Raw genomic sequence first — 144,179 nt, forward strand, 5'->3', positions numbered from 1 at the left:
ATTGTAAAAGGTTTGCAGCTGCTGCTGGTCGGGGGTACGACACTCCTCTGCTGTAGTGGATGAGCCGCCCCTGACTGCATCACAGGGAAACACCTTCCGGAGAATATCTATTAGGCTAATAGTTCTATAATTACCTGGGTCAGATCTTACACCCTTTTTATAAATTAGGTTTATTATGGCCCCTCTCCATGAATCAGAAAAAGAAGCACCCAACATTATGGTCTTAGAAAAAATATTGATTGAGGGGGTCCAGATCTCAAGCTCTTATCAAAACTAGTCACCCTGAATAAATTTCAGACCAGTGCTTTGCCCAGCTTCAAGGATCCTGTTGTCTGTCTGGTGTCATTTAAGGAAAAGGATTCCTTGCCAGGTACTTCAGAACTGATACTAAGAGAAGCACACTCATCTATGCTACGTAGCATCTGGTCAGTGAGGGGTGCAGAATAGAGGTCGATGAAATGCTGAACCCATACCTGCTGTTGGGTGTGATGTATAGTCAATGAATAGGTTTTCAGACTGCCATGTGCCAAAATGAGGATGCATCTTGCCTCTTGGGAGCCACAAACAAATCCTGCAAGTTTTTATCATCCCAGATCTTTAGTTCTATGCTAATATCCCTTTATAATAATGTCTTACATCACAAATCAATCAACCAAGGGGGTCTTGTAGAGCGTGAACTTGTCAAACAGGGGTCTCCAGGTTGGAGGAATGCTTCGGGACTTGTCTGGCTGGCAATGGTGGTCAAAGAGCCAAGTCTTGAGCTGCTTTCTGAAGTCCTTCAGAGAAAGGGGAGGTGGGCAGGTGGAGGTCATTCCAGGACTTAGAGGTGAGGTGGGAGAAGGAACTACCTCCAAAACATTTGTGACAGATGCGAGGGATGTCAGCCTGGGTGAGGGTGGCTAAGTGGAGTTCTCTGGTTCGTCAGTGGCATGTGAAGCAGTTGTTGATGTAGGAGGGTCCAGCTTTGTGGAGGGCCTTGTTTGCATGCGGGAGGAGCTTGAAGAGGCATCTCTGTAGGACAGGGAGTCAGTGGAGGGCCCTGAGATGGGGAGTGGTGCTGGCTCTTCTTTGGAGGTCGAGGTTGAGTTTTGCTGCCACGTTCTGGATAGTCTGGAGGTGGTTCATGAGCTGCTTCATGATTCCAGCGTAGAGCACGTTGCCGTAGTTGAGTCGGCTTGAGATGAGTGCCTGGGTGAATGTCTTCCTGGTAGAGGTGGGGATCCATCAGAAGATCTTGCGGAGGATGTGAGAGGATGTGGAAGCAGGCTAAGGAGATGGCATTGATCTTGTGCTTTATAGTCAGTTGGGTGTCCAGGATAATCCTGAGGTTGTGTGCATGATTGGTGGGGGTGGGTCGGAGACCAAGGGTGGTGGGCTACCATGTGTTGTCCAAAGGGGAGGGCTTGTTCCCGGAGATGAGGATCTCTGTTTTGTCTGAATTTAGCTTGAGACAGTTGGTCCTCATCCAGTTGGCGATGTCGGTCATGGTGTTTTGGAAGCTGGTTTGTGTGGTGGCGGCATCATCTGTGAAGGACAGGACAAGCTTGGTGTTGTTGGCATAGGAGATGATGTTGAGTCCGTAGGTGCATGTGGTTCTGCCAGTGGAGCCATGTAGGTGTTGAAGAGATTGAAGCTGAGGGCAAAGCCCTCTGGACACCACAGATGATATCTTTGGGTGTGGAGACAAAGGATGGGCAGAGGATCCTCTGTGTTCAGCTGGAGAGGAAGGAGGAGATCCATTTGAGGGCATTGTCTTAGATGCCAGTGCTGAGGAGTCTGGTGATGAGAGTGTGGTGGGAGACGGAGTGAAAAGCTGCTGATAAGTCAAGGACTATGAGGGTCGCTGCTCCCCCCTAGGTCGAGAAGACATCTGATGTTGTCAGTTACTGCGATCAAGGTGTTCTCGGTGCTGTGATTGGGCCAGAAGCCAGATTGGGATGGGTGGAGCATGCTGTTTCTCCAAGGTAGCTGGTGGTGAGCTGACGGTTGATGGCCTTTTCCAAGACTTTAGCAGTTAATGGAAGGGGCGAGATGGGGGGGAAGTTTTTTATCTTGTTGGGGTCAGCTGAGGGTTTCATCAGGAGGGCGTGACCTCGGTGTGTTTCCAGGCGTCGGGGACGGTGGCTGTGGGGATGGAGGTGTTGAAGATTTCTGTGAGGGAGGCTCCAATCACTTCTCTTCCTAGGTTGTAGAAGCGGTTTGGGCAGGAGTCCGCAGGGGATCAGGAGTGGATGGAGGTCATGACGGAGATGGTGTCTTTGGTACAGAGCTTCTTCCATTTGGTAATCTGGTGGTGGCGGAGGGGTGGGTTAGGGTGCAGGGGTGGTCGATAGTCTATGGAGGTCTCAAGGATCGTATAGTAGCTAACAGGTAAGATTTGACCTGTCTGGAATTCCTTGGTAAACCAAGGAGATGGTTTAGGGGCATCTTTTTTGGTCTTGTATGCTCCTGCCTTAAAAATATGTTTTAATGAGCCAAAAAGATGGCAGGGAATATCTGCAATAGGAATTGCTTGCACATTGGTGTGTTCAAATGGTCAGAGGGATAAGGCAAGACATTAATGCTAGCCATCTGGGGCAAGACTGTATTTTTGACCACTTAAGGATGCTTCTAGTATTCTCAGCAATAAAATTTTCATTTAAACTGAGTGATGGAATACAATTAATTAACCCCTCTTTCAGCATTAAGTGCAAGGCATTGTGATCACTTTCTTTCTTAATAGTGACTTGAAAGTCCACAAGGCAGTTCCAAACATTTTGGGTCAGCATTATGTAATCAATTGTACTTTTCGTTGGTCCCCTAGAGAACGTATATGCCCATCCCATATTGGAATCTGACTTGCCATTGCATGCAGGCAGCCTATGAGCATTGGTAAATAAGGCTAATTGTGTGGCTATGGATGAACAAGATGTTAGTGGGAGAACATTTATTTCTGGAATGTCCAGTACCTCATTTTCCAATTCGGTGCCTAAAGTAATATAATCTAACGGCTCATAAGTAGTATTAAACATAATAATCTTAGGGTTATTTGGCAGGGACTGTAGGTGGTTGTGTAAGATGTTTAGTGTTTCTGAGACTTTGTTCAAGGTCACACTGCGATTATATAGATATTGATTACAGACCCATTTCTGGCCCTCATTGATGTCCCAATAATATCAGGTGACTCAATAAATAGATGCTCGATAACCCAATCAAATTAGATTTGTACCTAGATTAGAAGGCCTACGGATGTTCGGTTGGACAAAGAGGGAAGCGCTTCAACTGAGTCAGTAGCAAAACCCGACTTATGTAGGCCTCAAGTGCCCAGGGCTCTTGGAATAGGCAGAGAACAAAGGAGTTGATTATAGTCACCACATAATGGATCAACCAATTTTCTACATATCCCTGCAAGGTTCCACATGAGAATCTGCAGCTTGCCACGAGGTTCAGTTTGCTTGTTAGTGTAGCCTAACTGGAAATCATTACTCTCCAGTCAGATATCTACTTGGCTAACTTGCATATCAGTTCTATCTTCACATGACTCAGGTGGGGATGAGGATGGAATGTTTGTAGGCACAGGGTAGCACAGTCAGTCTACACTGCTCAGAATCTGCTCTCTCCCAAGTTCATCTGTCTCTAGTCTTGGACAACTAACACACCCTATGCTATTATTAAAACAATGCTGTGGCACTCGTTGATCTAATATCAGTCATCAGTAATACTTACAACAGTCTCATGAATATCACGCTCTGTACAATGATTCAGCATTAATAACACCATTGCTCCAGATTTTCCCCTTCTTACGCAGGTCTATTCATGGGTCTGTTTGTGGAGAGGTGGGTCTGGGGCCCAGGTGCAGCTCCATGGCAAATATTTATATTGTATTGGGGACGTTACATAGACGATTGTTTAATAATTTGGACAGGCAGTGTCAGTGTCAATCAGTTGATGGAATTTGTTGAATTTTTGAACTCCAACAATATGAATGTTAAATTTACATATCACTACAGTGAGGAACGGATAGAATTTTTGGATGTGGAACTATCCATTGAGAATAGTCGGATACAGAGCAAATTATTTCGCAAGTCTACCGCAGGTAATTCTGTGCTGCATGCAGGAAGTGCACATCCTAAATATCAAGTTGAATCAAATCCCTATGGTGAGATGAGAAGGGCACGAAGGAACTGCAGTAGAGATGTGGAATTTGAACAGTGTATTGAGGAAATGGGTAAACGTTTTGAAATAAGAGGTTATCAGCAACATATCATCAGGAAGGCACAGGAAAGGGCCAGACGTATGCCGAGACACATTACATTGAAGACAAAATATAATTCCACTAACAAACAGGAGGAGAATGGGGGAAAGGTGAGATTAATTACGGATTTCACAGATAAGGCTTGGATATTGAAGAAATATGTTTCCAAACATTGGCACGTCTTATATCAGGATGAATTATTGAGGGAATTTGTGACAAATAAACCAAAATTTAGGGGAGATCATTGAAGGATATTCTTAGCCCTAGTTTCCCAAAATTTACTCAGAATACAGATTGGTTGTCAGCTCATAGGTTAGGCTTTTTCAAATGTGGTGAATGTGGACTCCTAAAATGGGCCTGCCACAGGAAAAAATAATTTTCCAATAAGTTGGGGGAGACATTTACCATCAGATCTAGTATTAACTGTAACACATCTTATGTGGTATATTTAGTTCTTTGTAAATGTAAACGATTTTATGTGGGAAGCACAATTCAGCCTCTTAAAGTGAGAATTGGTGAACATGCAGGAGCGTTTGCAGAACAGGATGTCAGATATCCTTTGGTGGCACACATGATGAGTTGTGAGTCTCAGAAAAAACGAAATAGCTTTGAGTTTTTTTGGTTGTGAACATGTACCGAGAGACCCGAGAGGGGGGAATAGAGAATTGACATTACGGAGAAAGGAAGCAATGTGGATAATGCGTCTCAGAGCGGTGGAAGAGGGGTTAAACACAGATCGGGAATTGGAGTATTTCCTGGGGCCATAAACCCAGGAATATTAATTAACTTGATTACAAGTCAGACATTATTAGAAACATGATTTGTAAATTTTGAAGGAATTCATGTGACAGGTATATTTAGCCATTTGAATATTGGTCTACTATAAATATCAATTATGATCGAATTTACTGTTGTACGCATGTATTTTAATGCCCACTACTGTGCTCGTGATACAATAGATGGAGGATCTGGTGTTATTAAAAGTAATATATGTAAATAGGTGTAAGAAATCTAAATTGAAGGAAAAATATGATCATTATGTTATGAAATCCTTAATAATAATGAAACTATTCTGGATTGGTATTTTGGATCAGCTAACAAGGGGGACTGCAAGTAGAAAAGACAAATGGCTTTTCAACAATGAATATGTAAATGTGTTGTTCGTCATCTATATTACACATTGGTTTTTGTATATTGGTTATTTTAACTAACAACTTTGGCACCTTTGACTGGTTTCCTGTCTTCTTTCTCACTCTCATATTTTGCCCCACTTGTGTTCATTTTTGGGGTCGATATGCTTTTGTCTATTGTTACTCTTGGAACAATACTCTTACTGTCACACGTAATCAGAAGTGGCTATTACAGTGGGTATCAATTCAAAAATGAATGAAATAGTGAGGGGTTTTAATGGTTCGTATTTCACTTGGGTGAATGTACATGGTACAGTTATTCCGAGTGGATTGAGTGAGTCCCTTTTTTATTTCTATAGAGGACGAGTTCTAACAGTCCTCTTTCTATGGCTTTGCCCTAAGGGTTTCATTGAGAGCCACACGGGCGCGTACACGCATCCAGCCTACGATAGGGAGATCGGTAACTGAAATGCCGGCGGCTCTGTGGAGCCAGGATATGCTTGGAAGGAGGTAATTACTTAAACCGTTTAACTACGAATGAGCCCGCATAACAGAGTTCTCAGATTTATTTATAATATACTGTGACTCCGCTTTTAAGATGTTGAATATGACTAAAATCTATGACACTATTTCTGAGTTAACCTTTAGTGGACAACAATGGTTGGAAGGTTTCTGCGGAATTATCTCCGACATTAGATAACAGGTGTTGTTTTCAATAGACAAAGGGATTACATTTCAGACAACCGGTATTTCTGTTCTAGGTAACCATTATTTGGAATTATGGTGGCAGGTTGTCATAATGATTGTGTACAGCAGTGTGACAGTAAAATCGGTTATTCTTTTCACTTACTAACAAATTTAAGAGTGTGCATGCTATCCTTATATTGGCCAATACACCTTTTGCGGTTAGTTTTGTAATTGGTGGCACATGAATATGTCAGTACTAAGTTCACAATGGGTTAATTGTAATATTAACAGTGTATTACTTGTAGTAGTGGACAGTTATTGGTTATTGGATAATGGAGTGGGGTTTGCTCTGTCAATTGTTTTGTTTCAGATACAATGGACTCGGAAAAATTCTTATTGGCTCTAGTTTATTGTTATTTTTTGTGGCTCTGATATTTAGGAGGCCTATATATTACGAAGCGATTAAACCTCAGCCCTGAAGAAGTCATATGACGAAACACGTGTTGGCTGTGAGGTCGTCATGCAAATGATGGACAATTAATGTTTGACTAGGATTCTATTACAACTGGCTGTGAGGTCATCATGCAAATGATGGACACTTAGGGGGTCATTACAACATTGGCGGTTAAAACCGCTTACCGCCGTGCAGAAGACCGCCAACACACAGCCGCGGAATTCCGCCACAGCTATAATGACCCACATCTTGAAATCCGACAAATTTCAGACAGCCACACAAGTCATCCACACCAAAGGTCAGTGATAAATTGGCGAAAACAAATCCTCCACCGTCACACCAACAGAAATACGCCCACACTATCACGACACACGAATTCTCGCGGCGGTCTTTCAACCGCGGTATTCCATTGGCGGTACACACCGCTGCGCTCAAAATACACACATTTCTACAAAACACCGCCACATTGGACAATTCCAAATACACACACCTGATACACATACACACACCACTCCTACACACCCAATACAATATAAAACACACACCCACATCACCCACAAATCCCTACTACCAAAAATTCAGAAAGAAGGCCAGAGAGAGACACCACCATCCACAAACTAGCAGCCACAGGCATTCATCACCATCACCCACACAACTTCCACGCACAAAACACCACACACCACTACATATCACCACACTTATCACCACACACACCACCCCACACATCACCCACACCGCCCCATGGCACGGCAAAGACACCCCAGGTTCTCGGAGGAGGAGCTCAGGGTCATGGTGGAGGAAATCGTCTGGGTAGAGCTACAGCTATTTGGAGCACAGGTACAGCACACCTCAATTGCAAGGAAGATGGAGCTATGGCGAAGAATAGTCGACAGGGTCAACGCAGTGGGACAGCACCCAAGAAATCGGGACGACATCAGGAAGAGGTGGAACGACCTACGGGGGAAGGTGCGTTCCGTGGTCTCCAGACACCACCTGGCGGTAAAGCTGACTGGCGGCGGACCCCTACCTCCTCCCCCACAACTAACAACATGGGAGGAGCAGGTCTTGGCGATTCTGCATCCTGAGGGCCTCGCAGGAGTCGGTGGAGGAATGGACTCTGGTAAGTCAAACCTTTAACTACCATAACCCCCACCCTATCTGCATGCTATCACAGACCCCCACCCTCGCCCCCTCCCCTATCACTCCAACTACTCACAAATGTACTAATAACACAAACCACACATCCAAACACCAAGCCCTGCATGACACAACAAAGCATGGACACCCATCACTAAAGCATGTACACTGCACATACTCATACACCCCCCTAAACCATCATCACACAAGGTCCCACACAGGAATGCAAGCACTGGGGTACACAGTCACCCACCCATTGCACACCATGGCACACACAGATGCAATAATCATGGTTTTACACCCCTGCAGGACCACTACCCAACGTCACCAGACAGGAGGGTCCAGACATCTCCACCCCACCCACAGAAGAGGCTCACAGTGATGACAGCAACTCTGTCCAACTGGATCCAGGTGACCAGCCCGGACCATCGTGGGCCTCGGGACAGTCGGTTCCCCTCACAAAGCCAAGTTGTGAAGCATGCAGCAGGCCACGATGATCTGGAACACCTTCTTTGGTGAGTAGAATAGGGATCCACCTGTCATATGGAGGCACCTGAACCTGGCCTTCAGGAGGCCGAAGGTGCATTCGATCACCCTCCTAGTCTTCCCATGGGCCTCATTGTAGCGTTCCTCTGCCCTGGTCCTGGGATTCCTCACTGGGGTCAGTAGCCATGACAGGTTGGGGTAACCAGAGTCCCCTAATAGCCACACACGATGCCTCTGGAGTTGACCCATCACTTAAGGGATGCTGCTATTCTGCAGGATGTAGGCGTCACGCACAGAGGCAGGGAACATAGCATTTACCTGGAAGATATACTGGTCTGCCAAACATGCCATCTGTACATTCATGGAATGATAACTCTTCTGGTTCCTGTACACCTGTTCACTCCTGTGGGGGGGGACCAAAGCTACATGGGTCCCATCAATGGCACCTATGATGTTGGGGATATGTCCCATGGCATAGAAGTCACCTTTCACTGTAGGCAAGTCCTCCACCTGAGGGAAAACGATATAGCTCTGCATGTGTTTCAGCAGGGCAGACAACACTCTGGACAACCCGTTGGAAAACATAGGCTGGGACATCCCTGATGCCATGGGCACTGTTGTTTGAAATGACCCACTTGCAAGGAAATGGAGCACTGATAGCACCTGCACTTGAGGGGGGATTCCTGTGGGATGGCGGATTGCTGACATCAGATCAGGCTCCAACTGTGTACACAGTTCCTGGATTGTGGCACGGTCAAACCTGTAGGTGATGATCAAACTTCTTTCCTCCATTGTCGACAGGTCCACTAGCGGTCGGTACACCGGAGGATGCCGCCATCTCCTCACATGTCCCAGCGGACGGTGACTATGAAGGACAACAGCGACCACAGAGTCAAATAACTCAGAGGTATGTACCCACAGTCTACACAGAACACCATTCATACACAAAATGTGGCCTGTATTTGTGTTGTGAGACAAGGCCTAGGTATGTGTGACGCAGTTGGTAATTAGGCAATGTGGGCCCCTGAAATGGCGGCTGCCTGACCTCTAAACTGGGACAATGGGATGTGAGGTAACTGCGCTGGCGTTGTACACCGTTGCGGTAGGCGGTCGAAGACCGCAGCGCAATGCTGCATTGGTTAACATTGGACCCTATGGGTCCCAGGAGCCAATGACGATGTACACCGGCGGTGATGGTACGCACCGCCGCGAACGTGACCGCCATTTTCTATCTGTTGAATCACTCGATACCTGATCTTCGACAGGAGAGGACCTACACTGCAAGTGCTGCTGTGACCTCGGTCTGGAAGAGCCAATGGCTCGTGCGTCTGGGGAAAGGGCCCCTGCATTCACTGCAGAGGAGTTGGAGAAGCTTGTCGACGGGGTCCTCCCCCAGTACATGCTACTCTACGGTCCTCCAGACCAACAGGTAAGTACACAGGGAGCATGTTGTATGGGCTATGCCTGTGTGGAGAGGGCTGGTTGTAAGAAGGAAGGGGGCACAGTTCTGCGTGCATGAAGGACTGTGAATGCATGTGCCACATGGCAAGGGTAGGGATGTGGGCCACTCATTTTGACGGTGCAGTTGGTAATGACTTCTCTTCTTCCCCTGTACATGTCATGTAGGTCAGCGCCCACCAGAAGAAGAATATTTGGCGTGCCATCGCGAAGGACCTCCGGACCCTCTGGTCCACCACAGACGGAGCACCCACTGCCGTAAAAGATGGGAGGACATTCGCCGCTAGAGCAAGAAGACGGCGAAGGCTCAGCTGGGGATGGCCTCCCAACGTGGAAGGGGTGCCCGTCAAACCATGACCCCCTGATGTTCGGGATCCTGGCGGTGGCCTACCCTGAGTTGGATGGGCACTTGAGGGCATCATAGCAGACACAAGGGGATGAGTACACTATCATTCAGCGGACTTTGCGCGCAGTGAAGGTGTCTGGGTGGGGGAGGAGGGCTGTGGGTTTTCCTAGACCAGGGCGAGTTCCATAGGCAAGGCCCCTCCGTAAGGCAGGCCATGTGGCACCCCACCCTACCTCTGTAGAGTGCCAAGTACAGGTATACATGCCCCTGTGTCATCTATGTGTGCAGATGTCGTCCATAGCCTTGTAGGCCATTTCCCAGGAATTACATCTGTAGAGCCCAACAGGGCGACGTAGTGCAGGGGGCTGCTGTGTCTGTATTGTCCGCCAACGGTAGCGGTAAGCCATGCACTCAACCTGTCTTTCTTCTGTCGTCCCCCCCCCCTTTTTGTGGTCTCCCTGTTCTTGTGTGCATTAGCATCATCAGGCTGAGGTACTGTGGCACCGGAGCACGAGGGAGCTGCATCCCACATGGGCATGGAGGCCCACACTAAGGACTCAGAATACACCAGTGGGACGGAGGGCGAGGGAAGCACCACGGTGGTCACAGGATCTGCAACCAGCGACACGGACTCATCCTCCAATGGGAGCTCCCTTGTGGTGGCGGCAACATCTGTGCCCCCCACTTCTACAGGTACAGCCGCCACCCCCCCTACCAGCACCACCCTCCCAGCAGCCCCTCAGCCTTTGCCCCGTGCCCGCTCACCCAGGAGGGTGGGCATCACCTTCGCCCCAGGCACCTCAGCCCCTGCCCCTGTCACCTCTGCTGCCCTCAGTGAGGAGGCCATTGACCTCCTCAGGTCCCTCACTGTTGGGCAGTCTACCATTTTGAATGCCATCCAGGGTGTAGAAAGGGAGTTGCAACACACAAATGCATTCCTGGAGGGCATTCATTCTGGTCAGGCTGCCCTCCATCGAACCGTTCAGACTCTGGCCTCAGCACTGATGGCAGCCATTGTCCCTGTGTCTAGCCTCCCTCCTCCAACTTCCTCCACCCAGACCCAATCCCCTGTACCTCTGCCTATCCCAAGCACACCATCAGACATGCATGCACACACCTCAACACACAAGGGAAGCTCAGGCAAACATAAGCACCACACATCCCACAGGCACTCACGCAAGCATCACACACATACAGACACACCAACATCCACTGCCTCCACTGTGTCCCCCTCCTCGTCGTCTCCCTCCTCCCTCCCAGTCTCGTCTACACTCACACCTGCATGCACTACCACTACAGCCACTACGTCCTGCACCAGCACACCCACCACCACACCCCGCTCACATGCACTCACCACCCCCACTACCATTTACACGTCCCCTGTGTCCTCTCCCAGTGTGTCTGTGACGCCCCCTCTGAAGATACCCAAACGCAGGCACACACCCACCCAACAGCCATCCACCTCACGACAGCCTCCAGCCCATGCACCTGCACCCAAATCCACAAAAGTTACACCTTCTACAACCACCACCTCATCCTCCACTCCCAAACCCCCTCCAGCTACCCGTCCCGATGTCTCCAAAAAACTTTTCCTGTCCACCCTTAACCTATTCCCCCCCGTCCAACTCATAGGTCCCGTACTAGCACCTCAGCCAAAAAATCTCCGGGACCAGTGGTGCCTGTTACAGGTATGTGGAGTGCACCGACCACCAGGCCAGCCAGTGTGGCACGGAGCCACAGCACAGCCAGTCCCCCACTGTGAAGCACCAGAAGTTGGACAGTGCCCGGCGGGAGAGGGGGAAGACTCCAGCAATCCAAGCCGCTCACAGGGGTCCCGGGGGAAGTGTCGACTCAGCTGTGACTCCTCCCAAGGTGGGGAAGGGGCAGAAGAAATCTCCAAAGTCTGGGAGGAGCAGCACGGCGGAGAAGACCACCATCATCCCCGCTGCCCAGGAGGCCTCCGCCAGCCCCATTGTCACTGCCCAGGCGTTACTGCCCAGGAGGCCACCGCCAGCCCCATCGTCACTGCCCAGGAGGCCACCACCAGCCCCATCGTCACTGCCCAGGAGGCCACCACCAGCCCCATCGTCACTGCCCAGGAAGGCACCTCCAGAGTCACTGCCCAGGAGGCCACCGCCAGAGTCACTGCCCAGGAGGCCACCGCCAGCCCCATCGTCACTGCCCAGGAAGCCACTGCCGGAGTCACTGCCCAGGAGGCCACCACCAGAGTCACTGCCCAGGAGGCCACCGCCAGCCCCATCGCCACTGCCCAGGAGGCCACCGCCAGAGTCACTGCCCAGGAGGCCACCGCCAGCCACAGCCCAGCTGGCCAGGAGGGCCCCGCAAGCCACAGCCCAGCTGACCCATGAAGGACTGCCAGCCACAGCCCTGCAGGGCAATGAAGGACCGCCTTGGCAAGGACCGCTGAACAGGTCAGACACTGGCAACTCAAGCACTGCTGAACAGGCCAAGGACCGCTGACCAGGGCAAAGACCGCCATGGAAAGCACTGCTGAACAGGTTAAACACTGGCAACTCAAGCACCGCTGAACAGGCCAAGGACCGCTGAACAGGGCAAAGACCGCCATGGCAAGGACCGCTGAACAGGGCAAAGACCGCCATGGAAAGCACCGCTGAACAGGTCAGACACTGGCAACTCTAGCATCGCTGAACAGGACAAGGACCGCTGAACAGGGCAAAGGCCGCCATGGAAAGCACCGCTGAACAGGTCAGACACTGGCAACTCAAGCACCGCTGAACAGGCCAAGGACCACTGGACAGGGCAAAGACTGCCATGGAAAGCACCGCTGAACAGGTCAAAACCGCCATGGAAAGCACCGCTGAACAGGTCAGACACTGGCAACTCAAGCACCGCTGAACAGGCCAAGGACCGCTGAACAGGGCAAAGACCGCCATGGAAAGCACCGCTGAACAGGTCAGACACTGGCAACTCAAGCACCGCTGAACAGGCCAAGGACAGCTGAACAGGGCAAAGACCGCCATGGAAAGCACCGCTAGCCCATTTGCGGCAGGGGCAGTGACGCAACTGGGACCTTCACGGGGTGCGTGCTGCACTCTGGGCACCAATCCCCCTCCAGAACCAGTGGAGACCTGCATCCACTCCGTCTGTCCTGCACAGGATGAAGCACTCTGGGCACCAGTCCCCCTCCAGAACCAGTGGAGACCTGCATCCACTCCGTCTGTCCTCCACAGGATGAAGCACTCTGGGCACCAGTCCGCCTCCAGAACCAGTGGAGACCTGCATCCACTCCGTCTGTCCTGCACAGGATGAAGCACTCTGGGCACCAGTCCCCCTCCAGAACCAGTGGAGACCTGCATCCACTCCGTCTGTCCTGCACCGGATGAGGCACTCTGGGCACACGTCCCCCTCCAGAACCAGTGGAGACCTGCATCCACTCCGTCTGTCCTGCACCGGATGAAGCACTCTGGGCACCAGTCCGCCTCCAGAACCAGTGGAGACCTGCATCCACTCCGTCTGTCCTGCACAGGATGAAGCACTCTGGGCACCAGTCCCCCTCCAGAACCAGTGGAGACCTGCATCCACTCCGTCTGTCCTGCACAGGATGAAGCACTCTGGGCACCAGTCCCCCTCCAGAACCAGTGGAGACCTGCATCCACTCCGTCTGTCCTGCACCGGATGAAGCACTCTGGGCACACGTCCCCCTCCAGAACCAGTGGAGACCTGCATCCACTTGAGAGACTGTGGCTTTGCACTCCCCAGGATGGTACAGTGGGCAACCCACCCACTGTAGAGACTTGAGAGACTGTGGCTTTTCACTCCCCAGGATTGAACAGTGGGCAACCCACCCACTGTAGAGACTTGTGAGACTGTGGCTTTTCACTCCCCAGGATGGAACAGTGGGCAACCCACCCACTGTAGAGACTTGTGAGACTGTGGCTTTGCACTCCCCAGGATGGTACAGTGGGCAAACCACCCACTGTAGAGACTTGAGAGACTGCAGCTTTGCACTCCCCAGGGTACATCAATGGGCATGGAGCCCCCTCGTGGATCTGGCGTGGTGCACTCATCCGGCTGAGGTGCCCCCCCTTCCCTTCCCCCTGAGGTGCCTGTTGTATTTCTATCTGATGCCCCTGCAGTGTTCTCTCCGTTTGGATTGGGTATCTTGTGTGGACCTCGCCCATGCATTTTGGGCCCAGTGGTCCACGGACTATGAATGGTGCAATACCTGCACTACTAATCGTGGAGTATATTTTGTTTATTGTATATATATATATATATATATATATATATATATATATATATATATATATATATTTGCTTACTGTATTTTGATATAGTACAGTGGTTCCACTAATTTCCTTTTGTCTTTGCATTCTTCCGGGGGGGGCTGGGGGGTGTTACTGTAATGTATAGAGAAGCATTGGTGTGTGTGTTGTAGTGGGTGAGGGTCGGGGTGGGGGTTGGGGTGTTGAGTGTGTTCCTGTTTTTTGCATCTCCCCTCCCCTATGTCGTAGGTGCAGTACTCACTGTGGTCTTTGCCGCCGGCGTTGATGCTCCTCGTAGAAGAGCAGGAGACTAGCGCTGGGAGAATATGAAGTTCCGGCTCCATGGTGCCCTCCTTCCTTGTGGAGTGTGTAGAGGTGAGCGTTTTCCCTTTGAAATGGCTGTTTCCGCCGTGTTTTTATCCGCGGTGAATCCGCCCCGGAAAAGGTGGCGGATTGGTAGGTTGTGATACTGTGGGCGGTACATTGTCTTCCGCCTGTCTGTTGCCGGTGACCGCCGCGCTGTTTGTTTGTACCGCCGTGGCTGTCGGAGTGGTAAAGTGGCTGTCTTTGTTGGCGGTTTCCGCCACGGTCATAATTGCACATTTTTTACTGCTGGCCTGTTGGCGGTCTTACCGCCGCTTTAACACAGTCCGCCAGGGTTGTAATGATCACCTTAATGTTTGACCAGGATTCCATTACAACTGTGAACCTGAATTGAGAAATGACGGATCAATAAGAATGGACTAGGAAGCCAATACGGAACAATCTTTTGGTTTATTATATGGACTTACTATTGAATCTGACGAGTAGAGTTGAAAGACACAGGATACATGAGAGGGGATAAGAAATGACTTATATTTGTAATAATAAAAAAACTTTTGGTTTAAATTGATTTGGTTTAGCTATTAAGATGTTGGTGTGGGGGGAATATATACTAAGGAATCAAGACTAGGAATTAGATCTTAAGCTAGGATTATCTTCTAAAGTTAGAAAACTCAGTCATTGCCCTTCTTTGGTGTTATTAATGCTGAATCATTGTACAGGGCGTGATATTCATGAGACTGTTGGAAGTATTACTGATGACTGATATTAGATCAACGAGTGCCACAGTATTGTTTTACTATTTAATTGATTGACTAGTCCAATCAATGCAGAGGCTTGTGAGGGTGTAATCCCCACTGTAGTGCACCGTTGTAGATTTATGTGTGGAACCAATATACCTTATAGTACTTAGTGCGCCATTTCTCTCTTATGAGACACACTTTTCTGGCAACAGTCACCCTATGCTGTTACAAAAGTTGAATCCCCATACTTCTGCTTCCAGTAAACCATCTACAATTTCTCTAAAGCCCACCTCAACCTCAATAGTATCACCCCTCCCTTGCTCAAAGGAACTTCTGTCTGTATAGCATGATAATAGATGTACATATTTGTTAATTAGAGACTCCCTACTCTCATAGCCCTCATTCATCAATTTTAGAACATTGGTCAGTTTACAGCTGAAATATCCCTTACTAGGCGGGCCTGTATGTATCTCCTTTTCTCTTCCTTTATGAATGTAGCCGTGGGCTGTCCCTGTCAGGAAGCCACACCTTCCCTCCCTGCCCCAGAGGTAGCATTACCACAATGAGGCTCAGCATGTTTGGGATCTCTTCTGTGGTCTTAACCTTACATTCCCTCCCTGTGGCCCGCCAGGTAGGGATAGGTGCACGGGCTGTGGCCCACAGATAGCCAGAATTTCTCCTGTCACAGCTCAGTTGGGAGGTGTTGGATCTAGTTGGGGGAAGAGACGGGGAGAAGATGGTGCTTGTCTTAATACCACAGGAGTCATTAACATGAGTTATCACTTGTGTTACAGCAGTGAGTTTGTGTTCTTAGGATTCTAGCACATGTTTGACCCTTGCCACTTCATTGCACAAATCAGAAATAATGTCATATAAGTTAGTTGTTGCATTATGAGACTGTGTAGTGACACTAACCTCCTATCCCCTCGAGCAAGCATTTGTTGAACCCCCCCAGTGGTTTCAGTCAGCGGAGTAAACCTATCAGAACAAACCATTTCAAGTTGAAGGGGAGATGATGCTGTGATATACAGTCTGTAGGTGGTTCCATTTTCATAACTGCAAGTTGCTGACTTGCTGAACTTGCTGGAAATTTGGACTTACCCGCTTGTGCCCTCTCTGACTTCTTCCTACAAATATAAGGTATTTTCATTTTTGTCCTGTTACCTGAGGCCTGGGTGATGACAGGAGGATTTACTTTAGTCTCAAACTCCTCAATCGAATCCTCAATTTGGCTCAGAGTACGAGTTTCTTGGTTTTTTTTTTTACACATTTATTAAATGTGTTAGGGCAACATCAATCACTTTTCATTTAACCATAATGGATGAATTAATAAGGTTCTAAGGTGTAATACCAATCCCACCAGTCTCCAAAAGAATCCCTCATAGCACATTAAGGCCCCCTAACCGCCCCCTTGCAATCTACATCTGAGGTGCTTCGAGAGGCAACACTTCCTGCCAATCAATATCCACCCAGCGCAGCAAAGAATCAATAGGGGACAGAAGGATTAGCTGAGTAGTATACAGCATAAATTCACTGCTCCCCTGAATCCTTAAAAAGCAGTACAAACAAAACAATGAGAATAATAAGCCTTGGCTCAATTGGGTCTTACACTTAAATCCATTATGCATTGAAAGAAGGCCAACCTCACACCTGACACTGCCTTGTTGTATGTGCAATAAAACACTAGCAAGATAGGAGGTTTCCGGTGATTTGATGACCCTTATAAATTCTTCCCGAAACCAACAATAAAACAATTACAAGGAAATATACACCCTAGATTCAATAAAAGGGTGAGTCCAATAGATGGTGGCACCCAATCTGAAGGTGTATGTCTTCGCCAATGTCAGATAAATCATAGAACTGCAATGAAGAATTCCCAGTAACACGGTACACAACGCCCGGAAGCACAGTCCCACTTTAAGGAGAAAGATCTCAGTACCAAGACACGCCTTACAGGTTTGGGCTATGGAGACAGCCCAGGCTCTCACTGCACACACTATGGATATTGAAGATTCGAATAACAAGTAGCAGGTGCCCGAGGGACAAATTAAATTTGCATCAGCAGTACATCAAATTGGATTTTATTGTGTCAGAGAGTAAGCCCAGCCCAGCCTCTTCTGGTCTCTGACAAGTGCTGAAGGGCCCGCTCTTTTACCAGGGCTTCACTTGGACACACACACAGGCATGTCCTGCACATGTTGCACAATGCGGGAAGCCTAAATTCATATGACTGCAATGAAATTTACCTCCTACAAACCTCAGGGCTGCTGGGGGACAACGTCCCACCCCAGCAAGGACAGGAGAACCCAATGCAGACTGGAAAAGAAACACAGGTTTATTTAGTGACTTGTGTGCTTTACCCTGACAAGGATTGTAATTGTTTGAGATAGGTACTCACCCCCTCAACTAATACTCCAATATTTTACAACTACAAAAGTCATTCAAAAACTGCTTTTAATTAAAAATCCAATTTATTGATAAAGTGAGATTTCTTATAGATATTTATGAAAACAGTTTTTTGGAACATTACCTTTTACCTTCAGTAGTTTAATTAACATTAGCCTACTGACATGCTGTCTGCCAGTAATTGATGTTAATGAGGTGTGAAAACTGCTCCCAAAGGGAAAACAAAGGACTGGGTTTGGGGAGATGTTTTTCTTTCCATCTCAGAAAGATCATTTAGTGTGGATCCAGGAACTTCATTAACTTGTAAAGGGCTGCTCTTTTACAAGTAATGTAAGGTGACTCCTGGAGAAACCAAACCATTGTTCCCTCTGCCAGGCTGGCTCCAAGCCCAGTGGGAGTACGGTACCCCAGAACCAGTTTTAAGTGGCCAAAAGGAGGCTACTAATTTCTCTCGGTACACGTCTTGGCCGACATGCAGGCTCTGCATAAGAGAGAATGGATTTCCTTATCTTGAACTTTAGAAGTAAAGTGCATTGTGTTTGTAGTAAGACAAACATGAACTGCTGAAAATGTGGTAGTGTTTTCCCTAAGTACTTTAACTTCATTGGTTAGGGAGGAGTGCATTGTGTTTGTAGTAAGACAAACATGAACTGCTGAAAATGTGGTAATGTTTTCCCTAAGTACTTTAACTTCATTGGTTAGGGAGGAGTGAGGAGTCACTCCCACCTAGTAGCTAGTGCCACCGGTAAATATGGCACTAAAAGGAAACTTCTTCCTTTCTGGACATGTGGAATATCACAAGAGGGCTTGATCTACTGACTTAGACCTGAGAGGAACCCTGAAGGAATAGACCTTCTCCTTCCCAGAATTAAACAAAAGTGGACTCCAAAGGTCCGTTGGATGAGCCCCTTTGTGATTACAGGACCAATACTCACTGCACCAGGAAATTTTTGGTGGTGTGTTCTGGAGTAAATTCTAGTCCTTAAAATGCTGTTCCTGGGATCCTGGGAGCCCTAGAATTGACCCAGAGGAGCTTCACCAGAATTTTTTTAGAAAATCTTTGAACTTCCAAGACTTCCTCAGTGGGACCTCACAAAAAGGTGTCTGATTTTGATGCAACTTCTTGGGATACAGTTTCAGGTTTGCCCAGCTGGAATATCTGTGCTCCCTACAAAAGCCTAAATCAGAAGGTAAATTCTTTGACTGAGACGAATCCGCTGTGGATATCCCAGATGCACTCCATCACAGTCAGCCTGAAATTGCACCTGGATCCCGGCCTAATGTTTCCACAGAGTATCATTGGCACATAGTGGTTTTTTATGCTATTTTTACCTATAATGTTTAAATTTCATATGTCTGGTTCTTCTTATTGGAATTTTGTCATCTTAGTACCATTTGGTTTAATAAACTTTTCTCTTTTTTTCAGATAATTCAGTTTGGGATTTTTATAGTTTGGTGTTTTGACTTTTTTCCTGTTTTAGTAGTGTTTTGTGCTATAGCTACCAGGGTACTGAGATTGGTTTAATGCAGGTTAATGTAGTGACTTAATAATACAGTTAGTATTATTAAGTCTTGAGATAGGTGACTGCCCACCCGAAAGTTTAATCCACTTTCTCTCATAAATCAACACAAATTTCCTGGGTGAAGAAAGATAAACACCCACTTTAGGAAGTTCATGGCAAAAAAAAAGACCACGTATTTTCAGTGTGGAGTTCCAACCAGCCAGTCATAAAGAGTGATGAAACATTAGGTTATGCTGATGTCAAAAATGAAAGATTATGGTTTGTTTCCCTACAATTCTGTGAGGATACCAGTGAGTTTGCATGCAGTTGCTTCCAAATTTCCAAGATGCACTGCACCCAGTTTATCGTCTGAGGGCATATTGCACCCATGGAAAACCCATATATGCCAGATACCATCATGTGTGAGAGACACAGAGGAACACAGTTTTGGATTGAGCCTTGCATAAATATGTTCCTACACAATGAAAACTGGAGGGAATTACTTCTGTGTTGGATGAAAATGCTAACAATATGACAAACATTGTGGTCCGCATGATCTCCCAGTTAGTCAATCAAAGTAAGGAAAGACTGGCACTCGTACTAGAAACCTTAGGATGTTAGAAATTGCAAATATATGGTCGAGGTGTGTTTATTTACAGCAAAGTGGTGACACTAGCAAACCAAAATGCAGACAGACTAAACGGGCATTTCACTTACAGTTGCTTTACGATTTTCCAAAATGCACTGCACTACATTTTTCCAAAATGCACTGCAACCAATCATAGCTTGTGGCCTCCTTAAACCCATACAGTTTTAGTACCCACACACTCATACCCAGAGCACCAAAGTTGAGGGTCAAGCCTTAGCAGGTTTATGAACCTGAATGAGGGAGATTGGAGGGGATTACCATGTTTTGGTAAAGAAATGGTAACTATCTGACAAACATCATGAACAAAGTTTTCATACAGTCAGTTAGACAAGGCAAAGGCAGACTGCCTTGCACCCATAGGTGCCGTAGGTCATAGAGAATTAGACAATTTATATTTTTTTATATTTTCTTTATAGTGCTGAGCTCAATATCTGTTCTGAAAATAACAAAGAATCACAACCCAGAAAGTAATATGTTCTAACATTAATTAATTGGCTATGCAGACTATATTCACCACACATATTTGCCATATCTGAACTCCAGAGATTCAAGACAACAATTCCTTTGGTAACTTTGAACAACTTATGTTTGTCTTTCTGAAGAACAAATATTTCAATGAATATTGATGTAGGGATTGCAGCAATTCATAGCCCTGAATGTGCAAAAAATTTATTGGGTCTTATTTACAGGTTGGCGGACAGGATATTCTGTAAAAACATGATGGATGTCCTGTCTGGCTTATTACAAATGCAATAGGCAATATGACACTTGTAATACTGTGGACAGCATGCTTTCCACATTTGTGACGGAGTGTCCCGTCCACCAAACCAGTGGTGGCTGGTAATTTTAGGAAGGAGGGGGCGGGCGGGAAGCACACTCACACTCATTTATTCGCACACATCCATTCACAACACTCATCAACATTCAAACATACCCACGCATCAAACATTCATTAAAAAAAAACACACACTTACCTTCAGCTTGGAGGTTCCAGGAGGGTTGGGGCTGCTGCCTTCCCTCTCTGGCTGACCTTAGGTCAGCCAATGAGTGAAGGCAGCAGTCCCAACTTCGTCACAGAGTGTGATGGGGTCAGTGAGACTTCTGACCCCATCTCACTCTGTGACGAGATGTCACTGATTGACACTCGCCCTGGCCACTTCAGGGCTTAAGCCTGAAGCGCCCAGGTTGGAGTTAATGGGTGACACTTCCCTTTGTCACTGAGACGGAGGGCCTCAAGGCACCTTTGCTGAGCCAAGGAGGTCACGCCCATAGAAGCTGTGACCTCTTCAGCCCAGCAATGTTCAGCTCAGGCAGCCTGGAGTCTGCGCAAATCGCGCATGTCTCACTCCTGACTGCCTGAGCTGAACATGAAGAGTGTCTGTCAGGCTGACCTTTGCTAAGCCTGACAGCCACTCTTCAGGAGGGGCAAATGGTGGGGGGGAGGCCCCTCTGTCCTAAAGGACTGGCTGCGTCTGCACCAAACTCTAAATCAGGCCCATTGTCTGTATGAATGCACAAACAGATCAAAAAGGTATATGTGATTAGTCGACCCAATGTTGATTAGGAAAAAAACTGGACAGAATAGGATGGCACATCGAAATTAGGACCTATGGTCACTAGTAGGAATTTGAGGCTTGAAAGATTGGACATTAATAATGTCATCAAAAAACATTGGTCCAGATGTATCATTGTTCCATTTTGCATTTCCTAAATAGCGAATTTTAGGTAATCACTACTTAGGAAATGCGAAATGGAATGTAACAAAATAGTGATTCCTACAGAGTTGCAATCGCTATTAGGGAATCGCTATTAAGAAATGCAACTGCATTCATTCCTATGGGCGTTCAGACCCATAGGTGCGAATGGTTTAGCATTTCCTAATTTGGGATTTCTTATTAGGGAATCACAAATTAGGAAATGCACAACCAAGGGTGCTGAGGTTCTAACCCCCCCTTTGATGCACACAAAAAAATAATTGTTCACATGTGAAGTGCACACAATCCCTAGGGGCATGTATGCGCTACAGGGCACTTTTACAAATGCATTTTTAATGTATTTTTTAAAATTGCACAAGGTTACCATCAACTTGGAGTTGATGGTAACAGCATTTCCTAAATGCTCATTTGTCATTTAGGAAATGCTTGATACATGTGCGTATGAAGTCGCAAAAAGGTAAATCCCTATTTGCGATTTCAAATTTAGGGAATCACAAATTGATATTCCGTATTTGGAGTAGCAATTTTAGGGAATCGCAAAAAAATGTTATTCCCTAAAATGGGACTGCAATGCCTTTCATGCATTTGGAAAGGCTATTTTGCATTCACAAACTGTGGAATTTTGCGATTCGCACCGTTTGTGAATGTAAAATACTTTGATACATCTGGCCTATGGTTCCTTATCTCAAACAGTGTGAACAATAACACTGCGAATGACACATCTGAAGTGTTTACAAGTATACAAAGATTGAAGGCCCATATGTGATAGATGGCTGGAAATTAAGGACTCTAAGTTGTAAAGTGTTGAACTCTGAGCATACCTAATGCTATCAATGGCATAACAGTTCAGATATTTTAGAGTGTGGCAGTGTCTTCTGTAGCTTTCTATGGTTAGTAGGACTTGTCCCTGTACTTTGCCAGTGTGTCCATCACTTGGTTCAGACCTTCTTCGACCGTCAACATGCAGATCTGTCATTGTCCTTGAGAGAACGCTGACCTCTGGAGTCTTCTTATACACATGATCCTGTATCTCCACTTAGTGAGGGAGTGTACACTCTCTCTGTAGCCTTCAATGAGTCTGAAAATGTCTAAAAAGTCGAATTCAGCATATTCTGTGAAAGTTCCATCTATTCTCAAAAGCATCTTGGCAGCATATTCTTTGAAAGTTCCATCCATTGTTAAAAGCATCATGGCCTGGTCTAGCAGACCATATCTATTGTCCCACTGCTTTAGTCCAAGTCTGAAAGCCATGATCTGTTTTCCATCCTTTTTAATATACTACAAAACTATTCTCCCGAAATATGTGCTTTGTGACCCTCATGTGTATAAGGGACATTTTTTTACTCGTCTTGCTTGTTGATGCCTGGGAAAGTATGCATTTTTGTTCTGGGCGTAGAAGAGAATATGGGATTGTGTGACTGAATCCTGTGTGCTTGTTGGAATTACAATGACAGGAGAGCTCTGTTGGGCAATAGGTCAGCCAAGGAAATCATCATACTTATAGCCTCCAATTTTTCAGGAATGCCACAGAATACTGTATTATCTTTCTGGAACCTATCTTCTAATCAACAGATCTTGCATGAAGATGTCACAGCTCACATTCCCAGTCTGGCCTCTCAGTACGTCTTTCTTCCAGTTCTTCCTGGGTCACCCCAATATATGCTTGCGTTCATAGTAGGGGGCAAGAATGGATTTCAGTGATTTAACTTTGTTAGGACTCGCCCAGCCTGTGCGTGCATCGTGCTTGGGCCATGGGCATAGTCCTGAAGGACGGACTACCTGAGTAGTCCTTCCAGGTTTGAATGACGAGTTTATACACAAGTATTGCAATATCGCGTATTCGTGTGTGAGATGGCAGCCACCTCGGATGTAGCATATTCAAAAGCTGTGTCCGAGTCTCATCCAGTTATTGAAGGTTTCTCCATGCCCGGCTGTACTAAATTCCAGGCTCCCATTGCCCCTTCTCCCATCATTCAGTTTCCCACTTACCTGATTTTATCCAGAGTCTGTTCCCTCCTCAATTGGCCCCTCCACCTGCATTCAGGTTTCTCACTTACCTGTTCTTATCTAGAGTCCACACCTTGCATTCAGTGCCTCCTGAAAAAACAGAATTTATATGGAGTCTCCAATCTTTTTGTATCTCCTGGTGGTCTCTGCTCCTTTGCCCTGCATTGATTGTGGGGTCCTCTTGTTGCTAGCGTCCTTCCTCTTGACTTGGCAGCATCTACGATAATCATCAGCCAGGTCAGTGCACTGAGCCTGTGGCTCCAACAAACTGTACAAAACGAAATCCACAACTACATTGAGACTATTGATGATGGACACAACAAGCTGATAATTCAGTCCTTTAATTGTATACAACTTTGTATGGATTTGCCATATCAGGATTTCTTGGATTACAGGGGTGTGGAATTTATTAAAATATCTACTTGTCCACGGGACAGGTTGCTTCTCAAATCTACTTGTCCTGTAAAAAGATCTACTTGTCCCTTTGGTGCCATGTAGTGTGGCGCCAAATTATGGCAGCAATCTTATTATGTAAGAGCTCTGATAATAGCCTCTCTGATTATGCCAGGGCTACTACCATAGTAGGGCTTGAATACTTGCAGTTTCAATCCCTACTGTAGCAATTTCCTTATTTTTCCACCTTTCTGCAGATCTGCATACTTGGGCTGGAGGAAGCAGTAAGCAATAGTTCCAGGGCTGGAATGCCTTTGAGTCTGCAAACCTACTAACCTGCATGTTTTAAAGATCTTCACCAGCTTCTCTCTAATATTTTCCCATAATAAGAAAGGTTGGACATTTACTCCTGACAATGGCAGAATTAGAACTTCTTCCAGGGTTGGGAAGAAAGTGGCTGGAGGGAAAATGAACTTGCAAATGCTCAATAGATTTTCACATGAGCAAATCTACACATACGTATTTACCCATGCTAAAATACAGTTCACAAATATTTTATAGGGGTACGACATATACCATGGGTGCACTTTTGTGACTTTCTTTAAGAATTTGGGGCCACATGTAGGTAGGTTCAGATTTGCGACCCGCAAATTGCGAGTCGCAAATCCGAATGTAGGATGGTGTCCCTGACACAATCTGTGATTCGCAAGGGCTTCGCAAATGCACACCTCATGAATAATCATGAGGTGGGTCGCAATTTGCGACCCCCTTGCGAATGGTGGCCTCACAGGGATGGTGGCCTGCTGGAGACAGCAGACCACCATGTCTGTGACTGCTTTTCAATAAAGCATTTTTTTTTTTTTTTAATGCAGCCCGTTTTCCTTAAAGGAAAACGAGATGCATTACAAAAACGAAAAATAAAACGTTTTCGTTTCATTTTTTCAGAGCAGGCAGTGGTCCTGCGGACCACTGCCTGCTCTGAAAAAATGTTGCGGTTACCGAATCGCAAAACTGGGTTTGTGCACCGCAATGTGCTTTTTGCACGTCGCAAACAGCGAAAGTCGCTGTTTGCGACATGCAAAAAGCTACCTACATGTGGGTCTTGGTCCCTAATTAGGTCTGGTGTTAAAGACATTTTGTTTTTAATAAACTTCTATTTCTCTCTCTTTCGGCTGGCTTTACTGTGAGTGATCGCATTCTTCTCTTCCACAAGGAGCATATTGGCACACAAAGTAGTTTTGTTCAGTGTCAGGAACTACAGTGGCAATCAGTGACGTAACGAAACTGGAGGGTGCCCCTTTGCAAAGAACATGGAGGAGCCCCCTCTCCAGACTCACTCAGGGCAGGTGCTGTGCTGAAGGGGCCCCCTGGAGGGCGGCTGCGGGGCCTTTGTTATGCCACTGGTGGCAACGTGTGCTTTTAGAGTTCAAAAACGTTTTGGTTTTTTTTTGCCAGTGTTTGTTACAATGTTGAGGGCCTGGTAGCTCCCACAACAATAAAGTGTTACAAAAGCCATGTCAAAACAAGACACGCATTGGTGAAACCAAAAGACTTATAAAAATATGTCAGATCAGTTGGCTTTGTCAGTGTTTGTTTATTTTCATGCTTCCCATAATCGTGTTGAAAATGGTTACACTGATTTTCCATTAGAAATATTTTTGGGAAATATTAGCATGCATCAAAACATTTTACTAAATGACACCTCATTTGCATCTAATCAGAGAGCATTCTGGGAGCATTATACTTAGCCTCATAGCCTAAACTTTTCAAACATGTGTATACACGTTTTTTTTATTTGTACTGGAACCAACGTCAGTAGTGAAGTGTGACCTTAAAACATTTATTTACAGCACTCACCCTAATAATGAAGGTTTTCAAATAATGAACCATAAATACAAGTTCGAACAGCATTATCTTTTGGAAACACATTACCTCAACTGTAGAGAGTTCCACTCTCTGTAAACAGGCAGCCAAAGGATTTGTGCTGCAGAGGGTTGGGCCTACTTGTCCCAAGGACAAAGTAAACATAAAAACTTGTTGCCCTTGACCCCAAACAAGATGTCCCAGGCATCGGGCAATAGGAATTCCACATCCCTGGATTACCATAACTGCTTGTGATGTTCCCCTTGAAAGGATAAAGAATTGCTTTTAATGCCCCTTTCATTTAAATGGGTGAGTGACTGCTGAAGGGGGAGGAACTCAAGTTCATGAGATTTTGATGCATACATTTCTATTGAAATTCTGATTGTGTTTTATGTAATTTCAGAGGAATCACAGAGGCAGAAACACGGGTCTTCCGACTGGGATGTTTGCCCTGTGAGGTACCAAATCAAAAACAGTTGTTGTCTTCTCTTTCTCCCTACCCTTTCCTTCCTTTCCCCTGTTACCCTGGGGCATAATCCACAGGGCACCTATTTCTATTTGGGTGTTGGGGTTGTTCCTAGGCAGTACTGGGAGGACTGGCTTTGCTCCTGCAGATTCTGGGTTCAAGGTGATTGGAGACTTGACAAACTTCATTCAACATTTCTACAATTTTATCATCACTGAAGAAATGGACGGTCATACCACTGAGATCTCCATCATAATAGCCTCAATTATCACATCCAGCATCTTGACCGCTATGCCCCAAATAGTGTCCTAGAGAAGAGTAGTCTAAATGCCTTCTACCTTGTCATCTGCATGTGAATATTCAAACATATTACATTTCAGAATATGTGGTACAGAAATGGAAAAACTAGTGCATTGTAAAAGCAGAACATGAGCATTCACACAAAAATATTCAGAACTGCATACCATATTAGTGAGAAATTGGGCTTTTTGTTGAGGGAGATGTGAGCCTTTCTCAAGCAACAGCCACAATTCTTGTCATGGTGAACAACATAAAGTAACTAAATTAACCTGTGCTTAAACCTCTGATGCCTTGACACAAAAGCAGTCATGCTTTACTTGGAGGCAATGTTTAAAGTATTTATGCAGTACTTAACAGTAATAAAGTGAAAAACAACACAAACAAATACCACACAAATTTTGAAAAATAGAGTAACATTTCAAAAATTATTGGACACTGAAATAACTAAAATCCAATCAGTAGAACCAGATTTATTAATTTTTAACGCTTTTAGTGCAATCTAGCACCAAAAAGATTAAACCTCCAACTGTGAATGTCTAGTCATGCGAGAATGGGGCAAAGTCGAATGTCATGGCCAACTGTGATGAAGTGAGGTTCAGATAGACGAGGTAAATTGGGCCCAGTCTCCATTTACCTTTCAAATTTTGAAGAAACATGTCTGAGAAGGTACAGTTTATGGGGCAAGCCAGTGGGTGGTATCCGAGGAAGGGGAGTCGTTATCAGGGATCAGGTGGACAAAATCACGGTGAATATTTCTACATTCGGACCAAGGGCCTGATTTAGATCTTGGCAGTGTTACCGCCAAGCCGAGTCAGGCCGGAGAATACCATCTAGGTCTAGGTGGTGGTGTTCTGCCTGCCATATTTAGGTGCTACAGTCCTGCAGGCAGTGCACTGGCAGTGGTTTGGTGAAGGCTGGACTAAATGGACTTCATATGATGGCAGCAGCTATGGAAGGGAAGTAAGTGACACACACACACTGTCCCTTAGCCACAGGTGCACCCCGCACTACAAACTACACAACACAACACAACACAACACATAGGGCCTGATTACAACTTTGGAGGAGGTGTTAATCCGTCCCAAAAGTGACGGTAAAGTGACGGATATGCCACCAGCCGTATTACGAGTCCATTATATCCTATGGAACTCGTAATACGGCTGGTGGTATATCTGTCACTTTACCGTCACTTTTGGGACAGATTAACACCTCCTCCAAAGTTGTAATCAGGCCCATAGACACATTTACCCATTGCCAGTCTGACACAACACAACCCGTACATGCTGAAAACACACATTGACACACATCCATGACACAACATACATAGACCATTGACACTGTACTCACACACCACACAACCACAATAAACAACACAACTACACACTCAGCGACACAAACACACACAGCAGCACTTCACCATGCCAATTGCATCACATTTCACACGTATGCGTACTGACTCACACACACAACTTGCAGCACAACATGACAGGTTCAGGACCCCTGGAAATGTGAAAAAATGGACACAGATGACAGCTCAGGGAGCCTGTGAATGTACGTCATTGTGGTGCCAGCAGTTGTTTGCTATTAAATACCTGCACTATTTTCACGGTTGTATATGTGTGCAATATCTGTTGTGTACCAGTGTGTCCCCCCTGTGTCTGACCCACTTGTGTCCCTGACAAAAGCACATCACAGTGATTAAAAAAAAAACTACTGTGACATGTATATGTCTGCAGTGGTCCCCATCTCCTGGGCAGTGCCCACCCAACGTACCCTGGCAATGCGGTATCCCTACGGTGTAGTCCGTTGGCAGGGGGTTGTTGTGTTTTCTCCCTGGGTCAGTGGCAACAGTGAGGGCAGGTGTTGTCCACTCGTGGCCAGTCGAAGTCAGGGGGAGTGGTAAAAAGGTGAGTGTTCACTACCTTTCCTCCACAAACCGCCAATTAAGGAGTGGCGGTCAGACTGCCACTTTTTCCTTGGTGTTAATGCACATCTAAATCTGTACCACAGGAGAGTTGTGGTCCCGGCAGCATCCCCTTTTCCCTTTCCCACCTTCAACGCAGCCAATGTTTCTTGGCGGAAATGGCAGCTCAAATGTGGTCTTTTGTCTGTGGGACTGTCAGCATCTAAATACAAAGGGCGGACCACTGCAGCAGTGGGCGGGTTTACAGTTGAAAAGTCGAAGTTGGGACCATTACCACCAACAACTAAATAAGGCCCTTAATCTCATTTATGGAAGTAGAAAATCTCCAACAGGGTGAAGCTGCAGGCTGTAGCCAATGAGCAATCCACAAGTCTGGTTACCCCTTCTGCTAGGAGCCACTCAAAAAGATTTGTTGCTTTGTAGAACGTAGCTGGTGCTACTCTGAAGACAGGCCAACCAGTGATGGATCTTAGGTGGATCAGCGATCACGTGCTGTTATCAGTACCAGCAAACAGCAAATGTGGAAAATAATCTAGAAATGTTAGGCATTCAATTACAAACTAAATTTAGAGTGATGTCATGATTACCAGTTTTGGTAATGCAATTACCAGAACCACAATATTAACACAAATGAGCCATCATGCTTTAAATAAAGGTCAAAGTGTCTTCCTAATGGCAACAAAATTCTTTCCCTTCTCCTCAGGCTTTGCATCATGGTACAACTGGATATTGAAGCACGTAGTCATTCAACTCACAAGTCAAGTCTTTGCAGTGCTTAATTTGTAAATAAAATGCCCAAAGCTCTTGTCTGAAACGTGCGTCTGCTGCAAATAAATGTGCGACTACAGAAAACCAGGCAATGTAATCCTAAAGCCATCTCGGGTCTCTTCTATCCATTTACAGCCACTCCCTGCCCCTTCAGCTCACTCTTACAGCTTTCTGCTTTCTCCCTTTGTGATGCGTTTTATGTTTTTCTCTTCCTCCGTCTTTCTCATGTGCCTTTTGCTTGCAGTAAATGCTTGAGGCAGACAAATAAGTGCAGGCCCTCAAAAATAAGTGTCTGGCACCGGAAACCACTGCCTCAAATTAAGCACTGAGGCCCATATTTATACTTTTTTAGCACCGTATTTGCGCCGCTTTTTAACGCAAAAACGGCGCAAACTTACAAAATACAATTGGGGCATATTTATACTCCGTTTGCGCCGAATTAGCGTAGTTTTTTCTACGCAAATTCAGCGCAAAACTAACGCCATATTTATACTTTGGCGTTAGACGCGTCTAGCGCCAAAGTATGAGGAAAGAGCGTCATTTTTTTGCGTGAACGCCTTCCTTGCGTTAATGAGATGCAAGGTAGGCGTTCCCGTCCCAAAAAATGACTGCGACACAAATGCGTCGTATTTATACTCCCGGGCAAAAATCACGCCCGGGAGTAGGCGGGGCAAAAAACCCCGCATTTGCGCCTCTTTTTAACGCCTGGGTCAGGGCAGGCGTTAAGGGACCTGTGGGCTCAAAATGAGCCCACAGCTGCCCTCCCATGCCCCCAGGGACCCCCCCTGCCACCCTTCCCCACCCCAGGAGGACACCCAAGGATGGAGGGACCCATCCCAGGGACATTCAGGTAAGTTCAGGTAAGTATACATTTTTATTTTTTTTATATATTTTTTTGGCATAGGGGGGCCTGATTTGTGCCCCCCTACATGCCTCAATGCCCAATGACCATGCCCAGGGGACATAAGTCCCCTGGGCATGGCCATTGGGCAAGGGGGCATGACTCCTGTCTTTACTAAGACAGGAGTCATGTAAATGGCATCTGGGCGTCGTTAAAAATGGCGCAAATCGGGTGGAGGCGATTTTTTAGCGTCAACCTGACTTGCACCATTTTTAAGACGCCCTAACGCCATTTTCCCCAACGCCGGCGCTGCCTGGTGTACGTGTTTTTTTTCCACGCACACCAGGCAGCGCCGGTCTGCTAGCGCCGGCTAACGCCATTCAATAAATACGGCGCCCGCATGGCGCTTCAGAATGGCGTTAGCCGGCGCTAAACTTTTTGACGCTAAACTGCGTTAGCGCAGTTTAGCGTCAAAAAGTATAAATACGGGCCAATTGTATTTTGTAAGTTTGCGCCGTTTTTGCGTCAAAAAGTGACGCAAATGCGGCGCTAAAAAAGTATAAATATGGGCCTGAATCTATACCTAGTGCTCTGTTTTAAACTAGGAAATTGCATAATTTCCTCACAAAGGCCCAGATTTTCTGCAAATCAGGTATTCTGATGTCTGTACCAAAACATGTTCCAATATAGTGAGTCTTCCTTCTGTTTTCTGTGGCTGTCTCTCTGGTGCAACTGGTTTTGTACCAGTACCCTTATAAATACAACTCGACCCACACCTATCTCCTAAAAGATTAACATAAGCCCCTTTAAAAACATAGGGTTTCAGGATGATTTCCATAAAAATGGTTTGCTACTACCTTACAGACAATGTTTCGGCTTAATGTGTGGGGGATCCTTCAGCCCTCCCAGCTTGTAAGAGCAGCTGCATGTCATTCAGCCAACAAAGGATTTTCAGTGTCCCAACCACTTGGTCAAACGTGTTGTGCGAATATCTCTTTCTCATAAACAAGAAACCCACCAATGTGAAAAACGGTCAAAAAAACAACAAACACTAATTTGGGAGATGAGCTGGGTGTAATCAAAAACCAAACAAAATAAGGGTCCCATGGTTGCAAAAGAGGTGAAAAAATACCGGACATAGATTTGATATTAAAGTTGTTAGTATAACTTTTAACGTGTATGGTTAGTTTTGCGCAGTTTGCACAAAATCCCATTTTCATCAGTTCACCGTTTACATATTAAATAGCTCACGTGGAAACTGTATACGTGCAGACATGTTAGTTTTTTACGCGCACCTTTATTATTGCTCCAGCACACATGTAGGCAACCAATATATGTACTCCAAAGCCACCGTTTTTATTCACGACTAATATACACAGCGACTACCAGTCACATTGACTCTCATCACAACAAAATAGCATTTTCCTTGTGGTTTTTTTCGAAGTAAATATAGAATAATTCGATTGAGAAATGCACACAATTCAAAAAACAAAAACAAAAAAAACGGAAGTGCATGCACACGAAAATGCTAACCATGTATGAATGTGTGATTTAAATTGCTTAAATTATTAATTTACAGATTTTACATAAGGAGAACAAGGTTGCACACGATTCAGCTGAAAAGTGGAGTAGCCTGCAGTTAGTTGTGCAGCGCAAATACCTAGGAGAAATCAAGGAGAATGAGTCATAGTAATTAACTCCCTTCAGGTCGCTAATGCAATGTCACAACCTTCCTCCCAACAGATTTTGCAGGGTATCCAACCAATGTACGCTTAACTTGCAGGAATAGCACATGCTCTGCCGGCAAAGCGGAGCATTGTGCAATTATAATGCAGAAATCCCCACAGGCACACGGTGAGGAAAATAGACAGTGAAGGAGATGAGTTATGTCCTCACCCGAGGTGCCAAAGATTTGATGTTTCCTGCCTAAAGCATATTTATTTTGCCGCTGTTTAATAGTGTAGAAACAGGTATCATCTAAAGAGTGACAGCCGAGAGACAAGGCGTTTCCCTCCTTGCTGCGTCATAGACAAATCTTCCCTATCTCTCTCGTAGAGTTAGAAAACGCTGAGGGTGTAAATTTGATATAACCTCTATTGCATAACAAAGTTATTCTTGTGGATAACAGCTCTGGCATTTGGTAGGCTTAATCTTTTAGTGATCCTGTTTCTGAGGCCGGACTTGTAAACTGCGGCGAGGCTTAAAGTAACGTGTGAGATCATCAGCAGCGAAAAATGTGAGTGTGCACAAATTTAGAACACGATGCCTCTGAATCCTCCTGAGAAATATAGCAGTTCCTCGTTCTAGTTATATGCAAAATGCATTCAACTGAAATGTACAAACTAACAGAATTTGCAACGCTATCCATTTCACAGTCAATTAAAGAATGAGGAGCACATGACGTGTCCTTGAGCATTTAATTAAGTCATCCTGGCCAATGGGGAGGACAGTTTCTTGCATCTGTTGCCTTCAGCAGAAAAATGGATCCTCTGAGCCTTCTGTGGCACCGCCATACATAAAATATGTAACCCAGAGGTCATTTATTTTAATCGACATTCTCATGTGATTCTAAACATTTGCCTGTTTAAAACTGTCAACAGAGTACATCTTTGTCATTGTTGTTTGCTATTGTTTTAGGGCTGTAGACGTTCTTAAAGAGATGGGGGTAGTTTCCTCAAAAGATATATTAATAAGTAATTTGCAATTTAAATTAAAGGAATGTGATTTTGTTCAGCATGAGCCTTACATGACGTACAATAATGAAAGTGTTTTACCACCTCTTAACGCTTCCTTCTATAAATCAACGCCTATTGATAAGAGTTGGAAATTAACTTTTATTTATGCAGAAGAAACCAACATATATTGGATGACTTCGTGTTGCACTGGCTTTTGCCCTAACAGTACCCTTGGATTTCCTGCTTTCTTTTATCACCTGCTCGACTGATCTGTGCCAAGGAATTGCTTTTTCTTTAGCAGCAGGACCAAAGACCGCCCCCACACAAAAGGAGTAATTAGCATTCCTCTTAGCTCAGGAGAGGAAAGGGGTGGGGCAACGTGACCTGTATCAATCACCCAGTTGTCACACTGCACCAGGGATGGGCCTGCCCAAGCCCACTGAACAAAGGAGAACGCCTAGACAACTGGAGCCAACCCACGGCGGGCCACCTTTGAAATTCTAGTGTGCAAGAGAAGGCGTTCCATGGATGTTGGCTCATTTCTAGATTTACCAACATTCCCAGAGGAGGTGCAACAAGGAGAAATATCTTTATTTCTTCTCATTGTTTCCTCTTTCTAAGTGTGCTGCATTATGCAGCACACTTAGAAAGAGGAAAATGCCTTCTGCAGATTGTTTTTGCGCAGGAAGCTGCCACTTTCTGCAAAAAAACAATCCTGTCTGCAATGCAGGCACCCTTTCAACCATGATGCAAGGGTACCTACATTGGGGAAAAGCAGCACATGTGCACCAGCACAAGGAAAGGAAAGGAATGCGTGGTATCATGTTGAATGCACCACATTCCTACCCTTTCCCTTATATGCTGCGCAGCACAGCAAGGTGGCTTGCTATGCTGCATGAAATAATGATACATCTTACCTCAGACTTCTAGAGAATCCGCTTCAAACAGATGGCACCATATGGGAAGTGCTAAACTGTGCAAAATATACTGATTCTACCTCCCTGGAAGGACCCCACTTAAAACAGAAACACAATCTCAATTAAGTTAATCCCCAAAAAGCATAGCTCCTCCAATACTGATCAATGTAATAGATATCAATTTAAAGCTACAGCACCTCATGCTCCGTGTCAGATTCATTATTTAACCATCTGATCACTATGTCAAGTGCCGGTGATCAACATCCAAAGAAAGATCCACAAGCCAAGACCCACCAGAATAACTCTGCCAAGCTTCTGGGCATACCAATAAAACCTATTAATTTAAGTAGTAAATTTCTCAAGATTGGCTTTATAAATGCAATCTATGTAGCAAAATATTTCATAGGTCGCCACAGGTCCTGATTGCTGATAATTTTAAAATTGCAGACTATCGGTAGTGAGGATGTATTTATACTTATCTACCATGAGTCAATAATTGCTTGAAGGTTACTGGGTTGTACATTGTGTACCAGGCTCTGGGAATGCAAGGAACATTACACAAGCCTGTCAAAATGGCACTGTGACTTTGACTCGGTGACTCCAGGTGTTGTCTGTAAAGTCTGCACGGCAGTTGTAATGGTAGTTGTTGTCACAGGAGTCAGGATAGGGGGCGCTCCAGTTGATGGGTGCACATATGTACAAAATAGGGACATGACTCTGCTTCAAGTATTAGCTATAGTGTTTTTGAGGCAGACTTGTAGGGCTCTGGCCACACAAACCTGATGGGCCAAGCTACTCGTCCAGATGTTTCTCATTGGAAGAAGTGCTGCATCCACTGCAGAATCAGGATCTTATTTCTTCAAGTAGGGTAGCTAACACAGCTGAATATGAGGATTGAGATCTTAACGGTTGGCCTTGAAAACCAGGATAAAATCATTTACCAAATGTTATAGAGTATTTTCTTTTCAATAATATCATGTCCATATCCATGTGATACATCTGATGAGCCATATAGATGTGTTCACTTTCATTAATGTTAAGACATTTTTTAAAACATTGATAGTGAGAGAAGTGAATTAAATGTGGCTTCACAGTTTCAGGCTGCCCTGAAATAGCTGTATGCCAATAATCTAAAATCTAATCCGTCCTAGCTGGGTTATTGAGTTTATTGAGGGTATACAGTACCATAAGCTAGTAACATTATTGTAAATTTTCAAAAAATGTTTTTTGAATAGGTGATTAGTATTACAAGCACATTTAACAGTCCACACTTCTTAAAATCTAAAACATGATTTTGATTAACCATATGAGAGGCAGTATAAGAAAGTGAGACGTGTCAGATTCTGGTCAGCAGATACGGCCTACTTATGTTCATTTGCTATACTTAGAAATCTTGAAATGAAAAGTGAAGGATCATCAATTATTCTAGTAATGCGGGCAAAGGGAGACTTTTATTTACTAGCTAAAATGTGAAATATTACTTCAGAGTCCACTTTGCTATTCCTCAGTTTATAGTTATATTTTACAAGACATTCTTTTGAACAATGTAGCACAAAATGAATAGAAATAATTTCCAACAATTCAGTGATATGCAAACACACCTGGAACATTGTAATCCTAGTCATATAGATTAATCTATTGTAATGGCCACTAAAACAAATTATTTGTTTTACCTAGTTTGCAGTGTTGTTAGTACATTGTTAGATGTAGGCATTACATATATAAAAAGTGTGATTAAATCTTGAAATATGAGTCTACATCTGTTTGTATGGGCCACTGTTATATGCTCTGCTAAGGGAAATTGTGTGACAGAGTGATAAAATTGTGAATAGCGGTTAGGTAGGCTGTATATTTAGTTGTGACAGAGATCATGTATGCAAGTTTTCTTAATAGTTTGTCATTAGTGGAGAAATCTGTGTTAGTGAATAGCAGTGCCAAAGTGCAGAGAGGTCACCTTTTTAGTGTTAGAGAGGTAGTATGTGTACTTACCAGTCTACACTCTGCCTGGTATTCCAGCAGTGCCTTCAATGTGGAGAATGGAATACACCTTCTTACCCCAGATCATGAGGTTGAGGGGCCTGGGAAAGCCACCACCAGTTGCCAGGGAATTTCAGTGTGGCCCGGACGCAAGGGAATTTACCCTCTCCCCACAGCTCAGTCCATCAATTGCAGATATCTGCCTGTGAGCATATGGTGTTGGAGACAGCATTCACCTTATCCTCCACCATCCTGTGCCAGAACTTTCTTCCCTGGTTCATCGTTGTTTTCTGTCCCATGGCTCAACCCTAACTATCTAATCAGCCATAACAATTCCTCATTTTCTGACAACCTGGGTTGTCTTCTTGGAAACATTTTGAAAACAAACGCTGGAAGGTCAGTTGTGAGTAGTGAATGGTTTGTGTGGTTTGAGGAGTGTGTTTTGTAGTGTGTATTTGTCTGCAGTGGACAGTTAGACTAACTACAGAGGACTAAGGATTGATCCTCCTTCCTGATGGACATCAATGCTTCAGACCAAATCTTAATTACAGCGGATGGAACTCTAATAGCCCTAGATGGATTGGGTCCTTTAGTGACATAGGAACAATGACCATTCATCAAACTTTTATTTATGCAGAAGAAACCAACATATATTGGATGACTTTGTGTTGCACTGGCTTTTGCCCTAACAGTACCCTTGGATTTCCTGCTTTCTTTTATCACCTGCTCGACTGATCTGTGCCAAGGAATTGCTTTTTCTTTAGCAGCAGGACCAAAGACCGCCCCCACACAAAAGGAGTAATTAGCATTCCTCTTAGCTCAGGAGAGGAAAGGGGTGGGGCAACGTGACCTGTATCAATCACCCAGTTGTCACACTGCACCAGGGATGGGCCTGCCCAAGCCCACTGAACAAAGGAGAACGCCTAGACAACTGGAGCCAACCCACGGCGGGCCACCTTTGAAATTCTAGTGTGCAAGAGAAGGCGTTCCATGGATGTTGGCTCATTTCTAGATTTACCAACATTCCCAGAGGAGGTGCAACAAGGAGAAATATCTTTATTTCTTCTCATTGTTTCCTCTTTCTAAGTGTGCTGCATTATGCAGCACACTTAGAAAGAGGAAAATGCCTTCTGCAGATTGTTTTTGCGCAGGAAGCTGCCACTTTCTGCAAAAAAACAATCCTGTCTGCAATGCAGGCACCCTTGCAACCATGATGCAAGGGTACCTACATTGGGGAAAAGCAGCACATGTGCACCAGCACAAGGAAAGGAAAGGAATGCGTGGTATCATGTTGAATGCACCACATTCCTACCCTTTCCCTTTTATGCTGCGCAGCACAGCAAGGTGGCTTGCTATGCTGCATGAAATAATGATACATCTTACCTCAGACCTCTAGAGAATCCGCTTCAAACAGATGGCACCATATGGGAAGTGCTAAACTGTGCAAAATATACTGATTCTACCTCCCTGGAAGGACCCCACTTAAAACAGAAACACAATCTCAATTAAGTTAATCCCCAAAAAGCATAGCTCCTCCAATACTGATCAATGTAATAGATATCAATTTAAAGCTACAGCACCTCATGCTCCGTGTCAGATTCATTATTTAACCATCTGATCACTATGTCAAGTGCCGGTGATCAACATCCAAAGAAAGATCCACAAGCCAAGACCCACCAGAATAACTCTGCCAAGCTTCTGGACATACCAATAAAACCTATTAATTTAAGTAGTAAATTTCTCAAGATTGGCTTTATAAATGCAATCTATGTAGCAAAATATTTCATAGGTCGCCACAGGTCCTGATTGCTGATAATTTTAAAATTGCAGACTATCGGTAGTGAGGATGTATTTATACTTATCTACCATGAGTCAATAATTGCTTGAAGGTTACTGGGTTGTACATTGTGTACCAGGCTCTGGGAATGCAAGGAACATTACACAAGCCTGTCAAAATGGCACTGTGACTTTGACTGGGTGACTCCAGGTGTTGTCTGTAAAGTCTGCACGGCAGTTGTAATGGTAGTTGTTGTCACAGGAGTCAGGATAGGGGGCGCTCCAGTTGATGGGGGCACATATGTACAAAATAGGGACATGACTCTGATTCAAGTATTAGCTATAGTGTTTTTGAGGCAGACTTGTAGGGCTCTGGCCACACAAACCTGATGGGCCAAGCTACTCGTCCAGATGTTTCTCATTGGAAGAAGTGCTGCATCCACTGCAGAATCAGGATCTTATTTCTTCAAGTAGGGTAGCTAACACAGCTGAATATGAGGATTGAGATCTTAACGGTTGGCCTTGAAACCCAGGATAAAATCATTTACCAAATGTTATAGAGTATTTTCTTTTCAATAATATCATGTCCATATCCATGTGATACATCTGATGAGCCATATAGATGTGTTCACTTTCATTAATGTTAAGACATTTTTTAAAACATTGATAGTGAGAGAAGTGAATTAAATGTGGCTTCACAGTTTCAGGCTGCCCTGAAATAGCTGTATGCCAATAATCTAAAATCTAATCCGTCCTAGCTGGGTTATTGAGTTTATTGAGGGTATACAGTACCATAAGCTAGTAACATTATTGTAAATTTTCAAAAAATGTTTTTTGAATAGGTGATTAGTATTACAAGCACATTTAACAGTCCACACTTCTTAAAATCTAAAACATGATTTTGATTAACCATATGAGAGGCAGTATAAGAAAGTGAGACGCGTCAGATTCTGGTCAGCAGATACGGCCTACTTATGTTCATTTGCTATACTTAGAAATCTTGAAATGAAAAGTGAAGGATCATCAATTATTCTAGTAATGCGTGCAAAGGGAGACTTTTATTTACTAGCTAAAATGTGAAATATTACTTCAGAGTCCACTTTGCTATTCCTCAGTTTATAGTTATATTTTACAAGACATTCTTTTGAACAATGTAGCACAAAATGAATAGAAATAATTTCCAACAATTCAGTGATATGCAAACACACCTGGAACATTGTAATCCTAGTCATATAGATTAATCTATTGTAATGGCCACTAAAACAAATTATTTGTTTTACCTAGTTTGCAGTGTTGTTAGTACATTGTTAGATGTAGGCATTACATATATAAAAAGTGTGATTAAATCTTGAAATATGAGTCTACATCTGTTTGTATGGGCCACTGTTATATGCTCTGCTAAGGGAAAATGTGTGACAGAGTGATAAAATTGTGAATAGCGGTTAGGTAGGCTGTATATTTAGTTGTGACAGAGATCATGTATGCAAGTTTTCTTAATAGTTTGTCATTAGTGGAGAAATCTGTGTTAGTGAATAGCAGTGCCAAAGTGCAGAGAGGTCACCTTTTTAGTGTTAGAGAGGTAGTATGTGTACTTACCAGTCTACACTCTGCCTGGTATTCCAGCAGTGCCTTCAATGTGGAGAATGGAATACACCTTCTTACCCCAGATCATGAGGTTGAGGGGCCTGGGAGAGCCACCACCAGTTGCCAGGGAATTTCAGTGTGGCCCGGAAGCAAGGGAATTTACCCTCTCCCCACAGCTCAATCCATCAATTGCAGATATCTGCCTGTGAGCATATGGTGTTGGAGACAGCATTCACCTTATCCTCCACCATCCTGTGCCAGAACTTTCTTCCCTGGTTCATCGTTGTTTTCTGTCCCATGGCTCAACCCTAACTATCTAATCAGCCATAACAATTCCTCATTTTCTGACAACCTGGGTTGTCTTCTTGGAAACATTTTGAAAACAAACGCTGGAAGGTCAGTTGTGAGTATTGAATGGTTTGTGTGGTTTGAGGAGTGTGTTTTGTAGTGTGTATTTGTCTGCAGTGGACAGTTAGACTAACTACAGAGGACTAAGGATTGATCCTCCTTCCTGATGGACATCAATGCTTCAGACCAAATCTTAATTACAGCGGATGGAACTCTAATAGCCCTAGATGGATTGGGTCCTTTAGTGACATAGGAACAATGACCATTCATCAAACTCTAAATTAGGTCCAAGAGTTGGCAATACTGGATCTGCAATTTCTTGTATACTCAAATTTCCAGCATATTTGAATACATAACAATGTCATGCTTCAATAACTTGATACATGTACCTATTTCCTGCATTGCCACTAGTACCTCTGTTCTTTTTAATTAAGCAAGTTGATCTCAAATGACAGCATAGTGTTATGCAGCTTGCCATCAGAGAGCTGGTACATTAGAGGCAGCAAATCCACAGCACAAGCAGGCTAATCTAGATTTGCCTACCGTGTATTGCCAGCATTTTCACCTGAAGGAGCTACAGATGTCCATACTGTGCGCTTTCTCAGATGGAAAGAGCCTCATTATTTAGGTAGGCCAGAACATAGGAACTGGGCACATAGGAACTTCTCTGGTCAATTTCTATACTTGACTACCATAATTAAAATATTAATGGAGGGGCCATCTTTGTTTGCTAAGCCCCATGAATGCCATCTCTACTGGCTTTACAATATATGCCTTAATGTGTACTGCTCCAGTTTATTTTCAATTGCTATTTTAATTATGTGCCTGTTTATGGATCAAATCTGTTTATTGGCATTTAAACATGAAGAACAACACAGAGCACTGCAATGATCCCCCATCATTTCAATAATGACACGGCCCATAGCCCTGCGCATATGCGTCTTGTCCACAGCCCACCCAGTATTCAAATTAGGGGGACATCTTCCCAGTCTCATATGACTCATATCAGCCTCAGGGCCGGAGGTCATTCAAAGCCGGATCTCACAGTGCTCATACTCAAACGAACACGAGAAAAAGAAAAAAGGAACAAGAACAATCGTGCTTCTGCGCTTGTATGCTCTGCCTCCCTCTCACCTGAACGCCTCACCACTCCAATTGTATGGTCATCTCCGCCACTCTCACAGTCCAATCCCCATCATCCCACTAAACCTCTCGGGTCAACCCCAGTACTCTTAGATATGCTGGGCACGTCAGCTCGGTAAATTCTGTAGACAGGATCTGAAGGAAAGGTCTCCATAACACACTGATGTTGCTTAGCCTCTGCTTGGATGCCAAAGTCAGCTTTTCCATTGCCAAAATAAACCATAATTTCTGGAGCCAGGAACCATATGTTGGCAACCTATCCGTGCCCCATAGAGCAAGGATTGTCTGAAGGGCAGCATTAAGAGCCAGTGCCATCTGCCGTCCCCTTAACGAGCGAAGAGGAAACATAGTAAGGTGGAGAAGTGTGGCACAATGGTTAGAGCAGCAGACCCTGAAGCAGAGATCTGGCTCAAGACCAGGGTTCAAGTCCTGCTTCGGCAGGTCTTGGGCTCAATTCCCTTGGACCAGATAATTCTCGCCTCGGTGCCTAATCTAACTAATGAGTCCCACTCTGGGCAATAGCTTGCTTAATCTCCACAACGGCCCCAACAGCACTTGGATGCCTGGCTTCACCCTGGGGGTGCCAAGGAGTGGGCACCTCACAGGGAAAAGCCAGGAGGGCTTCCATAGCGGTATGAGTACAGCACCTTGAGACCCTAACGGTGAGTAGTGCCCTATACAAGTGCAAAGTTTTAAGCCCAGCAAGGCATATGAGGGGAATCTAGGGATCTCTGTTTGAAACACCTTATCAATGTCATCTAATATACTTGTCCAATATCGCTGTAGTTTGGGGCAGTGCCATAGAAGATGTACTAGCGTGCCCGTGTTACCACACCCCCTCCAGCAGAGGCCAGACTTAGCCGGGTCCCATGTGTTTATTCTTGCTGGAGTGAAGTACCAGTAGGACGTTATCTTGTAGGCCGTCTCTGTCCCGGCAGCACTATGGCCGTGTGATGAGTTCTGTAATAGATATTATCCCATTCCTCCTCCGTGAACTCTCTCTCCAACTCTTTCTCTTACCTCTGTTGACCCCTCATCCTAGGCGGTCGCCCCCCACCCTGCAGGAACCGGTAAAACTCCGATATCACTCGTTTGTCATCCTTCTTTGTGAAAATCCACCTCTCAAACGGGGTGAGTGGTCTATCTATCAAAGCCCTATTCGCAGGCATAAGGGCCCAATGTCGTACTTGATAATACAATAGTCTGTCCGCCTCAGTCAGCTGATACGTCTCCTGCATCTGCTCAAAAGGGATCACTCTACTCTCATCAAAAAGACTCCCCACCCTCTTACAGCCCCCATCATACCATCGGCGGAAGCTCTCTACCTGTAGGCCTGGTGGGAAGTCAGGGTTCTCTCGGATTGGTGACATAGGGGATGGAAATGTTGTGAGCCCCTGATGACTCACCACAGTGTCCCACACCTGCATCATCACTCCCGTGACCGGGGAGGAATACAATCCGTCCGCCCTGTGCCATCGTTGGAGCCAGGGTACCTTCCAAATATGAGACCCCGCCACCGCCTGGTCCATAAAGCACCAGTGTTTCTCCAAAAGCGGCCTGCTCCACTCTAAAAGAAAGCGCTATGTGCCTGTTTAATGCCCACTTAAGTCTTGCACACTGATAAGCATTTAAAATAATTTTCCATTTTGTCATTACGTGTTGTACACTGCACAGTTTAGCTAAACCTTTCTAGTAAGCATAGCCTCGTCCTGAAGTAGACATAAAAAAGCAGGATTTTAGCAGATTCAGCTCTTGCTGGTGATACGTACATTGCTTTACCAAGGCCTTCTTGCATTCTTCTTGTGAGACGAGCCTGACAACTGCTCCTTAGCACCTGTCTGTAGGTTTCTGGTTTATCATGTGTTCTTGCTTCCATTCACTCGAATTGAGAAAAAATGTGTAAATGTAGCACTAAAAGGAATAGATTTTAGCGTTACAGGGTCTAACTGATCGGAGGTGAAGCTCTGATCCATTGATTAGGCAATTGTCCTGGCTGTTTTGAATGCTTATTGTCTATTTTTGCAATACATTTGCTTTAGACTTATGTACACTATCCTTAGTGTCTCTATTTTATTTTACAGGACCTAGTGCACAGGCCAAGAGACATCTCCACTTGAAGAATCCGGACTCCAGACATTGACCCCAGGCACCAGATGCCTTTCTCTGGGGGATGTATGAGTGGGGCATGGTCTAGTGCTGGACTTGGGGATTCAGCCTTACAGTGTAAGCATGTTGTACCAAATGTAGGCAAAGTCTGGCACTATTTTTCATATGCACTCAGCATTTGAGGTCTTGCATTGCTCGTAAAGATTTTAAAATATGCTGAAGTGTTGTCTAGAGAGGAGACAACATGAACATAGACTGATTGGATGGGTGGGAAAGGGTGGAATCTAGAGACAAGATTGTATGTGTAAAAATATATGATTTAGAGTGAATGGGCTCTAGAAACAGTACACATATGTGGAAGAAAGGCAGATTGCACCATGGAACCAAAGCAAAGGCCCTTGAAAGATGAATGTGACCAAGAAAGAGAGCCTCTCATGTTGCCACTGGCTCCTTTGCTAGTTCCTGCTTGCCATATCTGAAGATCTGATGAAATAAAAATTGAGATCTTTAATTGTGAGTGTATAATACCTTTCACCCCTCCTTACAAAGATTAGTTTGAGTGTTTTAGCTGAGGCAACCTTACCTTACTTTGTGTTCCCTTTCCACCCGCTCCCCCCATGGGATGAGCTGCAGGCACAAGGCCGGCAGAGCCTTTTACTGTTTTCTGAATGTGAATAATGAAACAGCAATGAAGGGTGAGAAATTTTAATATAGCAAAGCCACACAATTCAGTAAAGTCACATGCAAATATTTGAAACAGTGGGTGGGACTTATTAACGAGGATGGGAGGAAGGCCTTTCCTAAACATTGTACCCTCAATATAAAGACATTAGAGAACTTGCAAAAGAAGTTAAAAAAACCTAGAAATAAATCAGAAGCCGAGTAACGCTAACTCTTCTTTACGATGGCACGAGGAGGACAATAAACATAAACATAAATTTTAAGTCTGAATTTGAAATAAATGATATAAGGCACAGAGTTAGGGTATTTGCGCCTATTGATCTACACCCTTCCTATTCATTCCCCTAGATCAATGAACCACAAGATAAGGAGAAAAAGAACAGAGCGATTATTCAGGGGAGAAGACGCTGTGGGTGTTTTTCCCATGCCAGCCAAGGAGGCTGGGATTGCAGCCGCATATCCATCTGAAAATGGAGCAGTGGCTGCAGGACCACCAGTGGATAGAGCACAAGGATGTAATGCACAAGTGAGTGCTGTGGTGTGAGAGACTGACTGTAGGCAATGAGGTAGAAGCACATAAATTGTCAAGACTTGGGCTCCACTGTGGAGTGGTATAGACAAAAAATGTGTTCAATCCCAAGGTGGCATAGAGATCCCTTGAGCGCAGCCCCAATATTACTTGAGAAAGTCTATGAAGGTTGGCACACTGACTGTCTAGAAGACCCTTCCCCTCGCTTTACTCTAGCAATGGAGTCATTGACGATCCTGCTCTGCCACTTGCTGGAAAATGGTGCTTTCTGAAGAGTGACCCTAATCATTTTGCCTTCCTCGTCCTCTTTTTCTGACCTTGGTCTTAGAACCCTGAGCACCTTACTACTGCTAACCAGTGCTAAAGTGCATGTGCTGTCTACTTTAAACAACATGGTGACATTGGTTTATACACAACTGGCATATTTGATTTACCTGCAAGTCCCCTGTAAAGTGGTATACCATATACCCAGGGCACTAAATTCAATTCTACAAGCAAGCCTGCAGCACTACTTGTGCCGCACATACAAGTGGCCATTTAAACATCTCAGGCCTGCCACTGCAAACCCTCTGTGTGCTGTTTTCCTGCTACTTCGACTTGGCATTTTAATCCCCTTGCCAAACCCCTTTTATTACATATAAAACTCCCCTAAGGTAGCCCCTTGGTATTCCACAGGGCAGGGTGCTATGTAACTAAAAGGAAGGACATGTACTTTTATGTTTTACATGTCCTGGCAGTGAGAAGCTCCCAAAGTCATTTTGTACTACTGTGAGGCCTTCTCCTCTCATGGGTTAGCATTGGGGATTCCTTAATACACTTTCAAGCTGTAATTCCACATTATAAAGGAATCACTGTGTCATGTTTCATATCTTTGGAATGTTAAAGATAAATCTTCTTCACTGGTAAAGTCATATTTAACCTTATTATTTTAGAAATATCATTATTATAAGGTGGGCATTTCTCTGCTCTTACAGCTTTGGGCACCTGTACTCTGTCTCCAATGCACGTCTGGATTGGGTGACAGCTACATTTTGGGCATTCCCTCTAGACTGCCACAACTACAAGAAGATTAGGTGTGGCTGAGCACTCACCTGCATTCTGATGGCTCATCCTCTGCAGGAAGGGCAGGAAGGCCTGACATTTACACCTGAATGGGCAGTGCCTGTCCCCACACAAAAGGTTGATCACCCCCTACTGATAGTCTTGAGTATATGTACTAGGTCTCTGACCAAATCAAAAAGTTCTGGACCTACAATTGGATCCTGTCAGAAGAACTGCTGTGCTGCAACAAGGACTGTCACTCTGCTGGACTGCTGACCTGGAAGGACTGCTTTTCTTGTGTGCTGCCCTGCCTGCTGCTCTCTGACCTTACTGAGGGAGAGCTGGACTATGCCTTGCACACCCAAGTGATCTCCAAGTGCTTGTTGACTTGTCTCCGGTTGCTAGAGACTCATGGATATCAAAGACTCCATCCCTCCTCCTGTTCCTGGTTCACGAGAAGTGAACTCAGATATTTGTATTAGGTGAAATTTGAAGCATCTCCTGCCTGCTGGAAGCAGCAACCGCCGTATCAACCCTGTTGCACTAGTAAAACCAGTACATTTCACTTGGGGCCCAAGCATCACCTCTGGATCTGTCACATCGACCGATGCATCCGTACTCTACTTTTCCAACCTGGTGTTGAGTCTTTTTGTGGTGTCTTCATTGTGTTCATCTGTGTGTGTGCTGCACAAATATTTTACATATTGCCTCTTTAGATAAGCCTGATTGCTCTGTGCCAAGCTACCGGAGGGTGAGCATAGGTTATCTTTTAGTGTGCATCTGACTTACACTGACTAGAGTGGTGGTCCCTACTTGGACTGGGTGCATACCCTTGGCAAGTAGAGACCCCATTTCTAACACCTTTCTTCCCTTGAGAGATTATCCCGCTCCCAGGGGTAGAGTCATCATTCATGTGAACTGGACCCTTCTGATTTAATAAGCACTAAGAAACCATTCCAAAATGTTAGAAAAAACACAAGTCAGATCCTTGAGAAATTTCAGAGAGTATTGAGAGTGTACAGGCCAAACACTGCTGATGCTAATCAAATGCTACATTTAGTGGTGTGTAGTGTACTAAGAAATAGGTTGGTTGAAAAGTCAGCACGGCAGAGGCAGGACTTTAGAAAAAGTGGGGCACTGCAAAAAATGTATTGTTGATGCGATTGTGGATCTGTGCCCAGCGCAAATGGATTGGACCAAGATTTCAAATTGCAAACAAAAAAATCTAATTGCCGGGAGATTATTTAGACATGCTTAAATATATGTGAGAGATACTCCAGCGTTGCATTGTGACAGCAATGGCTCGGGAAGTTGTAGGTTGTGCCTTAGTGCAGTCACTGCACTAAGGCACAACCTACAACTTCCGAATGTGAGAAGTAAACTAATGACAATATAGATTGGGTGGCAAACTAAGATGCTAGGAAATTAATGTTTTTTGCTAACCACTGTGTGACTTCGTAGGAGAGAAAGAAAGAGAATGTTAACTATAAACCTGTGTCTTTGTGGAAATGGCAAGTCATGCAGCTAAGTGATATGGGAAGAGTGCAAATAGCCCTCACAAGACAGAGAAAAAGGGGGTAACAGGGATGGGAGAGGAGAAGGATGAGCAGGAAGAGGTAATAGGAAGAGGAGAGGTGAACCTCTGGATCTTGAAAGGTCATATTTCATCTGTAATCAACTTGAACATTGGAAAAGAAACTACACAGTGCTTATTCAAATGTACTCAACCAAAATGTAACCAAATTACACAGAACTCTTACTAAGACAGCCGAAGAGGTTCAAACTTAGCCCTATTTATGCTGATTCCTGTAGATCAGAAAAAGTCCTTATGTTGCTTGTATAATAAATTATAAATGCATCACTTGCCTTATTGATACAGGTGCCAATCACTTTGCTTTGTAAACCTCTGAGTCCCTCCTTTTCCACTCTTTGCCTTCTCCACAGATGCAGTCGGTATTTCAAACCAGCATGTTTCCCATCACAGTGCTGACCCTGTATCCATCAATCTTGGCTCAAAGAAAGAAGAATGAGCTACAGCTAATGTTCACTGTTGTTTAGACGAGAATCTAAAAGATCTGCGACATTAGTCACCTAACATTAAAAAGGAGCTGCCCTGATGAAGGCGGCTTTACAAATCAGAGGTTTACAGCCGAAACGCGCGTAGGCTTAGTTCCTACAGTTGTTAGAATGGAATATGAACTCCAGGGTCCAAGTAATTTTTCTTTATGAATTAGGTGGAGACGTGATCTTGTTCTAAGTTATAATATGTTACAATTGTGAATACTGTTAAGGCTTCAAAGTAGTGCCGTAGAGAAAGTATATATTCAATTTGTATTTTATTGTATTTTGGACAGTCTTGGACTTCTCGTTCTTTTTTCAATGTTATGTTTCTATTATCTTTTGTGTCTTGTCTTGTATAACTCTTTGTCTTTGTCTATTCACTATATATAAGTGTGTGTGTCTTTCCCTTTGAACATGTAAATATTTATATTAATTCAATTTTGATTATCGTGTTGTTTTTGTTGTTGTACATACATATGTAATAAACATTGGTTATTGTATTTCATTTATCTTGATTTTTTGGTTGTTTTACATTGTATACAACAGTGAACATTAGCTGTAGCTCATTCTTCTTTCTTGGATTCAAGTATTTCCCCAGGGACCCTCGATAGTCTTTTCTCCATCAATCTTGGCTCCATTACGGATAAACATACTTTCTTATTAAATCTTACCTCACAATCCCCTCTGTTGAATTGGGATATATTGTGCACACTCGACTTCACTGTAATTTATACCTGGATGGATTCTATCTCAACATACTCCAGCCCCACAAGAATGAGGTGCTGGCAATGCTTTGTCGAAATACTAATTGTCAATCTTTTGCAAATAGTGTTGAGTGCAAACTTGACTTTCCCATTTACTGTCATAGGTGCCTTCCATGTTGTGGGCTACAGAGACTAATGACGTGGGGTTTATTGATTCAATGTAACCTTTGATCATCAAGGTCAACCCACAAAAGATAATGCCCCAAATCCCTCAGTACCCCCTGAAGAATCCGAGGCTGAGGCTGAGGCAGGAATTCATCCTACACTGCAGACATTAAAGAACATAGTTTTTGTATTCATTTTTAGTATGTGTAATACCTAGACCCTCCCTTTCAAGAAAGTGGAAAAGACCAACATCTACATATTTATCCAAGATCGCTACGCCATCAATAATATTGTTATTCATTGTGATCCCAAACCCACATAGCATACTTTCTTGTATCTTCACTTGTGCCCAATTGGTTTCTGAGGTGGACCTCTGTTCTGTCTTCTGTAGTCCATAAACAAGGAGAGTCAGTTACTATTTGTATTCTCCTTCAGCAAATCCACACTTTCATGTTGAAGGCTCCCTCAATGATTTACAAAATTCCTGTCAATCTTCTGCTAATCATTAAGGAAAGATTTGTTCTCCTTGGCCATTTCTCAGGGATCTACTCTGGGGCTATATGTTGATTACTTATAATCAGTGTCTGTTACAATAGATCACTGCAAGGTTGATTCTCTCCATCTCTTCACTAAATTGGCTAAGCAGGTCAAAAAGGATTCAAGTGAGAAACTGCAGTTTGCCGTGCATACTTTGGTCATGAAATCTCATCTAGTGAGTTTAATTGAAGCCATCCATAAGTTGCCCCATCCAGTGAACATCTCCCAGACTCAAATTTTCTTCTACATGGCTCTGTACTGTAGACAATATATCCTAAGTCTATGGACCTATGGCAAATCCCTTGAAAGAACATGCATTTGTACAAATAAATAATCCCTGACCTCTGTTCTTGTTTGCTTTCTGAGCTTCCTGATTATGCTAAACCCCTTACTTTAAAAAGGTTTTAGTGGTTCCACACCTGGAGTACAGTATGGGTACAAGATCATGGTTATCATGATGATCAGAAAAAGCCTATACCTTATTATTCTTCCTCTTTAGCCCTAGTCACAGCTAAGCTCCCTCAGTGTCAGCCATGTAAAAGCTGCTCCTTGAGTTGTTATAGCCTCTGAAATTATTGTATTGAGTATCACTTAGTTCCTGTATTTGATGCCATTTTAGTTCATCTCCTACCCATTACAACTCAGCACTGCTCTACTGCCAGACTGTCTAGATATGAAATACTGTTACTGTTATGTAATATTATGGGTATTTGAAAAGAGAACTATGACCCACAAAGGTATCCTGGAGCTGAGCATGTGTGTATGTCTAGCCCTGCCAATGGTAGGTGGTTATTTGAAAAGCCAGTTCTTCAGCTTCTTATGGAATTCAAGAAAAGAGAAGAGGCTCTGATATGGAGTGGGATGCCGTTCCATGGTTTAGTATTGAAGTAAGAGAACTCCTGTCCTCCAGATCTGGTTCTGTGCACGCATGGGATGTGTGCAAATAGAAGTCTTACAGAGTGAAGGTGTCTGGGTGATTGGTGGAAAGAGATGTGACTATTCGTGTAGGTGGTGCCTACGTTATGTAGTGCCTTGAGTGTGTGTGTGAGGAGTTTGAAATGGGCATGTGTGTGTATTGGGAGCCAATGGACCTCCCTGAGGTATGGTGTAGTGCGAGTTTTGTGTGGGAGGATGAGGTGAACTGCAGATTTTGGGGTGGTTTGTTGTCTCCTAATGAGTTGTCTGGTGATCTCAGGGTGTAGTCTAACTTGGTGACTAGAGCATGAGCAACAGTTTATCTAGTGTTGCTTGGGAGCCATATGCAGAACTACCTCAATGTCATCAAGGTGTGGAAGCAGGATTTACTGATAGCATGATGTGTGTTCAAGGCCAGTCTTTTGTCAGTTATCATTCCGAGGTTCCTGGCATGGGTGCAGGGTGTATACCCAAGATCAGCCACCCACTATTTGAAGTCCCATGGTGAGGTGTTCTTGCCAAAGGAAATTACTTTTGCCTTGTTGGTGCTGAGGTTGAGGCACTTGGTTTTCATGCTTTATCTACTTCCGCTATGCAGATGGTAAATTTGTTTCTAGTGTTGGGGTATTGTCCAAGAGGGAGAGTATAAGTTGTGTCACTGGCATCTGCAACCTTCTGAAATGCATCCTTCATTCCCCTTATGTTCTGAAATCATTGCCCTTCCTATGTGACTTGACAGTCCCATAATGCTGGAAAAAGGATTACGACCACCCGCACTGCTTACCCTGACCTGGGGGCCCATTTTTCCACTTCCAAATGGACTTTATCCAAATGCCTAGATGTGTTTCCTATATTCCTATGTGTGGGTTTTTCTTTGTATGTATTCTGGGTGGGTCTTAGTTTACCCCTGCAGAAGAGCAGATGCTATTACAGTTGCAAAATGCTTACCTATGGACTTATCGAGTGACTGAGGAACACATTTAGGGGCATAGTTATACTCTCTCTGCGCTGAATGTGCATCAAAAACTTTGCCGCACATTTGGTGCAAACCTTGCCGCATGTTTAAACTTTGACGCCCGAGCCCGGGGATGTCAAAATCCCGCTGTGCGCGTCATTTTCTGGATGAAACCGCCTTGCGTTAATCATATGCAAGGTAGGCGTTCCCGTCCAAAAAATGACTTAAACGCCCATGCGTCGTATTTATGCTTCTGGGCAAAAATCCTGCACGGCCGGGAGGCGGAGTCGGAAAATGACGCACAGCTCGATTTGCACCAGGTTGAACTGCAAAGCCATTCAGCAGCTGCTGCGCAACATTGAGCCATAGTTGGCACCCAGCTTGCTGACACCCGCACCATCCCAGCAGAAACCAAGCTGCTAGCTGTACTTCACATGTTGGCAAGTGGCTCCTTTCAAACCACTGGCGCCCTGGTTGCCGGGATATCACAGCCATCATTCTCCGCCTTCTTGCCCAAAGTACTGGATGCCATCATCGGACCCACATCCCGCCACATCTGCTTCCCAAACACACAGCAGAAGCAGCAGGAGACCAAACAGAGGTTTTACCTCATTAATGGATTCCCACACATCCTTGGTGCCATAGACTGCACACATGTACGCCTTGTACCACCTGCTGCAACTGAACACCTATACCGCAACAGGAAGCACACACACTCCATCAATGTGCAGGCCATTGTGGATCACCAAGGATTGATCACCAAAATTGTGGCAAAGTATCCTGGGAGTGTCCATGACTCATTCATCTTCCGTCACTGTACCATCAATCAACACTTCCAGGATGGACGATATGGCAATGGACTACTTGTTGGTAAGTACAGAAACCTACTTATATACACATAGCACAGCAACCCTCTAGGACACACAACACATACACCACGACAGCAACATGTGGACAGGAACACACTGAGGTTGTGACACCCCTAGCCATGTTTGATAGGTCTGCAGTGAATGTGTCAGACATCTGAAATCAGTGTACAGTCTAATGTCAATATGTGAATGATCACAGCGTATGGAGATGTTTGGCAAATTGTCACCTTGCAAAATGTAAGCATCTCACTGATGTTTAAATTAATCCATTGCATATGTCTAAAGGTATGGGATGTCCAAGGTACATAGATGCTAACGTGCTACCACCACTGTCAAATTGAATCCGAGTATGGAACTATCATCTCACCCCCAGTGTAGACACAGGGACGCCTGTATCACAAGTCACAATGCTAGGGAGTGCACACTGTACTGCAAATCCCAAAACATACAGCTGACAACCGGTCAGCAGGCAAACACTTGTTCAGCCAAGGAAACAACCCAATGCAGATGGTGAATCCTAGAAGCCTAGGAATCAACACAATAAGACAAAAGAGCCACAGACAACACAAGACAACTACTGCCATGCAAGGTGATATGAATGGGGCAAGCTATGTCAACCTGATCCCATTCATTTTCTCTTTCAGCCGATCAGGGATATGGGATCCAGCCATGGATTATGACACCATTTGGCAACCCAAGCACTGCAGCAGAGCGTGCCTACAATGAGGCACACAGGAGGACACGCACCATAGTCGAGAGGACCTTTGGCATCCTCAAGTCGAGATTCAGGTGCCTCAACATCACTGGTGGCAGCCTCCTATATTCACCAGAAATGGTCTATAAGATAATTTTAACATGTGCCATCCTGCACAACATTTGGATACGAAGGAACATTCCCCTATTAGAACCAGAGCCACAAATGCCTGAAGAGGAGGAAGAGGAGGATGCTGGCCTGCAACATGAGGGGAACAACAAAACACAGTTGCTGGATTGCGTAGGCGCCAACATATTGGGAACAATTTCTTTTGAAACAACTCACCATCACCACTGTAGCAACATATGTAAATAAACACTGATAATGATCACCATATCATGGTTTGGCTAATCATTTTTGCTCACCTTTATCTCTAACTTTCAGAATAAGAGTGTAGCCTCATGGAGCATTGCTGACATACCGATCAGGACACAGAAAATTCCAAAGCAATTGTGATGTGTATTATACAACAGTCACATACACACACACTGTAAATGACATATATCCTGTACATTTCACATTTGAAGGGCAATAGCAGAGGACCACACCTATTTCACACATACATGTTGGCAACATGGTCCATCGCAGCATATGGCACACAACTAAGACACCATCAGTCAATAAGGGAAACAAAAATGCCACATACATGAGGCAGTGGATGTGCTATAGCATTGGTAACAGGAATGTATGACCAGACCCTTGACAGCAGTAAGTCGTACTGCACCTATCTTTGCAAGGACTATCTGTGACTAGAGTGCCATATAAGCAGAACATAGACAGCAAAAGTGCCACACCTATGACAAACTCACAATTATGGTACAATAAAAAAGCAGATTATGCTATACAATGTATTTGAGTATGCATTGAGGAGGCACCTGACAAAATACCCCCGGAGGAATGTGAGGGTTGGGAAAGCAAGTATGCTACATATGGAGCCACAAGGAACCTTTAGGGTAACGCACAGACAGGTGCCAGTCAGGCTTACAGGATGCAGGGTCAATCAGGATCCAGCAATTTCACAAGGTACATACTCAGTGGTCTGACTAAGACTGGTCCGATGAAGAACAAGACAGTTGACATGGAAAACCGTGTTTGTCCTGTGTTTTGGAAGGTGACACATAAACCCAAGGGCTGTGTTACACAGCTTATTTTTCTAGCAATGCATAACAGTTTAATCAACAAAATGGCAGCTTCTATGGTGTTCCAAGCATCTGCAAGGGCAGTGCATGTTCAAATGGGTGGTCGTCATGGAGGTGCTCACAGGTGTGTGCTGCATCAGTTTCTCACAAGTCCTGTAGGTGAGATTTGAGTTCAAATGGCCAACAGTACCTTTCACATGGGAAGCAATCTACAGCTGATAACAGGGCTTAGAAACTACAAGCCATTGCATTATTTGACCTGACGTCCATGCAGTCAGATGTACTATGACTATGGCATACCATACGAAAGTGTGAAGCACACTGGATTACTATTGTTAGTCTGTGTGTGTGCAGAGGAGGGAATATCTGGGTACACATATTACCATTCCAGGGACATCTTAAGACAGGTGGGGTGAGACCAGGAGCATGGGTGTGTCAGGAGTTAGGGCATGGGCTGACATGTAAATAATATGTCTGCCGTGACAGGGTGGGACCATCCCCATGTAGGTTCTCATGTCCTCATTGGCTTTACTTCTTTTGATCTCCGAAGTATACTCAGTAGCTACAGGAATGGCCGCCACTGACTCATGATGAGACCTGGATGTAACTGTGACAACATAGACCCCTAAAAATATTCTGGAACAACATTGGACCACACACATGAACCAAACACCTCTGTGCAATTGATCACTGGAAATATGTGGCCACGTGCTGCCTCGTCTGCTGGTCCACCACTGCCACAGGAGAGTTGTGGCTCAGTCATATGACCACAGCTGTGGCGTCATATTACATTTGTGGTTCACCTTTGGCTTTCCGTGTCAATAACATGGTACCCACTTAGTCTGTACATGTGCCTGACTCACGGTGGGTTCACCAACAATTGCCTAGGAAGCAGTATCCAAATTTCCAGGACATGTGATGGGCAAATTTTGGACCATTGACATGACAAGCGTCTGCCATCTATCCGGTGCATGCTTTGACATTTGTGGTGTCTACGTTACCCAAAATCTTGGAAGTGCACACAACTGATGTTGCTACATGTATGACTAACACATGTCCTCTCTCATTTCCACACTGACTTGCATCTGAGGGTTGGACACATTGACTTCACATTCATACAAGCATATGTGCAATAATGCATCTTGTGCTGCACACACACTGGGTCAACAACTACATTAGTAGCCAATGGACACACATTGAGCCATAGGCATTGAGGTATTGTACTTATGTGCGTCACATTGCTATCCTCTCCTGACGCCAAACATGCCCAATTTGTGCAATACATATATGTAGGCCACACATATGGCCATCTAGTGCGTCAGCCAAGAGTGAAAATCCTGTTAATGAAGTAGGGGATCATGGTCCGCAGTAGTATGATGTCTCACATGTGCCCATACACCGTCAAGACCAAAGTGGGTGCAATCAGCCTATCTCAGTTGTGTCACAAATGTTACATAACATTAAAATGGTAAAATTACCCAAACCCAGTTAATGCCCTGAAATTTTGACGCATATGTGTCAAAAAATGATGCTTATGGACGAAAAATGACGCATAATTCCCTGAAAACACCATTGACTCTCCCACACTGTACCTCAGAAAATTGGTTAAGTGTTAGACTATTTCCAAATATATGGATGCGGGCTCATTTCTACTCCTGTGCGTCAAAAAATATGACACCCAGACTGTATGCATCAAAATTTGTTGACGCATAACGATAAAAACGGCCGCCATTTTAGGCAGGAAGTGATGTAATAGGATATCCTGTTTACAGATTATGTACAGTGGGATGACTTTCACTTTCACTTTGCAGTCTGTGATTCTTCTAGACTGTGTGGCTGTGTTGAGAGTTTTGTCTGGTTAAATTGTGCTTTTGTCTCCTGTGTGGTCCATTTCTTGTTATTTTGTGAATAAAATATTGTTCTTGTATCCTGTCTGAGTGTTTATTGTGTACAATTGTGCTGTATTGTATTGTCTTTGTTGTTTTTGGGAGTCTGTTGTGGGCAGTGATAGTTTGGGTCTAGTTGGGCTGTTTTAGTTGTTTAGTTAAAGTTTTTCATATTTTAGTTTCCCCCTATTCTCCTTTGTTCCCCTTTATCCCCTATTTCCCTTTTTCTGCTAAGATGTTGGGCAGGCCTCATCTTGGCAAGATGGGTGAGGAGGAGCTTGGTGGTTTCATATGGCTGGTGTGCCATTTCCTACCCCTTATGATTGAGGCAGGTGGGCGGGTGATACAGGGGTATCACACTGAGGCACGGAGGCTCCGGTGGGGAAAGGTATTGCGTCACCTGCAACGCATCTATCAGACACCAAGGAATGACCACCAGCTGAAGCACCGCTGGGCTGACCTCATCTCCAGGGAGCAAGATCTGCTGGACCACCTGGGCATTGTGATTGGTGGCCCTGTTGGTGAGTACACGATTAAATGTTCTGTAGTGACCTCAGATGATTTGTACAATATCTGCAGGCAATGTTGTTGAGTGTGTGGAATGCTTTGGAAACATACAGGGTCATTTATGTACTATGTTAAGGACCACATTTGCTAGCTGTTAGGAAGCAAGTGCTCTGCAAACTTACTGAATACTTTTGCTTAATGTAAGTTGGTGCCGCCTTTGTGTCAAACAGCAACTCAAATCAGGAGCCAATTATGTATAGATATAGGTCACATTTGCCTGTGAGGTATAGATTTTCCAAATCATTACCAACAATTGTTGACACAACAGCTAGACTGACTTTTGAAACACTACATGAGGCTGAAAATGAGTGCAGGCTTCACGTCAATTGATGATAGCAATGTGGCCCAAACATATGTCTCATGTGTGACTTGTGAGTGTGTAAGGCAAAGGATCATGGAAGTTCTATATATGTTAGGGATTATTGTGGTCCTTCTTCATTTCGGGTACATGTCAGATCTGGATTCAGAGACAGGGAGAAAGTGCAAGGTGCCCTCAGCTAACATCTTAGACTGGTATTTGGTGTTTGTTGTTCCACCTTTCGTTTAGGGATGCCTGGCGAAAGGTATTTCACATGGGTTGATATCTCTATGGTTGGTGCAACTCATCGTAGCTGGGCCACATCAAATGAAGAAACTGTAACAACATGAGGGCTTACAACTGTCCCTGCCCCTCTGTACATTGTACCTGTGTGTCATAAATTTGTCATGGACACAATGGCTGTTTGACTGGTAATGCACTCCTCAAGGAAAGTGGCTTTGGATGTCTCTCTTGCATACACATGATGAGACGAATACACTCCATTATTATGTCTGCTCACTAATGAAGGAGCATGTTTGCCACCACATGATAGTTAGGGCCACTGCATGTGTGCAGATATGCATGTAAAACTCACAGGAGACCCATGGTATGTACATGTTAGCTGTGCTATATCGGATGCAGTATCATCATGTCTGAGTGGCTTTGCTTACTTATGTAATCTTACACATAGAATTTGTCTTTGGAATTGTTGGACAGTGCACAGAATTTGAGCACATTTCTCCCTTCCATGCCTTACAGGTGGACCCGCACCCTACACTGTTGGGGAGGTGGCTACATTCGAGGACCCAGACAACTCCAGTAAGTGTTGATATGTCTGTTATGTGTTGTGTTTGCTGGTGATGTGTGATGGACTCCTGTGTGTTGAACACATAGCAAGGTGTGATGCGCTGGCCAATCATTTGTTTTGTTCCATGAGTGGGTTTTCATTTTATCACCATCTTTGAGTTGGCCAATCCTTATCCTCTTGTCTTATTTAGGGATTCTAGGTCAGTCATGTAGGCCCCGCAATGTGAATGGGGATGAGTCATGTGGATAACACTTGTATCAGCAAGAGTCACACTGGACCTAATCTGTGATTTAGTCAGCCTGTCAGACCCACATTCTCCCAGAATGGGGCTTCTAAATGCTTACCCACAGACTTCTGCTTCCCAATTCACTAATGTACTTATAAACTGTAGGTTGAACTTCCTAGCAGCATGTAGCTCCACATGTAGTGCTACGAGTATGTGGCACTAGAGTGCAATGGCCTAGGTGTGCATGCAACTCATGGCCAGGGGTGTTCTTGCATCTCTGTGTTTGTTGTAAGTCATGGCTTAGTGGAAGTATATGATGCAGACAAAGGTCTGCATTTCCAGACATGTGTGGCGCTGGGATTGGTCAAGGGTTTGCTGTCTCCTATTTGTAGATACACCTAACCTGTGGTGTGTGCGTACAGCCAAACACATGTCCAGCTTTCCTAAGCTTCCTGGGTGTCCATGTTGTTTGCAATTGTTAGTTGTTAGTCCACCCCCCCCACCCTAAATCACAGGCATGGGTTTGTGAATAATGTACCTAGGGCTGATGATACAAGTTTGGTACACAGACATGAAAATCTGTGGATTTTTTGTCTGAACCTAGTATAGACACTCATTTTCCCCACATGAGTACTATATTAGCAAGTCCATTTACAACTTGCAGGTCATGTGGCCCTAGATTTCCATCCCGTACAATGACATTTGTAGCCCTGGCATTGGCGCAGATTGTGCTGTATGATTGTTTGCTGACAACTGGCAGAAATATGCCAGTTGTTACCCATCTTGTAGGGTTTGGATGTGCTATGTGTGATAGAAGCTTTGTAGGCTGGCCTGCCATGTACTTCCTCAGGGACAATCAACGAACATTATGATGATATGAGCTGTTACAAGTACAGTAGATGTATTGTCTGATTTACTTCTTGTGCCATTTCACACAATGCAGTTCCTAATGTTAGTTTTTCTATTTTTCTTCACAGCTGCAAATATGACACCCATCCAGGGACGGGAATTTCAAAGGCGGGCATACTTCAGGTAGAGTCTGGGTACCGAAGAATGGCCTGCAGATACCGGCACGAACGGGCCTCTGGAGCCTGGAGGGCATTCCGACAATGCGGCCCTTCTTTGCTCACCACAGCCAGCACCACCACCACTACCACCCAGGTGGCACCACCAACTACTGGCACCGTAGCGGCAACCACCTCAGCAAGTGCTCCAGGCCCTAGCACAGCACCATCTGCAGGGCATCCCACAGCCATGGACACTACAAGGCCCCCCACTTCCTCAGCTGGCACCCAGACCACCCCAGCTGCAGCTATTGACCCTGCTGCTTTTGGTGAGATGCAGCATAAAATGGACCGTGTCCTGCGTAAAATGAGTCGACTGTGGCAGGAGGTGCGACATGTAAACCGGCGGGTGCGGTCAATCAAGCGGACCCTCTGGAGGGCCAACCTATAGACATGTTGACGGACATGATTCCCTCTCCTCCCTCCTCTTTCCTTATTCTTATACTTTGTGGGTTTAGGGGGCTTAGTGTTAGGTTAGTATAGGCTGTTAGTTTAGTTAGTGTTAGTGGGTGGGGAGTCCTGATTAATTATACTGTTTCTTTTTTAGTGTGTGGGTGGGTGAGTGTGTGATTGCAATGTTGGGGTTCTTGTGTGTTTAAAAAAAACAAAAATAAATAAACAAATATAAAAAAAATACAAAAAAAATATATTTGTTTAGTATAGGATAGTATGTGTTTAGGGTAGTATCTGTTGTCCTCCATGTGTCCCGTCTCATAATGGGGTTGGGGGGTTGATGTTTAGAATGTTTTGTTAAATGTGATAAGTAAGTTTAGCTTAGGTTAGTTAGGGACAGTTGTGGGTAATGAGTAGGTAGGGTAGATTAGTGTAGGTAAGGCTTTTCCCTGAGTTTTCTCTTCTGTTTTTACAGTTTAATAAATATGTAGTAAACCCTTTACAGTATGTGTGACATGCTTGTAGATTAGGGCCTTGGAATGAGTGTACATGATTTCTTTTGTATTACAATTTGTGTCCTATGCTTCAAACAGATCCCAAATTAGCTGTAACATTGGCAGCTACCCCAAAGCAACCTTGCAAAGATTAGACCATTCATTGCAACCACCAATCACAGTTACTATGGATCCCAACGTGTTTTTTTCAATAAGTATGTTTTCAATGTCACATACAGTGCTTCCAGATTTGGTATTGGGGACACTGTGTTATGTCTGACTGCAGTCTGATGTTCAAGGAAACCCTTATAAGGTGAGTGGTAGTAAACACTCTTGTAGTATAGTGTTCATGACTCACATAGATCATTTGTTCTCAGACACCTCCATTCATGCAGTTTGGTGACTGTTCGCTTAGATTTGTGGGCAATGTTATATGTGTTAGTTTTGCATGGCGGCAACATTTTGCAGGCACTATTTAATGGCTTAGATATCCCTTGAGGAAGCATTATTCTGTCCAACACAGCATTATGGTGTGTAGTTTCTCGAGTCATCAGATATTGCCCTCAGGAAGGGCAGAGTATGGTAGAATCCAGGCCACAGTGCATAGTTGGCAGACTACATTATTTCAGGACAGTTGTATTGACAAGCTCTGTAATTTGACAAGAGGCAAAATTCAGTGGTCTATTGCACAGTTGATGTGTCACATTACACGGAGACAAAGTGGTTGTGTAAGTGCTATTTATTGAAAAGTGCTGTAGTGCTATATGTACATTGTCCATGATTGTGAGTCCATTATAGTGACATCTTCCATTGTGATCCTACACAAGTGCTAAAGGACAATTATTGGACATGCTGGGGTGATGTGTCAGACAGTGCAGAGGGTCAGGATTTGCCAATTAGTAAGTGAGAGACAATCACAAGGCAGGCTGACAAGATATACAGTGGTTTGCAGAACAGTCCTTGAGTACAGTTGTTGCAAGACTGGCATGTTACGAAGCGCAGGACCTTGGTAATAGGTGGCCATGTGGCAGGGACTAGTGCTTCCAGATACTTTTACGTGTGAAGGTGATCTGTTCCATGTTTTCATCTTCTGATGTGTGTGTTGCCTCCTCTGTCCTTGGTGGTGGTGGTTGTGAAGGGGCAACACACACCTCAGTGTTTGAAGATGTGGAGTCAGACATCCCGGTAGCTGATACCTATGGGGGTCTTAAGGGCAGTACTGCTGCAAGGAGGATCTGCTGGTTCTTAAGAATAGCAGCCACATCACGATGGTAGGCAGCCAGGTAGGCCTTGAGGGGGTCATGATTGTATTCGTGCATGCAGTGGAAGGTTTGGGGTGCGAGGTGTTGTGGCAACTCCCTTACTGCAGTGGTAAATTCCATTACAGTTGTTGTAATCCTTGCAGGATTGATGTTAGCGTTTGCATGGCTGCTGCCTGATCTGCAGATGACATTATGCACGAACGCATCCCCTCAAGGCTGGCTGCCATATTTTGCATCCCCGCCCGCTCCTCCTTGGCCAGCTCCCGTTGTACTCCGACTACAGTTCTATCAAAGCTGGTGCCTGTGTCATCTGAGTCCTCAGCTGTATTGGAGCTTGGAGGTCTTACAATTGGGGTGGTAGGTGGGACCTCTGTGATGGCTGCTTGTTCTGTGCTCCTCCTTGTAACTGAAAGTGGGGTCTGGAGGGTTCCAAGGACATCTTGGAGGGTCTGGTGGCTGATGTTTGTCAGCTCGTCATCCATGTCATCAGGGTAGTCCTGCACAGGCATATCCGCAGGAGATCCATCGTCCTCTGCAATGAAATAGGGTACAATTAGAGTGTCTGTGTTGTGGCATTAGTGATGTGACAAGCCTGCCTTATGATGATTTCACATTGGTTCCTGTTCATTGATCCAGTCTTTCAGATGGGCATTCTCCCAGGCCTATACCCCACCTGCATGTCACATGTATTGTGGTAAGTTATTAGACTTGTCGGCATCATCTCCTCTAGGTGTTGGTTTTGGCCAAATAGTGATTTGCCACCTTCTTGTCCTACTCAACCCTCCGTCTACATCCATTCTCATGGTGAGACCTTTCACTGGCTCTGGGTGCTCTGATGGCACTACCAGCACACTTAACAATCTGGACCTGCCCCATGCTCTGATCTTTCACATCCAGTTATATGTAGTTGAAATGTAGCATATACTATGAATAGCATTGTTATGGCACGATATGGATGTCAGCATTGGTAATGTGTACAGCTGATGTAGGGGAATGTGTGGTACATTGGATTGCCCTGATTGTCGTAGCAGTGTCCTATTTCCTCCTCCCCCTCAATGCTGTTGTCTGAGCAGTGTGACATTTGGGATGTTGCATTGTTACCCAGGCACAGGGTGGACCCTGACATATGCAGCATGGGTGTGACCTTAGTGCTGTGTAGCTCCTAATGTTGATGACATTGGCTGATGTTTGCGGCAACTATGGTCATTCACATTTGACAGGACTGGAACATTTGTCTTGTTTCAGGGGATTGTTATTGTTGTCATCCTAAACCCTCTAATTTCGGTGTGTATGATCCATGGGGACGTTACTGCCATTGGCTACTTGAGCTGCACACACAGGGGAGGTGGTAGTGGCAAATGTTGTCACTGTTACATTCCAGTTGTCGGTATGGCTAGAAGTTGTTAATTGGGCCCTAGTTAATGTAGGGGGTATAGTGGCTGATGTGTGACAGGATGTCAGTTTGACGTTGTGCTCTTCCCTCCTGGTGTGGCTTTACCTTTGCTACATCGTTGGCATGGCAGCATACCCCCATGGAACTGTTGTTGGTGTTGTGATATGGTGTGCCCCAGCTTTTCTCTGTACAGACCATGCCCCCGTGCCATACCCCTTTACCCATGCCACTCCATGTATATGATGACTTCCATGCATTTTGTAGTCGGTATCCCCCCTGGTTGTAGATGACATTTATGCATTTTAATTCCCCATGCGACTTACCCTGCATGTGCGTTGTCTCCTGGTAGTCTGCGCTGTCCTGTCCTTGAATCCCTCTGACGATCTCCTCAGGGATGACGGCTGCCACCATCTCCTACATGTGGTCCAGGGCCTCCTGGTGTGCTGGACTCCCATCTCGAGTCTGCAGTGCTGCCTTCCTGTTCCTGGCCATCTTTTCCTTGGTCCTGCGCTTGCAGTCATGCCAGCGTTTCTTGCACTCGATGACTGTTCTGCATACTTCTGCCACACTGTTAATCTCGTCAACAATTTGTTGCCATATTGCCTCTCTCCTACTGATTGGCAACTTTGAGGTGACAAACAGTTGGTGCTGGTGTTCCGTCACCTCTTTTACCAGGATTTCTTGCTCCTCTGCACTGAAGCAACACTTTCTTTTCTTCTTCTCCCTGTCCTGGTTCTTGTGTGGGTCCTCCTGGCTGGTTCCTGGTCTGTTGTCATCTTCCTGGGGTCTGCACAGGCATCTGGGATCCATTTTGGCTCTCCTCTGCTGAAATAGCTGTGTTTGTGGGGAATTTTGACGCTATTGCATCAAAAGATGACTCATATCCGGTTTGCGGTGTCGTAAATCGGATGTAAGTCATTTACGCCGCATTAACGTCATTTTCCTTTACGACGTGGCGCTGCGGTGTGCGTAAAAAAAAAATGACTTACACCTGTGGTTTGCGCCGCCGTGCGTCAAAGTATAAATTTGATGCCCCACGGCGCACAGTAATGGTGTTAGCCGGCGGTAATATTTTTGACCCAAAACTGCGTCTGCGCAGTGTTGCATCAAAAAGTATAAATATGGCCCTTAATTTCAAGCATAGTGCAGGAGATTTGCAAAGCTTTGATGATTGAATGGCACTTCTACTCTGCCAACGACCCTAAGTCAGCACAGAAAAGCAGAGAGAAATAACAGTACGCAAAAAAAGATAGTTAAGTTATTTTCAGAAACTCAGTTGAAATACAAGTATTAAACAATCACAGGGAGAGACTGAAAAGATAATTGAGAACAACTAGGACAAATTTAACAGGACTTGCTTGTCTATGAGTAATAAAATACAAAGGTCTTCTCTGGACCTGATTCACAAATAATATTTGCACACCAGTTACATTTAGGTGCGTAAAAACAGTTTTTTTATTTTAAAATAAGTTCTATATTCAGAGGAATTCTATTCTGTCTTTATGCTGAGTTTTTCCATTTGAAAATGTCAGGAAGAAATACAAATCAGATGCCTGCTCTAAGTTTGGTAGTAAACATTAGTTAGCCTTATCAATCAGATTCGTTGCCTTCTTTTCAGAGTCTCTTTTTAGAAGCATGCCACACTGTGTGCTCCTAAAGGGCTCATTGGTTTGTGATGATTTTCTGTGAATTTGTGTAATTGCAGAACTTTATAAAGTGAGGCATACACAAGAAAGTCTTGTTAGATATGTTCTAATCATTCTCAATTATCTTTCAGTCTCTCTGTGAGTTTGTTTAATATATATATATTTTTTAGGTCTGATGTTATCTCAGACCTTCTGATTTTACAAAAAATATATGTTTAATATACCTACTTAAGCTTTGTCATTGATGTTTTTCATACATTAACTACAGTTGAGTGACTGCATTTTACACACAGAGCACATCCACAGAAAAGGTAGTTCCCTTCATTGCCAGTGTTTTTGTTTGAATGTAATTATTACTTTAGTGTTGCCTTTGTGTTTAGAGCCTAACGGGATGCCAGGATGCATTTTATCAGCTCTTCACAGCACAGGACATGCCCCAGCTTTATCAGTTCCTGCCTCCTGCTAATGATCTTGTCATTTTCTTTCAGAGCAGGCTTTTTATATGTTCACAGATATTTCAAAATATGCCAGATTATGTCAGTTTGAATATATTCTTTCCACAATAATTCTCTCTTTAGAATGCATGCAATGACATGCATTTATAGCTGCACTCATGTATGCATTTTAATTGAGGATTACAGCTATATTTGTAAATCAATTTAGTCTGAATTTTCTGCTTCTATGTCTTACTAGTTTGATTTTAGTGCTTTTGTATGTCATGTCATGTTTATAGATATATGTAACTGATACCTTACTAATTGAATCCGTGCAATTCTATCTATCTATCTATCTATCTATCTATCTATCTATCTATCTATCTATCTATCTATCTATCTATCTATCTATCTATCTGTTAGCTTGATTCACAAACGTAAACCTGCACTTGTGTGTAAGTTTACAATTGCTTGCTATTTACAAAGTTATTTTATGAGTAGTATCTTTATAACTTTGTAGTTTCTGCACACAAAAAGCTAGGACAGTTCTATCATTTTATGAGAGGAGACCCCTCACTCGTAAAGATGCTACTCCGAAAATACATTTGTAAATAGTAAGCAATTGTAAACTTATACAAAAGTGTAAGTTTACCTTTGTGAATCAGTCCCTATGCATCTATCTATCTGTCTATCTATCTATCTATCTATCTATCTATCTATCTATCTATCTATCTATCTATCTATCTATCTATCTATCTATCTATCTCAGGCTTTGTGAGCCTCTTTATCTGTTTTGTAAGGCTCTCTAGCTATCTATCTTTTCAACCTTCTCTATTCGTAATAATAATTTAAAAACAGATTACAAAAAAGCATTAGCAGAGGCAAGAGGCTGGTAGCCAACACCACATTAATTGGCTTTTTTAGAATTTTTACTTTTCGATTTTACTAAAATTATCTGTATAAAATAGTTACCTATAGGTGTTTACAGACAGACTTCATTCATAAGTCTGTTGTTGTCTGACTTCACTGTGAGTTACTACATGTTACCATTCAACAAGAAGCACATCCACACACAAAGTAGTTCCTTTTAGTGACAGGGACTACTATGATAATGCTTTCCATTTTGGACCAAAATATATCTTTTCCTTTACTTGGTGTTTTTCAGATTGATGAGATAGCTTCACCAATAATAATATTTTATAAAACCAATGTCAGAACAAAACAAGAAGTGCCAAATTAAAAATGCTGGCAGGCCAGTGCCAGACCTCTTGGTTTTACCAATGCCTGGTGGCTATGAATGAATTTGATTGATTGGTTAAGGAGCAACATCTTAGATGGTAGAAATAGACATGGATATGTAAAAACCTATCGGAAATTCTTCCTCTAGCATTCTCTTTCACTGACATATCCCAAAACCATAGTTTAATGCAGCAGAATATGTTAACTTCTTATTTGTATTGAGATTTTCAGAGAAATGTATTTTGATTTATTTCAAAAGAAAGAAAGGGTTAAGACAAGCCTTTGTCACTAGTCCAATACTACAACAGAAAATGCCATAGTGATATATGTTTACATTTTTCTTTCCCATTTAAACCATTATTATCCACCTCATTGATTTTTAGTAAATAAAAGTACTAGCAGGTATAAACCTTTATTGCATTTCATTTACAACTAGAGCAGCTCTGGCCTTTCACATGCAAATGCACTTCCGAATGCCTTTACGTGATTTGCAGACAGTGTCAACACATGGGTAAAAATCCCATCTTCTTTCTTTCTACAAATACATTATAGCAGTAATAAATGAAATTGGCCACACTGACAGCATTGTAGAAAACTCAAGCTGTACATTTATCGACGCGGCTGGTGAAGCTGTAAAGAAACTGCGCAGGTAATTAGGAATGTCCTTAGGGAGATTGTTGTGAGTCCCCGACGCACCACTCAAGCTCATGCCTAACAGCATAATGATTTGAGCTCCATGAGGTTTTTAGCTAATGCAGATTTGAATCCTTTCTCATAGCTTATTTTGCCAAACTTGTCTAATTGTGTTTTTGTAGCTTTGGTATCACGTTGTAGCTTTTTGTCATGTTGTGAGTAACCTATAACGTTTAGATCTCTATACTACCTGCGTAGCAGGACAACGTCAATGAGAAAGCTGTTTGACTTGATAGGAAGAACCAATTTTTCACTTACAGCTCTTCATCTCTGTGGATTGAGGGTGAAGAGTAGACATGGGAATTGTCATTGTGGGATCATTTCTATTTATCATTCTGATGTTATAATGTTATGCTCTTTTAATATGTTAATTTGGGCGTATTTTACTCAACATAGCTGGCACTTCAAGGAAGAAACTGTTTGTCCCAAACGTATTGATACGTAGGTCATTTACAAGGGCTTTAGAAAGCTCCTGTAAGACGAACATAGGAAGAGAAACAATTGTAATGGTGCTCTATGAAACAGAGGAGAAGACTTTGATTTGGAATAAGCAGTAATGATGTCAGATCTTGCTATTTCATCTGATGTGTTGGCCCATAAGTACTGTATTTCCCAGGCAGCTCATATCAAATGTTATTTCTTCATACAATTGTTTCTCAAAGTCAGTGCATGACAAAAGATGACAAATTTAGATTTGAGTGAGGGCTGTCAAGCAACTGGCATGGCAACAGCACTACTTAAGCTGGAACTGCCTCAATTCACTGGCATACCCACAGTGCCAACCCATATGGCAGTGGCTTTCCACTCAAATTGCTTATGCTTCTGCCAGCAAGGCAATAGTGATTTTTGCAAACTTTTCTCAAGGTTGGATGGCCCATCGTGTCATGGTGGCATGAGAGACTAGTGGGTATTTCTTTTAAATTTTTCACAATCAAACCCACAAATCAGGGTTTGTTTAAAAAAAAAATTAAAGTCAATGTTTTTGAAAGGGTATGATTTTTCTCCTAATGCACATAGAAGACATGGGGGGTCATTACGACCCCGGCGGTCAGCGTTAATATGGTGGTAAGTACTGCCAACAAGCTAGCGGTACTTAACGCCATATTATACAGCCAACCTGCCAATGTACCACTCTGACCGCCACGGCGGTAGCAGCCGGCAGGCTGGTGATATCACTGATATCACTGTTCCACCTGCAGGATTATGACCTCGCCTACTGCCATGGTTTTCGTAGCTTATTTAACACCACAAAAACCATGGCGGTAGGCACCATCAGTGACAGGGAATTACCTCTCCAAAGTCACCCCAACCCTCCCACTTTCATGCCCTCCTTCACACACACATGCATACACACACCCATTCCCTCTTCCATCCATGCATGCATACACCCATTCACATACACACTTTCATACATACACGCAGACCCGCATTCACACAACATAACATACACTCACTCACAACTCCATGTATGCACACACGTATTCAACATGCAACACACACCCGCATCCACACACATGCACAAACATTCACACAATCCCACACACACACAAACAACATCCCTATCCCCCTTCCCTGTCAGAAACCCAACTTACCTGTGTTCAGAGGGTCCTCCGGCAGGAGACGGGACGGGGCGCTGCTGCTGCCACCAGCAGTGCCCGCCAGCACAACACCGCCAGGCCATATTATGGGTCATAATACGGCTTGCGTTGGTCTACTGGCATAGTGATGCTGGTGGCAACAGCACCACCTTACCGCCATCCACCGGCATGGCCACAGCCCGATTTCCGCCATCCTTCTGGCGGAAATCCAACTGTGGTCATAATACGGCGGACGGTTGGTAGCCGCGGCAATGGTCTTTTGGCGGCTGTCATCATATGAGCCAGCAATTATGTGACATCAAGTTAGCCAAGGAAGTGATCCTGACAACAGAGCCGGCTGGGGGTCTACCATCATAAATGCAGTGGTTGTCTGCCACTGGTGTTACATCGCCAAACCATTGTATATGAGGTCACCCATCTGTGCTATATTTGTCAACAGTTATACATATACAGTTTATAGACAAATCCAGTAACATTGTCTCTGCTGCTCACCAGGTCACATACAAAGCAGGCCAACTGATTTAAAATGCAGGGGCAGCAATTGATAAACTGGACAGTGTCTTTTATAAAGTGTAACTGGATTCACATATATATACATAATATCTATAGTTCCCTCATACTCACTGCTTTCTCCTTGCTTTTTGCTGCCTTTTTGATGTGCTTCTCCTTGCCTTTCCTCATTCTCACTGATTTCTCCTTGCTTTTTCTCCTGTGTTTTGTGTGCCTTTTCCTTGCTTTTCCCTAGTTTTAACTGCTTGCTCCGGGAGTTGAAAACACCCGGATACTCTTGTTAGTGATTAATCCTGATTGTTTGACTGATTGAAATGTACGTTAACTTTTTCTTTGCAAGATTATATATTGCATAACATTTCTATACTATTCTCAACTAGGAGAATATTAATACATTTCTGCAAAGTATATCTTAGCCAAAATTATTTTGTTAGCATTAAATACGGATATAAGCAACATGAACTGTCAAACAAACTCTTAATTTTCATGCACGCTTGGCAAAATTAAAACTTTTTATTTTTGCGAAGAGCACCCTCGGTTGCAATGAGATGTGATTACAATAACGTAGCTTAGTATTATAAGACAATCGCTTTCTAGGTGCAATTCTGCTCATTTTGCCTCTGTGAAAGAAAGCTCTGAAGAGATATGACAGATCTCATGTTGGGCAATAAAACCACAAAAGCAGTTTTCTGCACATAATTAATTTGGCAGCCGTTTCCTCATCCCTGTGCCTAGGCTAGACAGCTGTTGTTCATCTGTTGTTTTTAGAGTGAAAAGGCAGGTCTCTGGACGCTGGGGTTCTTAATCAGTGAACCCAGATACGTAGCTGCTCCATAACAGTAATCTTCAGTCCTAAGACCATGCTGCATTTCAAGATGAGACTCATAGGCACGTTTATACTTATTTTGCTCTAGTCTCCACTGCAGGTCATTGTAGCTCGAGCTATACAAGTGCCTTTTGCCAGGTGAAACATGATATTTGCACCTTTGTCAGTTTAAATAGATATTTTTTGCAATATCTAGGAAGAATATGTTTTTTTGTTTTCATTGTGTGCTGTATGTATTACGATGTACATACATACCCAAAGCATATGAGTATCATCTGTATGTGTGAAGGTGTGTACTTAAGCCCTGATTTAAAAAAATATTTTCTTGACCTCTTAGCGTCCACCTAATGTCATCATGTGTGCACTGTATCTAAGATACGGCACACCATGGCAGTAGTTAGGGAAACTAGCATCAAAATTGTTGACTCTAGCTGGGAGCTTTGCATGATTAGTGCCAAAAATGTTGATGCTAATCCTGAAAAGCCTATGAGAGGCCCTTTGAAAACAATGGTATTCCTTCTTTTAATGTCTGCTCTGAGCAGTGCCAAAATAATTCATGCAAAGAAATCTTTTAGATTGGGGGGCCATTTTTTCACCACCCCCAAACAGGGGAACACCCCCTTTGCATACATTATGCCTGGCGCAGGCATAATGTGGCGCAAAGGGTTACAAAGTGGCACAATGAATGCATTGCGCCACTTTGTATATTTGACGCAGCGATTTTGGCTTCATTGGGCCACATTAGAGTAAAAAAAAATCAGCCCCTTAATATGCACATGTGTGCACTGTCTAGGCGTCACATAAGCATGCATACCTGATCTCTACATACACGCATACTCAATACAGTTTCTGAAATACATGTTTGCATCTGGTTTTTTGGAGTAGTATAATCTGTATCCATTTCTGACATGCCACATGTGTGTATTTGGAGGTTAAGGATTTGTTCAGTGTAGGCTCCAGATGAGAAAGGGGTCTTATTCGAAAGATGTCATGTGAAATTTGATGGACTCTGCTTGCTGCTGTCATTGCAAGTTTGCAAATGTTTAGTTATCTTAGAGAGGTTCACACGTAAAATTTTACAACTTCTCTCAATAACTAGTCCATGGACACACAGGGTGTTCCAATGTGCCAGTTACACTTTTGTCATTTTTGACTTTTTCTGATACAGGTAGGTCCTAAATACTTCTTTTTTAGATCAGTTCGTTATTGTCGGAATAAATATTTTTGGGACGCAAATTGAACTTTTGTGAGTCTGGCTTTAGGGCCATATGTAGCTAGCTTTTTGCTCGTCGCAAACAGCGAATTTCGCTGTTTGCGACATGCAAAAAGCACATCGCAATACACAAACCCCGTTTTGCGATTCGGTAACCTGGTTACCGAATCGCAAAACGGGTTTGTGACTCGCAGTTAGGAAGGGGTGTTCCTTCCTAATTGCAAGTCGCAGTGCAATGTAAGATTGGTTTGTGACCGCAAACGCGGTTGCAAACCAATCGCATTTTGTACACATTTCAAATGGGTGGTAACCCATTCGCAAAAGGGAAGGGGTCCCTATGGGACCCCTTCCCCATTGTGAATGTCACTGTAAACATTTTTTCAGAGCAGGCAGTGGCCCATGACTGCCTGCTCTGAAAAAATGAAACGGAGACATTTCATTTTTTGTTTTTGTAATGCATCTCGTTTTCCTTTAAGGAAAACGGGCTGCATTATACAAAAAAACCTGCTTTATTGAAAAGCAGTCACAGACATGGTGGTCTGCTGTCCGCCGCAGGCCACCATCCCTGTGAGGGCCGCCATTCTCAAGGGGGTCACAAATTGCGACCCATCCCATGATTATTCATGAGGTGGGCATTTGCGACCCGTTTGTCACAGATGGTGTCAGGGACACCGTCCAACATTCAGTTTTGCGAGTCTTAAATTGCGAGTCGCTCTGACTCGCAATTTGCAGGTCTCAAATCTGAAAGTTGCTACATGTGGCCCTTAGTTATTTAAATTCTGTGGACATACTTGTTAAACATATGTTAAAAAGATATGTTTTGTTTTTTACATCGAGCGCGCAAGCGCTCTCATGTGTTGTAATCTATCTGTGGGCTTTTAACCACACCGAGCGCACGCCCATCACTTTCACTCGTTCATGGGCTTGCCTTACAAAAATCCTTTGTTATAATTGGTAAATGCTTTCTGTTTGTCACTCCTTGGGGCAGCTTTGTTAACGCCTTGACCATCAACCCTGTTACATGGATAATTGCATGTTTGCTGATAGTTTGACTATGAGTGAACTTCTTTTCTGTTTTGTCTCTCTCCTTCACGCTCATGCTCATGGTGGCCATGGTGGAGAATTGGCTCCCTTATGTCAATTAACGTTTTACTTTTCATTTTCAATTTATGTGGCAAGAAAACACTGGTTAGGAATTTACCAAGCTAATAGCTCTAACTCGAGCAAACGCAAGAACCATTGCATTGCAAATGCTTGTTTTCCTAGTAGTGATATGTTTTAATTAGTTTAATTTCTGTGGTGGTTTTTCTGTTTTATAGCACCAATACCCTGTAAATAAACTGCATTATTTATTTGTTTGCTATTTTGATTAAGGGTAGCTCTCAGTCCAGAAATGACTAGTTCTGACAGGATCCTGAGCTGAAGGATTATTCTAAACATTTCAGTTGTTAAGACTTGCCTTACCTGACATTTAAAAAATGGACTGGACAGTCAGCCCTGTGACCTCCCCTCTGCGTGTGAAAATAAGTATCAAAAGGCTTTACAAAAGTAAGAGTCTGACAGAAACTCAGAAGCTTTACTGGTATAATTTGAAGGACATAGTGGCCATTTTAGTTCTTTGGCAGAGCAATTTGTGCTTTTGAAATCATTTATAGTTTACTGATATTGTGGTTTCATTTAACTGCATAAGATTATCAATCTATTTAATTCACCAAGAGCTAAGGATTTATATGATCAGACTATACAGAAAACCAGATGCAGAAACTCCCCCCTATTACTTAAGTGCTTATAATGTAAGTTCTTCTACATTGATTCATGAGCTATTAAAATTGTGTTTTAACAACTCTCACTCCAAAACCGAATACCATATTAAAACAAAAAAGATAAGCAAGTTAATTTGCACTTACTTTACTAATGTTTACATGGATCTATATACACCCCATTTCTCTCTTGTGCATGCATTCTCTCTCTCTCTCTTTCTCTCTTTCTATATATATATATATATGTATATATATATATATATATATATATATATACATGTATAGATATATTCACAAAAAAACAAAGGTTACACGAAAGTTATAGTTAGGCTCACATCTTACACATACAAAACAACAAAAATTCAGCAGTTATAGGAAGAGTTATCTCAAGTAACTATGGGGGTCATTATGAACACGGCGGTAAACACCAACGTGTTCATGCTGGCGGTCTTTCCATAGACCGCCAGCCCCCCTGAGACCCCGCCAGCCGCCTTCTGCTGGGCGCGCGGTCGGACAGCGGAAACGTATTCGCCCGCCGGCCCAGCAGAATGCAGGGCCGGGACATTGCCGACGGCTTCAAATGGAGCCACCGTCAATGCTGCTGTGAGGCGGGTGCAGAAGCACCCGCCACACAGATCGCAGTGACCTGCGTGACGGGGCACTGCACAGGGCCCCCAGAACATCCATTTTGCCAGCCTTTCCCTAGGGGACCCCGCCAGGGAAAGGCTGGGGGAAACAGGGTACATTATCCTGTTGGATAATGTAATCTGCCATCATCAGGCTACCTTCCAGCGGTAGCCTGGCAGTGGCGGAGGGCCACCATAGGGGTGTCCTGTGAAGCAGTGCTGGTGGCAGCGGTGTCCTCTGAAGCGGTGCTTGTGGCGGCGGTGTCCTTGGCAGCGGTGCCGGTGGCGGCGGTGTCCTGTGAAGCGGTGCTGGTGGCAGCAGTGTCCTGTGAAGCAGTGCTTGTGATGGCAGTGTCCTTGCTAGCGGTGCTGGTGGTGGCGGTGTCCTGTGAAGCGGTGCTAGTGGCGGCAGTGTCCTTGGCAGTGGTGCTGGTGGCAGCGGTGTCCTTGGCAGCGGTGCTGGTGGCGGCGGTGTCCTTGGCAGCCGTGCTGGTGGCGGCGGTGTCCTGTGAAGCGGTGCTTGTGGCAGCGGTGACCTGTGCAGCGGTGCTGGTGGTGGCGGTGTCCTGTGAAGCGGTACTGGTGCCGGCGGTGTCCTGTGAAGCGGTGCTTGTGGCGGCGGTGTCCTTGGCAGCGGTGCTGGTGGTGGCAGTGTCCTGTGAAGCGGTGCTGATGGCGGCAGTGTCCTTGGCAGCGGTGCTGGTGGCGGCGGTGTCCTGTGAAGCGTTTCTTGTGGCGGCGGTGTCCTTGGCAGCGCTGCTGGTGGCGGCGGTGTCCTGTGAAGCGGTGCTTGTGGCGGCGGTGTTCTTGGCAGCGGTGCTGGTGGTGGCGGTGTCCTTGGCAGCAGTGCTGGTGGTGGCGGTGTCCTGTGAAACAGTGCTTGTGGCGGCGGTGTCCTTGGCAGCGGTGCTGGTGGCGGTCTTGTCCGCCGTGCAGGTTTTCAGCGACTTCCCTGTCTTTCTGTGCCCCTTCCCCATATTGGATGGTGGCGCAACTGGCTTCCCACTCCCAACTGTTCTCCTGGGAGAGCCTTTGGTGGTACATGTTTTGCCTTTCTCCCGCCGGGCAGTGGACAACTTTTTATGCTTCTGAGGTGGGGGACAGTCCGTGGTCTGGCTCCTTGGCACACTGGCTGCCCTGCTGCTTGGTGCACTCCAGAGGCCGGTTAATGCTGGCACCACTGTTCCCGCTGATGTTGTGGCTGAGGTGCTGGGTTGGGACCTGGAAAGGTGGGCCCTAGGGGACTGAAGGGTTGGGGGAGGTGATGGGAAGAGGTCAAGGTTGGACAGGAAAAATGTTTTGGACACACTGGGACGGGTAGATGGAGGGGGTTTGGGAGTGGAGGAAGAGGTGGTGGTTGTAGGAGGTGTACCTTTGCTGACTTTGGGTGAAGGTGCATGGGCTGGAGGCCGTCGTGAGGCTGTTGGGTGGGTGTGTGGCTGCGTTTGTGTACCTTGGGAGGTGGGCTCACAGACACACTGGGAGAGGACACAGGGGATGTGTGATTGGTAGTGGGGATGGTGAGTGCAAGTGAGCGGGGTGTGGTGATGGGTGTGCTGGTGATGGACGTAGTGGCTGAAGATGTAGTGCATTCAGGTGTGAGTGGAGTGGAGGGGGACACAGTGGAGGCAGTGGATGTTGGTATGTGTGCATGATGCTTGTGTGAGTGCCTGTGGGATGTGCGGTGCTTATGTTTGCCAGAGCTTCCTTTGTGTGTTGAGGTGGGTGCATGCTGGTCTGATGGTGTGTTGGGATAGGCTGAGGTCTGGGTGGAGGAAGTTGGAGGGGGGAGGCTGGACACAGGCACAATAGCTGCCATCAGGGCTGAAGCCAGAGTCTGAAAAGCTCTCTGTTGGGCTGCCTGACCAGAATGAATGCCCTCCAGGTATGCATTGGTCTGTTGCAAATGCCTCTCTACACCCTGGATGGCATTCAAAATGGTAGACTGCCCAACAGTGAGGGACCTGAGGAGGTCAATGGCCTCCTCACTGAGGGCAGCAGGGCTGACAGGGGCAGGGGCTGAGGTGCCTGGGGAAAAGGAGATGCCCACCCTCCTGGATGAGCGGCCACGGGGCACATGCGGAGGGGCTGCTGGGAGGGCGGTGCTGGTAGGGGGTGGCGGCTGTACCTGTAGATGCGGTGGGCACAGAGGGTCCCGCCACCGCAAGGGAGCTCCTGTCCCCGCCGTGGAGCTCCCCTCGCCCTCTGTCCCACTGGTGGCTTCAGACTCCGTTGTGTCGCCCTCCAGGGCCATATGGGATGCAGCTCTCTCCTGCTCCGGTGGCACTGGTCCTCCGCCTGATGATGCTAATGCACACAAGAACAGGGAGACCACAAAAATGGGGGGAAGACAGAAGAAAGACATGTTGAGTGCATGCAATACCGATACCGTTGGCGGACACTACAGACACAGAAGCCCCCTGCACTACGCCTTGCACTTTGAGTTCCCTAATTAATCACAGGGACATGGGGTACAAGGCCTATGCCCGATTGATGCACACATGGAAGTCACAGGAGCCTGACTAGGTGAAGTTGGCTCTGATCACAGGTGGGGTGGGGTGCCACATGGCCTGCCTTACGAAGGGACCGTGCCTACTAAACTAGCCCTGGCCTAGGGGAACCCACAGCCCACCTCCCCCACCCAGACACCACCAATGAGCGCTGAACCAGCTGAATGAGAGTGTACTCACCCCCTTGTGGCTGCTGTGATGCCCTCAAGCACCCATCCAACTCCGGATAGACCACCGCCAGGATCTGGAACATCAGGGGGGTCATGGTGCGACGGGCACCCCTCCCACGTTGGGAGGCCATCCCTAGCTGGGCCTCCGCCGTCTTCTTGCTCCAGCGGCGAATGTCCTCCCATCTTTTCCGGCAGTGGGTGCTCCTCTGTGGTGGACCCCCAGGGTCCGGACTTCCTTGGTGATGGCACGCCAAATATCCTTCTTCTGGTGGGCGCTGACCTACAGGAATAGTACAGGGGAAAAGTAGAAGATATAACCATCTGCACCATCACAGTCATTGGCCCGCATCCCTACCCTTGCCATGACGCACATTCACTCACCGTCGTTTCATGCGCGCCTCATTATCCTCCCCCCCCATCTTCCATCCACACCACTCCACACAGACATTGCCCATTCGGCATGCTCACAGTGTACTTACCTGTTTGTCTGGGTGAGGACTAGTTTCTCCAACTCCTCCGTGGTGAAGGCAGGGGCCCTTTCCCCAGACACATGAGCCATTGTCTCTTCCAGACCGAGGTCACAGCAGCACTTGCAGTGTAGGTCCTCTCCTGTCGAAGATCAGGTATCAAGTGTGTGACCAGAGAGAAAATGGCGGTGACGTCTGTGGCGGTGCATACCGTCACCGCCGGCGTACATCGTCATTGGCTCCTGGGACCCATAGGGTCCAATGTTAACCAATGCAGGATTGCGCTGCGGTCTTCAACCGCCTACTACGACGGTGTACAACGCCAGCGCAGTTACCTCATATCCCCTTGTCCCACATTACAGGTCAGGCAGCTGCCATTTCAGGAGGCCACATGACATTCATTTTAAATGTGTCACACATATCTAGGCCTTGCATATAGACTAATACACAGGCACATAGCGGATTAAAAAAATTGTGGAATAAAGTTGTGTTTTTGTACCTCAGTGTTGGCTGACTCTCTGCTCGCTGTTCTCCTCCACAGAGCACGTCCGCTGGGGCAGGTGAGGACATGGCGGCATCCTCCGGTGTACAGACCTCTGGAGGACCTGTCGACAATGGAGTAGCAACATGTAATTGTCAACTTCAGACTGGACCGTGCCACAATCCAGGAACTGTGTGCCCAGTTGGAGCCAGACCTGATGTCAGCTATCCGCCATCCCACAGGAATCCCCCCTCTAGTGCAGGTACTGTCAGTACTCCATTTCCTGGCCAGTGGGTCTTTTCAAACATCAGTGGCCATTGCATCAGGGATGTCCCAGGTGGAGGATTTGCCTACAGTGAAAGGTGACTTATATGCTTTGGGACATATCCCCAACATCATAGGTGCCATTGATGGGACACATGTGGCCTTGGTCCCCCCCGCAGGAGTGAACAGGTGTACAGAAACCAGAAGAGTTACAATTCTATGAATGTGCAGATGGTGTGTTTGGCGGACCAGTACATCTCCCATGTGAATGCCAATTTTCCAGGCTAATTGCATGATGCTTACATTCTGAGGAATAGCAGCATCCCTTATGTGATGGGGCAACTCCAGAGGCACCGTGTGTGGCTATTAGGTGAGGACATCGACCCTATACAGTTTGACTAGGTATCTGGGTCTGGGGATGTCCCTAAGAGTTAATGTGTGTCTAACAGTTGTTCCTCGACATTTGCAGGTGACTCTGGTGACCCCAACCTGTCATGGCTACTGACCTCAGTGAAGAATCCCAGGACAAGGGCAGAGGAACGCTACAATGAGGCCCCTGGGCAAACTAGGAGGGTTATAGAGAGGACCTTCGGCCTCCTGAAGGCCAGGTTCCGGTGCCTCCATATGCCAGGTGGTTCCCTATTCTACTCACCAAAGAAGGTGTGGCAGATCATTGTGGCCTGCTGTATGCTTCACAACATGGCTTTGCGACGACAGGTGCCTTTTCTGCAGGAGGATGGTCCAGATGGAGTTGTTGTGGCAGCTGTGGAGCCTGTGGACAGTGAAGACGAGGAAGCAGTAGAAGAGGATTGCGACAACAATCGCAACAGAGCGATACGTCGATTTCTGGACAGGGCACCTTGGATTCACACAAAGTCAGGCTGACTTGGATGCACAGGGACAATGTGTGGAAAATCCAGTCGCATCATGTTAGAAAACTGCACTGCGTGGGGTTTGCGTAGTTATCAGCCTCCGTAAGCGGGTGTTGCGTGTCGTTTCTTCAGCTGTGATGCGCCGATCTCCCAGTTGCGATGCAGATGGAGCGTCGATTTCAGCCACAAATCCGGCAGCGCGTCATTTATCAGCCACGTCGTCGAAGGTGCATCATGAATTTCCCTGCACGCTGTTCTGTGCTTGTATTTTCAGTTCTTAGATGCCAGCTTCACCCCTCAAGGGCCCCTGGACTGGATAGGGCACCACTTGGCAGGGCAGGAGTCTCAGCAGAGAGTCCAGGTGCTGGCAGGGGAAGTCTTTGATGGCCCTGAGACTTCAATAACAGAAGGCAAGCTGAGTTCAAGCCTTGGAGATTCTTCTCAAGCAGGAATGCACAACAGAGTCCAGTTGTTGTTTCCTTTCACAGACAGAAGCAGCAACTGCAGGATAGCCCACCAATGCACAGTCCCAGCAAGGGGCAGCACATCTCCTCAGCTCTTCTCCTTGGCAGAGGTTCCTCTTGAAACCAGAAGTGATCTAATCATCAGGGGTTTTGGGTCTACTACCTATACCCCTTTTGCCTTTGAAGGAGGCAAACTTCAATGGAAAATCTCTCTTGTTTGTAAGATCTTGGCTTGCCCAGGCAAGGCCCCAGACACACACCCGGGGGGTTGGAGTCTGCACTGATTGAGGGCAGGCACAGCCCTTTCAGGTGTGAGTGACCACTCCTCCTCTTCCTCCCAGTACAGTTGGATCATCAGGATATGCAGGCTACACCCCAGCTCCCTTTATGTCACTGTCTAAAGGAGAGGTGCAAACAGCCCAACTGTCAAACTGACCCAGACAAGGATTCCACAAACAGAATGGTTTAAGCAAGAAAATGCCTACTTTCTAAAAGTGACATTTTCAAACACACACTCTAAAAACCACTCTTACTAAAATATGTATTTGTTAATTGTGAGTTCAGATACCCTAGACTCCATATTTCTATCTGCTTCCAAAGTGAATCTGCACTTTAATAATATTTAAAGGCAGGCCCCATGTTAGCCTATGAGAGAGATAGGGGTTGTACAGTGAAAACCGAATTTGGCAGTATTTCACTGTCAGGACATATAAAACACATTAGTATATGTCCTACCTTAAACATACACTGCACCCTGTCCATTGGGCTACCTAGGGCCTACCTTAGGGGTGCCTCACATGTAAGAAAAGGGAAGGTTTAGGCCTGGCAAATGGGACACTTTCCAAGTCGAATTGGCAGTTTAAAACTGCCCACACAGACACTGCAGTGTCAGGTCTGAGCCATGTTTACAGGGCTACTCGTGTGGGTGGCACAACTATTGCTGCAGGTCCACTAGTAGCATCTGAGTTACAGGCCATGACCACCTTTAGTGCACTGTACTAGGGGCTTACTAGTAAATCAAATATGCCAATCATGGAAAGCCAATTAGCCATACATTTTACATAGGAGCAATTGCACTTTAGCAATGGATAGCAGTGGTAAAGTGCATAGAAGATCAAAAACAGCAAAAACAGGGTCCAGCACACATCAACAACCTGGGAAAGAGAGGCAAAAAGTTAGGGAAGACCACACAAAGGATGCCATGTCTAACATGAGCTATCAGATCCATGGAGGTGACTGGTTGTTGGAAATGGCAGTGTCTGGCAAAAGTTGACTGAATGAGCATGTGCCTGATTGATACCTTCATAATGATGTAGGAAGCAGAAGAGGGTACCATGCCTGCTGGAGCTAGAGGCTTGTCTGAAGGAGTGACAGAGCAAGGTAAGAATTCTGAGCCTCTTCTACAACAGCAGTGGCCCAAAACGAAGGAGACCATTGAAGTCCCCACAATTTAGTGTATTCAACAGATATTTCAATATTGAATATGAAGGTAAAATGGCAGCCCCCAAGACCGTGGAAAAGTAATAGTGATGGGGCAGGAATCATCCAAATAAGGCAAAGCACCAGCACAGACCCTGGTGGGTGCTATGAGAAACCGGGTGGTTGCTATCCCCACTGGTCTTGGGGTATCCTAAAATCTCAATGTAAGTATTATTATTCTTTAAAAAATACTTTAAGCCCTTCTGAGTATCTTGGCCCCCTTAATGCTCTTGTACAAATATTTTCACCCCATTTGATTATGGCTAAATGGAAAATCTGTGGGCAGAAGAAGGAGAAGAAGATATATGAACAAAAGCTATAACTTCAAAAGCAAGTGAAGAAATAAATGTGGGAGTGGTGAGCTTCACAAAATCTTTAGTTTTTCCAGGACTCACATGACTTTTAGCATCACTTTATAAATTGCAAGTAAAATCAAAGGCAGAGCCAGAGGTAGAGCAGGAGACAGCGAGAAAAATATAACAAAAGGGGCCAAAGATGTTAAGAAAGTGTTGTGCTTAAGGAAGAACAGGTATAACTGAAGGATACTCATGGAATTGTGGAGGTGACTCATCTGGGATCCCTGCGGGGAAATAATAGTACCAGTGCAAATTCTACCTCATTGCAATATTCAACATGAGGGAGTAAAGTGACACAATAATTAATACTTGTAAATATATCAGAGATCTTGCACTCTTGCTTTCCACCCTTAAACTATACTGTTAATTTCATGATTCAGCATCTAATGACCATTACCACAGTGGCACAACATATGCTTATCCCTGCATACCAGCACTACCCTCCTGAGCTCACAAACAGAAGAAGAGATTTATCCAGGAGCCTTATGTTGAGATTCAGAAGCCTTCTATTTCTACATCTGTGACAGATCTCCTTTGCTAGTGCAAATGATTACCTAGATATCAATCCAGAAGAGAACATAAGTGAAAGAGACATTGAAATTGCCCAGGAAATAGTTTTGATCAGTGAGACACAAGCTAGAAACCTAAACCCTAAAAACAATCAGATTGCCAGCTCAAATACTTATCTAATCCTAGAAGTGCCACTACAAATGACTGCACAAAATATATTTAATCTTCTATGATAAATAGAAACATATGGCAGTTATAGATACACCCCTCTCAATTACAAGCTCAAAAAGTCTCAAAAGAATCAATCAGTCATGTGTAGAGCACAACGCTGCTGTGGTGCAATGTCTCTGTTGAACAGCAGAAATCTGAAGTGGAATTCACTTAAAATGCATCTTCGTCCTTTCATTCAAAAGATTTTCATACCCCTCGTGGAGAATCTACAAGAGAATAAGTTGACCTGCTGCAACAAAGGTTGACTGGGGTTCAGAAAACAATTGCTATGCATAGGAGAAAGTAAGAAATGAAGTAATCAAAGTTAAATTGCAAGAATAGGTGTTTGACCAAAACTTATACAACTTCATCAAAAGAATCACAATGATAAAAAGCAAAATATAAGACAGAAGATATAATGACAGCCTGCAACAAGCAAAAAACAGTGACAGGTCAAGCTATTTGCAAACTATACTTGAAAAACGACTTGCAAAATCACTTTTGGAGCTCAAACTTTGCAGGTAACATTGATATCTTGGAGGGGCATTATCATTTGGAAGTCTTCTTGAAAAACTTGACCACAGATTAATGTAGCCAGACAAAGTTGGTATGAAAAAAACAATTAATACCCAAGACTTACAGAATCCCAGTTTGGCGACCCAGAGGGTCTATATGAAGAATCCCAACTTTCTCTCAAGGGTGACAGAGTTAAATTTGGAGACCACTCAAGCTAGCAATACTACATATGCACAGGGAATAACTACTGGTGATTATAAAGCTGACACAACAATATTTCAATCTTACAGATGCTTGATGATCACATGTCCATATACCCCATATTTTACATATTTCAGCCAGGGATTTAGAAGTCAAGGTTGGAAAGATGTTTTTATGTTCAAAACGTTTAGAATGTTAGGCAAAAGAAACACCTTCCATCTACATTCTAGTCTGGCATCTTTTTACATCAATTTTATGTGAGGGAGGAGAGAGAAATATGTCAAGTATGATAAAATAGTGTGCTGATTTGTGTAATGCTTTTGTCTTAAAATGTAATTAAATAAATTGTTTGATAACTATGATGTTATTGCTTCTTACTTAACTGGGATGACTTTAAGGTCTTTTTTCTGAGGTACATCAATCAATCAATCAATCAATATTTGTAGAGCGCCACTTATCAACCTTGAGGGTATACAGGAGTTGTGTTGCAGAGTCAGTTGAAGAGCCAGTTCTTCAGTCTCTTCCTAATGTGGGTCAGTGAAGTTGAGGTGGGGCGCGGGAGGATGTTCCAGTCCTTGATCACGTGGAGGGAGAAGGAGCATACTCTGGTGCAGAAGTGATGGATGCCTAGTGCCTGTGCGAGGGCGAGGTGAGTAGAGTGGAAGTTCCTAGGATGTAAGTGGAAATTCAGGCAGTGGTTCAGGTAGGTGGGTACTTAGTCATGGAGGGCATTGTAGGTGTGAGTCAGGAGCTTGAATTGGCATCTTTTCTTGGTGGGGAGCTGGTGGAGGTCTCTCAGATGCTGGGTGTTGGACCTGGCCCTTTTACAGGCTCATTCCCCATACTTTTTGCCTTTTGCCTCCTTATTTTTCTGATCTTTGTTGGCTGACGATTTGACCCTGAGCACTTTTTCACTGTTAACCAGTGATAAAGTGCATGTGCCCTCCCTTACAAAATTGGTATGATTGGCTTATACCTACTTGGCATATTTAATTTACCTATAAGACCCTTGTAAAGTGGTATTCCTATACCTGAGGCCTGTAAATTGAATGCTACTAGTGGGCCTGCAGCTCTGCTTGCACCACCTACTGAAGTAGCCTGTCAAACCTATCTCAGGCCTGCTAGCGCAGGGCCTGTGTGCTCAGTTTTTTGCCACAGGGACCTGGCATCTAAATTTACTTGCCAGGCCCAGACCTTCCCTTTTACTACATGTAAGTCACCCCTAAGGTACTTCCTAGCTAGCCCTATGGGCAGGGTGCCATGTATGTAGAAGGCAGGACATGTGCTAGGTTGCGTGGCCTGTACTGGTAGTGACAAACAGCCTAACTTGGTATCTCACTGCTGTGCGTGCTGCCTTCTAATAGGATTGCATTAGAAATGCCCTGCCTTATGGGTAAGGGGTATTGTCTGATTTATGAGGAGTAGTGTTGGACCTGGCTTTTTGACAGGGACATCCCCAAACTTTTTGCCTCCTTCCTCCTATTTTTTCTGACCTGTTGTTGTTGGCTTTTGACCTCTGAGCACTTTACCACTGCTAACCAGTGCTAAAGTGCATATGCTCTCTGTGTAAATTGTACTATTGATTGGTTTATCCATGATTGACTATTTAATTTACCTGTAAGTCCCTATTAGAGTGCACTACATGTGCCTAGGGCCTGTAGATTAAATGCTACTAGTGGGCCTGCAGCACTGGTTGTGCCACCCACCTCAGTAGCCCCTTAACCTTGTCTCAGGCCTGCCATTGCAAGGCCTGTGTGTGCAGTTTCACTGCCACTTCGACTTGGCATTTAAAAGTACTTGCCAAGCCTAGAACTCCCCTTTTTCTACATATAAGTCATCCCTAATGTGTGCCCTAGGTATCCCCTAGAGCAGGGTGCTGTGTAGGTAAAAGGCAGGACATGTACCTGTGTAGTTATGTGTCCTGGTAGTGTAAAACTCCTAAATTCGTTTTTACACTACTGTGAGGCCTGCTCCCTTCATAGGCTAACATTGGGGCTGCCCTCATACACTGTTGAAGTGGCAGCTGCTGATCTGAAAGGAGCAGGAAGGTCATATTTAGTATGGCCAGAATGGTAATACAAAATCCTGCTGACTGGTGAAGTCGGATTTAATATTACTATTCTAGAAATGCCACTTTTAGAAAGTGAGCATTTCTTTGCACTAAAATCTTGTTGTGCCCTTCAATCCACGTCTGGCTAGGTTTAGTTGACAGCTCCTTGTGCATTCACTCAGACACACCCCAAACACAGGGTACTCAGCCTCACTTGCATACATCTGCATTTTGAATGGGTCTTCCTGGGCTGGGAGGGTGGAGGGCCTGCCCTCACACAAAGGACTGCCACACCCCCTACTGGGACTCTGGCAGACAGGATTGAGCTGAAAGGGAACTTGGTGCATTTCTTAGAGACTCTTTGAAGTCACCCCCACTTCAAAGGCACAACTTAGTATAAAACAGGGCCTCTGCCCTACCTCATCAGACACTTGCTGGAGAAGAAACCGGAACCAGAAACTACATCCTGCCAAGAAGAACTGCCTGGCTGCTCAAAGGACTCACCTGTCTGCTTTCTACAAAGGACTGCTGTCTTGCTGTTGCCCTGCTGCCTTGCTGAACTCTTGTCTGGCTGTGAAAGTGCTCTCCAAGGGCTTGGATAGAGCTTGCCTCCTGTTCCTTGAAGTCTCAGGACCAAAAAGACTTCTTCCTTTCACGTGGACGCTCCGTGCGCCGAAAATTTCGACGCACAGCTTGTTTCGCGGCGAGAAAAACGCCGCACACCGACGCTGATCAACGCGACGCCCTCGGGACGATCGAGACTTCGACGCACAACCTCGCAAGGACAAAGCCGCCCGACTTCCAAGGAGAAATCGACGCGACGCCTACCGTGAGTGCGAAACTTTGACGCACGGCCTCGCAAGGACAACGCCGCCCGACTTCCAAGGAGAAATCGACGCGACGCCTGCCGTGAGACCAAAATTTCGACGCACGGCCTCGCAAGGACAACGCCGCCCGACTTCCAAGGAGAAATCGACGCGACGCCTACCGTGAGATCGAAACTTCGACGCGCAGCCCCGCAGAACGACGCGCAGCCGGAAAATAAGCAGGAGAATCCACGCACAGACCCGGGACATCTGGTAATCCTCCCGATCCACAAAAAGAGACTGTCTGCGCGCCGGAAAACGACGCCCGACTTCCCCGCGTGGAAAAGAACGACGCAAGTCTGTGTGTGCTGAGCGGAAATCGACGCACACACCCCTTTTTCCACGCATCTCTTCTCCTGTGGCCCTCGGAGGAGATTTCCCACCAGAAACCAGGTACTCTGTGCTTGAAAGACACTTTATCGCTTTTTAAAGACTTAAAGACTCTTAATATCACTTTTCAGTGATATCTTTACAAATTCGTATTGCAACTTTGATCGTTTTGACCTACAATTACCCAGATAAATATTCTATATTTTTCTAAACACTGTGTGGTGTATTTTTGTGGTGTTATACTATGGTGTTGTATGATTTATTGCACAAATGCTTTACACATTGCCTTCTAAGTTAAGCCTGACTGCTCGTGCCAAGCTACCGGAGGGTGAGCACAGGCTGATTTTGGATTGTGTGTGACTTACCCTGACTAGAGTGAGGGTTCTTGCTTGGACAGAGGGCAACCTGACTGCCAACCAAAAACCCCATTTCTAACAAGTAGCATAGGCGTGTTTGGTATAGTTGTGATAGTGATAAGAAATGCTGCTTACTGGTGTAGGTGTATTTTGTATTACTATCACAGAAATGCCACTTCTAGAAAGTGCGCATTTATCTGTGCATATGACGTGTTTTGCAGATTGCCTCCAATCCACGTCTGGGCAGACTGACAGTTGGGGCTTTGTGCATACTTTTCCGACAGCCTATACACAGGGAGGGTGGAGGTGTCACAGAGGTGCATCTACATATTGTAAAGCCTTCCTGGGGTGAAAGAAGGGAGAGGCAGGGTACACCTGCATTTGTAAAGGCTGTGCCCTGGCCTCTCACAATAGGGTTGTTCACCCCCACTGATGTTTGGAGCCTGTGCTGGAGGAGAGAAAGGCCACTCCCAGAACCAGTTGTAACTTGTTGGAACCCCCTTCTCCCCATTGCAAAACACACTGTAAACCTATGTAGGAAAGTACCATCTTGCCTGGCATGTTACCCCCATATTTCACAGTATATATGTTGTTTTAGTCTATGTGTCACTGGGACCCTGCCAGGCAGGGCCCCAGTACTCATAAGTATGTGCCCTGTATGTGTTCCCTGTGTGATGCCTAACTGTCCCACTGAGGCTCTGCTAACCAGAACCTCAGTGGTTATGCTCTCTCTGCTTTCCAAATTTGTCCCTAACAGGCTAGTGACTACATTCACCAATTCACATTGGCATACTGGTACACCCATATAATTCCCTAGTATATGGTACTGAGGTACCCAGGGTATTGGGGTGCCAGGAGATCCCTATGGGCTGCAGCATTTCTTTTGCCACCCATAGGGAGCTCTGACAATTCTTACACAGGCCTGCCAGTGCAGCCTGAGTGAAATAACGTCCACGTTATTTCACAGCCATTTACCACTGCACTTAAGTAACTTATAAGTCACCTATATGTCTAACCTTCACCTGGTGAAGGTTGGGTGCAAAGTTACTTAGTGTGTGGGCACCCTGGCACTAGCCAAGGTGCCCCCACATCGTTCAGGTCAAATTCCCCAGACTTTGTGAGTGCGGGGACACCATTACACTTGTGCACTATACATAGGTCACTACCTATGTATAGCGTCATAATGGTAACTCCGAACATGGCCATGTAACATGTCTAAGATCATGGAATTGTCACCCCAATGCCATTTGTTCTGCCTTCTGGACCAGGGCTGCCTGGACCCCAGGAGGGCAGAAACATGTTTGAGGGGTTGGCAGCAGCAGCAGCTGCAGTGGAGACCCCGGAAAGGCAGTTTGGCAGTACCCGGGTACTATGCTAGAGACCCGGGGGATCATGGAATTGTCCCCACTCTGTCCAACTGACACCCACAGTCCAGTGACTCTTCAATCCAAGTTTGGTGGAGGTAAGTCCTTGCCTCCCCATGCTAGACTGCAAAGCTGTGTACTGCGTGATTTGCAGATGCTCTGGCTCCTGTGCACTCTTCCAGGATTTCCATCTTGCACAGCCAAGGATGGGTCCACGGCACTCCTTCCTGCAGTGCACAACCTCCTGAGTTGTCCTCCGGTTTCGTGGGACTCCTTTTTGTGACTTCGTGTGGACTCTGGATCACTCTTCTTCTAAGTGCCTGTTAGGGTACTTCTGCGGGTGCTGCCTGCTTCTGTGAGGGCTCCCTAAGTTGCTGGGTGCCCCCTCTGTCTCCACCTCCAAGTGGCGATATGCTGGTCCCTCCTGGGCCACAGAAGACCCAAAAACCTCTACCGTGACCCTTGCAGCTAGCAAGGCTTGTTTGCGGTCTTTCTGCGTGGGAACACCTCTGCAAGCTTCATCGTGCTGTGGGACATCTGTCTTCCAAAGGAGAAGTCCCTAGTCCTCTTCTTTCTTGCAGAACTCGAAGCTTTTTCCACCCAGTGGCAGCTTCCTTGCACCCTCAGCTGGCATTTCCTGGGCTCCTGCCCACTCTCGACACTGTCGCGACTATTGGACTTGGTCCCCTTGTCTTACAGGTACTCAGGTCCAGAAATCCACTGTTGTTGCATTGCTGGTGTTTGTTCTTCCTGCAGAATCCCCCTACCACGACTTCTGTGCTCTCTGGGGGTAGTAGGCGCACTTTACACCTACTTTTCAGGGTCTTGGGGTGGGGTATTTTTCTAACCCTCACTGTTTTCTTACAGTCCCAGCGACCCTCTACAAGCTCACATAGGTTTGGGGTCCATTTGTGGTTCGCATTCCACTTTTGGAGTATATGGTTTTTGTTGCCCCTATACCTATGTGCTCCTATTGCAATCTAGTGTAATTCTACACTGTCTCCATTACTTTTCTTGCTATTACTTACCTAATTTTGGTTTGTGTACATATATCTTGTGTATATAACGTATCCTCATACTGAGGGTACTCAGTGAGATACTTTTGGCATATTGTCATAAAAATAAAGTACCTTTATTTTTAGTAACTCTGCGTTTTGTGTTTTCTTATGATATTGTGCATATGACACCACTGGTATAGTAGGAGCTTTACATGTCTCCTAGTTCAGCCTAAGCTGCTTTGCCATAGCTACCTTCTATCAGCCTAAGCTGCTAGAAACACCTCTTCTACACTAATACGGGATAACTGGACCTGGCACAAGGTGTAAGTACCTCTGGTACCCACTACAAGCCAGGCCAGCCTCCTACAACCTAGTATAAGTACAGGGGAATTTTCCCCACAATTTAGACATGATTTTGGACATTCTTGGGACTCCAGGAAACTTACCTGGAGCTGTACAGGACGCTGTTGAGAGGACTCACTAGGACCACCTTGGACTGCTGCTGCTGTGCTGACCTGTGACCTGCCTGGTCACTAGGAGGAACTGCCACTGCTTGCATCCCCTTGTTGTGCTGGCCTGCTGCTGGGTTCGCCAGCACTGTGCCCCCTTATTAATTTTTTGTCTCCAGAGGCAGGGTGCTCTGGCCCCTGACCTCTGTATCACACCCCAGCAAGAGGAGTGCTGCTTTGACTGTCTAAGCGCTTTGGGAGCGCTCCTGCGTGACCTTTAGGCACTTTTCAAAAGCACTCTTTGTGCCCACAAAAATCGCCACCACAGCACAGGATCACCTACGTGCCCCTTGCACTGTTTGGAGCGCTCTTGTGCCTGTAAAATCACCACTGTGGCTGGGCCAAATCAAAGTGCCTTTCGCACTTGGGAAAGCACTTCCTCACTGCTGGAATTCACCGCTGTGGCCCGGCGTGATTGATACTAAGCGCGCCGGAGCTGCGCTTCTCCCGGACCCCTGGGGCACACAGAATCAAAGAGTGGAGCATCTGAGCTCCTACCCATACCTCCGGGGCGACGCAGTCCCTGAGGAGCGCCCCCGGGGCACGAACCGGCACCTCTTGTGGTGCGCTTGCCGCTCCACGGCTGAGCCTAATATCAGACGCAGCTTGCGCACCATCTCAGGTGCGGCCGCCTGGTGCAGCAGGAGGGAAGCCTCATCGGAGGCCCATGCTTCACTCCTCATTTTCAGGCAGCCACACCGAGGACAAGGGCGACTGCCTTCAACCACGCAGGACACAGGGTGGGCAGGAACATCCCTTCCCCCCGGTCACTGCCTCAGGGGCGCGAATGGCCCAGTAATCCTTTGTGAGCACTGTTGTGGGCCCCCCCTTCGGGAGAGGGCCATTGGAGGCCCGGGAGGGACCAACAAAATCGTGGGTCCCAGGAGGGGCCCGTTTTGGCATCACAGGGAAGGGTGCAGTCCACCCCTCTCCCACAGGAGCACTGCGTGGCCCCGTTGTGCGCATAGGAGCACCGGGAGCCCCCATGCACTTTTTCTAGGCACGTGGAGTGCCCCTCCTTCAGGAAATCAGTTACTTTCTAAGAAATATTGGCTCAAGGAGCCTAGTATGAACCTTGGGGGGATTTATATGTTCCTACTTGCTTTCATGACATTATATATATGTGCTGACGTTCCTTTTATGGGCATGACATGCTGATATGTATTTTTTTATAACTTGTGATATGTTCTTTAATGTTTCTTTTATGGTTATTTACGAGGTATTCATGACAAGTGCATATAATTCTTACTGTAATTCCTGACTACTGCTTATGTTGCAGAATCCTGAGTGCTTACGTATTGGAATGTGACAACTGCGTATTCTTGCAGAGTATTAATAACTTGTGTAACGTTCTGACAACTGCTAAGGTAGCAGGTTATTACTTACGTGTAATGTTGGTCTAATTATGTTTTGTGCAATACAGTTTATTTTTACATAGATCAGTGTTGTGTTTACTTTGTGGTGTATATTGTGTGTCACGTGTGTTGTGTGTGTTGTGCAAATGCTTTACACATTGCCTCCGGGTTAGGCCTGACTGCTCGTGCCAAGCTACCAAGGGGGTGAGCAGGGGTTATCTTGGACGTGTAACTCCCTTGCCCTGACTAGAGTGGGTAGGTTCTGCCTGGCTTAGGTGCATACCCTAGCCAACCAGAAACCCCATTTCTAACACTGGGTGAGGTGGGTTCTCTTTTGCAGGTTGAGGATCAGTCTGGGTGCTGCATTCTAGATTGTCTGGCGTCTCCTCATGAGTTCCGTGGTGGTGCCTGTGTAGATTGCGTTGCCGTAGTTCTTTCAGCTGGTGATGAGGGCTTGCGTTACTGTTTTCCTGGTGCTGGTGGGGAGCCACTTAAAGACTTTAGAGAGCATGCAGAGGGTGTGGAAGCAAGATGAGGAGACAGCATTGACCTGATGTTTCATAGAGAATTTGCTGTCCAGGATGATGCCAAGGTTGTGGGCATGGTCTTTTGGCGGGGGGTGAGTCTGAGTTCCGATGGCCACCAGGAGTCATTCCAGATGGTGGTGTGTCTGCCTCTGCCAAAGATTACTACTTCAGTTTTGTCTGTGTTGAGCTTCAGGCAGTTGTTATTCATCCATACTGAGACACCCTTCATACAGTTGCGGAAGTTAGTCTTCATCCTGGTTGGATCCACTGATAGTGAGAAGACGAGCTGTGTGTTATCGCCATAGAAAACAGTGTTGATGTTGTGGGCTCTGACTATGTCTGCGAATAGTGTCATGAAGATGTCGAAGAAGGTTGGACTGAGGGATGAGCCTTGAGGGTTGCCACAGATTGTGCTCTTGGGTTGAGAGGTAAAAGGAGGCAGATGGATTCCCTAGGTGTGCCCCATGAGGAAGGAAGTCATCCACATGTGTGCGTGGTTTGTGATTCCGGTCTGGCATTGTTGCTTGATGAATGTGTGGTGGGAGACAGTTTCGAAGGTTGCAGATAGGTCGAGAAGGATGAGGACAGCTAATTCACCTCTGTTGAGTAGGATGCGGATGTCATCTGTTGAGGAAATCAGGGCTGTTTGGGTGCTGTGATTAGCCCTGAATTTTGATGGAGATTGGTCCGGTAGGTTGTTTCTCTCCAGGAGCTCTGTGAATTGGAGGTTGATGGCCTTCTCCAGGACTTTGGCGGGAAACGAGAGCAGTGAGATGGGGCGGTAGTTCTGGATCTCACTGGGGTCTGTAGAGGTTTTCTTGAGCAGTAGTGTGACCTCTGCATGTTTCTAGGTGTCGGGAAAGGTGACTCTGGTGATGGAGGTGTTGAGGATGTTGGTGAGCTGGCAGCTAATTTTGTCCCTTCTGAGGTTAAAAAGTCAGAGTGGGCATGGGTAGGTGGGTGCTCCTGAGTGGATGGAGTTCATTAGGGTGTTTGTGTTTGGGGTGTTATGTTGTTCCCTTGTGGTGAGCGGGTGGTCAGCGGTGGTGGTTGATGGGATGTTGAGGGGGTCGGTGGGTTGGAGATTGAAGTTTCTGTAGATGGTTGCTATCTTGCTCTGGAAGTGTTCGGCGAGGGAGTCACAGAGTTCTTTTGAGGAAGGGATCAAGTTTTCGGTGGCTGATGTGCAGGTGAAGTCTTTCACGATGGAGAAGATTTCCTTCATTTTGTTAGTGTTGATATCGGTCTGGTGTGTCAGAGCCTCCTTTTTTGTGGCTTTCAGCTGGCTGTGGTAATTGTTGAGGACCGACTTGAAGATGGCTTTGTCAGTGTTGTTTCTGCTGGTTTACCACTTTGTTTCCAGTTGTTTGCAACTGTGTTTCACCGTTCTAAGTTCCAGGGTGTACCAGCTTGCTTATTTGGTAGATTGTGTGTTCTGGCTGGTTTGAGGGGAGAGACTTGGTTGGCAGCATTCATGATCCTAGATTTGAAGTTCCAGACTGCCTGGTTTAGATCTGTGGTGATGGTGGGCTGGGTGATGCTGAGGGCATCCGTCCATTGGTGCTCTGTGAGCTTGGCCCAGTTTCGGGAGGGGGTGATGTGGTAGTTGGGGGTGGAGTGGGGAGGTCCGGCAATGACAAAGTTTACAATGGATTGGTCCAACCAGGTGAGTTCAGTTGTGTGACCGGACCTGTTTCTGTTGCTGGAAGTAAATATGGGGTCCAGTGTGTGCCCTGTATGGTGCGTGGAGTCTGTAACCAGTTGCTTGGTGCTGATGTCCTGTCACTCAAGGAGGTCGGTGGAGTTGGTGTCGGTGTGGTCAACCAAGTGAAAGTTGAGGTTTCCCAGGAATATGAAGTGTTCGGATTTAATAGCGAGTGGGGCAATAAATTCTGCAATGGGATAGCTGAGGTCGGTTCAAGGTCTTGGCGGTCTGTAGGCAAGGTTGCCTTTGATGGTGTTTTTGTCACGGTACAAAACTGGAAGTTCATGTGTTCCATGATTGGCACGGTCTTGTTATCGGTGGTGGTGATTGATTATTTGTGTATGATGGTGACACCACTTCCATGTCAGTTGGCGCGGTTGCAGTGTTTTATCTTACAGCCGATAGTTGTTGCGGTGGTGAAGTCCAGGGTGGATGCGGAGGTGAGCCAGGTCTCCGTGATGAAAGTCACGTCGGAGACATTTGTGGAGATAGTGTTCCAGACTTTGACGGCGTGTTTGCAGAGTGATCTGGCATTGGCCAGGAGGCATCTCAGTCATTCCAGGGAGGAATGAGCCGCTGGGACTGGAGCAGCTCTGGTTGCTGTGATGATGGTTTGTGCTGGGGTGGCAGTCAACCAGCAGTGGCTGCAGGTGAAAGATCCTTCTGTTGAGCGAGGTGATGCAAAGCAGCAGTTGTTGCATTTGGTGTGCACTGGTCCAGGGCACATAGCTCTGCAGCAGAGTACCAGTGGGCGTGCAGAGGGCCTGGGTCCCTGCTCCTGGGTGAGGCCCAGACATGGATGGACACAGATGGGCTTGCGTTTGCCACACCTTTGATGAGCCAGTGGCGCACCTGCTGCATGCAGTTGCACAGAGGCCTCCATAAGTAGTCCCAGGAGGTGGGAGGGGCTGTCAAGGAGGTGGGAGGCAGGTGCTGGAAACAGCAGGAACAGCATGGGTAAAACAGAGAAGCACAGTAACAACAGGCAGTGATTGCCGAGAGATACTGCACCGGAGTATCTATAATGCAGCACTACAATTCAGATAAAATTAAAAGCAGACACTTAGAGATTATTAAATAGTAAGCCCAAAGAGACAAACAATACCAAAACTGCAAGAGGGACCATGGTTCAAACCATGGTTTGAGGAGAGCTTGAGAAAGAACTGAGACAGTGCCTCTGGGTTACGAGGAGCAGCCTGTAGGACCAGAAGGTCGAGGGCTACTCACAGGAGCCACACAGTGGCCTTCATAGGTAGTCCTGGGAGGTGAAAGGTTCTCTCTGGGAGGTAGGAGGGCAGGGACTGGTAACAGGAAGCAGTGCAGGTAAAAAACAGTAAAGCTCAATCACAACAAGCAGTGAAGGGAGGAAAGATACTGCAGAGTAGTATTTACAATGTGGACACTACTATTCAAATGATTTTAAAAGCAGTCACAAATAGATTATTAAAAAGTAAGCACAAAGAGACAAACAATACCAAGACTGCAGGAGGGACTGTGGCTTGAACCATGGTTTGAAGAGAGCTTGAGGACCGAGACGGTGCCTCTGGGTTACAAGGAGCAGCATTGGGGGAGCGGTATGCAGGACCTAGAAGGTCGAGGGCTACTGTTATCAGGGGTTAGAAGAATTAAATCATAAAATAGTAGCCTATAATACAGGGGAAAATGACCTAAAATAATACAAGATAAAGCTGCAAAAGAACCCTCAGAATACAATATTAACTGTACAGAAACAATTAAGGTAAAAAAAGATTACACTGAACAGAAATATCATTAGCCTTCACACCTTGTTTAAGAAAGACAATAGGGTTTGAAAGTTTCTGACTTGGATGATTAAATCAGAAAATGTACATTTTGGATTAGAAAATTTAAGGATTTTGCATGTTGTTTAGGGTACAGTGCAGGAGCTTATGACAAAACGAATGTGTCTTTCTTAAAATAATCCCACGGCATGTACCACAAAGATCTAAAATCAAAAAGGGCAGAAGCTGTGGATGTTTTAATGAAGGCCAATTCAAATCATTTCAGCAGTGAGCAGCAAGAGCTTTGTAGACGTTTTATGGGAATAAGGGAAGTCTTCACTGCTAGGAGAACTATCACAATGACACGAGACCCGGAAATAATTGTATAAGATGTTTGCAGGTTCACTGTCACCATGATTAGCAAAAGTATGCATTTGTATATTAGAATAGAAAGTTCCTCCTGCTACACCCCACAAGGGAAATCTGATTACCTTTCTGCAATCTGTGAAAGACTATTAGAGATGTGTATGATATTGACCATTATATTTATTTAATTATGATTTTAAAGTGTCTATGAAGATGATCGGTACTAGTTCGACGAGAATAGTCCATAATCTAATACATCCCAATCAAACAAGATTCATACCAAATTAATCATTAGCCTCCATTTTCATTAACTTTGGGATGTCATACATTTAGTGGATGTTCAAAATTAGTCAATAGCTGTGTGTTTTCTGCACAAGGGAACAATCATTTGACCTGGTGCGCTGGCAATATTTAGGGATAATATGACCTGAAATTAACTTTCTTACCCATTTCACCATGTTAATCCTTCAGCTGTACAAGAGTTCAGGGGAGAAATAATTGCTAGGACGCTAGTGCTTGGAGAATTTTTAAAAAAAGAACATTATTTGCAATGTATATAGAGCCATTTTCAAGGTTCTTGATGATTGAGGTACTGATAAAGGCTTCTCCAGCAAATCTGGTACCACAAAAATATATCTCTTTTTAATTTACTTACACATCCCTGGTAAAGTGGTATACCATATACCCAGGGCTGGTTAATGAAATGCTACTAGTTGGCCTGCAGCACTTATTGTGCCACCCACTTAGGTACCACATTAAAATATGTCCCAGGCCTGAACTGCAGCCTGAATACAGGTTTAAAATGCCATATCGACTTGGTAATGAAACCCCCTTGCAAAGCCCTAAAGTCCCCTATTATTACAAGTGTCATCACTAAGTTAGGCCGTAGGTAGTCCGAGAATGAGTTGACACTTGTGACAGATGGTCAAATATGTGTGTGTGTCATACCTGCAACAAAACATTTTTGACAATACATCCATAGTTGTAATGTAATTGACTCATCAGGATTACCTCAAACAACATTTAACAGGATTCTTGTATCATAGCAACCAGGGATGTGAATGGTGTGCGTTTACATATTTAGATATAAAATCACATTTCTTGGAGCACTGTGTTGTCTGCATTTTAATCACAGACACGCAACGAGGAGAAAGTGTTACACACTTGCACTATTGTGCAAGGCTTCCTACATTGGCTCTAGGCAGCTCACAGTGTGCCAGTGCAAGGAGAGAGCAGAAATGCTCCATATGTCTGTAAATATGGATCATTTCCACTCTCTCCCTTTCAAGCAGTGCAGCGCAGCAAGTTCCCTGGCTATGCTGCATTGTGTGAATTATAGTTAATGTTTCCCTTTGTGTATAGCACCACTATATTTGATTAGAAAATTACTTTGCTGTGAATAAAAAAGGGTCACGAAATCATGCAAACATTATTTTGACACATTTTAATGCTATGTTGATGGATTCCATTACCAACGGTTTGACCAAGTAGTATTTAGCTTAATGACCTCTGTTATACTTAGTATGAATAACTCTTTCCATATGGGTCACTAGGGTTTGCCGTTGTTCAGGTACAATCATATTTGATAGAGACTCTTTTAACACTTTGATGCAAATAAATGGATAAGTAAAATGTGTTTCACTTGTCCACACAGTACAAAGGTTTTGAGTCTGGCGTGCACAGTGATGTGGAATGCTGTGATATAATTGGGATGGATGGAATGTAGGGTTTGAATTGCTTGGCAGTTGCTTTTACATTGGCTGCCCTGTTTTTGTCTGTTTTTTTCATGGAATACATGTGCCTGTTTTCCTCTTACGGGCCTGTGTTTCCTTAGGTTGAGCGTGAGCATACGACCTCTTGTATACTTTTAAGTATACTTCTTCTGTGGGCTTCTAGCTATTTTATTAATTAAAGTGTCATTTAAAAATCCTTGCTTGCTAGTGGTCAGTCATGCCTCTTTGTCCCTCCTTCTACCGTGTAGGAGCATGGACCAACTACTGGATAATTACGCTTTGTCCTGTTTATCTGGTCTGTAGGGGACCTTTTTTTTTACTTAATTTCCTGCGTGTGTCCAGGGAAGCATCCCTTTTCATTTGCAGAGCATTCTTGCTCTGAGTTTAGCTGAGCTGTAAATAAGGCTATAAATCAGGCTATCTTGCTCACATTTGCTGTTCCTGGTTCCTTTTGCCTCAGCTCCTGAATGCAATCACACACTTCCCTCTCTGCTCTACTGGTGGCTCACTGTTTTCTTTGAAGTGGACTTTAGTACAGATTGACATTTGAAGATTTGCCATTGTTTCATTGTATTTGTTCCCATCCATTTTTTAATGTAGGAACTGGGAGAGCTGATGCCGAGACTAAATGTGGTAGCTTCGTAGCTTACGCCATACCCTCTCAGACCCTAACCTGTTTAGCTTTCATGATGTTCATACATTAAATATGTAGACTTGAATTACAACAGACATGTCTTAATTCTGTGCAGCTACATGGATTAGCTGTGGTAATATGATCTCACAATGTAGTAGTTATTTGTTAGAAAAAAATGGTACCGCTAGTTATTTGTTATTTGAAAATCACTTCTGTTACAATTTTTAATTAGTATTGCCCCAATTTAAGATGGCAGCTGCATGTCATCCGTGGGTACATCATTAACATCACACGTCATGATGAGGCTGTCTTCTTTTCACCATTTATTGCTTGTTTGTGACTGCTTCATCAGCTTTCATCTCATTTCCAGCTAGCAAACCCATGCCAGGTTTCCAGTGTACCGTTCTATCTAAACAATATGAAGAAGCAGATGAACGACTACATCTCCCATAATGTTCCAGCATACATTCAGCCATTCACACCAGATTAGTTTGAATTAGTTTAAATCCTCTCCCCCCATTCCGAGCACTGTCACCTTCTGTAACACGGGGTTTTCAACATTTTCTGGACCTAACCAATTTCCTAACATTAACAAAGTGAGTGCTCGCAGCATATACCTGCCAGAAACAGGTCCCACTGCTAAGATTGAATTAGAGTTTGCCAATAGCTTTCCCATTGATTGCTTCCAGCGGTGTCTAAGACGATTGTAATAAGGTATACTCCTGTGGCTTGACTCCTCGATCACTCACTCATTTCACTTTTGAACAATTGTGGCATGTGTGTATGAACTGTGTGTACGAACTGCTATACTGTATTAGGCGCAGTCTGTTACTGTCTGTGAGCTCCACCAGCTCTTTCCCAATAGGTGAATTAATTATTATGTATCATGTGTACGAACCGCTGATGGTTCCGAGCAAACTTTGTAAGTCCCTGTGCAGTTCATCAGTGTCTGCCTGATTTTAGAAATAATTATGATGTATACCCCACATTTTTCACCCTCTTCCCTGAGGTCTCACCAATACTGGATGTTTAGCTGCTTTAATTACCATTGTTGTAGCGAGCATCCTTTGAATATAGTAAACTCACTTCAAGCTCTTGGGAGGCTAAATGGCAAAATTTTCATTTTTGGCTGCACAAACAGGAGGAAGGTAAATGGAAGTGTTTTAGTTATATGCACGGCCACTGGAATTATGTGGCAGGAAAAGACCGATTTATGAGGCAGGGTTGACCAATTTCTGTGGCAAGAAAAGTCCAGTCACAATTTTACAATGCCAATAGCTCTAACTCAAGCAAATGCAAGACCTATTGCATTGAAAATGCTTGTTTCAACTGGAACCCTTCCATATGTTTCTCACACAGCACAGAAAAATGGTATGCTAGAAGGAAATAATGTTTCTCAATCCTATGTTTTACATTGTGCAAGTTGCCTGCTCGTACAGAAGAACTTAGAAGGTAAACGTAAGTTATATTGTTGCGCACACATAAAAGTGGATAATAATTGCATCCTTTGTAGACATTTCAAAAACAATGTTGAGGTTTGTTCTTTAATGTATTGCTTTCCAGCACATGAATCTGTACAGAGCATGTGGAGACTCTAAAAACAAGACCCTTGCATACTATTGCTGGCCTCATCTTGCCCATCTTCCCATTTACAGTGGAAGACGGATGCTTTAAATGAACTTATTTTTCCATGTGGAAGAACTAAAGTCCAGATTTACACTAAGGTGGCTCAACAAGGCTAGAGTCGCTATGCCATATGTAGAGTGGTGCAATGCATGCATTACGCCACTTTGCAACCCTTTGTGCCACATTAGGCTTGGAGTCAGGCATAATGTATGCAAGAGGGGTGTTCCGGTGTTAGGAGGCCCACAAAAATGGTGCAATCCTTCTAAGATTCTCTTGGTTTCATTAGTAAAAGGCATGCATACGTCATGCCTTTTCTGGTGTTAAGCCCTCCGCGAAAGAACCAGCCAACTACTGAAAATATACGCAGCTCCTTGTTTTCCACATGATTCCTGGACTACTTTTTTTAAATTAGGCTCTAGTATGTGTTTGTATCTCTGCAGAGGGATTTGTTTTATCCAGAGTACGTGCCTGACTTTGTTGCTTGATTTTTGTTTTGTAAAAAAGGCATACACATGTTAAAGGGCTATGAACTTTCTTGATAACTGTTTTGCAGCTTTTGCTTATTGAAGAGGAGCATGTTTCTAGGGCTGGGTTACTGGGTATTTTCTACACTCACCCATGCGTTGGAGGGGGTGAGGGAAGAAGCTGTCACATTAGCACCATGGAAACGGATTTACTCCTGCCTTGACCGGATGCAGACTCTGATTCCCAGAGTCCAAGTGTGTCAAAAACATCCATGAATAATCACAAACTCAGGTTTGTGGGTGTGCACAGACTTTCTGGTTCCTCGCGCCTTGCACATCTTTTCTCTGCCCCAGGGAGCAAATTTCTTCTTGTGCAGTATCACACATATGGAAGGGAGTGAAATATGTGTGTGAGTAAATAAATCCATATTTTTATATTTGGAGATAGCGAAAGTTGAACTAACTTCAACGCAAAAAGTAATCTATTTGCGTGTACAAGTTGGCACTGATGAGGTGAATGGGCTGTTTTAGTTTTCAGACCACTCTGATTGAGGGTAAAGTATTGCTTCTCCATGTAGTGTATACTCAGTGCACAAAGTTTTTGGAGTGAATGCTGAGAACAATTAGTTATTTGGTAAGTGTGTACAGTGTTCGGAGCAGTCAAGGGGGCGCTTACTCACTCACCATCACACCCAACAATGTGTATCGTACTGTCCATACATGATGTAAGGCAGGGGTGTCCAGTGTGTGCCTAGGCTGGCACGGATTGCTAGGTCAGGTCACACTCGCTGCTAATGTTTGCTGTCATTTGAAGGTCACAGGTTCGAATTGTGGCAAAGCCAAATCAGCTTTGCATCCTTCCGAAGTCGGTAAATTGAGTACCATTGAAGCTGGTAATACAATGTGTTAGATATAGCACAGAAATATGGTAATATGGACTACATGAAAGCTCAACGATTATTGTTTACCTTGAGGTTGAAATCCAGAGACCCAGGTTCCAAGATCAGCAGCCAGACCACTCAACCACATTTGTCTTCGAGTAAGTCGAGAGTGCTTAGAAACATGAGAAAAACCTGTAACAAATTTCACATACCATAGAAGATATTTGCATTGTTAGTCATGTGAAATTCACGTTAGAGAAGGGCATTTTAAAAAAATCCTCATAAGTTGTGCCCCCGAATCGTATCGCTGACCTCCATCTTAGGGTGGCCTTAGGAGGCAGCAGTATTCTTACCCAGCATGTCTTCTTTCCTCTGCGACACCTCATTGTGGGCTTTCTTCTCATTTGTGACCTCTGACTCCCTCAATCACCACTCATCGCAGCTGTGGCTGAAAGCGGGACCCCTGGGACCTTCCAGCAGCGCTTCCCTGAAACCGAGGTGAGGCTGCCATCTCACATGGTGCCGTTGTGTGACACTTGGCTTCATGTCTCATCACACAGTCACACGTGAAGAGACACCATTACACAGCGAGATGGAAACCCTGTATAGATGAGGTGTCTCGATCAGCTAAGAACGCTCTACATACCTCAACTCCAAACAATAATATCAAGTGAGCTCGGAGATATGAGGTCCTTACTGCTGTGGGGGAGGTTAGCCATTTAGGCAGAGGATGGAGTCCAAAGCTTAACTCACTATGGCCCTGCCCCCTCATGAAGACCACACCCCCTTCTCCTGTACACACACACACACAGTGAAACATTTTCCTAATTTGTTGTGTATGCTGTTGCCATAGTTTTGAAACTGATGCCTATCGAAGTTGCGGCTACCATACTTCAGTGACAACATTAAGACCACCACTAATCAGCAATGGGTACCCTGCCAGGTGGGCTAATAGGCATCTGGGACCGCATGAGTGGGCCAAGTAAAACTCTATGGCACAGACAGTATTGTATGTTTTAATATGTTTCATATATGACTTGTGTTTATTTTTTTATGGCTCTGCCATTTTCCTTCTCTTTTTCCTTATTCCACTAACTCCTCAGAGCAGAGACCTCCATAGGAATAGGATGGACCTCTTCATATCCTCTGTTGCCTTTCATTGGGCATGCAGCCCTCCTTCTGCTCTCTGCCTCCTTCCATCACCCCTGATGGTTGTTTTGGCTGTTTTTCATCTCACCACTTCTTGGTTGTACATCATAGACCCTCCATTGAGGTGCCTTTAAATAGCTTCGGCCTGCTCGTTTACTATTGATAGTAGTACACCATAAACCCTTTACTGAAGGGCATTAGCATGGCAGATTTAAATTAGGATGCAAAATGGTGACATTTTCATTTTTTGATGCAGAGAGAGAAAGAAGATACATGCAAGTGCATTAGTTGTATGCAGGGCCACTGGAATTATATGGCACAAAAAGGCAAAATTATGAGGCAGGGTTGGTTAATATATGTGGAAAGAAAAGTCCAGGTATGAATTTACAATACAATAGCTCTAACTCAAGCAAATGCGAGACCTATTGCATTACAAATGCTTGTTTGTATATGCAGTTCACATGGCTTTGCCCCTTTCCCACTTTTTATTGGTGCAATCCCATTGCGTAATGAGAAAATAACATGGACACTGTCACCCTCTATATGCCCTCTATACGACTATATGCTCAGTAGCAATGGAAAAAAATTGCTTTTGCCTGTCAAAATAATTTAATATTTCTCTTTGTCACAAAGAGAATTAGGGCCTGATTTAGAATTTGGTGAACTCAGTACTCTGTTGCAAAAGTCATGGAGTATCTTGCCCGCCGAAGCCTTGGTCTGTCTGCCTCATTATTGATGTGCAGGAAAAAACGGACAGGAAAAGAACTATGATGACCCCCATACACTGAGAGAAAACTCCCAGAGTGTGGATGGTCGTTTATTTTTGTTTTTCAAAACAAAATTCTGCTTTGGGACTTTGTTTTTGAAGCACTAAAAAAAATTAAAATGTTTTGTGGACATCTGTCAAAACTGACAGTGGCTGTTCACCGAACTTTTAGTACGTTGAAATGAACCCAATTTCCTTCAATGTACAGAGATGAGTGCTAGGCCAACGGCCATCTCTACATTTGATGGTTGATAGTCCACTAGGGTGATGGAGATAATGTGCTCTGTATTCTACCTGCCAAATTCTAAATCAGGTCCTTCATTTGAAAACAAAACAGTATTTATAGATAAAAAACAGGTGGTAGAAAATGTCATCAAGGCATATTTGTGAGATCAGAATGAGTCTTCAAAGCAGTAGAGAAACATAGTTCATTTGATTGAGTGTTAAATAACATACATACTGACACACGCTCTGTTTTTATAATTACTACACCAAATGTTTTCAAGGTAGATGTTCTTGGATGATTGATAAAACCAAATCAACTTGGAAGATTGAAGGATAGTGCTACTAGTATCAGAAAGTGAGATTTAGACACACTGGATTTTTAAAGAAAGGGGGATTTTTTTTTAAAAGGACATAACTTTAAAGACAACGTCAACCTAGTGGTTGGAACACTGAGGACATCCTAGGACCTGAAAAGCTGGCAGTATATGCAACTTTTCATTATGCCAGCACAAATGTAAGGCATAAAATAACTGATGATTAACTATTTATATGACTAAACTGTTAGAAAGTGGGTCTCTAGTTGACAGAGGTATGCACCCAAGTAGGAACCACAATCCTAGGCAGGGTAAGTCACAACAGAATCCTAATTATCCATTTGTAGATCCAGAAGTGTCTGATTTTGGAGGGACACAAACCCAGTATATATACTCAAAAATGCCTTTGAAGTGGGGGAAACTTCAGAGAGTGGTTTTGAAGCAAACAAGTTACCCTTTCAGTCCAGCTATGTGTGCCAGACTTTCTGTGGGGAGTCGTCAGTCATTTGTGTGGGGTTAGGCCACTGGCCTTTAAACTGTGAGAGCCCATCCACCCTTCCTGCTCAGGGAGACCCATTCCATATTCAGATGACTGCAGATGTGGCTGAATGTCCTGTGTTTATGGCTGTCAGGGTGGAATGCACAAGGAAGGCTGTCAACGAGCACAGCCCAGATGTGGATTGGAGACAGGCTGTTAGGCACAGATGGCAGTAAGTCCAGAAACATGCCCACTTTCTAAAAGTGGCATTTCTAAAATATTAATATTAAATCCAACGTCACCAGTAAGCAGGATTTTTCATTACCATTCTGGCCATACTAAACATGACAGGACTACTCCTTTCAGATCAGAATCTACCACTTAAAAGTATATGAGGGCAGTTCTCGTGTTGGTCTATGAGAGGAACAAGCCTCACATTAGTTAAAAACTAATTTGTACGTTTTCACTACCAGGACATGTAAAACACTTACTTTACATAGCACCTGCCCTACCTTGAGGTGACATATGTAGAAAAAGGGGGCTTTAAGGCTTAGCAAGATGTTTCAAATGCCAAGTCGAAGTGACAGTGAAACTGCACACATAGGCCTTGCATTGGCAGGCCTGAGACAGAGTTAAAGGGCTAAGTATGTGGGTGGAAGAATCAGTGCTGCAGGCCCACTTGTAGCATTTAATTTACAGGCCCTGGGCACATCTAGTGCACTTTACTAGGGACTTATAGGTAAATTAAATATGCCAACTGGGTATATGCCAATGTACCATGTTTTAGAGAGAGAGCAAAAGCACTTTAGCACTGGTTAGCAGCCGTAAAGTGCTCAGAGTCCTAAAGCCAACAAAAACGAGGTCAGAAAAAGAGGAGGAAGAAGGCAAAAAGTTTGGGGTGACCCTTTAGAGAGGGCGAGTTTCCAACATTGACCAAATCCGTTTTTTACCTGGCATCTTTTATAGGATCTTTTGTCTTTGTCTTTGCTTCTTGTCTTTCTCTTGTTCTATATTTCTGTTTTTTGTTTGTCAGCTTTACATCTTGGGTACCCCTTTCTGTTTCCTGTTCTGGGTCTGTACCATCCTTTTTGGGCTTTCTCCAATTAGAGCATGTCTTAAAAAAGGGAACCATAGCTTGCCAACAGAAGAAAGCAAGCTGAGAAATGTTGATACAACTTCCATCTCTGAGGACAGGCAATTATATAGAACCGTCAGCTTTATGGCTAAATGTTGTAAAGTTGAACACATTTGTGGGAAATTTAGGTTCAGCCCAAAGCTGACTTAATAGCTTGATGGTTGTACCTTAGCAATGTAATTGGAATTTTTTGAGACAATTCCCAAGTATTTGAGAATTCCACAGGCTAGTCTAAATGAGAATGGTTGAAATCAGAAATAAAGAGGCCCTTAATGTTTCCAGGAGGCTTTCTGCCTTTTCCTGTATTTAGTGCATCTAGGTAAGCATACACTTCAGACTTACAGCCGGAAATATTGGTTTCTGTGTGGCATTTAATTTACTACATCACAGATAAAATCCTTTCTGTATGCAGCCAAACAGAATTATGAGACAGAGCTTTATTCTGGCTAAATATATCTGAAGGCTCTGAAATAAACGAATTTAGAAGCTGGGGACATACCTCATGGAGAAAAACATGTTTTAAAAGTGCCATTGCACAAAGTGGCTTGTATTGTACAAAACGTTATTCCGCATTTTATGCAATTATGCATTGGGGATACATCTACACCAAAGATAAAAAAAAAGAAAAAAGGAAATTCATAAAACATTTCCATCAATGCGCCTGGAAGTTACCTGTTGTGCAGGTTTCCATGTGTTACTTTTAAAGGTGTTGGGAATGCAAGGCCATAGAACAATGAGTACAGCTTCATAATGTTCTTTTTTCAGGTTTATGCCGGCGAGTAGTCCTAGATCTATATTTGTGCTAAATATACGCTTTTGGGAATTTACAGAATTCCAGAAGGTCACTTTCAGAAATATATGATATTGGCAGATTACTTGCCTACGACTCTTTTCTCATAACTTGAATTCAACTAACTGTGATGAGTTTTGGAAATGGGTTAAGAGTGTAGTTTGAACTACATCTTATTGGATTTCTCCCATGCTAAAGGAATTTACTGAAGTATTTCCTGAACTCATAATATAAAAGAAGTATGGTGCTTTCCTGCATTTGTCGGGCAAAGCTTCCAGGGTGTGAAATAACATGGATACCATTCTTAGGGGCATATTTATGAGCCCCTAGCGCCACTGGAGTGTCACTTTACATGACGCTTCAGTGGCGCTAACCTCTGCTCCATATTTACAAGGAGGTGTAATGCCACGTTTTGTGCATTACACCTCCCTGTAAATATGGCCCCTCTGATGCAGTTATCTGCATTGGAGGAGTGTGCAATGGGTGTTGCTATGGGCATGCCATAGCAACAGCCATTGCATTTTGACACTGCTTCAGATTTACAAGATTTCGTAAACCTGAGGCGCTGGCAAAATCTAACGCTATCCCTAGGGGTGGTGTTAGCCAGCCACAACAAGGAGGAATACTTTTGTTTTTTTACGATGGTGCAAGGATGCCTGCGTTGGCGCTGGCAGCTACATTTAGCGCTAGCACCGGGGACAACACAGGGAACGGCGCATTCACTTAAATACGGCACATACTTGAATTGTGAAAATGACAGCGCGCAGCGCTGCAATTTTGGCGCAGTGTCCTGCTCCATCATTTTCTCATAGATATGGGTTTTAATATACAAAAAGGTATAACTAGGTGAGTAGTCACAGAGGTTTGTAGGGACACCCACACATTTGTAACATATCTTTCTTCCTAATGTTGATTCTGAATCAGTAGAGCAAGACATGGACCTTATGGGTTTTGTGGCTCAGTGAATGTGGTTTGGAGTTTACTTAACTGAAAAGATACATTTTTGTGATCCGAAGTGACATCAAGGAATGTAAATGGTTTTGTGACTAATATTCCACCAACCACACACCATGATATATACACCCAGATTTATTAATGCTGTGTGCTTGCACTTTCTTGAAACTAAGGGGCATATTTATAGTTCCCTAGCGCCACCTTGCACCACATTAACGTAATTATTTTTTACATTAATGTGGCCCAACAAGGCCGAAATCCCTGTGCTGTGTTTACATAGTGTTTGCATACTGTAGTACCCTTTGTACTACAGTATGCCTGCGCCAGGCATAATGTATGCAAATGGGGCATTCCCCCATTAGGGGAACCATACAAATGGCATAAGGAAATCTATGAGATTTCCTTGCACCATTTATTATGGCACTTTTAACGCCTGCTCAAGAGCAGGCATTAAAAGGGGGCTTCCATTCTTTAGAATGGGCCCCTAATTACTCCGCAGTAGTAGGGCCAATATTTTGGTGCCACTCCTGCAGAGTACATCAATAGCGTCATAAAAAATGACACTATTGCCCTCTACTCTGCACCACGATGCACCGTATTTTCAATATGGCACACACATGGTGGGGGTAGGAGGGTTCTAAGGGACCCAGGGAAAGTTTTAATAAATCTGGCCCTAAGTGAGGCAAACAGTCCATGCTATAAAATTTTCCAGAACGTGAAAGTGTTTTGAGCTGGGTAGCTAAATTTTTCATAAAGCAACTCACTGCTTCAAGTCAAGGTGGTGTTACTTGGGCAGATCTGCCCAATCACCCATAGGTTTTGGTGCAAAGTCAAGTATACTAAGCTACCAGGAACAGGCTTTGTGTCAAAAAAATAATGCCCACTTGAAGTAGTCATGTACAAGAAATCCATGTTTATTTCTCTTCTCCAAAATGAAGCAGAGCCGATGAGTGATGAGTTTCTCAGTCAGTTTGTCTACGCATAGGAATTTGTACTGGAAGGGGCTACTGTCAGGGTAAATCCTATGCCAGACATTATGGGGGTCATTCTGACCTCGGCTGTAAAAGGCGCTTACCGCCGGTCAGAAGACGGCCATAACACCGCCGCGGTCGCGGTAAACCGCCACGGTCATTCTGACCCGCAACTGGCAAACCGCCAAAGACCCGACATCAACAAAATTCCGCCACAGCAACGGCCAGCGAAAAACTGGCGATGACCAAACCTCCACCGTCACGCCAACAGAAATACGCCCATGCCATTCCGACCCACAAATCCCCGCAGCGGTCTTTCAATCGCGGTATTCCATTGGCGGTATACACCGCCGCGCTCAAAATACACACACCTCTACAAAACACAGCCACATTGGACAATTCAAAATACACACACCTGAAACACATACACACACCACTCCCACACACCCAATTAAATATAAAACACACACCCACATCACCCACAAACCCTTACGACCACAATTGCGACTGAAGGACAGAGAGAGACAGCACAGAATAGAGTAGACCATCACACAGAGGCAAATCACAACATCACCCACACAATATCCACGCACAAAACACCATACACCACCACACTCACCACACTCTACAACACATACACCACCCCTCACCTCATCCACACCACCCCATGGCACCCCAAAGACACCCCAGGTTCTCTGATGCAGAACTCAGGGTCATGGTGGAGGAAATAGTTCGGGTAGAGCCCCAGCTCTTCGGGACACAGGTGCAGCACGCCACCATTGCCAGGAAGATGGAGCTATGGCAAAGAATAGTGGACAGGGTCAGCGCTGTGGGACAGCATCCACAAAATCGGGACGACATCAGGAAGCGGTGGAACGACCTACGGGGGAAGGTGCGTTCCATGGTATCAAGGCACAACATCGCGGTGCAGAAGACTGGCGGCGGACCCCCACCTACTCCCCCAGAATTCACAGCATGGGAGGAGGAAGTCTTGCACATCCTGCATCCTGAGGGCCTCGCAGGAGTAGGCGGAGGAATGGACTCTGGTAAGTCAAATCTTCACTACTTCATTCCCCCCACCCCACCTGCATGCCAAATCATACCCCCACCCTCACCCCCACCCCCATCACACCAACTCCTTGCAAATGGCCCACCATCACAACCCACCCATCCCAAAACCTAGCCCTGCATGCGTCCCCAAAGGATGGACACCCATCACCAAAGCATGCCCACTGCACATACCCATCTCCCCCACAAGCCACCGTCACAAAAGCCCCCACAAGGGAATGCCAGCACTGGGGTACACGGCCACCCACCCATTACACGAAATGGCACACACAGAAGCAATAACCATACTCTTATACCCCTGCAGGACCCGAACGCCACCACACCGCCCAGGAGGGTCCAGAGATGTCCATCCCACCCCCAGAAGAGGCCCCCAGTGATGACAGCAGCTCTGTCTCCCTGGACCCAGATGACCAGCCCGGGCCATCGGGGACCTCGGGACAGTCGGTTCCCCACAGACAGCCACAGGCTACAGCAGACCTAACCCCCTCTGGGAACACCAGCACAGCTCCCACTCAGCGGGCCCATGCCTCTGTCTCCAGGACACGTCAATCAGCGGTGTGTCCACCACTACAGGGCACCCAGGTTGACCCACCACCCCAACAACAACAGGGACCTAGGGGCAGTGGTAGTGGGCACACGGTCCAGGGGACAGAGGCCCAGGGAAACAGGGGAACTGGGAGGGCTGCTGTGCGACAGGGGGGGGACAGGCCCAGGGAACCGACTCTCCAAGAGGCCCTCTCCTCCATCATGGGAGCATACCACCGCTCCCAGGAGACGATGGCTACGGTACTGGCCAGGTTCCAGGAGATCCAGGTACTGCAGGAGGAACAGTACATGGGGTTCAGAGAGGAACTGTGAAACATTAGTTCCGCAATGGGACCATCGTCGTGGCCCTTAACCAGATAGTCACCACATTGCGGGACCATGTGGCACCACAAAGGGCCCCTGTCACTAGCATGGACCCAGACCAGGCTACCACCTCCGCCGGCGCTAGTGGACAGGAGGCCCCTACACAACGACAGGCCACCAGAACCCCACCTCCTGCAGAAGAAGAACCACCCCGCAAGCGGTACCTGAGATCTCAGAAGAAGACAGAGTAGGATGCCAAGACCCCCGCCAGCAAACGATACCCCCTGATGTCATCCCACTGTCCCACATTGTCACCCTGTCCAAACTTAAACTGCCCCTGCTCCATCCTTCCACAGGCATATGGACAATGCACCTGTGAGACTGAAAACTGGACTCTGCCATGGACATTACTCCACCATCACCCATCACCGTTTTACAATCATGTCCCTAAATTTAGCACTTTAATAAAATCACTTATTGCACATAAAAAATCTGGAGTCTGCTTGTATTTTGAACAAATGTATTAGACATAACGGTGCCAAAATGTTCAGTTACATTGTGATGACAACATACCACTGTCACACAGCTGTAGTCCATGGGCAAACAAAGCAGAGGTCACGCAGTGGGGCCCACAGCTCTGAAAACGGAAGGGAAAGTCACAACTCAGTTAACAGGAACTGGGGGGAAACACAGACAGTAGAGAGGCAGGAGACTTTAAGTAAATGTAAAATGGCGGGGTTGATTCGTGCCTGTGTGCTACTGTAAATACTGTTGTATCACTGTGTCCCTGTTGTCTGTGTCGTCCCCGTCGTCTTCCTCCTCTTCACTCTTCACAGGCTCGACAGCTGCTACAACACCACCATCTGGACCATCCTCCTGCAGGAAAGGCACCTGGCGTCGCAAAGCCAGGTTGTGAAGCATACAGCAGGCCACGATGATATGGCACACCTTCTTTGGTGAGTACATTAGGGATCCACCTGTCATATGCAGGCACCTAAACCTGGCCTTCAGGAGGCCGAAGGTCCGCTCGATCACCCTCCTAGTACGCCCATGGGCCTCATTGTACCGTTCCTCTGCCCTTGTCCTGGGATTCCTCACTGGGGTCAGTAGCCACGACAGGTTGGGGTAACCAGAGTCACCAATTAGCCACACACGGTGTCTCTGTAGCTGTTCCATCACATAAGGGATGCTGCTATTTCGCACGATGTACGCGTCATGCACTGACCCAGGGAACTTGGCATTTACATGGGAGATGTACTGGTCAGCCAAACAGACCACCTGGACATTCATCGAATGATAACTTTTTCTGTTCCTGTACACCTGTTCACTTTCTCTGGGTGTACCAAAGCCACATGTGTCCCATCAATGGCACCAATGATGTTGGGAATATTTCCAAGGGCATAGAAATCACCCTTCACTGTAGCCAAATCGCCCACCTCAGGGAAAACAATGTAGCTCCGCATGTATTTCATCAGGGCAGACAACACTCTGGACAAAACCTTAGAAAACATAGGCTGAGACATCCCAGATGATATGGCCACTGTTGTTTGGAATGATCCACTTGCCAAAAAATGGAGTACTGACAGAACCTGCACCAGAGGGGGAATCCCTGTGGGTTTGCGAATGGGGGACATCAGGTCTGGCTCCAGCTGGGCACACAGTTCCTGTATAGTGGCTCGGTCAAGTCTGTATGACAGTATGACATGTCTTTCTTCCATTGTCGACAGGTCCACCAGCGGTCTGTACACGGGAACATTCCTCCATCTCCTCGCAAGTCCCAGCGGACGGTGCCTAGGAAGGACAACATGGAGCACAGAGTCAAGCAACCCACAGGTACGTAACCACAGCTTGCACAGAACACGATTCGCTATGCATTGAATGGCTTGTATGAGTGGCAATGCAAGGCCTAGGCCTGTGTGACGCAGTAGAAATTAAGCCATGTGGGCCCTTGAAATGGCGGCTGCCTGACCTGTGAAGTGTGACAATGGGATGTGAGGTCAATGCGCTGGCGTGGCACACCGTGGCGGTAGGCGATCGAAGACCGCGGCGCAAAGCAGCATTGGTTACCATTGAACCCTATGGGTCTCAGGAGCCAATGATGATGTGCGCCGGCGGTCGCGGTACGCACCGCCGCGGTACGCACCGCCACGAGCGTGACCGCCATTTTCTATCTGCTTAATCACTCGAGACCTGATCATCCACAGGAGAGGACCTATACTGCAAGTGCTGCTGTGACCTCGGTCTGGAAGATACAATGGCTGCTGCGACTGGGGAAAGGGCCCCTGCCTTCACATCTGAGGAATTGGAGAAACTTGTTGATGGGGTCCTCCCCCAGTATGCGCTACTCTACGGTCCTCCAGACCAACAGGTAAGTACACTGGGAGCATGCTTTGGGGGCAATGCCTCTGTTGAGTGGGGTGGATGAAAGATGGTGGGGAGGGGAGCGAATGAGGCATGCATCGCACGACAGATGAGAGCATGTGCCATATGGCAAGGTAGGGGAGGGGGGGCCATTCACATCGACCATGCAGAAAATGATGATATTTATTTTCCCACCCTGTCCATGTCACATAGGTCAGCGCCCATCAGAAGATCGACATTTGGTGTGCCATCGCCAAGGATGTCCGGACCCTGGGGGACCACAACAGACGGGGCACCCACTGCCGAAAGAGGTGGGAGGACATCCGCCGCAGGAGCAGAAAGACCGCCGAGGCTCTGCTGGGGATGGCCTCCCAACCTAGGAGGGGTGCCACACGGCAATTGACGCCCCTGATTTCCCGGATCCTGGCGGTGGCCTACCCCGATTTGGATGGGCGCGTGAGGACATCACAGCAGACAAAAGGGGGTGAGTACCAGCACATTCTGCTATATTAGCGCACAGTGGAGGTGTCTGGGTGGGGGAGGAGGGCTGTGGGTATCTCTAGGCCAGGGCGATTTTTGTAGGCTAGGCCCCTCCGTAAGGCATGGCCCTGTGCCCCCTCCCCCACCTCTGTAGGGTGCTAAGTACAGCTATCCATGGCCCTGGGTCACCTATGTGTGCAGTTGTCGTCCATAGGCTTGAAGGCCAAGTCACAATAATTGAGTAGTGCGCAGCGTAGTGCAGGGGGCTTCTGTGTCTGTCCTCTCCGCCAACGGTGTCGCCAATGCATGCACTCAACATGTCATTTTTTCTCCCCCCCCCCTTTTTTTTGGTCTTCCTGTTCATGTGTGCATTAGCATCATCAGGCGGAGGAGAAGTGGCATCGGAGCACGAGGGAGCTGCATCTCACATGGCCCCGGAGGGCCATGCAACCGACTCCGAGTTCACCAGTGAGACGGAGGGCGAGGGGAGCTCCACAACGGGGACCCGTGGAGATGTCAGTGACACAGACACGTCCTCGGAAGGGATCTCCCTTGTGGTGGCGGCAACATCCGTGCCCACCGCTACAACAGGTACAGCCGCCACCCAGCGCACCAGCTCTGCCCTCCAAGCAGCCCCTCAGCGTTCGCCCGTGCCCGCTCGGCCAGGAAGGCGGGCATCTCCTTCGCCCCAGGCACCTCAGGCCCTGCCCCAGTTACCCCTGCTGCCCTCAGTGAGGAGATCATTGACCTCCTCCAGACGCTCATTGTTGGGCAGTCTACCCTTTTGAATGCCATCCAGGGTGTAGAAAGGGAGGTGCACCGGAGCAATGCATACCTGGAGGGCATTCATTCGGGTCAGGCTGCCCATCAGCGATCGTTCAACGCTCTGGCCTCAGCACTGACGGCAGCCATTGTCCCTGTCTCCTGCCTCCCCCCTCCAATTTCCTCATGCCAGTCCCACTCCCCTGTTCCTCTGCCTATCCCAGCAACACCTACAGACCAGCCTGCACACACATCAACACCCAAGGGCAGCTCATCCAGACATAAGCACCACAGATCACACAAGCATTCACACATGCAACATCCACATGCAGACATGCCAACAGCCACTACCTCCTCTGTGTCCCCCTCCTCCTCGTCTCCCTCCTCCCTCCCTGTGACGTCTCCACTCACACCTGCATGCACACCACCATCAGCCAGTACGTCCATCACCAGCACACCCACCAGAACACTCCGCACACGTGCAGTCACCACCCCCACTGCCATTTACACGTCCCCTGTGTCCTCTCCCAGTGTGTCTGTCACCCCCTCTTCCAAACCACACAAACGCAGGCAGCCACCCACCCAACAGCCATCCACCTCACGACAGCCTCCGTCACAAGCACCACACCACACTTGACTCTCCTACGACCACATCCTCTTCCTCCACTCCCATACCCACTGCACCTACCCTTCCCACTGCTCCTAAAAAGTTTTTCCTTTCCAAAATTAACCTCTTTGCATCACCTGACCCACCCCCTCCATCTCGTAAGAGTACAAACAGCACCTCAGCCACCACAAGCCCTGCACCTACAAGGACCATAGTCCAGGGCTATTGGAGTCCTCCAGCTTCTAGGGCAGCAACATCGGCCAGCAGCAAGGGGACAGCCAGCCCACCCCCTGGGAAAAAAACTAAAAAAGGGAAGGGCCGGCGCGAGAGGCTAGTGACGGCAGCCCCCAAAGGCACTACCCTGGCACCGTCACCTGGCACATCCACAAAGGGAGGCAAGGGCCCCAGAGAATCGGCGAAGGAGGGCAAGGGCAGCAGGGCGGACAAGTCCGGCAGCGGGCGAGCTGCCCAGGAGGGCCCCACCAGGCCCATTTCGGGTGTGAAGGAGGACACCCACGGGCCCAGGACTCCAGCACAGGAGGGCCCCGCAAGCGAAAGGTCGGATGGCGACTGAGCGGAAAATATTGGCCCGATCTGGTTCCCTGGGAACACATGTCAAGCACCGCTGAACAGGGCCCCGCCGTGACAAGCACCGCTGAAGAGGGCCCCGCCGTGACAAGCACCGCTGAACAGGGCCCGCCGTGACAAGCACCGCTGAACAGGGCCCCGCCGTGACAAGCACCGCCGAACTGGGCCCCGCCGTGACAAGCACAGCTGAACAGGGCCCCGCCGTGACAAGCACCGCCGAACAGGGCCCCGCCGTGACAAGCACCGCCGAACAGGGCCCCGCCGTGACAAGCACCGCCGAACTGGGCCCCGCCGTGACAAGCACCGCCGAACAGGGCCCCGCCGTGACAAGCACCGCTGAACTGGGCCCTTCAAGACAAGCACCGCTGAACAGGGCCCCGCCGTGACAAGCACCGCCAAACTGGGCCCTTCAAGACAAGCACCACTGAAGAGGGCCCCGCCGTGACAAGCACCGCTGAACAGGGCCCCGCCGTGACAAGCACTGCCGAACTGGGCCCCGCCGTGACAAGCACCGCCGGACTGGGCCCCGCTGTGACAAGCACCGCTGAACAGGGCCCAGGGCCCCGCCGTGACAAGCACCGCTGAACAGGGCCCCGCCGTGACAAGCACCGCTGAACAGGGCACCGCCGTGACAAGCACCGCTGAACAGGGCACCGCCGTGACAAGCACCGCCGAACTGGGCCCGCCTTGACAAGCACCGCTGAACTGGGCCCGCCGTGACAAGCACCGCTGAACAGGGCCCCGCCGTGACAAGCACCGCCGAACTGGGCCCTTCCTGTCAAGCACCGCTCCGCTGGGCCCTTCCTGTCAAGCACCGCTCCGCTGGGCCCTTCCTGTCAAGCACCACTCCGCTGGGCCCTTCCTGTCAAGCACCGCTCCGCTGGGCACCGCCGTCTCTGAACTGCTCCGCTCGGCCCTTCCTGTCAAGCACCGCTCCGCTGGGCCCTTCCTGACAAGCACCGCTCCGCTGGGCCCTTCATCTCAAGCACCGCTCCGCTGGGCCCTTCCTGTCAAGCACCGCTACGCTGGGCCCTTCCTGTCAAGCACCGCTCCGCTGGGCCCTTCCTGTCAAGCACCGCTACGCTGGGCACCGCTGTCTCTGAACTGCTCCGCTCGGCCCTTCCTGTCAAGCACCGCTCCGCTGGGCCCTTCCTGACAAGCACCGCTCCGCTGGGCCCTTCATCTCAAGCACCGCTCCGCTGGGCCCTTCCTGTCAAGCACCGCTCCGCTGGGCCCTTCATCTCAAGCACTGCTCCGCTGGGCCCTTCCTGTCAAGCACCGCTCCGCTGGGCCCTTCCTGACAAGCACCGCTCCGCTGGGCCCTTCATCTCAAGCACCGCTCCGCTGGGCCCTTCCTGACAAGCACCGCTCCGCTGGGCCCTTCATCTCAAGCACCGCTCCGCTGGGCCCTTCCTGTCAAGCACCGCTCCGCTGGGCCCTTCCTGTCAAGCACCGCTCCGCTGGGCCCTTCCTGTCAAGCACCGCTCCGCTGGGCACCGCCGTCTCTGAACTGCTCCGCTTGGCCCTTCCTGTCAAGCACCGCTCCGCTGGGCCCTTCCTGTCAAGCACAGCTCCGCTGGGCCCTTCCTGTCAAGCACCGCTCCGCTGGGCCCTTCATCTCAAGCACCGCTGGCTCATTGGCAGGGCCGGATCTGTGTCGGCCAGGGCTTCACGAAGCACTCTGGGCACCATGCCTCCTCCAGAACCAGTGGAGTCTGTAATCCACTTGATGGACTGTGGCTTTGCACTCCCCAGGATGGTAAAGTGGGCATGGAGGCCCCTCGTGGATCTGGCGCCGTGGACTCAACTGGCTGAGGTGCCCCCCCTTCCCTTCCCCCTGAGGTGCCTGTAGTTTTACTATCTGATGCCCCTGCAGTGTTCTCTCCAATGGAATCGGGTCTCTTGTGTGGGCTTTGCCCATGTGTTTAGGCCCATTGGCCCACGAACAATGGATGATAGCCAATATGGGCCGGACTTTTGACCTATGTATATATTGTTCATGATGTAATATATTTTATTTATATATTTCATATTTCACTAAACTTCCATTATGCTATAATATACTTCATTTTTAATGATCATTTTATTTTGTCTTTGCATTCTTCCGGGGGGTTTGGGGGGTGTCACTCTGACTTGTTGCTCTGCATTGATGTGTGTGTTGTAGTGGGTGAGGGTGGGGGTGGGTGTGTGGCGTATGTGTGTCCCCGTAATTTTTTGCCTCCCCCCTCCCCTGTGTCGTAGGTGCAGTACTCACCGTTGTCGTCTGCCCCGGCGTTCGTGCTCCTGGTAGAGGAGCAGGAAGACAATGGCTGGGAGGATGTGTAGTTCCGGTTCCATGCTGTCCAGATTCCTCGTGGAGTGTGTAGAGGTGAGCGTTTTCCGTTACAAAAGTCTGTTTCCGCCGTGCTTTTATCGGCGGGGCAACCGCCCCGGAAAAGGTGGCGGATTGGTGGGTCGTGATAGTGTGGGCGGTACATTGTCTCCCGCCTGTCTGTTGGCGGTGACCGCCGCGCTGTTTGCTTGTCCCGCCGTGGCGGTCAGAGTGTTAAAGTGGCGGGCTGTGGTGGCGGTTCCCGCCAGGGTCGGAATTCCATTTTTTGGACCGCCAGCCTGTTGGCGGGTTGGCCGCCGCTTTAACACCGACCGCCAGGGTTGGAATGAGGGCCTATGTCTGCTACTTAGTGTAAGGAACACAGTGCAAACTTGTTTTGAGCATAGGAGATGACATTAGCATTAGGCCAATCATGTATATGCAGTGCTGCCTTTTCCCTCTTGCACAATACAGCTCAGCAAATTTAGATGCTGCACTGCATTGCGTGGTGTTGTTTTTTTTCACCATTTCTCTATACAAAATTTTATTGCATGCTATATAGACAGCACAGCCACTCACTGAACATAAGGTTCGCACGAATAATAAGTATAAATAAAGAGAAACAGAGCATCATATCGACATAAAGGATACAATCAATAATAATACCTCAGAATGATTGCTGAAAGCAGAGAATAGACCCATCACACTCAAATCTCCTCCTAGATTCTTATCTTTCAGTGATGCTTCGGTGGAGCTATTCACTGCACCATATTTGCAAGGAGTTAAGCTACTTTTTGTGGCTGACCTCCTCCTTGTAATTATGGGCCCCTCCAGCGCAGTTTTCTGTGGCAGAGGGGCATGCAAGGGTGTTGCTGTGGGCGTTCCACCACAACACCCTTTGCTTTTGACGCTGCCCTAGATTTATGAGAAATTGTAAATCTGTGGCAGCGTCAAAAACAAATTCCACTCCAGGGATGGCATTACCATGCTGCAATGAGGAGGAATATTTTTATTCCTCCTCATTTTTGCTTTTTCTATGTGTGCTGCATTCTGCCTTTTTTTCCTTTTTTTTTACTGTGTTTGATCTGCCTAATGCTAGTTTGGCTTACAAAATGAATAGGCCGATCCTAGTAAAATATGATGTGGTAATATGATACATCTACATTGGCCAAATTTGTTGCTAAACAAAATTAATCTTAATAATATGATAATATCCCATATGTTGTCTCAACTAGGACAGTTAAAAAATCAACAGAAACGATTGTCATGTTGCCTAATGTCTCATTGGGCATGTGACTGATGAGTTCATGTCCATGTGTCATCCCGATTCCTGAAAATGTACAACAAATTCCGTCAAAAATATCCAGTTTGTTGATAATTTTGAATGGGATTGGTTCACACTGGGATACTCGTCCAAGTTCTTTTATCCATTTGTCAGATGTAGGCAGAGTCTTTTGCTTCCAGTGGCATAGAATACAGATCGTAGCTGCTGATAAAATTATCACCAATTAATATGCACTGAGGAACTGGGGTTATATCATGCAAAATTGCTGTGAGAAACTGAGTTGTTGGTTGACTGGGGTGTTACCTTTGCTCAAGCAACAGCCACAATCCCTGTCAAGGTGAAACACAAAAGTCACTAAATTAACCTGTGCTTAGCGCTCTGGTAGCTTAACAGAAAAGCAGTATAAAGTATTTATGTAGCACACAAACAGTAAAAAAGTATAAAAACAACACAAGAAGATTTTTTTAAAATAGAGAACATTTTAGTAAATTATTTGACTCCAAAGTGACAAAAATCCAATAAACACAAGCTGATTAGCACTTAAAAGATCAAAGAGCCAATTGCAAACATCTAGTCGTAAGAGACCGGGTCAAAGTGGGAAAATATGGGCGACTGCCACGGAGCACGAGTTAGATACAAAAGTGGATTGGGCCCGGTCAGTGCTTACCTTCAGACTTCGAAGAAATTTCAACAAAAAAGGGGTCTGAGAAGGTAAGTTTCAGCCAGGCAAGGTGTCCAAGGAGGAGGAGTTGACATCAGGGAGCCACTGGCTGAAGTCACGCTGAACATTTCTACGTTCAGACTTAGGGCCAAATTTGGCAGTGTCATGCATCATCATTTTCAAAATGCAGGGATGTGCCATAGTTTAAAGAATACGGTGCACCCCTGTGTTTTCCCCGGCGCTGGCGCTGTACTTGCTGCCGTGAGCCAACACAGGAACGCTTGCACCATTGTGCAAGGATGGCTGCATTGAGTGAGAGATTGTTTTTGTGCAGGAAGAAAGACATTGCTGCACAAAAACCATCTTAAATGGCGATTTTCTCTTTCTATGTGTTCTGCAGAATGGAATTCATCACACATAGAAAGAGCAAAGAATGAGGAGAAATGAAAGCATTTATCCTTGTTGCACCCTGCTAACACCATTTGGCCACTGCCTCAGGTTTACAAAAAATCATAAATCTGGGGCAGCATCAAAATGTAATGGGTGTTGCTGTGGCATGCCCACAGCAACACCTATTGCACACCCCTTCCACGCAAAGTGCTGAAAGGGGCTTATAAATAAAATTTTGTAAATACGGTGCAGTGCATAGCACCACTGGAGCGACACTAAAAGAGATGCTCCGGTGGTGCTAGGGGGCTCTTAAATATGCTCATTAGTCTCTTTCTTTTGAAGTTGAAAATCTCCAGCAAGACAAAGCTGGAGGCTATAGCTAATGAGAGTTCCACAAGTAGGGATTCTCCTTTGGGAGAAGGACCACTGAACAGGGTTTGCTGCTCTGGAGAGGAATGTAGTGGGAACTGCTGCGAAGTCGGACCAACCAGCAATGCACCTTGTGTGGATAGCCAAACAAATTGGTCCGAGTCTTTTCTCGGTTCTCAGAGCAGTTTTTAGCCAAAAATGTCTTTGTCCCAAGCATTGGATTCTGGCTATCTGGGCATCTTTAGCTACTAAGGATCCAGAACAAGAGGGGCACCACTTAGGGGATTAGAATTCACTCAGGCTGGGCCCAGGTGCATGTTCATGATGGTTGGAGTCTTCTCTTTCCCTGAGGCTCTGAGCAGGAGGTCAGCCAACTATCCCTTGAAGTTATTCTGGTAGTCCTGGGTTCAAGCAGTGGGACAAGGGTGAAGCTGCAGGTCAGGGATCTGAGGGTTCAAGGCAGCAAGGCAGTCCTTCTAGGTGCATCAATGCAGTCTTGTGGAGTACAGGTCACTGCAGCAAGCAACCCTCTGAGATTCCTTCTACAGGTCCAGAAAATTAACTAAAGAGTGGGTCTGGGTTTTTTATTTTATACATTGTGCCTTCTTTGAAGTAGGGGGAGTGTCCAGAGAATTCCCTTTAAAGTGCTTTACATTGCCTACTTCCGTTGCCCTGGCTCTTAGCTGGCTGCGTGAACAATAGGGTGGTGACAAGTCCTTTGTGTGAAGGCAGGGCACAGTATATTCAGTTGCAAATAGAGCTATGCCCAGCTCTGCCCTCTCATCCTCTCAGTGATGACCCATCCAGGCACAACTAATATCTCTATTTTGTGATTGTCTAGGTGGAATAAACAAAGTCCAACTGCTAACTAAACCCAGTCATGTTACCCAGGAACAGTTTTCAGGCACCTAATAGCTAGGGCAGAAAAATTGCAACTTTCTAAAAGTGTAATTTTCAAAATGGTAACTTAAAATTTCACTTCACAGTTGAAGAGGATTTTAATTTCAATTTCTCAGACATCATCCATGAAACATTTACCTGCTCTCAAACAAAGGTTTGCACTTGATAAATGTAAAAAGGCGACTCAATGTTATCCTATGGGAGAGGTAGGACTCACAATAGTGAAAAACACATTTAGATACTAGGACATATAAAACTTGAAGTACATGTCCACCCCTTTACTAAGAATGCATCCTGCCCTAGGAGCTACCTGGGACCTACCATAGTGGTGATATGGAATAAAAGGGTAGATTAAGGGGGTCATTCTGACCCCGGCGGTCATGGACCGCCGGGGCCAGGGTTGGAGGGAGCACCGCCAACAGGCTGGCGGTGCTCCACAGGGTATTCTGACTGCGGCGGTTCAGCCGCGGCCAGAAAGGGAAAACCGGCAGTCTCCCGCCGGTTTTCCGCTGCCCTGGGAATCCCCCATGGCGGCGCAGCTTGCTGCGCCGCCATGGGGGATTCTGACACCCCATACCGCCATCCTGTTCCTGGCGGTTCGCCCGCCAGGAACAGGATGGCGGTATGGGGTGTCGTGGGGCCCCTGGGGGCCCCTGCAGTGCCCATGCCAATGGCATGGGCACTGCAGGGGCCCCCGTAAGAGGGCCCCACTTAGTATTTCAGTGTCTGCCTTGCAGACACTGAAATACGCGACGGGTGCCACTGCACCCGTCGCACCTTCCCACTCCGCCGGCTCAATTCTGAGCCGGCGTCCACGTGGGAAGGATGATTTGCACTGGGCTGGCGGGCGGCCTTTTGGCGGTCGCCCGCCAGCCCAGTGCAAATCCCAAAATACCCTCAGCGGTCTTTCGACCGCGGAGTGGTATTTTGGAGGGGGAACTCTGCGAATCACCCCCTAAGTGTTGAAAAGGGGGATATTTTGACAAGTCAAATTGCCAGGTTAAAACTACATTCAGGCTTCAATTGCAGACCCTGGACATGCTTTAAAAGGCTACTTAAGTGGGTGGCACAATATGTACTGATGGCCCATTAATGACATTTAATTTACAGTCCCAAGGTATTTGGTATACCACTTTACTGAGGACTTTTAAGTAAATTAAAGATGCCAATCAGGTGTAAGCCAAATTTACTATGTTTTAAGGAGTGAGCACAATTACTTTAGCACTGGTCAGCAGTGCTAAAGTGTGCAGAGTTATAATGCCAGCAAAATCAAATTGGGAAAAATAGGAGGTTAAAAGTAAACAAGTCTGGAGGAAGACCACCCTAAGGCTGGCAGATCTGTCAATTGCTAAATGTGCAAATAGAAGAATGTGAAATCCACTTGTATGGTAGTTGTATGGTAGTTTGAGCTACATCACCCTCAATCTGTCAGCTGGGATCTTCTACAAAATGTGTATTATAGTAAAGTTCATCTGGAAGCATTCCCATCACCATGAATACTGGAAAAGTCAACCCTTGTCAAAATTTAGAGGTGATCAATATTATTTAAAATAAAGGTGTTTAAATGTTGCTTCTGTAATGATTTTCCCATGGTTTGATAAAACAGTTCACTATTCCCCAGGAGTTTTGTATGTCCAATGTGGTCTTGGTCAATGTTCTGTGGGTTAATTCTAAATGTATATGGAAGAACAGCTTTTTAAAGCAAATTACACAAAAAATCAGTTATTTTGTATATTGCTCCTCAGCAGTTTGCTCCTATGTCTCTGGGATCACAACAAGGTGTAGATTATGACTTCTATTTCAATATATTAACCTCCAAATTGAATGGAAATGTTTGTCTTTCTGATTGTTTTTTGGCCCTTGCTCAGTTAAACTTCTTCTTCAGACTTAGTTAACATTAACTTCATAACACTATTTTTTACAAGAAAGCATTTTATTTTTGGAGAGACTTCATTGGCTATTTGATAGTTCAAAATCCAAGACACTCTGGGGGTCATTCTGACCCTGGCGGTCATGGACCGCCAGGGCCAACGACCGCGGGAGCACCGCCAACAGGCTGGCGGTGCTCCCATGGGCATTCTGACCGCAGCGGTACAGCCGCGGTCAGAAACGGAAAACCAGCGGTGTCCCGCCGGTTTCCCGGTGCCCTGGGGAATCCTCCATGGCGGCGCTGCAGGCAGCGCCGCCATGGGGATTCCGACCCCCTTACCGCCAGCCTGGCTCTGGCGGTTTTGACCGCCAGAACCTGGCTGGCAGTAACGGGTGTCGCGGGGCCCCTGTGGGCCCCTGCAGTGCCCATGCCAATGGGATGGGCACTGCAGGGGCCCCCTAACAGGGCCCCACCGAGATTTTCAGTGTCTGCCAAGCATACACTGAAAATCGCGACGGGTGCAACTGCACCCATCGCCCCCCTTCCACTCCGCCGGCTCCATTCGTAGCCAGCATCCTCATGGAAGGGGGTTTCCCACTGGGCTGGCGGGCGGCCTTCTGGCGGTCGCCCGCCAGCCCAGCGGGAAACTCAGAATTACCGTGGCGGTCTTTTGACCGCGCAGCGGTATTCTGCCGGCGGGACTTTGGCGGGCGGCCTCCGCCGCCCGTCAAAGTCAGAATGACCCCCTAACACAGCCTCTGTGGTCTCCCTACCAAGACCAACCCCAACTAAGTTACCAAAAGTGAGCCCAGCTACTCCCTTGGATTGGCTATTAGTAGGTTTGCTCCCACCACCACTGCTATTACTAGGGGCACTAGGTGTAGCAGCAGGGGTTGTAGTGGTAGGAGGCTTGGTGCTTTTCTTTGGACAACTGGGATCTGTTGTCCAATGGCCTTTTATTTTACAGAAAAAGCACCATGGTTTCTTTTCTTTATTTTGATTTGAAGAGGATTTGGGCCCACCACCCCCACCAGAGTGTTTTTGTGGGCCTGATGAAGACTTGTTTTTAGATTTGTCCCCACCCTTGTCAGAAGACTTACCATCCTTCTTCTTGCCATCTTTGTCACCCCCTGTATGCACTTTTCTGTTCACCCTTGTTCTGACCCATTTGTCTGCCTTCTTTCCCAATTCTTGGGGAGAGGTCAGATCAGAGTCCACCAGGTACTGGTGTAACAAATCAGACACACAATTATTAAGAATATGCTCTCTCAGGATTAAGTTATACAGGCTTTCATAGTCAGCAACTTTACTGCCATGTAACCACCCCTCCAAGGCCTTCACTGAATGGTCAACAAAGTCTACCCAGTCTTGTGAAGACTCCTTTTTGGTTTCTCTGAACTTCATCCTGTACTGTTCAGTGGCTAAGCCATAACCATCTAGGAGTGCATTCTTAAGAACTTTGAAATTATTGGCCTCACTTTCTTTTACAGTAAGGAGCCTATCCCTACCCTTTCCACTGAAAGATAGCCATAGGATAGCAGCCCACTGCCTTTGAGGGACCTCCTGTACAACACAGGCCCTCTCAAGTGCAGCAAACCACTTGTTAATGTCATTCCCCTCCTTGTAAGGGGGAACTATCTTGTGCAGATTCCTAGAATCATGCTCTTTTGCAGGATGACTATTTGGAATACTGCTGCTGCCACCATGGGTTTCTAAACCCAATTTCTGTCTTTCTCTTTCTATTTCCAAGGACTGCCTATCTAAATCCAGCTGTTGCTTCTTGAGCTTCAGCCTGGATTGTTCCAATCTCAATCTATTGAGCTCCCTTTCTAACACTCTGTCATCAGGGTGGGTGGGTAGGGCATGTCTTGAAACAGAGGAATGGTGAGAATGAACAGAAGGAGATCTGGCCCTAACAGATGGCACACTAACATTCTGGCCTACAGAAGTGACACTTCTACTGTGATGAGAAACAACACTATTACTGTGATGTGAAGCAACACTCTTACTGTGATGTGAATTCACATCAGTACCAGCTATGCTAGGTTGCTTGCTAAGGGGCAGGTTGGAAAGATTCCCTCCCAACTCTTTTGCTAGGGGTGCCCCAGAATCAGAGTGGGAACCATCAGCTAATTTCTCACCAGAGGTACCAACAAAAGTCTTGTCTTTTTCAACTAGCATGTTAACTAATAGTTCTCTAGAGGGATTCTTCCCTACCCCTAAACCTCTTTCTACACAGAAACTCCTTCCTGCCTTCCAGCTAAGGTGATCATAAACAGTCTTGGACAGATCAACAGTTTGGCCGGTGGCCAGACATTATAGAAAGTGTTTAAGGGATAGAAAAAGAAATACAAAGTTTTTAGAACTTTTTAAAGAACAGGAAAAAAAACTTAAAAAAACTTTTTAAGAACTTTTTGAAAGTTTTAGAGGTACTTTTCAGCACTTTAGAAAAGAAGTGAGAGAAGAAAAGCAAAACTTTTTGGTTAGGTGTACATACACTGAACTTGTTTTGTATATTTTTCTCTTATGAAAAGTACAATGACAAAAGTGGTAAGTAGTTGCAAAGTACTTATCCCACCGCTGCACAACCAATGTAGGAGGCTGGACTGGCTTGTAGTGAGTACCAAGGGGTACTTACACCTTGCACCAGGCCCAGGTATCCCTTATTAGTGTAGAGGGGTGTCTAGCAGCTTAGGCTAATAGAAAAGGTAGCTTAGCAGAGCAGCTTAGGCTGAACTAGGAGACGAGTGAAGCTCCTACAGTACCACTAGTGTCATATGCACAATATCATAAGAAAACAAAATACACAGATATACTAAAAATAAAGGTACTTTATTTTTATGACAATATGCCAAAGTATCTCAGTGAGTACCCTCAGTATGAGGATAGCAAATATACACAGGATATATGTACACAATACCAAAATTATGCAGTAATAGCAATAGAAAACAGTGCAAGCAATGTACAGTCACAATAGATTGCAATGGGAGCACATAGGTATAGGGAAAACACAAACCATATACTCTAGAAGTGGAATGCGAACCACAAATGGACCCCAAACCTATGTGACCTCGTAGAGGGTCGCTGGGACTGTAAGGAAACAGTGAGGGTTAGAAAAATAGCCCACCCCAAGACCCTGAAAAGTGGGTGCCAAGTGCACCTAAGTTCCCCAAAGAGCACAGAAGTCATGATAGGGGAATTCTGCAGGAACGACCAACACCAGCAATGCAACAACGATGGATTTCCAGACGAGAGTACCTGTGGAACAAGGGGGCCAAGTCCAAAAGTCACGATCAAGTCGGGAGTGGGCAGATGCCCAGGAAATGCCAGCTGTGGGTGCAAAGAAGCTGCCACCGGATGGTAGAAGCTGAGGATTCTGCAAGAACGACAAGGGCTAGAAACTTCCCCTTTGGAGGATGGATGTCCCATGTCGTGAAGAGTCGTGCAGAAGTGTTTTCCCGCAGAAAGACCGCAAACAAGCCTTGCTAGCTGCAAGGGTTGCGGTTAGGGTTTTTGGATGCTACTGTGGCCCAGGAGGGACCAGGATGTCGCCAATTGCGTGAGGGGACAGAGGGGGCGTCGAGCAAGACAAAAAGCCCACTCAGAGGCAAGCAGCACCTGCAGAAGTGCCGGAACACGCACTATGAAGTGGAGTGAACCGGAGCTCACCCGAAGTTGCACAAGAGGGTCCCACGAAGCCGGAGGACAACTCAGGAGGTTGTGCAATGCAGGTTAGAGTGCCGGGGACCCAGGCTTGGTTGTGCACAAAGGAAATCCTCTGTGAGTGCACAGGAGCCTGAGTAGCTGCAAAACACGCGGTTCCCAGCAATGCAGTCTAGCGTGGGGAGGCAAGGACTTACCTCCACCAAACTTGGACTGAAGAGTCACTGGACTGTGGGAGTCACTTGGACAGAGTTGCTGAGTTCAACGGACCTCGCTCGTCATGCTGAGAGGAGACCCAGAGGACCGGTGAAGCAGTTCTTTGGTGCCTGCGGTTGCAGGGGGAAGATTCCGTCGACCCACAGGAGATTTCTTCGGAGCTTCTAGTGCAGAGAGGAGGCAGACTACCCCCACAGCATGCACCACCAGTAAAACAGTCGAGAATGCGGCAGATTCAGCGTTACAAGGTCGCAGTAGTCGTCTTTGCTACTTTGTTGCAGTTTTGCAGGCTTCCAGCGCGGTCAGCAGTCGATTCCTTGGCAGAAGGTGAAGAGAGAGATGCAGAGGAACTCTGATGAGCTCTTGCATTCGTTATCTAAGGAATTCCCCAAAGCAGAGACCCTAAATAGCCAGAAAAGGAGGTTTGGCTACTTAGGAGAGAGGATAGGCTAGCAACACCTGAAGGAGCCTATCAGAAGGAGTCTCTGACGTCACCTGCTGGCCCTGGCCACTCAGAGCAGTCCAGTGTGCCAGCAGCACCTCTGTTTCCAAGATGGCAGAGGTCTGGAGCACACTGGAGGAGCTCTGGGTACCTCCCAGGGGAGGTGCAGGTCAGGGAAGTGGTCACTCCCCTTTCCTTTGTCCAGTTTCGCGCCAGAGCAGGGCTGAGGGATCCCTGAACCGGTGTAGACTGGCTTATGCAGAGATGGGCACCATCTGTGCCCATCAAAGCATTTCCAGAGGCTACTCCTCCCCAGCCCTGACACCTTATTCCAAAGGGAGAGGGTGTAACACCCTCTCTCTGAGGAAGTCCTTTGTTCTGCCTTCCTGGGCTAAGCCTGGCTGGACCCCAGGAGGGCAGAAACCTGTCTGAGGGGTGGCAGCAGCTGCAGTGAAACCCCGGGAAAGGCAGTTTGGCAGTACCCAGGTCTGTGCTAGAGACCCGGGGAATCATGGGATTGTCTCCCCAATACCAGGATGGCATTCGTCGGACAATTCCATGATCTTAGACATGTTACATGGCCATATTCAGAGTTACCATTGTGAAGCTATACATAGGTAGTGACCTATGTATAGTGCACACGTGTAATGGTGTCCCCGCACTCACAAAGTCCGGGGAATTGGCCCTGAACAATGTGAGGGCACCTTGGCTAGTGCCAGGGTGCCCACATACTAAGTAACTTATTACCCAACCTTTACCAGGTAAAGGTTAGACATATAGGTGACTTATAAGTTACTTAAGTGCAGTGTAAAATGGCTGTGAAATAACGTGGACGTTATTTCACTCAGGCTGCAGTGGCAGGCCTGTGTAAGAATTGTCAGAGCTCCCTATGGGTGGCAAAAGAAATGCTGCAGCCCATCAGGGTCTCCTGGAACCCCAATACCCTGGGTACCTTAGTACCATATACTAAAGAATTATAAGGGTGTTCCAGTATGCCAATGTAAATTGGTAAAATTGGTCACTAGCCTGTTATTGACAATTTGCAAAGAAATGAGAGAGCATAACCACTGAGGTTCTGATTAGCAGAGCCTCAGTGAGACAGTTAGTCATAACACAGGTAACACATACAGGGCACACTTATGAGCACTGGGGTCCTGGCTGGCAGGGTCCCAGTGACACATACAACTAAAACAACATATATACAGTGAAATATGGGGGTAACATGCCAGGCAAGATGGTACTTTCCTACACCTGATACTTCAGATCAGGAGCCAATTAGCTTTTGGAGTCACAGTGGGTTCAAGAGATGCAGGTGTAATCCGCCTCACCCTGACTAGTGGGCAGAAGGCAGCAGGTCAGCACAGCAGGGAAGCCGGCCTTCTGAGCAGCATCCAGTGGAGTGGCAGTCCTTTCAGCATCACAACAATCATTCTTCCTGACAAGGTATCCAGAAGTCCAGAAGTGTATGGAAGAACTGGTGGCTGTGGTCCAATATGTATACCCAGTGATGCCTTTGAAGTTGAGAGAAGCTTCTAGTGGCATGCATTTGAAGTGCACACATGTCCTGCCCCCCTGCCACTGGCTACAGACTAACTACAGGGTATATACAGCCCTTTTTGTGGAGGCAGGAAATAACCTATTCAAGAGTAAGTGGGTCTGGGTCTGGCTCCTCCCTCCCATCCTGTCAGTGATGGTCCATCCAGTCACAACTAAGCTAGCTCCCCACTGTGTGTGGCTCTCTAGGAGGAATATACAAAGATCAGCTGTCAACTACACCCAGTCATGAAACCTGGGGACAACACCAAATGGCTAAGGCACAAAAATGCCAAGTTTATAAAACTGGCATTTTCAAAATTGTAATTTAAAATCTGAATTCATCATAAGTTAGGATTGTTCCAAAGACACCAGACCTGAATCGGTTACCAGCTCCCATTTGGAAATTTCTGAGTATTTTATGTAATAAGGTAACCCCAATGTTATCCTACAGAAGAAGTGGCATTGCAGTAGTGAAAAAATGAATTTAATGTTTTTTCACTACCAGGACATGTGAAACTAAAATGTACATGTCCCATTTTTAAATACACTGTGCCGTGCCCTCTGAGCTGTCCAGGGCCTACACTGAAAGGTTTGGCAGAGCAAAAGGTTTATTTTGCCAGGTCGACATGGCAGCTTAGAAACTGAATACACAGGCTGCAAATGGGCCTGGCAAGCCAAAAAAGAATTTGTAGATATGTATGGGCAGAGAGTGAATATAAAGACACACATATATTGTAATACGAGATATGTTATTTATATGATTATCTGTAGATGTGATAGAATTTATGTGGGGAGCACGATACGTCCTTTAAAAGTTAGAATATCTGAACACTGGAGATCGATTAGACAAGAAGATGAAAGATACCCAATTGCTTCCCATATGAAAACATGTGATGCACAAGGGAACCAAAAAACATTTAAATTTTTTGGTTTTGATCATTGTGAATTAAATCCGAGAGGGGGCAATAGAGAATTGGCCCTACGTAGGAGGGAATCAACATGGATTATGCGATTAGGGGCGGTGGAGCAAGGGCTGAATACAGATTATGAGTTGGAGTACTTCCTTGGAGATAGCTAAAATGAGACATATAATCTGATATTAGGTTTGATTCTCTAGTGATATGTAATTTTCAACTCTAACATATTATGTTAGTATTGGTTTAGAATGAACAACAGATATTGACTTACCAAGTTCATTTCATCTCATTTCTCTTTGATTATTATTAGATATGTTATAGATATTATATCAATAGTGGGAAATAGTGTTGAGAACATATGCAGGTCGTATAAATCATATGGTGAAATTTATGGGATGTATGGAGAATATGCATCATTATGTGGAGGAGATAGTAAAGCATAATATATGCAAATATTAGGATTGGCAGATGAATAATGTGAGATAGACCGCTTATTTTATAAAGTATACACTACTAAAATGAACAAGGAACACGTGGTGCCTTTTAGGATAGTGACAGCCTTTTTAAGGCTATTAGTTTGTATTTTGGTTATTCGATAGATAGGAAGTAGCTAAATAGTTGGAATACCTTAGAATGCTTGGCAAAATATTGATTGAAATACGTATGCCAGTACGCTAGAAAATAGTAAGAGAAAGGATAGAATATAGCAGTAGTCCGTTTTCTATTTTGACAGCACACGGACGCAGAAGAAAATGTAGTCCGTCATTTGTGTCGACTAATCACGTGTACTTTAAAGGAAACCGAGTCGGGTGCACTCGGTTTGATCAGGAAGGATACGGCGAACCCGCGGTGAAGGCGCACTCGCTAAAATGGAATGACACACGGCGTATATAGAGGTGGGGAAAAGGTTTGGGACTGAGAAGGAAACTGAGATTTAATGATAATATGGGGCTAAAATCTGACTGATATATTATATTGTGTCAGATACCATTTCACATGCGGCGATTTGCAGATATGTATACACACATGGAATCATTACAGGAGAGGAGGTGAGTGGAATACTGATAAGAAAACAAGACGAATGGGTCGTGAGATAAAGAGAGCAGGATTTTATATATATAGACACACGAAGGTAATTATTTTTATTTTTATGTTATTTAGTTTTAGTTATAACCGAGTCGCGCTGTAGAATAATACAAGGATGTAATGTGTTGCAGATGATATAATTAAGGAGAGATAAAGTCCCCATGGTACCATGTGAATTCTTTTGTGTTATGTAAAAGCTTTTTAGCCAGAAGGGCTTTACACAACTATGATTGAAGTGTTTACAGTTAGGGACAGAGGAAGGCTGTTCTAAATACATTTAATAGAACTTGTTTTGTTTGGTATTTTGAGACTAGATTATTTTGAATATAATGATATATAAAGATGAATATTCCAATGTAATATATACCATTCTTTACTAGGAGAGATGTACACTTCCCACTATTGATTGTTGATTTAATGTTGTAGTATCGGTATTCTAACTTGGAATGCATTGTTTAGTTTGATTTAGGTTACATTACTCTAAACTGTATCACGTTGGGAGGTCCTGAAGAAGTCCAGGGGTACTCCCCGGATGAAACACGTGTTGACGGACATCTGTACAAGTAAGAAAGGAGAGACTATTAGGAATGGGTAAAACGAAGAATTTTTCGGGAACTTCAACAAATGAATATATGATTGAATTTATGGATTTTCTTTACAAACAAATTGAAACCTTTTGGAACTATGAAGGAGCAAAAACCATATGGAACCGTGAACTATAACAATTAAAATAGAATTTGAATTTGGACAGCTGATTTCAATTTGGATTTGGATCTGGACTTAAGTGTAAAGGAATGAACTGTATAGAATATGGACAATAGATTTTGATTTGAGATTTGATTCGAACTTGACTGTAAAACAATTAAGCATCATATTTATAAAGTATTATTTGTTTTTGAAATATATTAATGGGATACTTCATATTGAGATTGTTAATTTAGTCTTTTTCACGTGTGCCTTCACTCTTGGTATGTATAGTGTTGGTTAATTAGTTTAACCTTTGGGGGTATTTAGAGGGTGTGACCCTAGTGCAGTGCACCGTGACATAACAATTTTGAGGTTTGGATAGAGAGTATTGGGGCGCCATTACTCCTTAGTATCACCCTCCATTATCAGTTATGCTGCAGTGGCCAGCCTGAGATGTGTTTAAAGGTCTTCTTAACAGCATGGTAGAATCAGTGCTGCAGGCTCAGTAGTAGCATTTCATTTACAAGCTCTGGGAACAGGTAGTGCCAATTTACTAAGGACTTACAAGTAAATTAGATGTATGCCAATTTGGTATAAGACAATTCTACCATGTTTTTAGGAGAGCGCACAAGCACTTTAGCACTGGTTAGCAGTCAGTGGTAAAGTGTGCAGAGTTCTAAAAGGTAACAAAAACTGGTTAACAAAACAGGAGGGTGAAGGCAAAATGTCTGGGGATTGCCCAGCAGGGAGGGCTAAGTCCAATAAGAATGGTCTTTTGACTTTAGTTGTAGTAACAAAACAGATAATTAGAAACTTTTGCCAACAGAAAACAATAGAATTACATGTAGTGCTTACAGCCACAAAGCCATCCTGCCTTTAATGGATCTGACATGCAAGGAAGCAGAAATACATTGTCGGTGTTTTAAAGCAGCAATATAAGATCTGCGCAGGAGTTGCAATTCCGGGGAATCATAGCAGACAAAGGTATAAAGAGGTACTAGGAATTAGGAAGGGAAGGCACACAAAGGGATTATTTGCCTAGGAAGCATGCTTAAGATTTGACTGCAGATACAACCACTTTGTAAGGTGTGTGAGGAAACCATTGGCTTTGCAAAATAGAATACAGTAACATATCATAGCCACATACAGATAAATAGTCATAGGCATTAAACTAACATTGTAGGGACATGTAATTAAATATGTCTGGAGATTTTCTAGCAATTGCTCTAATGTTTGTAATGACTGCTGAGATTTTTCTAATTATCATCATTCTGGTGCACATGATTGTAAATGATTAATGCATAGTAGATAAACATATGCAATACAAACAGCTATTCTGTGTGTCTACTTTTTCCAGGAACCAGGATGAGTCAATAGGAATAGTTAGTTTTGCATCTAAGTTTTTAAAGTGTTTGTTGTGACCAGTTTCGAGGTGATCACCCCCAGTTTTAAATTTTCTTTACAACTCACCTGCTGATGATCTTAAACTCTAACACTTAGACACTGCTAATCAGGGCCCAGTGCATGTGATCTCAACCCTAAGGCATATTGAAATAGGCTTAAAACATGATTCGCACATTTAGCTTTCCTGTAAGGCCATGGTATATGTTGCAGAGATAGTATTTGGTGCAGAGATACTCCCATGGCATAGAAAGTTAAATGCCACTGGTCGACTGCCACATCTATTGTGCCATCCACTACAGTAGCCATGAAAACATGGTTTCAGACCTACCCTGTGTAGCCTGATAGGAGAAGCTTGAACCCTGCTTCTCAGACCTGTCAAAAAAAGTAGGAAAGCCTTATTTTAAAATCTTTATGTCACCTCTAAGCACAACTTACTACCCACAAGGTAGGGTGCATAACATCTAAGATGGGAAAATTTGTGATGTTAAAAATGGCATAGTCGTCCAGGGCTAGGACCAAAACAACATTGTTGTCATTAGGAAAAGTAAAAGCATGGGTTATATACCTAAATCTAGAATTTTTTGACTCCATCAAAATTGTTTTAATATTACATTTACCTATATTGCATATTGCATGTATTGGAATCTAACTTTTAGAACATTATACTTACCTTGCCGAAAGTTGCTGGAGGCTAAATTGCAATACCTCACCTGGAACTGCCCAGCCTGTAAATGGCCTGAATTAGGTGTGAAAACTGCTCTCCGAACAGGAACAATGACCTGGGGGTGGGGAGGTTTTTTCTTCTTCTGGTAGGCAGACCAGTTGTGGTTGGCTTGGCTACTTAATTAGCTTTAAAGGGGCCTGCCTTGTCTTATTCAAATGCCAAGTGACACTTGGAAAGGGTCAGCCTTTGTCCCCATATTCAGGCTGGCACCATACCCAGATGGAAGAGAGGTAATGTCCAGCACTGGTTTTGAGTGACCACAGAGATGGGGGCTACTCACTACCTGGTCACATTTTTGGTTGGGGGAAGGGTTGCCCCATCTTAGATTTGAGAGTAAGGGACACTATGGGATTGATTTCAGGTGAGCAAACAGGAACTGGTGAAAAAACAGGTAGGGTTGCCCCAGGCAACTTTTACCCCATTGGTTTGGAAGTGTCCACGAGTCACCCCATCCCCTGTCTGGGGCCAGGCATAAATGTAGCATCCACAGGCACTACCCTAAAAAAACTTACTAGACCTGCAGACAATCAGAAGAGGACTGGCCCTGCTGGATATGTGACCTAAGAAAAGCTTTGAAGGATGGATCCTACTCCCACTTATACCCAGGACAAAGGAGTGGACTTCAGCGGTCAGTTCACTGGCCTCTATTGTGGCTACATGAAACAACAAGCTGCAAGAAGCCTTTTCCCTGAACGACCTGGCTGACCAGTGGCAACTTGATCTAGATTGGACTTTGCTATTAGCCTCTGCTTGACATCCTGAGAGTCTCTTAATGTTCTTAGTAGTGTTCTTCGGTCGTTATTTGGGCACTAGAAGAAATTTTGGAAACATTTGAAACTTTTCCTTCAGAGCTTTAAGGGGACCAATGGGAGAAAAGTATCCAACTGGCAATTCTGCTGCATTGGTTTAAATTTCAGATTCAACCTGCCAAAGGCTCACAGCTCCTCTGAAAAAATGATTAAATCCCACTCTGCTATGGGACTAAGACAATTTTCAGCAATAAATCTTCTAAGCCCTATAGAATCAGCTAAACCAACCTGCAGATAGTTTCAGCTGTAACTCGCATGGAGAGAATTTTTCTTTACAAAAATTGACAAAATCTATTTCTGATTTGGGTTGTAGATTTCTTTGACTTTCAGACTTTCACCAGGACCAATCCACTTGTTGTATCTGACCAGGGCTCAATCAACATTGGCCTCAAATTGGTCTCAGTCTATGATTTCCGTAGACTACGTGCTTAGCACTTTTTAGTGCTGTTTTGACATAAACTTCTAAAAATTCATATCTCTGGTTTCCATGCTCACTGTGCCACTCGAACCAAGCTAGATCTGCCCCCTAATAAAGGAGAAACCTGGGGTATTTGTGTTCTGTTTCAGGGAGAACCTGACCTGGCAATTTGGGCTCAACTGTTTCTACTGGAATAGGGTCAAGACTGATATGTAAATGGCTGGGGCCAAACTGAGGTGGCATAGTGGACAAAGAACAGTGGATGGAGATGCCGCCCAGAGTGACTGCCAGTGATTAGAATTAATTCAAACATTATTACCCCTTGTACACTTCTGCATGAGAAATTTCCACCAGCCAAATGATGGTGTTAACTGCCTCCATAAAAACTCAGTGAGTGCATTTTGCATGACGTTAGCAAAGGGTCAAGGGCCAGATGTAGGAAATGATTTGCAACTCGCAAACGGCAAAAACTGCCGTTTGCGAGTTGCAAATCGCATTTTCCTATGCAGAAATGCATTCTGCGAGTCGGACCGACTCGCAAAATGCATTTCAGAATCGCAAATAGGAAGGGGTGTTCCCTTCCTATTTGCGATTCCTAGTGGTATGCAATACCATTTGCGACCGCATATGCGGTCGCAAATGGTGTTGCAGTTACCATCCACTTCAAGTGGATGGTAACCCACTCGCAAATTGGAAGGGGTCCCCATGGGACCCCTTCCAGTTTGTGACTGGACCCAAAAACATTTTTTCAGGGCAGGGAGTGGTCCAAGGGACCACTCCCTGCCCTGAAAAAATACCGAAACTAAAGGTTTCGGTTTTTTTTGTTAAGGGCAGCTCGTTTTCCTTTAAGGAAAACGGGCTACACTTAAAAAAAAAAAAACTGCTTTATTTAAAGCAGTCACGAACACGGAGGTCTGCTGACTACAGCAGGCCTCCATGTTTGCGAGTGCCCATAGTCGGTATGGGGCCGCAATTTGCGACCCACCTCATTAATATTAATGAGGTGGGTCATTGCGACCCCATACCGACTCGCAGACGGTGTCTGAGACACCGTTCTGCATGACATTTTGCGAGTTGCAAATAGCGAGTCGCTAAGACTCGCTATTTGCAACTCGCAAAATGCTTCTTTAGTACATCTGGCCCCAAATGCTAAAATGGTGACAAATGCTATTTGAAAATGTATTTTCTCTAGTATCACATCAGGATGCATGGAAATCACTACGATCAAAAAAATACAACCGCACTTCTATCACTTCATGTATATTCCTACTGATTTCACCAATAAAATTCAAGAATTTCCCATATTTCATTGTAAAGGCATTCATGGTAAAGGCATTAGTGAACGGCATGCATGGTTCCAGCATTCAACCCCGCCCCATGGGCCCCCACCACTGCCCCTAAAAATTACTGCGACCCCCCACCCCGCTCCTGAAACCTAAAACCACCCCAAACCCCACCCCTGCCCCTAAAACTATCCAAAACCCACACCCGCCCCTAAAATTACCGTGCCCCCACCCCACCCCTAAAACCACCCCAACCCCCCACCCTACCCCTAAATTACTGCAACTCCTCACCCCAACCCTAAAACCACCCCAAACCCCACCCCGCTCCTAAAACCTAAACTACCCCAACCTCCCCTTAAACCTAAAACCAACCCAACCCCCACCTCCGTCCCTAAAACCTAAACCACACCAACCCCCACCCCGCCACTAAAATTACTGCGACCCCCCACCCCGCCCCTAAAACGGAAAACCACCCTAACCCCCCACCCCGCCCCTAAAACCGAAACTACCCCAATCCCCCACCCCCAAAAAGTAAAAATACCCCAGACCCCCCACCCCGCCCATAAAACAAAATACCCTGACCCTCCATCCCCGGCCCCTAAAACAAAAAATACCCTGCCCCTCGCCCCCAAATCTATAAACGCCCACCCCCTCTCCCCCACCCCTAAGCCTAAACACCATGACCCCCACCCTCAAAAATGAAAAATACCCGACCCCCCACCCTGCCCCTAAAACTAAAAATGCCCTGACCCCCCTCCCCACCCCTATACCTAAACCACCCGATCCCCCACACCTAAAACTAAAAATACTCCGACCCCCCACCTCCAACCCTAAAACTAAAAATAGCCCGTCCACGCCCCACCCCTAAAACAGCCCCAGTCCCAGCCCCACTTACCTGATCACGTCCTCCTCCTCAGCCGACTCCCTTCTTCTGCGCCTTAACCATGCATGTGTGTGGTTCAGCACATGCATGGTTAAGGTACCGAACAAGGAAGTCCTGGTTAATGAAAGTGTTGTTCCGCTTTCGTTGTCCACGACTTCGTTGTTTAGGAGACATGGTACAAGCTGCTTCCCACTATATTAAGTGAGCATACCCTTGCATACAGAAAGTATAACAAGATGCCAGTTATCTTGCGTGACTTTTTCCTTTTTAGCAAGGTACAAGCTCATTTAAAAGAAGTAAAACGAGACACACACAAACCACATTTTCCTTCTAAAGTGTGCTTTTGTGAGGTTTCTATGCAATTTCAAGAGAATGTATGGACAAATGTGCAATTTTGCACACTCCTACTTATTAATAATTCTAACCGATCTTATGATTATTGCCCTGCATCACATTAGTGCCCCATTAAATTAGTGTTGGCCTGAGACATATATGTAGAGAAAAATCTAAAATCTAATCATTATAGAGTTCCATTTATGATTTGCAAAGGTTTTTTACCCCTTTCCTGGACCTCAAAATATGTGTAGAGAAATGTGTGTAATAAGTATTCAAGTCTACTTCTCTTCCTGAATCCATAGGCTCACGGGGTTGCCCTGCTGATGTCTACAGTTACATATACTTCACAACTGTTGTCTCTACACAGAAGTATTTTCTGACTTAGAAGAAACCTTTTCCTGCGCTCCCACCTTCCTCCAGGTCATTACCGACACTTTATCTAGACTTGGATTTATATAGGATGGCTTACTACATTTTGGTTGTTGTAGCTGTTTTTATTGAATAAATTAGACACACATTCCTGAAATCGATGATTTTGTAGATGAAAAAGTGAGGTCTGGAGACAGTTTCCGTAATGACCTAGAGAAAGGTGGTCTACCGAGCCACAAGGAATATGGGGGTGAGCACTTCCTTTTCTAGCCTGGAAAGGCACTTACTCATACCTTTTTCTGCAGTCGATTTACATTCATTTCCATGGTGTTTAACGGTCTGCAATGTTTGTGAACACCCACAAACATGCACGTGTGTGAGTGTACCCTGCATTGTTCATGCAAACCATATTTCCTACCATTATCTTTAAATACAGTACTGTGGACAGCCTGCTAAGGCAGTGGATTTAAGTAGTACTAAATTCCATCTGTATTTGTAAATATTTGCAGGTGTTAATTCTGTGACTTTAATCTAGGAATTTACACCTGCAGCTCACTTTTCGCATTTGAGCTTTAACATGAGCATTACCTCCCGTCCCTCCCTCGCCTTCCTTATAACCAATGAGGCTTCCTGCCTCCTTCTAGACCCTCCCTTCCCCTTTTAAATCCCCCCACCCCTACCACCTCCTGTTTTTTTTGTCTAGCCCACGCTAGACTTACCTTTTCTCTTTCCTCCACGGCGGGGCCTGGGGGACGTCGATTTCGGCACTCCTCGGGGCGCAGGGCTCCGCGAGGTGTGCTCTGGCCGGTCGCGTCTTTTCAGAGCAGGCGGGGCTGCTTGTGAGACGCGTCCTGGGAGTCGGCTGACGGGGACAGCTGGCTCTTTGCGGCTGGGGCATCCATTTCCGGTTCGTTGGCCCGCGGTGCCGCGTAGAGGTGCTGAGGGGCATTTTTTCGATCCAGGACTGGTAGGACGGGCGTTCTGCCCGCTATTTTAACTACATTCTTTAATTTTATCTTTGTGGGGATTGGTTGATGGTTGTTTTGTGGGAGGTCCTGGGCCCTGTATATTTGGGATTGCATTCAGGGAGATGGTAATGTTATTTGATTCTACCGTGCCTGCTAAGCGACGTAGGATTGTTTCTTCCTCCTCCTCAGGGGAGAAGGGTGCTGCTGACATTTCAACCCCTGGGGGTCACCAGGTTCCGGGTGGTGGTGCTGCGCCACTCATGTCCAGGGAGGAGGTGCAGGAGATGATCGAGGTGGCTGTTTCCAGGGCTCTCCAGGCAGGGATGGCCAGGCCTAGTCGGTCTAAAGCTGCACATACGCCTGCTACTGCGGGGAGGTCCTCCTCAGAGGATGAGGAGGGGGAGGCTCCATCTACTTCCTCTGGGGGGAAATATGTCTCCAGAGAGGAGATGTGGGAGGTGATGGCACATGTACGGGACAATTTGGGGTTTCCAGTGTTTCAGGCTACGAACTCTGACTCTCACTTATTCCCGCAATATCAGACGCCTTCTAAGTTTGCCATGCCTTTTCAGGGACCTGTGAAGGATATGGTGTTTCGGGAATGGAAGGATGTGGATAAAGCTCAGGTTCCATGATTCCTTCAGAAACTTTATTTGCTAGAGGGAGAGGGTGTATTACCTTCCTCTGTTCGCCTGGATTAAATTTTGGCTACCCTGATTGGCAAAACAGCGGTCAATCCGGAGGATTGTGTGCCTACTGATGCCACGGACCGTAAGGTGGATTCTGGGCTCAAGAGGGCTTTTGCGGCTGAGAATCTGGCACTGAGAGCGGGTATATATTCTGCTTATGCGGCCCAGTCGTTGGTGCAGGACTTTGATAGACTGGCAGTGGCTGTTCAGGAAGGGGCGGAGTGTTCCGAACTCCTGGCTGGTATGGAGCAACAGGCCGGGTTGCTGGCGGATGTATCATCGGATGTGGTCCGTACTTCGGCTCTGGCGTCTGGAGCTTTGATTGGGGCCCGTAGGTCACTCTGGTTGCGGTCCTGGAAGGCCGACCCTGGGAAGAAGTCTGCCCTCCTGTGACTGCCCTTTGAGGGTCGTAGCTTGTTTGGAGATCAAACTGATCCGGTCTTTTCTGTTGAGTGTGAGGCGTCTGGGGGCCAGGGTTATCTTGATTGCGCCCCATTGGCCGAGGGCGGATTGGTTTCCATTGCTGCAGCTGATGGCATCCGGTCGGGTGTGGCCTCTTCCTCTTTGTCAGTCTCCCCTGGAGTTTCCTTGCCTCTCGGTGGGGTCATTGAGGAGGTTACACTTGACGGCCTGGAAGTTGAACGCCGGGGTTTGACGGGTCTGGGGGTACCAGTGGCTTTGAGTTCTACTTTGCTGGCTTCCAGGCGGCGTTCCACTTTGCTTTCCTATGGTAGACAGTGGAAGGTTTTTTCTTCTTGGTGCTTCCGGCATAAATTGGATCCTACCTGCGCGTCTATATTTGATGTGATGCAGTTTTTGCAGGATGGTGCACAATTGGGGTTGTCAGTAGCGTCTCTGCGGGTGCAGTGGGCGGCTATTCAGGCGTTTAGGGGTCCGTGGCGTAATCTACCAGATGAGGGTAATTTGATGCCTAGATTTTTGCAGGGGCTTCTTAATTTGTTTCCTCGCCTTGTACGTTCTTTTCCTTCGTGGGATCTTTCTTTTGTTTTAGATGCATTGACTGTTGCCCCTTTTGAACCGCTGGGGGACTGTGATTTGCGCCATCTTTCTTTGAAAACGTTCTCTTTGGTGGCCATTACTTCGGCCCGCCGTTTAGGGAAATTGGGGGCCTTGGCCTGTTCTTTTCCTTTTTGTAAAGTTTTTCAGGATCGGGTGATTCTTGTTCCGGTGCCTTCTTTTATTCCGAAAGTTAATTCTTCTTTCCATGCTCGCCAGGAGATCATCCTTCCTTCATTTTGTCCGAATCCCTCCTCCTCGGAGGAGGTTCGTTTACATTCTTTAGATGTGCGCAGGGCTTTGTTGGAGTATCTGCGTGTGGTGGCTCCTTTCCGTAAGGGTGATTCGCTTTTTGTAAATTTCGGTCTGGCCCGTAAAGGGGAAAAGCCTTCCACGGCTTACTTGAGTCGGTGGGTGAGATTGTTGATTCTGTTGGCTTATTCCTTGAAAGGGGTGGTTCCCCCCAGGGGATTCAGGGCCGTTCTACCAGGGGTATGGCGGCTACAGTGGCTGAGCTTCAGGGGACTTCGGTGGTGGAAATTTGCAGGGCCGCCACTTGGGCCTCTCCTTCGACGTTTGTTCGGCATTATAGGCTGACGGACTTGGGTGGTTTGGAGTCGGTGTTGGGTCACCGGGTCTTATCCTCTATGAGGTAATGGGGGTAGGGTCTTGGTGGCCTGTGTGCATTATAATAAACTTCTTGCAACTCAGTGTCCGTCTCCTGTGTGTTTCTTGCTATGTCTCATTGGTTATAAGGAAGGCGAGGGAGGGACGGGAGGTAATGCGTCCATTTTCTTACGATAATGGCATTACTCCTAGTCCTACTCCCTCGCCTTCCTTTCCGTTCCCTCCCGCCCCCCCAGTACGGACTGTCTCAGTTGCTACTTGGGCTTGGTTTTTGTACAGGAGGTGGTAGGGGTGGGGGGGTTTTAAAAGGTGAAGGGAGGGTCTAGAGGGAGGCAGGAAGCCTCATTGGTTATAAGGAAGGCGAGGGAGTAGGACTAGGAGTAATGCCATTATCGTAAGAAAATGGACGCATATCTCGCTATGTGTATAAATAGTAAACACATAAATGCTTCCAGGGCTACTACAACCTTTAATAAATATCATGATATCATTTAAAAGTGGTTATCTCTTAAGAGTAGAAATGCTTTGAAAAGTGAATTCCGCACTGAAATCGCACACCTCGCAAATGGGGTCACTTACAGGTCTTTAGGGTCTGAAGTGGGCTAATATTGCTTAAACAGCATAAAAGAAATGTTGCACTTTCAATTTATTAGTGCAGTGGTTCACAGCCTGTGGTCCAGGGACAATTGGGGGTCCGCGAAGCCTCCGTAGGGGGTCCACAACTGCTTAGGGAATTACATAATATTAACAGTTCAATAAAGTGCATATAAATAAAGTGGCTAAATGTACAATTAAACATTTCAAAACCTACTGTAAATGTCAAGGAATTTGAAATGGAAGGCTAAAAATTACATTTGTATCCTCAAATTGATTTGTGAGAGCAGTGCAGGTACATCAAACAGAACATAGTATGGATGATGCGCGCCTTCAGTTGGTAGTAGAAAGGCTACAACTTTCCTATTCAAATTCCTTTTTTTAATTTTTCATGTGTGTTTGCAAATTAAAATGTGATATAATTTGTGTATGTGTTTGATGAATGTTTGTTTCTGTACTTTTTTGTGTATTGTTTTGCATTTCAAATCATCAGCACTGTTTAGACCGGAGTCTCTGGCTTCCAGTAACAAACTCAGTTGGGGGTCCCCAGATTCGAATAATGATCCAGTGGGGGTCCCTGGCCTCCAGTAATGATAAAGCGAGAGTCCACAGAAGTCAAAAGGTTGGGAACCACTGTATTATAATATTCAGTGCTGTTTATGTATTGTGTGAGTGAATAATGTTACTGGAAGTTCTTGGTTGGAGAAGCATATACAGAGCAGAAATGCTATGGAGAAAACAGGCCTGCTATTGTTTTCAATATGTCCTAATAGCCATACTGCTGAGCCTCCAGTAGCGCCCAGAGACTCGGCTAATGAAGAGTTCTTCTGTTCTATCTATTGTTTTATCTCGCATCACTAGTGATGGTCTCTCCAGAGGACCCCTCTGATTGAGGAAGCTGTAACTGCTGGAACAAGCAATATGCAATGGTGCTTATAAATACAATGTACCTGCCTCTGTGGTTTCCACCAGATCAGTTAATAAAAATAATAGAACTGTAAAAGACCTTGGCAGCAAACAGTGTACCAACTGCAACATAATTTAATTGTACAGTAAGTCCAACACCTCATTTACAGGGTTTGTTTTAAATTGAAGACACTAACTGCATGGGTGAGTTCATTTCAGGGATTCAGGAAATAGAGAACAGTGCGAAAATAGAAACAGTATCTCAATTGTTGGCTGTCGGAAAGAGTGTGATTTTTCAAGGGTCCCTGCTGTGCTACGAATCAGACAATGCTGTATGAAAAGAGAAAAAAATACAATGGATATAGTGGGAATCACTGGATCAAAATCGTAGGTTGGTGAAATTAGAGAATTGATAATGGCGTCTTCTATTATGTGGTCCCTAGCCACATAGAGGATATGTTTAAAATAGGCAGTTTCACCTGCCAATTCTCTACGTATCTTATATTACGCATCATATTTAAGTGTGTGTAATATAGCACATTTCTTTTTAGGAAAAAAGGACTAACTAAACAATGATTTCTGAAGTATTGTTTGATCAGTTTCTGGTCTCACTACTCCCTCTAAATAAGGATTGGACTGCTCTGACTCGTTACCATGAGAGTCAAGTGCTAAAAATGGGTACTTGTTTCCAGTTTTAGGCTCTGCAGTAGATGGTCCAAGGATACCAGTGCAAAGGACCACAGTTCTTGGGGTGCAGGACCCCTGCCAACCCTGGGAGCCTAAAACCCGGATTTCTGAAAAGTTGCGTTTCAAAATTACAGATAGGTAAAAAAAAAACGTTAGTGTGCAATTTGCATGCACTATTTGTGCCCAGTAGGTTAGTAAATTGGGCCCTTACTTATTATTCCAATGACAATAATGACAGGTTAAATAATTAATTCAATATAGTGGCGGTTGCAACTGGGTAGTTCAGGTTAGGACCACATTTTTCATAGGAAAAACATTTTTTGTTTTCCTAATACGTTTGGCACTGTTTGGCGAATCTTCACAAAACTTTCAAAAACAGTCTCAGCCACCTCAGCTTCTTTCTGGATTCCTTTAAAGGTTCAGTCAAGAGGGAAGCTGAGGAAAGGGTAGGAGGGGATCCCGAAACCCGCTTTCCCTATTTATTTTCCACAGGAAAATTAGACACAGCTAAAGAAGCCAAAATGTCTGAATGGAAATGCACCAAAGTTGGGAGAAAGCTAGATCTTGGTTCAGAAAGCATGTTTTTTGTGAATTGGTGTGAATCAATTTGAAATGTTTGTGAGAAATTAAAGTTTAAATAATGTAAATATTTCTTGCTGTGGGGGATCTGTGGAGGCAACAGATCTCTAGATAACATCTGATTGGCTGCCACTATATCAAAAAAGTACTTTAGGCTCATTTCCCTGTCCTTGAACACAGTTAACAAAAAAACATTTTGTGGGGCAGGGTAGAGATACTAGATCTATGGAGGATCCATGGCTCCTCAATAAAAAAGAAATGGTGGTCTACTGCCTTTTATTAAAATATCCCCTGGGGTAGGCCAGGGACTGGGGGGCAGTGCAAAATATGTAGGGGTGGTGGGCATCCCCCAAGCCTTTTAGAGGCTCTGTGGACCTCATCCTTTGGGTTGTTTCTTTAAAATTAGGGAAGGATGTGTGCGGTCCCCCTACTCAAGCCACTATGAGGCCCTGGGGATACCATTCCTTGGGGCATTATCAGTTTTAGGGAGGGGCATGCAGGCCCCCTCCCTGAGCCACAGTTGACACGTGAGAACCTAATCCCTTGGTGCCATTATCAATTTTATGGAAGCTTGCTAATTGTGCAACCCCATTCCCAAGCCTAGATTGGCCTCAGGACTTCATACCCAATGACACTGCAGTTTCCTGCCCAGATGAGTGCAGGAATACCCTGCACACACTCTCCCAGGCAAGAAACACACATTTGCTCCAGCCCAGACAGGAACAAAAATAGAAGCTGATCCCCCTCAGGCAGGAGAAAAGGAGAATGGTGCCGGCTCTTTCCAGTACCACAATGGGTGTTGGCTGGAGAGACGGCTGGGGCTCACTCTGCGGCCCCAATGGCTAGAGAAATGTGGATGCCCGGGTGAGCACCAGGGCAGCCACTTAAAAAAAGACAATGACCTTCTCCAACCACGCTGGTGGCTGCGGAGCTGGCTGTGGCCATGTAAGCCTTGGGGTTTCCCTTGTGTCCACTATATAAAAAAAAAAAGGTGTTGGTGTCACAGGTGGGCACTGAGGCACCCAAACATATTTTAAAAACAAAAAAGAAGGAATAATAAATGAGTGTTAGAAGCTACTGATTTATTATTCACTGCTCCATACAAGGAGCACCCCATAGTTTCTTAAGGGACAGGGCACCACCCAGCATTTTTTAACGTTACAGAGGACTGCTTGGAGAGCTGCAGTCCTCATCAAAAATAAAAGACAGTAAATTAATGAACCAAGGATTGCGTACCATATTTTTTTAAAGCACTCCTAGCTGGAGCTCTATGCTCTTCAACGGGTGTGTAGAGCCCTCATGTGATTCCATTGCAGTTAGACCAAACACAGCTACACGTCTGACCCCATCATCATCAAATTCGACATTCGACCGATCATGGACAGAGAAGACACCACAGCCCTCATCCTACTCGACCTATTCACTGCCTTTAACACAGTCTCTCACCCCACCCTCATCCAACATCTCCACGAATCTGGCATAAAAAGACCTGTGCTCCCCTGGATCTGCTCCTTCCTTACTGACTGTCAGCCAGGGTGTATATACCTCGTCCACCGCCACACTCATCTGCGTGGTACCTCAAAGATCATCTCTCAGCCCTACATTTTTGAATGTCAACATGGCCCTGAGTGCAAACTCAGAATCAACATCTCCCTCTCAGACATAGGGCCAGATATATCATCTAACCCTTTAGCGATTCGGTAATAGCGATTTTTAAGAAATCTCTATTTCTGAGTCGCAAAATGGTATGTATCATATTTGCGATTCGGTAATAGTGATTTCTTAAAAATCGCAAATGCTATTACTGAATTGCAAATAGCGATTCTGAGCCCATTCGCACCTATGGGCTTGTAGGCCCGTATTTGCGATTTTTTTGCATTTCCCAAATTGCGAATTCCTAACTGGAATTCACAGTTTAGGAAATGCAAAACCCGAGGGTGCTGGGGGCGTAAGGCCCCCTCTGCTGCTCCCCCCAAAAATATTTTAGGACATGTAAGGGGCACACATGCCAAAGGGGCATGTGTGCATTACATGTCAATTTTAAAAATGCATGTTTAATGCATTTTTTTATTTTGCACATAGTTACCACCAAGTTTTACTTGGTGGTAATTGCGATTCCTAAATGCCCAATTCGCATTAAGGAAAAGCTTCATACATGTGCTTAAGAAATCGCAAATAAGTATTCCTTATTTGCGATTTCTTATTTATTAGAGAATCGCAATTTGCGGTTCTCTAAATGGGCTCGCAATTATAAGGAATCGATATTTTAGCGATTCCTTAAAATTGCATTGCCAATGCCTTTCATACATACTGAAAGGCACTTTTGCATTCGCAAACGGGCATTCGCACCTCAAAAAGGCTTGATACATCTGGCCCATAAATCATAGAACTCAGGCCAACTTCACCACCTGCATATCCCAAGTAGCCAGACTGATGAAAACAAATGGTCTAAAACTCAACACAGATAAAACAGAAGTAGTACTCTTTGGCAGAGACACACAACTATGGGACTCCACTTGGTGGACAGTGGACCTCAGATCTACACCCTACTCTTCTCATCAAACCAAGAACCTTGGAAAAATGTTGGCAACCGGCATGCAATGACCAGCCTGATTAACGAAGTCAATGTCCACTGTTTCCACACCCTTAAAATCATCAAGAAAATCTGTAAGTGGCTCCCAATGAACACACGCAGAACCATCACCCAGACCCTTCTCATCAGCAGCCTGGACAGCATTAGCACTCTGTACAACACTGTACAACTATATCACCACTCAACTGACCAGAAGACTTCAGAGCACCCAAAATGCAGTAGCTTCCTTCCTGCACATATCACCCTGCACCTCAAAGACCTTCACTAACTCCCCAGTCACAAACATATACTCTTCAAGCTTTTGAGACACACATACAAAGCCCTACACAAATCAGGCCCTGTCTACCTCAACAGCCACATCAAATTCCACACCTACCAGCACTCAGCCAGACTCATGCTCGCACACATCCCCTGCATAGACAGAGAGTTGCAGTTTCTCTTACATCCCTCCAAAAACCTCAGACAACCAGCTCTTTTACATCAGAAACCCTTCTTCAGTTCTTGATTTTCACAGGAAACACTTTACCTATGCCCCATACGAAGCCAGTCTTGCCAGTGCAAGGACACCCTCGTGGGTGAGTAATACACTCTACATGTAACCTTAATATAACAAAAGTAACTACCTATCAATATATTGCATTCAGTACACTGCCAATTGACATGGTTAGTTTATTATTACTGTTTTTATCTTTGCATTGTCTAATACTCTAATAGTTATTGTATTAATCTATCATACTTACAGTGCTATACAGTGGAATGATGATGTAGTAGATGCAATATAATTGCCATGATACAGTGCATACAATATAAAATGTTTGTATTGCTAAAGTCACCGTAAGTGGCCAGGGTATGCCTGACATGGGTACTGTGCCACGGGACTCAAGCTAACCTTCCTAATGAGGGGTGATACCCTGATACCAGTCCCAGAATGTTTGTTTCTGGTCCAGGGGACCATACATAGCCAGGGTATGCCCAGATTTGGGTCCCTTGCTCACTGTGCCACTGGATTTAAGCGAGCCTGACTGATGGGAGGTGATAACTCAAAATCAGTCCAAGGATGCTTGTTTCTGATCAAGGGAAAACCTGGCCTGGAATCTCAGGCTGGACTTTTCCCATGGGGAGCAGGGTCAAAACGGATTTGCATATGGCTAGGTCCAACCTGGGGTACCATGGTGAGCAAAAGAATGATGGAATCAACCCAGATCTGTGACTGGGGATGAGTGTTTCAAAAGTTTCAGCACTCTGTCCCTCAGCATTTTCTGTTGCTTTAGTCACTGTAATTGGCCACGGTATGCCCACAGGTGGGTCCCTTGCTCACTGTGCCACTGCACTCAAGCTAGACTGGCTGATGAGGGGATGATATCCCAAAACCGGTCCCAGGATGCTTGTTTCCAGTCCAGAGAAGACCTGACCTGATAGTTTGAGCTGGACTTTTCCCATGGGGAGCAGGTCAAGACTGATTTGCATATGGCTAGGTCCAAACTGGGTGACATGGTGAGCAAATGAACAATAGATTTAACCCAGATCTGTGACTAGGGGTGAATGTTTGAAAAGTTTCAGCACTCCGTCCA

General features: G+C 45.6%; 1 long non-coding RNA gene across 1 annotated transcript; it reads left to right on the forward strand.

The window, feature by feature from the left end:
* The first annotated feature begins 5,811 nt into the window (after positions 1–5,811).
* Positions 5,812–43,895, forward strand: LOC138296012 (uncharacterized). Its single transcript, XR_011203729.1, has 3 exons — positions 5,812–5,874; positions 42,579–42,720; positions 43,633–43,895. It is a non-coding gene; the product is annotated as an uncharacterized lncRNA (long non-coding RNA).
* Positions 43,896–144,179: the final 100,284 nt, after the last annotated feature.

Source organism: Pleurodeles waltl, chromosome 1_2 (genome assembly GCF_031143425.1).
Source record: "Pleurodeles waltl isolate 20211129_DDA chromosome 1_2, aPleWal1.hap1.20221129, whole genome shotgun sequence".
Taxonomy (NCBI): Eukaryota; Metazoa; Chordata; class Amphibia; order Caudata; family Salamandridae; genus Pleurodeles; species Pleurodeles waltl.